Source organism: Lactuca virosa, chromosome 4 (genome assembly GCF_052849685.1).
Source record: "Lactuca virosa cultivar CGN04683 chromosome 4, Lactuca_virosa_CGN04683_v6, whole genome shotgun sequence".
Lineage (NCBI taxonomy): Eukaryota > Viridiplantae > Streptophyta > Magnoliopsida > Asterales > Asteraceae > Lactuca > Lactuca virosa.
This window is the reverse complement of record NC_136429.1, coordinates 479569613-479713791: the sequence shown is the minus strand read 5'-3', so window position 1 is coordinate 479713791 and position 144179 is coordinate 479569613. Positions and strand designations below refer to the sequence as shown.

Genomic DNA, 144179 nt, shown 5'->3' with positions numbered 1-144179 from the left:
ATCATGCTCCCACTAACATGATGATTATTAGCATAACACTTATGCTCCCACTAGCTTTGACATGTAATCAGAAATCAGCTGGACTTCTAGAAATCAATACTTTATTGACTTTCTTACCAAAGTTCAGATTTCTGATACTAGATTGCTTTGATAAAACTTTATCAATATCATACACCTTATCTTAGATAGCTCACAGGTGTGTCTAAACAATTTTAAGAACTCGGAAAAGGGATGCCGTAATCATAGTCTCAATTGTTTAGACCTTTGCCACTTCTCACAAGTCCATGTTAGTGTGCCGGTTAACCACGCACGCTCCACTAACGACTTTGAGAATGCAAATATCACAATTGCTATCTAGCTAAAATCTACTTGGTGAAAGTGTTTCCTCACCATCATTTTCATGAATCAGAGAGAAATCTTATGACACATAGATTTTATGGTGTATGAGTTCCTATCCATATGAATTTTGTCAAAACCATAATCACAACACAAGGATAATGACAAATTCAAACTCATATGGACTGAACTCAATCTTAATTTCTTGCCATTTGGCAGCTCAAGGGCCTGCCATTGCTTCCAAGTAGCTGTGCAACCAATTGAGAACTCTAAGAACTCATATGCAAAGCCAACTTTAATTGGAATGGACACAGAAATAGTCAACACGATAGGTTATATACCTCAAGTCGTGTGCTAGTGAAGAACTTTAGGTTTTACTCTTGATTAGTTCTTGAGACTTTCAAGACTTTTAAGACTCCCACTGTCCTCTTGACATATAAGACTTTCTTGTCAGATATTCAAGAGATAGTGTGGATTCTAATCAAGACAAACACTTCACACAATTGGCCTTAGTTGGTCTTTGTTTTATCCAAAACATCACAACTTACCAATTTCAAATGTACAAGAGTAGAAAACTTTTACTCTTACATTTGACAAGTGTTTTAAACCTTCTTTAAGACATGTCACTCAAGTTACAATCTTAGAGTATAACTCTAAGAATTGTTTTTGGAACGAAGTATAAATCATCTTCTTGATTTAACCACTTCAACAATTCATAGCTCCTCTTCTTAGCTACCAGAATGCACTTAGAGGATGAATTGTGATAAGGTCTCTTAATCATTAAGATGATTATATAACATGATACTAAAGTACTCTCCCATCTTTTTAGATTTGAGAAACTTTTATCTTTCTGCCTAAGTTGATTCTTCTTATTCGCTCTGCCATACATTGAAACCTTTTTCCAATGATTCAGAATTATACTTAAGCCTGTAAGTATAACCATATTTACTAAACTTTAGTAAATAATGACGAATAGTCTTAACGATTATTTGTGGTGGGCTTGATCAGTGCACAAGAATGTGTACTCGATCCTTTACTTGACTCACACATCCATGTGAACAAGTAGTTAGTCTTAATTTTTCCAATGCTTGAAAGTTCTTATTCATCATGCTATACAACTGGCATGATTCCAAGTTTCTATCCAACTGAAACTTAGGTGATGAGAATCTTTCCTTATTTGGTAAATTTAGACACTACCACAAATGAAAGAATCAAATTCATATTTCCACTCTTGCTCTTAATGGAATCTTATAAGCAACAATTTTTTCCTCAAATGCCATTTGTAAGGATATTTTAAAATAAATAAATAAAATCATCATTTTTCCTTTTATTTTAAAAAACTTTGCGGAAAAACTATCCTTACAATGCAAAAGCACATGAAAACTTTGTTGTTATTTATTCCTAAGCAATATATCATAACTCTTAAGAAGTAGCTCAAGAATCCGATCTTCAAACTATGCGATAGAAATCCATCTATGCCATCAGATTCAGCATATTCTTTCTTTAAGTTTCTTCACCTTTTCTTTGATTCTTAAAACATCAACATGTGACCCAGTCACATCATGTATCAAGAATCTCAGAATAGAAACTTAGCAGAGTTAGATAGTGGACTTTACCCGAAGTAGAGTCAAACTTATTGACTTTAATATCCTTAGGTAAATTTGGCAGCTTCGCAACTAATGCCCCTTTCTTTGGCAATGGACCATTGATAATGGGACTATCTCAGACTTAGCCTCTCTCTTTACCATTTGGTCAACCGAGTTGACTATGGGCGATCCCTTTCCATTGGGAAAAGAGAGCTTTACTGGATATCCAACGTCATCATTGTCAATGTCCATAAAGTTTTAGGAAGTTGATCTTAGTAAATAGATAAGATCATTAAGGGTCTTGTCATAGTCTGTTTCATAGGAGTCCCAAAGGAACTCACTATGTGACTTAGAAAGTGATTGATCATCAGCTTCCTCTAGACTTTGACACCCAACTCTCCCGGCTTGTCAATATGTGACTACATCTCCAAGATGTGATCACACATAGACCTTTGCTTGCCAATAGGGCTTGAGTGACCTTAAACTTTTCAGGAACTTGTGGGTTAGGGAGAATAATTGGAGGAGGTGAAAGAAGTATGATTTCCATGGGACATCATCTTCATTTAGGAAAGCTTGTTTCAAGAGATTTGGGAAGATCATAGATGTCTGAACTTAGACATCTTTTGGGAGATATTCAAGTTAGTTGATTTAGAGTCCTTAATATAACACCCAATATGAAATATTAAGGCTAGGACCCAATAACCTATTTATAACTGGAAGAGGGATGCCGTAATCCAAGTTATAAAATAGTTAAAGGTAGGTAAATGACGATTTACCAATTTCCACCATAGAAAAACGAAATATAATTAAGTTTTAATTGGATTTGAAACTCCTAGATCTTTTGAGATACATTGAACTTTCAATGGCATGTTTGAATCTCGATTGTGCCCTCTCAAGTTTGTGACTGGGATGCCGAGGATCACAAACAAGGTGTGAATAACCATACAAATTGACTTGGTACCCTCAACAATATTACCTAATCGATGTGCCGGTTAACCACACACGCTCCACCGATCTATAATAAAGTTAAGTTACCCTTTGCCACTCTTACTAGTCCATGTTAGTGTGCCGGTTAACCACACACGCTCCACTAACGACTTGGTAAGGTACAAAGTGTAATTTTATGGGCTAGCACCAATTTCACATTTTCCTAAGTAACTAAGATTGGGAATGTATAAGTGTTTAGTTACTTAGTATTTATCATTAATACTTTTAATGAAGGGAGAATTATAGTCCTTGTCCTACCCGTTCGGCTAACGACCCTCCACCAGTCAAGGAAGCGGTGGGTGAGAGTGGACACCCATTAAACTGCCATTTTATAGGCAGTAACCTTATACCCCCCTTATAGACCGGCTTCGTGAATGAGGCCTACTAACGGTAAGATTGACTTTTCTTATACATATCTATATAATTAAAATTATAATAATAGTATAAGGGTTTGAATTTTAACTTTTAAAATTCTAAGGGCTAACTTGGAATTAAAGTATTCATAAGTGAAACTTTTCAAATTCCAAAACTTGAGGGCAAGTTTTGAAACTATTCAAAACTAATTAATTCCATGACTTATATGTTTAAATTAGTTTTAATTAAAAAACTCTTCAAGTTCCATAACTTGAGGACAAGTTATGGAAGACTTTAAACTAATTAAAGAATGTAACTTTTCTTTATTTTATAACTTATGGAATTAATTAAGGTTACACATTTTATTACTTAATGAAGTGACTCTTGAACCTCCATAACTTGAGGACAAGACTCTTCATTTTTTGTAACCATTGCCAACTTTTATGAGTTTTATGAAACTTAAATGTGACTTTTCATATAACTTGAGGACAAGTTACAAAAACACATTTTAGAATCAAATCTTAGATTAAAATGGATTGAAAACACAAAATCAATTAACTTTTCTATTAATCTAAGCAACTCATAAGAACAAGATAATTCAAATCAAACTTTTTCATGTAATTAGCCTAATCACTAAACTAATACAAAACATGAATCTATTGACAATTATCTTTGAAATTGGATTAGTATGAACATTACCACATCAAAAACAAGTTTATAAGTTCAAAAACATCTTATGGTAATGTTTCTAGTCCATTTCTAGCCAAAAAACTCGAAAATATGCTGTCTGGGGCTCCTACTCGTCGAGTGTATCAACCTACTCGCCGAGTAGGATGATTTTCTTCATGTACTCGGCGAGTTCATCAGTGGACTCGGCGAGTACAGTGCCCAGAATGCCCGAAATTCGACTTTTTCAGCATTTTTCAGCAATTTGCATCAAGTATAATTGAAAACAAGCCTAGGCTCTGATACCACTGTTGGATTTTGAGCATTCTAACACTCCTAAGTGTACATGCAACCCTAAATACCTTGGATCTATGTTTTCTCTATTATACATGCAAATATGATTATCCAAGGTATTATCCTAACTAGCATATCAAAACATTGATACTAGGATACTAAAATATATAGAATACATACCTTGTTATTGTTGCTTGACTCCATGAAGCTTGAGAGCCTAGTGCCCCAAGTGTGACACCTCAAATGGTTCACACAACATCATGAACTCTTGGAATAACCATGAGAAGAAGACATACATGTTCAAATTGGCTAGCCCTCAAAGTATGTATCACTTGTGCCACTTTCTTGAACTAAAGGGGTTCTTATATAGTGTGGCTATTAGGGTTACACCATGTAACTCATGACTTTACCCATTCCTTATGCTCCATGGGTTTTAACCTCCATGGACTATCCATGGATCACCACATGGGTTAAACCCAACATAAAGGAATCTTGGATCATAAGCCCACATATATAAGAATGAATGATTTACACAATCAATCCCCATATATTTAATTAGTCTCTTTTTGATCACTAAATTAAGTCCAAATTAATTCTTGATCAATACTAATTAAATAACATGATTTCATATTAATATATTAGAACTTATAATATATTAATATGTCACAAAATGTCTTTTCCTCATAAACGGTCTATCCAAATGTCCCGATACCATGCAACCCAAATGGACCATGTCGAGTCGGGTCAAGTACATACCAATTATAGTTATGGACTTAGACACTAATCCAACATGAATAACCATGCAAATATACTTGGTACCCTTAATATTTATCACTTAATCGATGTGTCGGTTAACCACACACGCTCCACCGATCCTATGATAAACATTAAGTTACCCTTTACCTACCTTGTTAAATCCAAGTTAGTGTGCCGATTAACCACATGCACTCCACTAACGACTTAAGCAAAGTGCAAAGTGTAATTTCATGGGTTAGCACCAAATTCACATTTTCCTAAGTAACTAAGATTGGGAATTTATAAGAGTTTAGTTACTTAGTATCTATCATTAATACTTTTAATGAAGGAAGAATTATAGTCCTTGTCCTACCCGTTCGGCTAACGACCCTCCACCAGTCAAGGAAGTGGTGGGTAAGAGTGGACACCCATTAAACTGCCATTTTATAGGCAACAAACAATTTTTTGCAAATAATTCCTATGATCTACCAAAACTCATAAGTGTATGAACAATCATATCAACAATTTCAAGAATTACATAAACACACATAAAGCTTGAAATTTTGATAACAACTTTGAAATTGGTTTACCATAATCATTACCACATCAAAAACAAGTTTTATAGGTCAAAAATAGTTTAAGGTAATGATTCTAGACCAATTCCAGCCTTAAAACTCGAAGATATGCTGTCAGGGGGTCCAACTCGTCGAGTGCATGAACCAACTCGCTGAGTTGGATGAATTTAGGCATGGACTCGTCGAGTCCCTTATTGGACTCGTCGAATCAGCTGACTAGACAGCATATAAACTTCGATTTTCAGCAATTTGCATCAAGTATAAAAGAAAACAAGCCTAGGCTCTGATACCACTGATAGGTTTTGAGCATTCTAACACTCCTATGGTGTACATGCAACCCTATAAACCTTGGATCTATGTTTTCTCTATTATACATGCAAATATTCAATATTCCAAGGTTTCATCCTAACTAGCATGATAGGAAGCAGTTATACTACAAAAGCCTAGTTAGATGACATACCTTTTGTTGGAGCTTGAAGTCTTGGTCTTTAAGAGCTTAGCCCCAATAGTGTGGAAGCCTCAAGTGGAATCACAAATCACCAAAAACACCTTGGAAAACTTGAGAGAATAGCTAGCACTTCTAGAAATCGGCCCACCCTTTGTTCTCACACACTAGTGTCATTTCATGTGCCAAAGACCTCTTTATATAGTATGGAGGATTAGGGTTACATTCATGTAAACCCTAATACCCATGACCTTTCATTTCCATAGGATCCATGGGTTAAAAACTCCATGGACTATCCATGCAAGCTTAGCCCAACCTAAATGAACTTGGCCCATTCCATGTATATATAAGAGTCCATATTTAATTAGTTCCTTTTTTATCACTAAATTAATTTTAAATTAATTCTTGATCAATACTAGTTAAATAATATGATTCCATATTAATATATTAGAACTTATAATATATTAATATAAATCATAAACATACTATTCTCAAAAGACTATCCATATAAATTGTTCCGGTGAAGTGCAACCCAAATGGACCATGCTACTTCGGGTCGAGTACATACCAATAATAGTTATGAGCTTAGACATCTAATCCAACACAACCTTGGTCAAAGTCAACGTCAAAGTCAACATCCTGGTTGACTCAACTCGCCGAGTTGGTCCATCAACATGTTGAGTTCTTGATCCATGAAACTCTGGAAATCTCGATTCTACTCGTCGAGTTCTTTCATGAACTCATCGAGTTCCCCTTCAAACAGAGTTGGGACATTTCACTCACAACTCGTCAAGTCCCTCCTTGAACTCGTCGAGTTCCTCGATTTTATAACCCAAACATGGCTAACTTGCTGAGTCATCTTCTAGACTCAACGTGTTTGCTCAGTAACAGAAAAGGTTAGGGGGACTACGACCCAACTCGCTGAGTTTTATGAACAACTCGTCAAGTCCCCCATAGTCTAAATCTATTCGGTCGATTCCAGTCGGGTTCTAAGCTTCCAAACAATAGATCTGGTTCCCTAGGGTCGATATATCATGTAAAGTTTCAAACTTTACGTCCATGCATGGGTTATTTAAGCTCAAAAGGCCCTAAAAAGTGGCTCACAAGTTGATTGGGACTACCATGGCCATAAAGTTGGCATCTTTATGCCATGGAGTCCCTCAAAGGCTCCAGATCTGAAGTCATGACCCCAAACATGCTTGCATCCATGAATGGTTCCGAAATGTGCTCCTTAAAGCCCTAAACTACTCCATGAAGAGATCTAGTAAATGAATAGTCAAGGTATAGACTGTATACCTCAATAAGGCTGTCTTGACAAAGAAACCTTTGGATCCAAAGCTTCTTCATTCAACCAAGCTCTTCTAGCTTCCACTCCTTCAAGGAAATACCAAAGAATCACTCTCTTTTCACTCCTACATACTCAAGAGGTCTCAAGCTCATGAATTAGGGTTTGCTGGACTGAGGGGGGCGATGAGGGAGGCCACAATTAGGTGTTAAGGTCCTTAAGTAGGGTGCAATCCCTGAAAATTAGGGTTTCACTCTGGCAGTCCTACTCGTCGAGTTGGGGCTCCCCAACTCGTCCAATAAGTTTCTTAACCCGCGTCCAAAATCCCATTTCTACTCGACGAGTTTGGGGCCTCCAACTCGTCGAGTCCCTTTGCAAAAATGATAATTCTTATTTAAAATACCTACAAGGAACCGGACGTTACACAAGGTTTAGTCCAAACCTCGACTTTTTGGATTGGTGACCCTTTTGAGCTAGTTTGTACGTAGAAAAGGTCCCTCCCCAAATTGAAAAGACAAAAATACCCTTAATATATTTATTTTTCATTTTCTTTCTTTTTTAACTATTTTATAATTAATAAATAAATACAAAAAATGGATCTCTCTCTCCCTATCTCTCTCTCTCTCTCTCTCTCTCTCGCCAGTAAAGAACAAAAAACTCCACCCCAACTTCTTCTTCCCCAATCCACCTTGCTTCCTTTCCTTATCTATGGCTAGTAAAATATAATCAAGAACAAAGGACTATATTCTTTTTTGTATGTGTTCTTAAAAATAAAATAACAGACATGTCATTGTTTTTGGATTGCAGGCGTGGTTCAAAAGAAGATGATGAACTGTGGATCGCCCAGGAAAATGATGAACAACAGGTCAACGAAGATGGTAGCTACACAAAGTATTGTGATTAGAGACCTCAAAAACTCTCTCTCTCTCTCTCTCTCTTTCTCTCTCTAGTAAAGAACGAAAAAACCCCACACATCTTCTTCTTCCCCAACCCATCGCCTGAGAAACCCTAATCCTGTTATCCCTCTTTTGTTGAAACCTGCAAATCACTAATTTTTGGGGATGGGATTTGGTGTCAACGTTTTGACAGGTGGTCCCAACGTTTTGAAGTTTAGGTCATATATGTTCTGATTATTGCCGACGTGAGCTTTGGTACCAAAAATTCAAGATCAATCCAAGTTTTTTTAATCTAAGGCTTCCTTCTCTGCCATTCTATTTCAAGCTAAGCATCACAAAACGCCAATCATAGCAAACTCTTTAGGCATTGATGATGGAATAAGGAGTTACCGAGAAAAAAAATCAAAAAGCTGATGCATCAATGATGGAAATAGGAGTTACCGAAGAGCGGTGGTAGGGATGAGGACCTCCACATCCACTAATGCTTGGCCTGTACTGTGTAACCGGTAAGGATGCAGACCTCCATCTCCGTTAATCCCTTAACACCGTCGTTTATTGCTTCACACGCTATCATCTTCGATCTGTTTGAACTTATGCAGAGGTAATGGTAAGGAGAGGAGTGACATATGTGTTGTGTCGTCGGTAAAGAACTTGTGTGTGGAGAGAGAGAGGGGGAGAGAGAGATGGCTAATTTTAATTAATAATAAAACATTAAATTAAATACAAAAAATATAAAAAAGGTATTAGAAGGGCATTTTAGTCTTTTTAGTTTATTGAGGGACCAAAACCACAATCAAACTAGGCCAAAAGGACCATGAAACCAAAAAAATCGGGGTTTGGACCAAACTTCGGAAAAAATACATACCATAGAGACCATTTTTGCAATTTTGTCAATAAAATTTCAAAACTATTCTCTTTTGAGCCCTAAACAAAATAATAAATTCTTCAACAAGTTCGGTTCTGCATGTTAAAATCCAAGTCGAACTTGATCAGTTTCGATGCAAAAAGGGGTTGTGATAAAATCTGATTCAATATATAGCATATCTTAAGAATTGTTGTTTGTTTAGAGCATGTCAATTTAGATAAAGACAATCTCATGACATCAAGATCTAGTGCAAGGTTGACCCATATTGCTTTGGTTTCTTGCTTAGGTCCACAAAAAACCAGAAACAATCCCTTTGTGCGCTGGAATATTATTTAATTATAAAACTACGATTATGAACACTTAGAGGGTGTTTGAGATTTCATTTAAAAACAATTTATTGACTTTTTGAAAAATCAATAAGTTAAAAAAATGTTTGACAATATGAAAATGACTTTTAAAATAACTTTTAATCAATCCTTTAAAAAAGAGATTTCAATAAATTATGATTTCTAATTTTTGAAAATTCCTTTAAAAGATGTATAAGTTAAGGTAAACATTTAAAAAAAATAACTTGTTGACTTATTGACTTTTCCTACTAAAAAAGTTAATCAAACACGTTTTTAAAAACTTATTTTCCTTCAAGTCAATAAGTCATTTTGCTTAAAAAATATTTTGAGGTTTAAAATGAAATCCTAAGCACCCTCTTATATGTTAATTTTTAAACTATAAGTGTTCACGGTTAAAATTCTTTTAAATCATCGATTGGAAATAAGATTTTGACAGATGATCTCACGTCAATTAACTATGGCCTACTGAACAAATTCAATCAATTGAACCTTCAATTATCAATTTTATCCATTTGAATATTTGACTATGGCCTAGTGAACAAATTCAATCCAATTGAACCTTCAATTATCAGTTTTATCCATCTGAATATTTGACTGTGGCCTAGTGAACAAATTCAATCCAACTGAACCTTCACTTATCGATTTTATCCATTTGAATATTTGATACGCCCGTGTAGCTTAATTGGATTCATCCAATTCTCATCTAAATTAGGGGTGAACGCGATGCGGTTCGGTGCGGTTATTAACCAAAACCTCACCACTAACCGCAAATACGGTTAATCCATTCTCAAAACTGCTTGGTACGGTTATTTTTGTGGTGCGGTTAGACAGTTATTTTTGCGGTGCGGTTTTTTTTGTGTTGTGGTTATTAACCGCATGGATTTGGTGCGGTTGTTTTGTGTGGTTTTTAACCACAGTTTAGAACTCAAACGGTTTTAAGAGTTTAAACATATTACTTGTAATAATAAAAAAACCATAAGGTATAAAACAATTAACTTAAATCACAAACAACTAATATCTTAAAAATGTCAAATTAATAGCAATTAACAATAAATATCTTAAAATTATCAAATTTCACCATTTTTCAAAGTTAAACATAACAAAAAACCAATACTTTTGTCTTATAGTATTTTATCATTCTTTCATCCATGAAACTTGTCTTATTTTTAATATTTAATATATTAATAATTAATGAAATAAAATTGTATATAATATACGCAATGCGGTAACCGCACCGCACCGCAAATTTGCGGTTTTTGGAAAACAGAAAACCTCACCATCGGTTTTTATTGCGGTTACGATTTATCGGTTGCAGTTTATGCGGTTAATTTTAGTTGCGGTGCGGTTTTTGCTCACCCCTATCTAAATATAGATTCAGTTATAAACAATCAAAATACATTTGATAACTTATTATATAAACATCCACTTCAAAATACAAACATCAACATATCAAAATTCAATCAAGAAAATATAGCTATTTAAACATATCTTTTAAACTTCTTCTTTTTTTTTTTTAATTTTAATTTTTTTTTTTACTTTTTGCACAATATACATATCAATAATATCGTATTAATTGAATAATAAATTTTTGATAATTGAATGATAACTTATTATATAAACATCCACTTCAAAATAAAGACATCAACATATCAAAATTCAATCAAGAAAATATAGCTATTTAAACATATTTTTTAAACTTTTTATTGTAGTTTTATTTTAATTTTTTATTACTTTTTGCACAATATACGTATTAATAATATCATATTAATTGAATAATAAATTTTTGATAATTGAATGGATTAGATTGGTTAGTAATTGAATGAGTTTACTGTTCAGTTTTTAATTGCCATCATTATCTCTCAAAAATAGACTGATCCAATTTAAATAATGAAAAATTTAAGCCCAATTGTTATTGGATACCAAATGTTTGTTAATGATTTTTTTATTCAATTAACCGATTTGAATTGAATAAGTTATTTTTTTTAAATTGAAACCATATTCTTTAAAGTTAAAATAAAACTAACATAACATATATTTCTACATATAAGTTATTTTATTAATACATTATAATAATCAATTAATTTTTTAAAATACACAATGAAATGAATGCTTCAAAAAAAAGAGTACCGTTTTATGTACTTTGATTAATTTATTTAAAGAAACAAATAAATAAATCACAAACTTCAACAAAAGCAGCAAAGACACACTCTCTCTTTCTCGCTTTCTCTCCTTTCCTTTTTATCACCATTTACAGATCTCCATCATCCCCTCTCTCTCTCTCTCTCTCTCTCTCCAACAGCTAAGACAAAATTGCAGTAAACCCTAGACCAAATTCAAATATCTTATCGAATCTAATCACTTTCAAATTCTTGTATCATACAATGCTTAAACAAAGCTAGGCTTTTTCCTTCTTTTTCTCAGTGAAAACTTGTTAATTTCCTATTTGGGGGTGGAGATTTGCAGAACCCCCAAATGGGTAGTTGCAGCTCTAAACCCTCGACAGGATCCAAATTTTCCGGTCATTATGATATCGATATTCCGGTTAAAGATAATAATGAGAAAGAGGTAGAAGAAACAACGACGACGACGACGTCTAAGAAGACCACAAAGGACGAAATTGAGGTAGGGAAGAAGTCTCCATTTTTTCCGTTTTACAGTCCGAGTCCAGCTCACAATTGGTTCTCGAAAAAATCATCTCCGGCGAAATCTCCGGCGCCTAATGCGAGTTCTAATTCTACTCCGAGGAGATTTTTCCGGCGACCGTTTCCTCCTCCTTCTCCTGCGAAACACATTAAGTCGGTGTTGGCGAGACGGCATGGCTCGGTGAAGCCGAACGAGGCGGCGATACCGGAGGGAAATGAATCGGAAGGGGTTTCGGGATTAGATAAAAGCTTTGGGTTTTCGAAGCATTTTGGGAGCAAATATGAGCTTGGTGAGGAAGTCGGAAGAGGGCATTTTGGATACACTTGTAAAGCTAAGTTCAAGAAAGGGGAACTTAAGGGTCAAGAAGTTGCAGTCAAAGTTATCCCGAAGTCAAAGGTACGTTGATTCAATTACGTCGGATCAAGCTTGTTCTTTTGATCCGTATGCTACAGTGATCAGATCTGAAGTTGATTTGATTTGATTGGATCATATGCGTATTCAATTATTATTTTTCTAATCTCAATTGTTGACTTTCAGAGTTCTCGATCAACTTCTTTTTAGGGTGAATAGACCCAATCTAACTATAATCGAAACATGTCAATTCTGCAGATGACAACAGCCATAGCCATTGAAGATGTGAGAAGAGAGGTGAAGATATTGCGAGCTTTAACAGGACATAACAACTTAGTGCAGTTTTACGATGCATATGAAGATCATGAAAAAGTCTATGTTGTGATGGAGTAAGAATCCAATCATACATTCAAATCTTCATTCTATGTTTCTTAACTATTCTGCAACATAAATTTATTATTTTTTTCTAGGTTATGTGAAGGAGGGGAACTCTTGGATAGAATACTTTCAAGGTAACATTTTTTATTCCTTTCAATTGTCAAACTCATATAAAATATTGGGTTTTTAACTTTTAATTTTAAATTTACTAACTGAATTATATTTTTCAGAGGTGGAAAATACACAGAAGATGATGCGAAATCTGTATTGATACAAATATTAAATGTTGTTGCGTTTTGTCATCTTCAAGGTGTAGTACACCGTGACTTAAAACCAGAGGTGACACCTTTACTTAATGTGGCTAAAGTTTGAATCTTTTATATCACTCAAGTCAAAAGTCAACACCATTTTTATTCATTGGTGCTAAAATTTTGTTCTATGCTTCTTGTTTTCTAATATGAACTATAGAGTTTTATCATATCATATAGTTTATTGACTCATTCTCTATTCCAAAAAAATTACATTATTTGACTTCCCACATATTGTTTGACTATAATATATATCATTTTCTTTCTACAATTCCCATTTAACAATTTTCAATCTTTGCATCAGAATTTCTTGTTTACATCAAAGGATGAAAACTCGCCTCTTAAAGCCATAGATTTTGGGTTATCAGACTTCGTGAAGCCCGGTATTTTCTCTCTCTATATATACATACATGTTTGTGTATGTATATATTGTCTCTATTGACTCTATTCCTTCTTGTTGTCGATTTCTCTTTTTGATTTTTATGTGTTGATGTTTTTTTTTTAGATGAAAGGCTTAATGATATTGTTGGGAGTGCATATTATGTTGCTCCTGAAGTTCTACATAGATCATATAGTACTGAAGCAGATGTATGGAGTATTGGTGTTATAGCTTATATTCTTTTGTGTGGAAGTCGCCCTTTTTGGGCTCGATCTGAATCCGGAATCTTTAGAGCTGTTTTAAAAGCGGACCCCAGTTTTGATGAAGCTCCTTGGCCTACTTTATCATCTGAGGCCAAAGATTTTGTCAAAAGATTGTTGAATAAGGATCCTAGAAAAAGAATGACAGCTGCCCAAGGCCTCAGTAAGTGTCCCCCACAATTTACCTTTTTACCCCTATGGATGACTTTTACATAAAGATATGACATGACATGACACAACAAGTTGTACTATGTTTGACATAAAGATATGACTTGACATGAAACAACAGGTTTACTATGTTTTATGTCATGACAGAGTAGGTTATGCAATGTAACCTATTCTGTCATTGTAACCTATTCTGTCAGAATAGGTTACACACAGAATAGGTTACACAGTGTAACCTATTCTGTCATAACATGTCATACGAGTCTTTGTCCCACCTTTTAAGTGTGACAAAAAGTTGTACTTTTTCCCACTTACATTGGTTTGAGTCTCAGTCCAATGCATGTCAAACACAGTGTAACTTACACAGTGTTTGACATGCATTGGATTAGTACTCAGACTGATGTAAGTGGGAAAAAGTACAACTTTTTGTCACACTCAAAAAGGTGGGACACAGACTCACTTTTGATCTCTTGCTTGTGCAAAAGACGTAAATGCCCTTTCGATCTTTATTATCAGAAATAGCTCTAGGAAAGCTTATATTGAATTGATTATGATATGATATGGTTTAGGTCATCCATGGATTAGAAATACTACTAATGAAGTGAAAGTGCCTCTTGACATCTCCATATTGAGACTCATGAAGGCTTATATGCGTTCTTCTGCTCTTCGAAAAGCTGCTTTACGGGTATTTTTTTAAAAATTTTCTTTTGATGAATGTTGAGAATTATTATTTTGTTTTCATTATTTGGACAACTTCGTATTAAATTTAGTCTTTTTTTTCCCCCTCAAAATTTGCAGGCTTTATCAAAGACATTGACTGTAGATGAGTTGTTTTATTTAAAGGAGCAATTTTCTTTGTTGGAACCGAGCAAAAACGGATCCATAAGCATGGAAAATATCAAAGCAGTGAGTAACTGTTCCATAAGTTCATTTAAATATATTAAAAAAAATAGCAATATACTTTCATTTATTTGTTTATTACTTTCATCAATTTCTATTACACCATTGTATTTCCAAAATAAATTTCTTATCAAGCCATTGTACTTTCAAAACTCTATCAAATTACAACATTCTGCTTTCGATTGTTTTTAGCACATTGTATTTTGAAAAATCTACTCTATAAATTTATAATGGTGAGAATAGTTTTCTATATAATTTGGTAGTTTTTCAAACTATAATGTTGTAATATATGAATAAACGAATGTATGTTGCTATTTCCTATATATAACTTTTAACCCCTAAAATTGAAACTTTTTTCTTACCTTTTTCAGGCGTTGATGAAACATGCTACGGATGCCATGAAGGAGTCACGTGTCCATGATTTCCTAGCATCGGTATGTCATTTGATAAAATAAAAACATTACAAATCTGCCATTTTACTTAAATACCCTTCATCATGCGCGTGTTCTTATAATGCAGCTTAGTGCACTTCAATACCGAAGGATGGATTTTGAAGAGTTTTGTGCAGCTGCAATAAATATCTATCAACTTGAGGCTCTTGAAAGATGGGAACAACATGCTCGTTGTGCCTATGAACTCTTTGAAAAAGATGGAAATCGAGCCATCATGATTGAAGAACTCGCCTCTGTAAGTTTTATTCTTACCAAAATTTTTAAATCTAAGGGTCTGTTTGATACGATGGAATGGAAATGAACGATGGAATGGAATGGAATGAGTTGTTACATTCCATTATCATGTTTGGTTGACTATGGAAAGAATGGAATGAATCATTCAAACATGTTTGGTGTGCACATTTTGAAAAGTGAGAGAAATTAAATTGATAAAGAAAGAAAAAATTGTTAATTTATATGGATAAACTTTGATCAAAGAAAGATGTGTATTGCTGACTAAGTTATTAGTATTATAGATATATACACATGTTTCATGTGTTTGAAAATATGTAGTAAGAGTTTTTTGAGAAGTCAAAAAAGTTTATTTATTACTTTAAACAATTGTTTACAAGAATAAAAAATTAAATACCAAGAAATCAAAAAATATGTTTTTTGAAAAATAATATAATTAACTTTTGAATATTTTTTAATACATTATTGTTATTGAAGTTTATTTAAAAAAATAATTTATATATTCATTTCCAGTCCAATGCATTTGACTTGACTAATGTTTATGGGACAAAAAGTTGCAACTTTTGTCACATCGACATTCGTCTCAGTCCAGTTCAATGCATGCCAAAAGCAGTGCAACCTGTTCTGTAAAAGGACGAAAAATTTATTTTTCGTCCCATTGACATCTGTCTCAGTCTAATAATTTTTCGTCCCATTGACATCTGTCTGAGTCTAATGAATGTCAAATGCAGTATAACCTGATCTGTCATGTCATGTCCTGTCTAGACAAAAAAACTAACGATACTTGTACAGGAACTTGGGTTGAGCCCGTCGGTTCCGGTTCATGCGGTACTCCATGACTGGATCAGACACACGGATGGGAAGTTGAGTTTTCTTGGATTTGTGAAGTTGTTGCATGGTGTCTCCAGTCGGACCCTTGCAAATAAACCTCAATAACACTTGGTGAAATTTGTGTATGGATTTGGAGTTGAATGTGAGAAAAACCGAAAAACGTCCCTTTTATACATGAATTTTCTGACTAGAAAAAACAAGAACATGTATGCAAGTGGCATTGTATTTGTATGTATCAACGGATGCTTCGTGTTCTAATCCACTAATTTCTACCTCCCAATTCCCATATTGTATTCATTATATTTAAATAAATATATAAAGATGTAAAACAACTATCAAAACAATTTATCAAAAAAGCTATAAAACTCTTGTGAAACCTTTTTCATCAAACCATATAAATTCCAAACAAATACATAATAATGTAATCAATTATCGATATGGATTACCAATATCGGCACTCCACATCATGGTGAATATAGTGAATGACTTGATTGGTAAATACTAAATACACTACATTGTCCGCTTCCTCTTCCACGGGATCCTCTACCTCCATACTCTCTCCCAACTTTTGGGTTTTCTTCTATATTTGATCGTTGCCCAACATTTAATCTTATTCACCACTTTCATTTCTTCAATATCACCAACCACAACCAAATACATATGCGCACTATTTTTATTGTTATAAATTACGTTTTTCAAGTGTTTTGTATCATTATCATCAATTAAGTCCATAACATACCCAAACTCTGCATGTTGGAAAGAAACCTTTAATATTACTGACCTCTATGTCTGTCTTCGCTTTAACCAGTTCTATCAACCCCTAATAGTTAATATCTACCAAAATATGTACACCAATATTTGTAACAAATGGCCTAACATATATGGTTTCTTTATCTATTATTTGCCATGACCCTACGTTCAAACTATAACAAAAAATTCATCCATATTGCTAAAATCTATTTTTCTCTCAAACGAAATTGTTATTTATTATTATTACTTTTTTACCTACTTTACAATTTATGACAGAGTAAACTCTCATTATGACTACACATACTCTGAATTGTACAAAAACCCAAATCCGCAGTATGGACTACCAGCTTGCAATATCGTAGTGCGGAGTGATGTATGATACTGGAAGTCCATACTGCAGATTTATTTTTTACAAAGTGAGTCGACTCATGTAGTTAATTGGGACTGAAAATTTTGAAATCAAACCTTTTTGTCACTATGCAGTCTTGTTATATTTGGGAAGACCTTTGTTTTTTTTTTTTTTTTTTTTTTTTTTTTTTTTTTTTGTCGTTTTTGGCACGGTGTTTTTTAGTACTTTTTGAAATTTTTTGTATTTATATTCGCGTGGCGCACACGTTCCCCAACCAGCAACTCCTCTGTAAAATCCACCCTAAATTTGTGTAGAGCAGTTGGATTCTGAATACCAGTTATGAAACCTCCCATCATTTCAATCTCCTCCGACGAAGAAGACGATGACGGAATCTTCGAGGAAGAAGAACTAGAATCGGAATTCTCATCGCAAGACGACACCGATTATAGCGAATCGGACGATCAGGAGTATGACGAGGAGGAAGAAAACGATGTTGAGTCGGATGAAGAAGAATGTTCTGATAATCAAGGTTTGTTTTCTTGTTCGTCGTATTAGAAATGCGAAAGTATGACTGGCTCAGATATGATTAACTCTTTAAAATTGGGAATAAATTGTACCAACTATTTTTTTCAATTGAATTACTTCTATCGGTAGATTGGTGTAATCAATCACATTGGTAACTAATTGCAAAAATTGTAATATTTTGGTTGATGTTGAACTATAGCGCGAAGAATAATGCGACTAGTATCTGTTCTTGACTGCTAAATCAGAATTCCCAATCCCTCCATTCCAGCAAAAGTGCTAACACTTCAATTTATGCGTTACACAAGTTCTTTACACTTTCAGAGTTGATATGGACTCGATTTTGTTTTAGCCAAATTGCTTACTGCATTATTTTTTATGCTAGGTAGGGTAATATCTGTTTATTTTGACCTAATTTTTTGGATTATGCACTTGGCAACATGCTCAAATGCTGGTTTATATTAATTGTGATTGGCATTAGCATTATGATAAAGACCTAGGTCTGATCATCTTGTTTGGCATCTCACTTTCCTTTGAAGATATTACAGAGTTGAGAACTGTTCTTTCTATGCTCAAATGGGGAAAAAAAAAGATTTAAAAGAAAGAAACAGAAGTGCATTTTTAAGTGCACAAAACATTCTTTAATGCTATTTTATCTTTTCAGGAAGTAATGGCATAAAGGAGTTAAGTCTTGTAGAGTGTAAAGCATACTTGAGGAAGCATGGATTGAGATTATCTGGCTCCAAGGAGGAATGCAGACAGAGAATCAAAGAGCATGAGAGGTTAGTTATTAATTGCAATTATAAAAAAATGACATTTTAAAATATATGATGCTATGAATCTTACCTTGATAAAAGGTTTTCTAAAATCCAGGTTAAAAGATGCAGGGGGTGAGTCAATATATCCCAGATCATCATTTTCAATTAATTGCACTGGTAATACTTTTTTTTTTCTTCTTTATTTTCTCAATTAAATACTTTAAACCAAAATGTTTCTTTAAATACAGGTGATGCATGCAAAGGAGACGTCGTATTGTTCAAACAAAAAATAAAGTAAGAAACCTTAAATTCAATTACCTTTTTTTAGGCTCTATTACTAAATTGTTTTTTTTCTCATTGAATCACTTATAGATATGATAAAGGGGCGAATAGAGGAAATATAGTGGGAAAAAGAACTGTTGCTGGAAGGATAGTGAAAGAAAGTTATGGTGCATCAAAGCAACAACATACATTCACAGTTAGTCAGATAAATAATATAGTAAAAAAAAACATGATATTAAATTAATTAATTTTATGTTTTTTTTTTTAATGTTTGAAAAAGGTTGAAGTGTTGTGGAACAAAGGGTCGAGAAAACTCCCTGTGCTTTCTACTTTGCTAGTGAAAGGTCGCAATCTCTACAGATATGGGACATTTAGACAGGTAATTTTTTTTTTTATTTAAGTAAATGAATATCTATTTATAATTATAACTAAAATACATATACTATAAAAAAAGGGTGGTGGTTTTTACTTTTTACTTTTTAGCCATGGAAGAGTGAAGCAGAAAGATCAAAAGTTCTTGAAGAAAAACACAAGCGAGGGGAAGCAGCTAGACATATACGAAAATCAAACAAGACAGAAATTCAAATTCCTTCCAATAACAATAATAATAAACGAAAATTAAAAAAGACAGAATTTCTTTCCAATAACAATAAAGGTACATGCCAAAAGTCAAAACTCAGTACAAAGTACAACTCTGTCATGTCATGTTAGTATATTCTGATTTTCTGTTTCATTAATCAGGTAGAAAGAGACAAAGGCTATCCAACAAAGGACCATCTCGAAGTAAACAACCAACTCGAACACCTAAACAAAACACTACAAGTGTCCGCAAGAGGAAAACCGTACATATTAAAAAGACGAAAATGCCCTTTCGAGCGGACCCAAACCGTTCGATATATCCTAATCATCATCGCCGACAACAAGAAGCATCGTTGTTGCCTGTTCCATATGACCGCATTTCTTCATTTCCTAATATGCCACCGCTAGGGGTCTCGCGTTACACTGTTGGACAACCATCTAGACAGAATCCTGTCATGTATCCGTATCCGTACCAGTATCAGCCACGTGGTTACCATCATTACACCATATGAATTACCTATTCATATTTGATTGTTTGAAGTCTATTTTGAAACAAGTTGTAACAAGTACAATTCTTTTTACTATCTTTTAAACAAATATCCAAAATATTTGGAAAGTCAACTTTACTTTCAGATAAATGAGATATCTGGTTGACCTGTTTATTTATTTATTTTTTTTTCCAATGGGTTCGATTGAACGACTCATTTTAAATTTCAAAGTTTATATAAATTAAAAAAAGTTTTAGACTTGTTTAAATAAGTTGCAAACTCAAGTATTTGTTCAAAATAAAAAAGAACACAAAATTACAACATAGTTGTTAATAACTTTTTAAATTTAAACTTATAAACAGGAGAGGTTGTGATTGTGTATGAGCGGTATTTCAAATGGTAAGGTTGCGTTTAGTTGTGGAAAAATGGACCGTTTTCCGGAAAAATTTCTCAAGAAAAATGAAAATTTTGAAAACGCGTTTAGTTCGTCTATTTATCTAAATTTTTTTTTACAGAAAATGAAATTTTTCGTTTTCTAAAATTACAAAGAAGTTGGAAATTTTTGGAAAACCAATAATCATTGTTTTCCATATTTTTCTAATTCCAAATTTTTTCTAAAATATAAACACACCAACTCCTACCTCTACCTACCCCCATCTTAACACCCCCAACCCACCACACCCCTATCTACCCACACCCACCAACTCCCACGCCACCCTCCCCCCCACACACACCCACCCACCCCCACAAACACACACCTACATGTTGGGGTATTTAATGTGTTGTCTCAATATTATTTGTACTAGAATAGTCCATATAGTAACGAGATGGGCCTATCCACCCGAAATTTAATGATATTAGGGTTAGACTATTAATAGTGCATGCATGCAACGTTTTTAGGGTAATCGATTGTATTGCCCTACATCGTCTTTACAAAAAAGTTCAAACAGAACTCTTCTAAGACTTTGATAATATAATCATTCAGCACATTTGATCATTTGTTCTTCGTGTTTTGATTCAATTAAACTGTTTTGCATCTATCGATCTTTATTATTGTCTCAACAATTGGTATCAAAGCCAGTGGCGAGGGTTCGATTCTCTCAGGGAGCAATTTATGAGGGGGGGGGATTCTTAGGGGTCAGAAATGGCATTGACCAAGTCCACACACGATGGCTTGGAGTGCCGCAATCGAATGTCTGGTCCTGGAGGGATGAATGAGCTATATGGGTAAGGTTGCGTCTTTTCTAACACCAATTGGTTTTAGATCAACCGGTAGCGCTAATGCTCAACAAGTGGTATCAGAGCGGGAGATTGTGTAATATATACGCATATCTTCTGTCGAGCTTACTAGGGTTTGATTTTTATCAGATATGTTCTAGTCGTCTCCATCGCTTTCATCGATTGTAGACGTTAGATCTGGGTTGTTGCTTACCCTAATCTCGATTAGTATTTTAGACATCTGATTCATTACAGTTTCGACAATCTTGTTAAAGATGAATCCAGAAGATCCACATACTCTTTCTTTCAATCTTTCTAGCAGCATTGGTTCGACTACCAGGATCCCAATCCTTTTCCCACAAGACCATGAAGTTTGTGCACTAAACTTTGGAGACTACGTCCATGGTCTTGAAGAGAATGGAACCTAATATGGGAGGCAATGACGGAGCAGACTTTCATGCATACTGCTACAAGAAAAATCATCAAAACTCAAGCTGAATACAACGAACTTCTTCTCAATGTTAAGGAAGTTGCAAAAGATGAAAAAGACAAGTTGCTAAGTAACATAAAGGCCATGAGAATAATCAGGTTTGCTTTGCCTCGAGACACGTTTCGTCTAGTTAGTGCATGTGATACAACCAAGGAAATATGGGACAGGATGAAGGAGCTTTACTCAAGCGACGCATATCTGGAACACTTTGTACAAACCTTGCTTTTGTCGGAGTTTGGTGCCTTCGTTCAAAAGCCAGAAGAGAAACTTGATCATACTTTTAATCTCTTTAATCATCTCTTGGGAAGAATGGTAAAACATAAAATAAAGCGTGAAAAGATTAAGTAGAAAGTCACATTCATGAACGACTTGAGGTCCGATTGGAAAGCAGTGGTAACAACTGTGAAAGCTCATGAACAGTTCAAGAGCTATACTTTGGCGAAGCTGGTGGAGATTCTGAGATCCCATGAAGATGAAGTGACGCAATATGTGAAACTCGTCTCCAGTATAGGTTCGTTGGCCCTCGTTGCGAAGAATAAAAAGGTTGCCGAGGAAGACTCGGAGTCTGACCTTTCGGACTGTAAACTCTCCAAGGAGGAATTTGCTCTGATGGTTTCTAATCCAAAGAAATTTGTTAAGAAGAACTTTGGTCGCTTCAAAAACAGGAACTGACAGGGAAATCATGGTTCAGACAAGTCAAGGGATGAGAGCTTTAAAAGCTCACAAAAGGAAGAAGATAAGCAGGAAAAGAAGCTGCTTGGAGACTCTGGGTACGACTGCAACTACTACCATGGCAAGAACCATTTTGCCAAAGAATGCATGCTGAGAAAAATGAATGAGGAGGAAGAGAAAAATGAAGCGCACTATCTTCAAAAGATAGAAGAGCTGAGGAAGAGAAAGGATGCTGAAAATGCGAAACTTGCTTTGATCGTGCAGGAGGATGGTGATGAGTTTGGACGTGTTGAAGTATGGTCTACTGATTCGGATGACGAAGAGGTCCGAAAGCCGAAGCATGGTGAATGTTTTGTTGCGAAGGCTGATGCGCAGAAGTATGCTGGGAAATGTTCGATGGTGCAAAGCGGAGTCTCGGAGCATAAGGAATTCACAACTGATGCAGGTTGTCCCACTAAAAGCTGTTTCACAGCGAGGCCTGTTTCACAACAGGTGAAGGAGTGCAAAAATGTCATCAACAAGGTACACTCTATACTTCAATCTCTTAATATTCCTGCTACACGTTATGAATCTGAATTAGATGATTTAAATTACACTTTCTCTAGTTTTAGTGATAGTTTAAAGAGAACTCGTTTAAGTAATTCTGACCTAAGTGATCAAATCAGCAGGGTAACAAGTAAAAGTGAAGAGAGACGAATGTGGATAGAGAAGCTGGAGTTAGAGTTAACTAGGTCTAGGGATGATGTTATTTATTTGAAACGAGACAATTTAGCGCTTTTAAAACAACAGCGGTTATATTTTAACATTACCCAACTGCATCTTGATTGTGAAATAGGCAAAAAGATACACAAAATGATTTACCCTTTCTAGAATTGAAAGATGATGAAATCGATGCAGAGTGCTATAAGTGCGAGTCCATAGTCTCTTCCGAAGAGGTTTCAGAAGCATACCGAGTTGGTCTTGACAAAATTGAAGCCTACATACAGTCCAAAGACCATAAGAATATATTAAAACAAGTTTTGGATGAAAAAGATAAAGAGAAAATTAAATCTGATACTATGCAAAATTTTGACTCGTTGTGCATAAAATTAAGTTCGGAAAACACTTTCGATGCTTAAAATGTTTCTGAATTTAACGAAAGCGAGATGAGTGAAATTTATGTAGAGGATGAGATTGATTGTTTCACATTTGTTCAAAATGAATCTGAACCTAAGAAACAGATAATTTCCAAAAACTCCATTGAATATGTTCGCATTGTTGAAAACAAAGGTCCGGATATTTTAAGAGAAAAAGCAGCTATTTTTCCGACAGTAAAAACAGTTCCGAACCAAGTGTTCGTAACAACCGGACTGGACACAAAAGATACTCCAGAACTAACAACCATCATAAATGATGATAATGCTGATGGTTGTCCCGAATTTTTCTAGGATAGTCCTATAGACAATGCAGATGAGACAAAAGGTCTGTCCGAATTGACTTCTTGGAAGACGAAAGTCATATATGTCTCAAATCCTATTAATTCTGCCAATCCCTATAGCAATCAGGCAAGTCCCAGTGGCACCAAAGATGTCCCTTGCGAAACCTCTTCGAAACCGTCCTATCCTAAGATCCGAAAGGAAAATTCTAGATCTAAGGTTCATTTGTCTGCAGAAGAAATGATAGCCAAGAAAAAGTAGATGAACAGTAGATATAAGAAAAATCAACAAGCTAGGAAACAATTCTGGAAAAGTTATTATTCTAATAACAATACTGTTAACTCAGTAAGAACTCCGGTTCGAAATGTGAAATCTTCTCCTGTTCAAAGTTCGAAACTAAAATCTGTTCCGAAACAGGTTGTGAAACCTCTGGTTACAAAACCTGTTGCGAAACCAGAACATTTTGCAAAACCTCAAGTTTCGAAACCATTTGAAAAAGCTAAACCAAAGTTTTCTCCTAAATCCAATTCTTCAAAAACTTTCAATGCATAAAAAGATGTTAAAGGCAAAGGCAAACTAGTTTCGAAACCTGAAATCTCTTCCAAAGATTCCGAAGCTCAGTTGAAAAAGGAGGAAAATAAAATTGCGAAAAAGGTTGCCAAGTAACAAATAGTTTCTAAACAGAAAAAATCACTTTTAAAAGAAATCCCAATGATGAAAGGATTATTGTTTTCAAAATAATGAAAGGAGAGAATTCAACTTTGATAAAGAGATCATATTTGTTTGATGAATCAATAACATTTCTTGTTCTTAAGAAAACCTCACAAGGACCTAAACAACTTTGAGTTCCTAAATCTCTCTGAAATTTGTAGGTGATTCGTGACGAACAGTACGACTCTGAATGATACATCGATAATGGCTGTTCACGTCACATGACAGGGAGAAAGGAAGAGCTCAGGGAATTTCGAATGTTAAAGGATGGTGGCAAAGTGAAGTATGGAAATAATTCCACAGGAGAGATCAAAGGATATGGCATGATCACGAATGGCGAATTCTCCATTCGGAAGGTAGCCTATGTGGAAGGCCTGCAACATAACCTGATAAGCATTTCTCAATTGGTTGTAGGTACAGGGCTGAAGGTTTCTTTTGATGACAAGGATCTGAAATAACTGAGAAGAAAACAAAGGCGGTGTTACTAAAATCCAAAAGAAAGGGAGAGATGTTTCCTTTGAACATAAAACCTATAGTCGGAAAGCCATCCATTTGCCTTCTTACGAAAGCATCTTCGGATGATAGTTGGCTTTGGCACCGAAGGCTCTCGCATTTAAATTTCAAGGACATCAACAAACTCGTACTTGGCGACCTTTTGTGAGGACTCTCTCTTCTAAAGTATGACAAAGAACATCTGTGTGCAGCTTGTGAACTAGGAAAGCAAAGTCGGAAGAGTCACTCCACAATCATCAATACCAAAATTATCGAGCCACTTGAACTTCTACATATTGATATTTGTGGCCCTTCTGCCATTGAAAGCATTGGTGGTAATAAGTATATTTTGGTTATTGTAGATGATTTTTCTTGATTTACCTGGGTTTACTTTCTTAAACAGAAATCAGATGCTACCTCAAGGCTAAAGGATTTTATCAAGCTGATCGAACTTCAATTGTGAAAGCCAGTTGGGAACGTTCACAGTGATAACGGTTCTGAATTCAAAAACCAAGTGTTTGAAGAATTCTTGACTGAAAAGGGAGTTTCTCACAACTTCTCTGCTCCTTACACTCCTTAGCAGAATGAAGTCATCAAAAGATGAAACCGATCTCTTTATGAAGCTACGAGGACCATGCTTTCATTTGCGAACTTACCACTCTATTTCTGGGCTGATGCGATCGGAACTGCCTGCTTTACTCAGAATTGCTCCTTAATTAACAAAAGATTCTCAATAACTCCTTACAAGATTCTTAATAAAAGAAAACCTAACGTTAAGTTCTTTAATGTTTTTGGTTCCAAGTGTTTCATTTTTAACTCCAAAGAGCAAAGGAACAAATTTGACGTGAAAGCAGATGAAGGAATCTTCCTAGGGTATTCTCTTACTTCAAAGCCATATAGGGTTCTAAACAAGAAGTACAAAAGAATTGAGGAAACCTACTATGTCACTTTTGACGACAACTATCTCAAGAAGTATCAGAATTCTACCAGTCCATCCGAAGAGATTTTTCCATCCACACCCCCACAAACAATTCCTCTGATGAAATTGAATGAGGAATTCATGAATTTGTTTGATGAGCCCGAGAAATCCATCACCTCCGAATCGAAGGCTAAGGATAACCAAGAGGATGAGTTAAAGAAGGTCATTAGACGACGCTGCAAAAGATATCGAATCCGAACCGCAAATTCCGAAGTATCCAGAAGTTAACATTGATATTCCGAAGACTTTTGACCTTCCACCCTAAACACAACCTACTACTACTACATTCCAGAGGGAGGGTTCTACTTCAACCTCCACATTCGATACATTTGTTGAGGGGGAGAATTCAAACCCTGAATTCAATACTGATATTCCGATCCAGGGGGAGAATCTTATTCCGAACATTGAGTCACACACGAACTCCCAGGGGGAGAATGAGAATGAAAATAATGACTCCGACGCTCAATTGGAATTTGAAGATGTGAATGCCGAATTGGACCCAGCTTGCGATCCAAACTACCCACCATTAACCAAATGGACCAAAGATCATCCCGAAACTCAAGTCGTCGGAGCACCAACTTCAGGAGTTCTCACGAGAGCTTAAGAAAAAGCGAATCAAACCGTATTATTTTCAAAGATGCAATTTTGCATGTTCAATTCGTTCATCTCCAAAATTGAGCCCAATAATGTAAAGATTGCTCTTGATCACTCTGAGTGGGTACAAGCTATGCAGGAAGAGCTTAATGAGTTCGAACGCAACAAAGTTTGGAGACTGATTCCAACTCCGAAGGATGCTTCTGTGGTCGGTTTAAAATGGGTGTTTCTGAACAAACTTGATAAGGAAGGGAATGTCATCCAGAACAAAGCTCGGTTAGTTGTGAAAGGGTACTGCAAGGAAGAAGGCATAGACTACGAAGCGACATTTGCACCGGTTGCGAGGCTAGAATTTGTTCGCATCTTCCTCGCCTATACAGCTCATAAGAATTTCGAAGTCTATCAGATGGATGTAAAATGTGCCATTTATGAATGGTGAGTTATAAGAAACGGTTTACGTAGAACAACCACCAGGTTTTGTGAAAGAGAAATATCCAAACCATTGCCACATATTGGATAAGGCTGTGTATGGTTTAAAACAAGCTCCTCGAGCATGGTATGAAACCCTTACTCGATTCTTAAAACAATCAAAGTTTAAACAAGGCTCGGTCGACCCAACCTTCTTTCGTAAGAAAGATGATGACCATCTGATGATCGTGCAAATATATGTTGATGATATCATTTCTGGATCAACCAATCCTAGATTGACTGCTGAATTCCGAAAATTGATGGAGACTAAATTTGAGATGAGCTCAATGGGTCCTATTAATTTTTTTCCTTGGTTTAAATATTAGACAGAATTCGGAGGGAATTTTCATAAACCAAGAGGCCTACACAAAGTCTTTTCTCGTGAAATTCGGAATGGTGGGGGACTCAAAGGTCAAGGTTCCAATGGCATTCAGAACGAAGCTTACACCGTCTTTGGACAAACCAGTAGCTGATATGAGTCTCTATCGTCAAATGATAGGTTCATTGATGTATCTAACAACGAGTCGTCCAGACATTATGTTTTCTGTTTGCTATTGTGCCAGGTTTCAGGAAAATCCTCGCGAGCCCCATATGATTGCGGTAAAGAACATCTTCCAGTACCTTAAACGAACCACCTTACTCGGAATTTGGTACCCTTCCAACTCAGGGTTCTTCGTGCAAGCATTCTCAGATGTTGGTCTTGGAGGTTGCGGTCTTTATCGAAAAAGTACAACTGGAGGATGTCAATTTATTGATGACAAACTCGTAAGTTGGCAATCAAAGAAGCAAACACGCGTCTCTCTATCTACCGCTGAAGCTGAGTGTATAGCATATTCCTCTTGTACCTCACAAGTGATATGGATTCAAAGTCAGCTTAGGGCTTACGAGAGTAATATGAAGAGAAATCCATTATACTGTGATTCCGAAAGTGTTATTCGTATTTGCCACAACCCAGTGCAACTTTCCAAGACTAAGCATATAAAACTGAGGTATCATTTCATAAAAGATTACATAGAGGATGGGGATTGTTGACCCGGTGCGGCCGGGTTTGAGTTCCGGTTTCTGGTGGGATCAGAAAGATAATTTTGGAGGAGGCTCATAATTACCGCTTTTCGATACACCTGGGAGCCACCAAGATGTATCGGAATTTCAGGCTAAGTTACGGGTGGCCGTGTATGAATATGGAGATAGCCTGGTATTTAGAGAGGTGCTTGACCTATAGAATGGTCAAAGCCGAGCATCAGAGGCCGCATGGAAAGCTGCAACCCTTGGAGATTCCCATATGGAAGTGGGAACATGTCACCATGGATTTCATCACCAAGCTACCGAAGACTGCCAAGGGTTTCGATGCTATCTGGGTCGTCGTGGATCGATTGACCAAGAGTGTCCACTTTTTGTCCATCTAGGAGAGATCGTCGGCCGAAAAGCTGGCTGATGTGTATGTTCGGGAGTTTGTTGCTAGTTATGGGGTTCCAATCTCCATTGTATCCGACCGAGATGTTCGGTTCACCTCCCGATTCTAGCAGAAATTCCACGAGGAACTGGGCATGAGACTGCTTATCATCCGCAGACCGACGACCAGAGTGAATGGACCATTCGGACACTTGAGGATATATTGCGGGATTGTGTCATAGATTTTGGTGGGAGTTAGGATTTCTACCTACCACTTACGAATTTTCTTACAACAACTATTACTCCAACATTGGTGCCCCGCCTTTTGAGCTCCTGTATGGTCAAAGATGTTGTACCCTAGTTTTTCTGGGGGAGGTTGGTCAAAGAGTCATGGGAAGGACTGAGGTAGTCCTTCAGACCACAGAGCTTATTCAGCAGATCAGGTAGAGACTACAGATAGCTCAGATTCGGCAGACGAGTTATACCGACCAACGCCGATCAAAGTTGGAATTCCAGGTTGGTGATACGGTACTACTTAAGGTCTCACCCTAAAAGGGTGTGATACGCTTCAGGAATAGGGGGAAATTGGGTCCCCGGTATATTGGACCGTTCCGCATGATCGCCAGGGTAGGCAGGGTAGCTTACCAATTGAATTTGCAGCATGCCATGTGTAATCGCCAGAGTACAAATCTGGATCCCGTTCCGCATGCCCTGTGTAATCTGGAGTACACAGCGCATACGAGGTCAAATTCCCGACTGCGGTCAACGCCCGAGTATGCCCCGCGTACGAAGCCTGAATTGACTCGGCTGGGTTAACTCCGTTGAATTGTGGATTTTGACCAGTTTTGACGAAGGATATTTTGGGAAAATATATTAATATAGAATGGGTAATGTTTTGACATTTAGGATTTGGATTGAGCCGATATTTGGGGAGCAAAGTATTGATACCCAGGTCGTCCGGATAGACTGAAGGTCTGTGAGGCGGACTAGTCAGGCCGAAGGTCCGGGAGTAGTCCATATAGGTTGAAGGCCCAGTGAGGCGGTTCAGTCATGCTGAAGGCTCTTTATGCATGCTGTTGTTTGTTATGTTTATATGGTGGTACTTTGGTGGAAGCTCACTAAACGTTGGCTTACAGTTTTAGTTTTGTTTCAGGTACTACTTCTGAGGACCATGGCAAGGCGAAGGCGTGACTGTATACATCCTTGGTTTTATGTTGATTGGATCTTGGGAGACTCTGATTTTAAAAAATATTTTAGAAACAATGGTTTTGTAAACTCTTCTTTTTAGTAAATGAATTGTTTTGAAAAGTTTGAATTTGTTGTGATTTTTGAGATGTTACAAAATCAAATGTATGTAATCCTAATTCTTTTGTTTTTGTTTATACTAGGCTTTCAATTAGGGTTCATGTTAGTTTTTGTTGTTCATAGTATGTTGCATTCAAAGTTTATGAAATAGATCCTTTAGGTTGCATGTGCCCATAAGTGTTAAGTGAAATTCCATAAACACATAGTTCTTGTAACCTATAAAATCCATCAGCTGTGTCATTAAAGGGTTGTATAGGGGAGACTTCAGTAGATGTTTTTGAAATCATGTAGTCATGATATGATAATAAAGCATGAAGATCAACAAAGGCAATAGGAGTTTGGCGAGCAACAATGGTAGACTTGAACCCATTGTATTCTTCACGGAGACCAAATAAAATAAGCACAACGACATTTTTTCTTTCATTGGTTCGCCTATGTTGGCTAGGGCATCATAATACTCTTGATCCCTAGTAACATAGGCAGAAGTGGACTCATCAGGTTTCATCTGAAGCTTTAATAACTGAGTTTTCAAGGTATATTCCCTTGATGATGTGTGTGGGGTATATGCACGTTCTAAGGCCAACCATAAGTCACGGGATGTGGTTCCCTGGACATCTTGGAAGGCGCTTTTCAGAGATCGTGGATAGGAGTAACATCTTGATGTGAGCATCATTCTGTACCAAGATTGTGTACTCCGAGTTAGCTTGTGTCGTAGTGGTCTGTTCTTTGTCTTTGTCAAAAGAGGATGCAACCGAAGAGATACTAGAAGGTGGACAGGGAATCATACCATTGATATAGCCGAACAAGTTGTATGTGATGAGGAAGGGTTGGAGCATTGTTTTCTAGTACCTATAATTCGTGTAGGAGGGTTTGATCCGAACTTGTGTGTGTTGTGGATTGTTTTCTCGGCTTGAGTGCAGACGACAAGAGTTGTCATTGTCACATGGAAGAGGGTTGGATGGTGACGACTAGGGTTAGGGTAAACTAGATTTGATACCAAGTTAAACATGGTAATCTATATTATTGTATATTTAGAATAGAATACAGGGGTATGTATAGTCTAATATTGCATTGCATGAATAATGTATAGTCTAGTATCTAGTATTAATAATGTATAGTCTAATATTGCATTGCATGAATTTCATTATATTTTGTTGTGGGTTAGGCATCTTCATTAGTTGTCTAAGAAAATATGCATAAATAATTAAATATGATATACAATATTAAGAAGGCATATAAAAGCTTCCATATCAGTAATAATAAGCGTAAAAATATATAGAATTTATTTCTAATAATAGCCAAAATTGATGTAACATTTGGATTTTTGAGGTACTTTGCAATTATTTTCTTCTATTCTTAGGGCTACCACGACGTGGTGAAGAACAACCACGACATGGCGAGTCAGGTTAAGATCAAGTGTCTCATTTAGTCACAACGGCATGGCAGCATGTTACCATGATGTGGTGGCGGCCTGATGGCAAAACCCTAATTTTTGGGTATTTAAAGGAAAGTGAGGAGGCTAGGGTTGCCCACCTTCAACCTCCATCACTCTCAAACCCACCAACTCTAATCCTAAACCTCTTTGGTTCTCTTGTCCTCAGCATTTTCACGACTTGGTTTGAGTTTGGAACAACGTTTTCACGATGTGGTGTCAGGTCACCACGCTGTGGCGACTAGGGATCGGATCGTCTGTTTTGTGCTTAGGTACCACGACCTGGTGAGAGACCACGACGACGTGGCGAGTCAACCTTGATCGTTGACTTTGACTTTTGACCTTGTTTGGTTAAGCTTGACCTAGGGGCATTTTGGGTATTTTTGAATTATAGTTAAGTTTGGTCATATCAATTGAATAGGTGTCTGGTTGAGCTGATTTTCGGAGCAGAGTCTCCTCAACTATTTTTCGTCTGTCTATGAGGTGAGTCTTCTTACCACACTAGTGAGTCGAAGGCACCAATGCCGGCCCGATGATTAATATGTGCTAGATGTATGTGATTATGTGATTATGTGATTATGTTGATATATATATATATATATATATATATATATATATAGAGAGAGAGAGAGAGAGAGAGAGAGAGCCAAATCGGGCTAAGAGTCACTGCGGACTCGGAGGTTGATACGAACCCGACATAGTTACATGCTGCTATATGGGTTGATATGGACCCGAGGGTTGATGCGGACCCGACATAGCTACATGCTTGTCATATGAGGTTGATATGGACCTGACACAACCACATGTTGTTATATGTATATGTTAATTGTATGTGATATTTTGGGGAAACTCACTAAGCTTCGTGTTTACAATTATATTTTTGGTTTCAGGTACTTCCGATACAAAAGGGAAGGGTCTGGCATGATCGCAGTGCATCCACCCCTATTCCGCGTTTTCTTTATGATTTGGATTTGTACTCTGATGATTATACTCGTTTGACATACTAAGTTTGAGTTTGCTATGAATACTTGATGGTTTTGATTAAATTAAAAATGAAAATTTTATCTATGATTTTGGGGATGTTACAATTTATTTTAAAAATTCAATGAATTTGTTTGTTTAGTAGTAAAAGTGGCATATGATATCATGTCATATCGTTTCATATGTCTCTATGTAGAAAGCAGGCCCGACCCAATAGGGGGGGGGGGGGGGCAGGCTGGGCAATGGCCCAGGGCCCCAAAATTTATATAGGGCCCATTTTAGAAGTCTGTTATAGAAAATAGAAATAGTCTGGTATGTGTTTTCTGAAACTTTGAGGCCCATATAGTGATATAGAGTTCCATTACGTAATCAGAAAAAAAAAATTGGCGCCTGATTTCTCGGTAGCTTCTCGTACGCACGTTGATTCGTTCAAGCCTAAAGCGGGACTCCTCAGTTTTCAATGCCAATTGCTATCGTCCTTGAACCATGATTCTTGAACTGTCCCCTCGACCCCTCGTATCTTCCACAGTCCCGCACTCCCGCTCCCGATATCGAAGGAAAACGAGATTACGAGAACAACTGATTTCTGAAATCGATTCCATCCAGACTTTCCAGTAATCGATTGAGCAATTAGGAAGCAATAACATCTGATCAGGTAAGAATAAGCAATTGATTTTTACTTTTTTTTTTACTGATTTTCAGATTTCTTAGAGTGATAGAGATTTATCAATTTTCTAGATTTCGTGTTTTCTCAATTTTCTTCTCCATCTGATTTCTTATATTTTATCTTTCAAATAGATTTTGTTGATTTGTGAAAGTCCCCAAAACCGATTTCTGAATCATGATATAGATGATACCCAAAATCGATTTTGTTGACTTCTGATTTCTGTTATCAGCCCCATTTAATCAACTTGAACTTTTCAATTTTCTGTTTCTGTTTTTTTATATATACGAATTTAACTTTGTCTCATATATTGAGTGTAGGTAATTGAGTAATTGAAAAAGAAATATAAATCTTTTTGGAAGTAGATAGCAACTTGGCAACAGCCTAGTGAGCCTACAAATTGATGAATCAGGTGTTCTTTTTCCGTTGCTCTGTCTAATAATCTTATATTATCATTGTCTTCCATTACTTTGTTTAAATAAAAATCCACATATAATAACTATAAGATAATAATGCTTCCTAGAAAACATCTATCCGGAAGTCAAAAAAGGAAAAAGAAACAAAAAATAGAACAAGATGAACAGGCTCAAAAGGGATCCATGGATAAATTTATAAAAAAAATAGATAATCCCAATGCTTCAATTCAACATGAAAATATCACAAGTGATGATGAAAATAGCCACAATGATAATGAAATTAACACTAATGAGAATGAATTTGATAATGAAAATAACGTTACTAATAAAGATGAAAATAATAATAATTAGAATGAAATTCGTAATGAAAATATTGTTACCAATAAGGATGAAAATAACACTAATACGAATGAAATTGATAATAAAGCCACTAATGAGAATGAACATAACACTAACGAGAATAAAATTCCTAATGAAAGTAATGCCACTAATGAAAATGAAAATAACACTAATGAGAATGAAATTAGTAATGAAAATAATGTTAGTAGTGAAAATGATATGAATGAAAATGGCCATCAATTTGTTCCTCCTTTAAATATTTATGATCCAAGTAATTGGGATAATATTGACAATAAATTAAGGGAAATTTTAGTTGAAAAAGGACCGATTAGAGAATCAAATCTTGTGTTTCCTAAAGATAGTTTATCTAGACATTTTTCTTATGGTGCTTATACTAGAAAGCTAGGTAACGGTGAAACAAGCGATCGAAAATGGTTAATTTATTCTAAACAAGTAGATAAAATTTATTGTTTTTGTTGTAAATTGTTTAAACCTATTAATAATAATAATCAAATTTCTTTGGCAAATAATGGATTTAATAATTGGAAACACCTTTATGAAAGACTTGATGAACATGAAAATAGTGCTCAACATATTTTATGTGTGAGATCTTGGAATGAGCTAAGAGTAAGATTGGGTAAGAATGAAACAATTGATAAGGATTTACAACAAATATATATAAAAGAAAAAGAACGTTGGAGACAAGTTTTAATAAGAATAATTGCTGCCGTGAAATATTTATCCAAATATAATTTAGCTTTTCGAGGATCTAACAAGAAGCTTAATCAAGATAATAACGGTAATTTTTTAGGAGTAATTCAAATGATGACAAAATTTGATAGTGTAATGCAAGATCATGTTAAACGCATAGAAAATCATGAAACCCATAATCATTATTTAGGGCACAATATCCAAAATGAACTAATTTCTATTTTAGCTCACAACGTTAGAAATTCTATAATTAAAATTATTAAAGAAGCAAAATATTTTTCTGTGATTCTTGATTGTACCCCCGATGTAAGTCATCAAGAACAAATGACTCTAGTTATTCGATGTGTGAACATATCTAGTAACAAAATAAAAGTTGAAGAATACTTTTTAGAATTTTTGAAGGTAGATGATACATCTGGTTTAGGACTATTTAACGAATTATTATATGCAATTAAATCAATCGGTCTTAATATTGATGACATAAGAGGGCAAGGTTATGATAATGGTTCTAACATGAAAGGAAAACACCAAGGGGTTCAAAAACGATTACTTGAAATTAATCCAAGAGCGTTGTATATGCCATGTGCTTGCCATAGTCTTAATCTTACAGTTAGTGATATGGCTCATTCATGTGAAAAAGCTATTTCTTTTTTTGGAGTTGTGCAACGCATATTTGTACTATTTTCGAGTTTTACTAAAAGATGGAACATACTACTTGAAAATGTTCACAATTTAACTGTAAAATGTTTATCTAATACACGTTGGGAAAGTAGAATTAAAAGTGTCAAAGCTTTTAGGTTTCAAGCTCCTCAAATAAGGCAAGCTTTAATTGAATTAGGTAAATCATGCAATGATGCTAAATCAAAAAGTGAAGCAGAAAGTTTAGTTGGTGCCATAGAAAGTTATGAATTTTTACTTGGTATGATATTTTATTTTCTATTAATATGGTAAGTAAAAAATTGCAAACTAAATCTATGTGTATTGATGCCACCATTAATCAATTAAAAAGTATAATGTCGTTCTTTGAGAAATATAGAAATGAAGGATTTTCACGTAGTTTAGATAATGAACCTACATTTCGAATAAGATGTCAAGTTACACTACAAGAAAAATGGGCTTCTGTGACTAAAATATTAGAGACTAATTAATCAGTCTTGGATACCATGTATATGGGACTGATGAATTAGTCTCAGATACTATCTAGGACTGATTTTAATGTGTAAACCATTAGAAACTAACCAAACTTATTCGAGATTAAAATTTAATCCCTAATATGTTTGTGCCGGTTTAGGTTTGGTGGGAAACACATTAGGGACTGAATTTCAGTCTCAAATAGTCTAACACCAACTTTGACTTTGGAGGGAAAATTATGAGGGACTGAATTTCAGTTCCTGATATACTTGTGCTAGTTTAGATTGTGTACGGAAATTTTTAGGGACTGAATTTCAGTCATTGATACAACTATACACATTTGTCATTTAGATGAGAAACTTTTTAAAGACTGACTTTCAACCCCAAATAGACATGTACCATTTGACATTTGAATGAACACTTATAACTGATTGAGTTTAATATCTAAGACTAACTATTTGGTCATAGATGCCATACATCAAAGACTAATGAACCAGTCACAAATATTATTTTGAAAAAAAACTTATTAGAGACTGAAGTTCAGTCTTTGATAGACTAACCACTTTTGACTTTGGAGAGAAATAATTAAGGAGTCAATTTTAATATTTAATACATATTATTTACTCATATCACTACAAAAAAAATGACATTTAGTGACTAACGTTTAATGATTTATGTTCTTATTAATAATTATTTAATAACCATAACAACCAAAATAAATGTATTATATTAGGAAAAGGATAACCATAAAAATTATAACAAGTTTATGCATTTTTAAAAAATTTTATTTATGTAATTTTCTAGCATAATTTTCAATATTATGGTTAATGAAATTTGTAGCTAAAATAAACCCTTCTTCCGATCTCGTCATTTGTAGGTATTAGCAGGAAACAAAATCACTCACAAAAATTAGAAAACCCGCCTCCCAAAATTCACATCATCAAAAAATTAAGAGAAAATTGTCCGCCTCCACCTTTGTATATGGTTCTCCTTGTGAAATTGACCGCTGCTCCATTCTCGCTCGCTCGTCTGCCTGTCTGCCCTGTTATTACATGTTTCTATTCATCTCTCTCATTCTTTGTGTAGTCTGATATTTTGTTTCATGCTGCAATCTGAATAATATCTTACTTTTGTATGAATTTTACTTGAAAACCTAAAAGACTAGAGCAAATTGTTACTTGTTGGCATACACTTTCAAAGGTTTCCGTTGACTTCAAACCTCTTTTTACATGTAGTTTTGGGTTTTTTTGTTCTTCCACAATTCACTAAATCCACTTCTATGTATCAGTTATGTATTTTCCATCTTTGGGTTTTGTGTGTTTTCCATTGCGTTCGATATAACCGATTTTCTTGTGGTCATGCAAAATCAAAAGCTCTAATTTTCTGTTTATGTTTTTTATGTGGCATTCGTTCATAATTAAAGCGGATACGGGAACGATAATTATTGGTTGCCAAACAGTTAATACCTCAATGTGTTTTTTTCCTATTGAAATTAAATAGAGTTAAATAGTGTTCATTAGTAAACTAAGATTTCATAAATTTGTTAATATTATATTGGAATTGATTTCTCTTATCGTGGGTATACAGCCTGTTTTGGATTTGGATTACAGTGATATATATGTGTATGGATTTCATGTGGTTTTGCTAGGCATCGAATGTGTTATCAACACATGCCACAAGGTTAGGTCTTACATCGTTTGGAATTAGCATGTATGCATATTACAATTTATAAGCATCTGTTTGATTGGTACTTTTTAAGTGCGTTACTAATTTTTTGGATACTATTATAAAATGTATAAGGAAGAATTAGGGCATTTATTTGTTTGATTAGTTGGTTTTGGCTGCTTGAGTTGAACTAAATTGATGGTCTGGTATATTTTTTGGGGTTTATATTCGATTTGTGGGATGGCTATATGTGATTCAGACCACTGCCTAATTACCTTTTTCATGGATTGTGAGAAGATTATATTTGATTCAGACACAAAACATGAAGGAAACAGTGACACAAATATCACCATATAGCAAGTTCCTTCTTATATATCAAAAGTTGTTTATAAAACATGCCTGTTTGAAAAAAAATAAGCATTTGGAGTTGCTCACCCATGATGTAATGTTCTAACTAAAATTTTTTTCTTCCTTTTTCTTTCATTTTATTACTTTTTTTAATTGTTTTTATTTTTGCAGTTCTTTTATCTAAGTTGTCCATATCTTAATGGTTTGAATCTGAACTCTTGTAAAAGTCGGATTCCATGTAATTTTATTGATGTGTTGTTATAATACATCAACTACATGGTTCTTTTTTGACTGACTTTTCATTTTTAATTCTGAAACAGAAAAAATCAGTATTGCGATTCCCTAAACTGGAAAGTGTGCATGTTATTAATTGTGAATATGGATTAATCGAAGCAGTTCAAACTTAGGTGAGTTAGCCTTTATGCTTATTTTAAATTAATAATTATTTATAAGAATCTTTGTGCACATCTAATAAAGAAGAAAGGATGATGAGTTGGAAACAAATTTTTATACTAATGTTCTTTATGTTTATTTCCTTTACAGGTTGTTTGGTTGGAAACCAAATTTGATATTGAAATTCGTGTAATGACTAATGACATGTGTCCCAGGGTGTTTATGCATGAAAGTTCAGAGTTCTTTAATGAATCCATAAAATGGAGTTCAATGGTAAAGCCGTTCCATTTCATAAGCTTCCTTTTTCCTTACACTCTTTTTGTCGAAATGGCTTTGTTCCATTTGAGATTTCTTGCTTCATCGTTAACAGTATGTAGTCCATCATTTTTTAGGATTCGTTGCCCATACTTCATCACCACTCTTGTCTTCTGTAATGCTACTATATAATTAGCAACCCAAAGGTATGCATTTCTTTGGTATAGTCATATCGGTTATGGTTTATAATGTTTTGTATATGTGTGAAATAAATAATTAGAACAAATAGAAGAAAATTATTTACTATGTATTTGCATAAGTTTACGACGTACATTAGAAAAGTAGAAATCATAATATGATAATTGTGTTATTTGTATATACATAACCTTTTGTAATAGTATAATACCATCCAATTCAAAGTGAAAATGAACTTTATTTTACCAAATCTCATGAATATTTTTTTTTCTTTATATCTAATGTCTTATTGATAGGTCTTGAATGTGATTTGGTTTTTATGTAAAAATCTTTCTTTGTATATATATATATATATATATATATATATATATATATATATATATATATATATATATATATATATTACGGGATTGCATTATTTGTTTTTATTGTTTTGGGTTATAGTATAAAACTGATCATTCTAATTTTCTTATATTCTCTCTTTAGGAACCGAATTTCATCTGGAAACTCGTATCTATAGTGTTCGATGTGTAGGAAACTGGTTGGTTGTAAAGGAAAATGTGCATCATGCACTTATACTTAAAGTGTTGAACAACCAAAGGATAACTTGGCTTGTACACAAAATGCATTCATCACTATCTTCAACCTTATCAATTTAACTTCTAAAACTTTTTGAAGAACTTTGTGTTTTAGATATCGAGAATATTCATGATATTGTGTTGTAAATTTGTTATCTTAATTGTATTTTCATTATTTTATATTTTAATGATCCATAAGTTGTATTAAGGAATCATGTTGCCCTTAGTATATATTTTAAAATTTTGTGTTAATTCTTTATTTTCTTGTTTATTTCTTTTGTTGGGACTGAGCTTTACCCCTCACTACACCTCATCCCCTCCATCCCATTCATTTTCGGTATCTAATATTGATATTTAGTCGTTGAAAAATAATATTACAGACTAAATTAGATAGTTTAGAAGATTAATAGTTAGTCCCAAAATGATAGTATCAAGGACTAATGTGATAATATTGGGGACTGATACGACATAAAATAGAGATTTCAGTGAAACATATTAGAAACTGGATTATATATTATAAAGGGCTGATAATTAGTCCCTAAAAGATAGTATTAGGGACTCATATGACATCAAAAAATCGGTGATTTAAAAAAAAAACAAATTAGAGACTGAATGAGATATTATGACAGACTAATTTTCAGTATTTAATACTTTGATGTATTAGGGACTCATTTTCAGTCCTAAATACATAAAAACCCAATTATCTAGGACTAGGTTTCAGGGACTAGCTAAATAGGTCTATGATTCTCATTAGAGACTGATTATTGACCATCAGAGACTGATTATGTCAGTATCTGATACCCCTTTTTCTTGTAGTGTTACTAGAAAAAGGCAATTTGATGAGATTGATAATGCACAAGAATTACAGTCAGCTGAAGAATCGTTTAGAATTGAATATTTTATGTTTGTTGTTGATATGACAATTGTTTCATTAAAGAATAGATTTGAACAATTAACTATTTTTGAAAATATTTTTGGATTTTTATATAATTCAAAAAAGTTAAAGTCATTGGATGACATTGAACTTAAAAAAAGTTGTACTAATTTCACAAAACAATTTTCTCATAATAACTTATGTGATGTAGATTCAAATTATTTGTTTTCCGAACTTCAAGTGTTACAAATGACTTTGCCAAACGTTTTTATGTCTGCTGTTGAAATTCTTGAGTTCGTTAAAACTGAAGATTGTTATCTACATGTTTTCATTGCATATCGAATATTATTAACTACACCTGTTACTGTAGCATCAGCAGAAATAAGTTTTTCAAAATTAAAATTATTAAAAAGTTATTTGAGATCATCTATGTCACAAGAAAGATTGAATGGTTTGGCTATGTTATGTATCGAAAAAGATATGTTGGATAAAATTGATCTTGATACTATTTATAATGACTTTGCTTCTAAAAAAGCTCGTAAATGTAAATTTTTTTAGTTTTTTCTTTGCTATGTTTATGTAATAGGGTGCAAATCATGTTATAGCCTTTTTTATTTTGTTGCTTTGTATTTATAGTATTAGATTGTTTGGCTTCTGGGGCCTGTCCCGAAGCTTTTTCCTTTCCGTAGGTGGGGAGTCCCCAGCCTGTAATTGTATTAATTTTTTTCTTATTAATAAAAATTTTCGGAGGTACCGCCCTCCTTTACCAAAAATAAAAATTATATTTATATATCTATCATTAACGACCCCATTTTTTTTTCGCCCCGGGCCTCACATCGTCTTAAGACGGCCCTGGTAGAAAGTATCAAAATCTATCCAACAAATGATCGAAGTAAAAAACCAACTCAAACACCTAAACAAAAGAGTACAAGTGCTCGCAAGAGGAAACACATACATATTAAAAAGATGGAAATGCTCTTTCGAGCAAACTCTAACCGTTTAATATCCTCTATAATAAACCAAAATAATTTTGCCACATGTCACTTGCTCATTAACTTGGACACATGTCATCTTTTAGTATTTTTGAATAAATGTGTTTTCCGTTTGTCATTTTCTTATTTTTTTTTTATCTTTTCTTAATTAACACATCATATTTTACACCTCAATTAATAATTGCCTTAATTGAAAATAACCAATAAATTACAATATTACAACTCATATAGTATTTAATATGTTTTCCTTTTAAATTCAAATTTAAAATTTAAATAAATTTTTGTTTAAACCTTCATATTTAATTTTTTTGTTTTATCCAACCTGTATAACTTATGGGTCTCACAACTAGTAGTTTAATATAGAGAGCTGATTTTTCCAAGAAAGCTTTTGATTCTTCCACTTCCTTCCTTTAATGAAACTCGGGAGCATCAATCTCTCTTACTTTCCTCTCATTTCCACCCATTTCCTTTCTTTTCTCTCCTTAAGTTGAACTCGGGAGCGGGGTGTAAGACAAAAAAATCTTAGTTTTTGTTTCAATAATACCCTTTCCTTCGATGGACTTTCCTCTTTGATCTCCATTGTCATCAAGTTCAAGATGATATAATAATCTCTCTGCTGTTTATCACGAAAAGATAGAAACCTAGCCTTCCATATGTGTTCCCTCTACTCGACTTTCGTTTGACGTTCCTCGTTATTGGGCATTGTCCACTCTTCTCATAAAAAGTGGTTTCATGTTTTCATGGTCTTAACCAGATTTCAAAACATGAATAAAAGGCATAAACATGACGTAAAAAGCAACTACAAGGATGAGATGAACCATGTTATTGCTTAAATCATTTGTTGGATGGATTCATGGAATCGACCGACCACCGAATTCCGCCTCTTTAGTTGATTTTTTTGTTGCATTGATTGGTTGACCAAGAGATCTGTCTTTCGAGTTATAAGTTACTATTTTTGTTATTATTGCTTCCGTTGTGTTTGCGCCTTTGTAGCCAAATATCGTCATAAACCAACACATATTTGGGTTGTAGGTTGATTGTTGTGTTGGTTCCCTTTGTTGCTCAGCCAGAAGTTATTGAAGGAGTTTCTCGAAGCCACTTTTTATACGCTTGATGGAGTTTATGGTTATTTGGAAATGGTGCTTTGTTTCTAAGTTATATCTAAAGGAGCTGATTTGTTTTACAAAATTATTACTCTGTAGTTTGTCAGTTTATCTAGGTTAACAATATGTGTAGGAAGGTCAAAGTGAACTCGGTCAGGCGGCTTCAAAATCCCATCCTTGCTGTTGTTACTGTGATGTTATTTTGTTTAGTCTAGCTCCTTGTTAACTTTATAAAATGCTGATGTTCTGAAAAACAATTTAACAAATAAATTCTAAGACTTTGTTAGCTGACTTCGATCTAAAAGGTTGGAATATTGTGGAAATACAACATGCTTTACTCAATGTAGTCCCCCATGATCTACTAACCAGTTACTTGATTCTTGTTAACTTTGAACATGAGTACCGATAAGTATCCCAAAAATCTCAACAAGATATTAACTTTATTTAGACAATCTACAAATGGATCAAGCATTCATTCGTTACTATCTTCCCTACTTGTTTATTCAGTTGATTTCCAAGATTTTATACTTTACATTTACATGTCTATTAACATACGACCTATTATGTTTGACTTTTAAGAGTCAAACTGTTTTGATTTCATTTTGATAGCAATGATGCAAGCCCTGCGCTATGTATTCCATTGATGGGCGTTTGTCTTGTTTTGCTTGAAGACAGTTTGAAATAAGTTGAGCGAACTTAAATGCTTCCTTTGGAGGACAATCAATATTTTGAAGGCGTGGGTCCATAATTACACTCAAATTAACCTCATCTTCTAGCAATGGAAGAGCCCATTCCACCAGGTTTTGCTTTCCAAGGGGCCTCCTCCTATCATACACCTTCATCCCTGTAAGTATTTCCAACAGTACCACTCCAAAAGCATAGATCTCACTCTTAATTGCAAAACCTGTCAAAGTGGTGTTTGATTGGTCAGCCATTGACACATGTGTTTGGTATGATGGAATCATAGAAGGAATGTAATTGTTCGTTTCCTTGGTTAGAAAAGAAAAGATGTTAGGGTTGTCCAATGGAGTGGAATAGAGCATTCCTTAAGGAATTCGAATCCATCCATTATGTTGATTTACATTCGTTAGACATGAGATGTTTTTCTTTTCATTCCATCATGGATTGGATTGAAAAATTATAATATAACCCATTCTTATTTATAAATTTTTAATTACACTTTCTAGAATTCCATGATTTTAATTAAATATGATTTATTTATGGAAAATAAATAGAAATATATTTTTTCAATTATAATCTCATTTCGGTTTGGTGAGCTTCTATTATGTCTAATCTTTTAGTATTATAAGTAATAAATTCTATATTTATTTAGAGAAGTTATATATAAAATATTGTAAAAACTATACCTCGTATTTATACAGACAATAGAAAATTTGTATAAAATTCATCCATTTCTACGGGTACTGTCTAAAATATTGTAAACAAACGCTTGCAGTATCATTTTAAGAAAGAAGAAGATACCATCTTCAGGTAGCTGCAGTGGGTGAAGACCATCAAATGTGTCTGCTTGGTGACAAAATGACTCAGGGGCTGCATAATAATATGCATCCAATTGGAAGTTTTGAGTAACAAAAGCAAAATCTGAAAGCCGAGCATTAAAATCCTGAAAATAAGCATGAAATATATGAAAAGATAAACTAAAATTGATGTTAAAACACGTTAATGGGAGTGTAATTTACCTTATCCACCAATATAAGATTGGTCTTAAATTGGCTATACGCAGGCTGGTTCCTTTTATGTAAATAGGCCAGGCCTTCAGCTGCTCCTATTGCTATTTTTAATCGTGCAACCCAAGAAAGTGAAGTACCTGACTCTGCATATATAGTAACATAAGAAAGGGTAAATGTAATTTTCAATCTTGCATATAAGTTAGGGGAGATTGTAGAAAGTAGCAACGTCTTTTACTCTTTTTACTAATACTTTACTTTTCATACATAATAGAAATATATTTACTTTAATTTACCAATAACAAAAATGTACTTGCATTTTTTTTTTTTTTTTTTTTTTTACGAATAATAGCAATATCTATCTCATATCATAATAGTAATATACTAACATTCACTTTACAAATAATAGCAACATAGAAACAGTTATGTGCTTATAATAACAACGTATTTACACTTTACCAGAAATGGGAATATATAACAAATAAAGTACAATGCTCATATTGGTAGAAAAATGTAATTAAATTGTTATAATAGGTTAAAAATAAAGTAAGTTGCTATTATTGGTAAAGAAATGTATGCACGTTGCTATTATTCGTAAGACTGTAAGAAAATAAGGTAGAGAGAGTAAAGTAAGTTGCTATTCTTCACAATTTTCCATTTATTGCATGCCAACCACTCAAAGCAGGTGTGTTTATGTAAGGCTATAACTGAAAGATATTTACAACTAAGTGGAAGGTATGCTTACCTCCATAAAGGTATTTATCCAAAGTTATGCCAGAAATGTACTCGTAAACACAAAATAGTTTGTGATCATTCAGGCAATATCCAAAGAATTTTACAAGGTTCGGATGATTGAAATGTTCTAGTTTGATGTCCTGCTGCACAACCAAATTGTTAACTGAAGAAGATAGAAAATATCAGAATGCTTGAAAAATATACGAGGCCCATTCATTATGCGATTTAAAGTAACTCCCACATCCTCATCATTTCAAATATTGAAAGTACCTTTCGTGTTGGAATCTCCATCTTCCTAATATACATCGCTAAACCATAACCATTTATTGTTGGTCCATACGTCTTTTCATTAACCCAACCTTTGTAGATGAAATCCATTAGAGTTGGGGCATATTCCTTGTTCGTGAAATTGCCTGATGCAATTGCCAATTCAGTATATGTGAAAGTTCTAAAACTTTTATTAGTACTATTGCTTCCTATTGTGGTATCAATTTCAATTGATATTGGTTTGTGGTGCACAATGAAATCCGATTTGCTTCCAATTTCAGCATCAACACCTTTTTTTGTTGGCGTATATGTCCTTTCATCAACCCAACCTTTAAAAATGGAGTCATTAAAATCTGGGGAATGTTCCTCGTTCTCGAAACCATTTGTTGCACTTACCAATTCAGCATATGAGAAAGTTCTAGAACGTTCATAAGGATTTTTTCGTATTGCAGCATTATCTTCATCTAATATCGGTTTACGATGCGCAATGAAATCAGATTTGCTTCGAATTGCAGCAACAACTAATTTCCCAATGAAAAGAGATTTTAGCTTGTAAACGATTCCTTCATCATCAACAACAGAATTGGCGCTTTCTCTTTCTAGTGAAAGAATAGACTCGAGCTTGACCACAACCTCTGCCATGGTAGGGCGGTGTTTTGGTTGGGTGTGTAAACAATGGCCTGCTACGCTTGCAAACTCCTTCAAGCACTTTCTGGAGATTTGTCCTATTAGTCTCTGGTCAATAATTTGATTGAGTTTTCCCTCTTTGATTTTGTGCTGAGCCCAACCTGCCAAACCCCACTGGTCTTCATCAAGGGTTGAATCTACCGCTTTTCTCCCAGACAACACCTCAAACATTACAACCCCAAACGCATAAACATCGGATTTTCTTGTCAACTTTCCTGTGTAGAAGTAGCACGGATCCATGTACCCAAATGTCCCTTTCACAGCCGTGCTCACATGAGTTCGATCCATTAAACCAACTTTAGCCAATCCAAAGTCTGAAACTTTAGCAGCAAAGTTTGCATCCAACAAAATATTAGAGGTTTTCACATCACGATGTATGACTCCATGTTGAGTTGATGTACCCATGTGAAGGTAGTCTAATCCCCGAGCTGCCCCTACACATATCTTCAGTAGTTGTAACCAGGATAAAGAGGAATCCGGTGAGCGAAGATGATCTTCAAGTGTCCCATTGGGCATGAACTCATAAACGAGGACCATCTCTTTTTCTTCATAGCAATAACCAATTAAGGATACGAGATTACCATGTCGCAGCTTAGAGAGGACCTTGACTTCCGACTCAAATTCATGGGCTCCCTGATTAGACATGGAGTGCAACCGTTTGACTGCAACTTCGCTAATTGACTCGATTTTTGGACATTTATACACCTTGCTGAATCCTCCCTGGCCAATGACTAAAGCATCATCGAAGTTTTGGGTTGCCGATTCAATCTCAGAAAGAGTAAAACGTTGACATGTTTGGTCTGGGAGTATGAAAGAGGAGTGGCTATCTTTGATAGGTGTGGATAACATCGTTGGGTAGCTTCTCCTGACTGGACCTTTGATTCTTCACAACGATATCTCTTGTATCCAGAAAAGGAGCTTCAGATATGCCGAAGTGAACTGCTGATTTTGTCTGGTTGTTATTGTGTTGCTAGCGGATGTCTATTAACTCTTGACTTTGTTGGTCTTCAAGTGATTTCCTTTTTTTGTCGCTTCATTTTAATTTTCTTTTGTAACAGCAAAATTTTTTGGCTGGCGGAAATTTTATAATAATTTCTCTTACAGATAATATATAGTAAGAATCAGAATAACTTGATTATATATTTTTTAGACAAAAAAAAGAAAAATAATCAACTTTTCTAATCATTTTCTTAGCATAACCAAAAAATTTTAAAAATGACCTATCTAGCCAATAAAATCGCATATGGATTTTTAACGGATCGCAGTCTCATGTATTACTATTAGGTTATAATGACCTTTCAATAGACTACGATTTTCTCATCACTGTCTCACTAATACTGCCAGGTTATTAAAATAAGAAGTCATATATGCTACAGTTAAGTTCAAGGCTATAGTGATCTAGCTACGATAATAAATGTTAGGCAGTAATATTTTTTCGCTCTTGTACACCACTGTCACAAGATCTGAAGCCAAAAGGACACTGCTAGAAAACTGGGCATTAGTGATAGATTTTAGCGACGGAAAAAATCCGTCGGAAATAGCTACGGAATACCGACGGATTTCCGACCGAATAAGAAAACGAAATTATTAGGATATTACTGATGTTTTTTGCGACGGATTTGCAACAAAGTACACTATCGTCGGTATATACATTGAAGAAAGAGAAAAATGAAATCAAGATTGTTTAGTATTTGCTGTTATTGCGGTTAAAGAGGAAATTGTTTCTAATTCGAATAAAGGTAATAACTCTCTAAAAAGATTCTTAATCTCCTTTTTATGTTGATATTGGTATTTTGAATGATCTAACCGTTGATTTTAGTTTTTTTAAATATTAACTTTTTGCTAGCGATTTACTCGACGTTTCGAGATTTCTTTTTGTAATTTGCTTGTCCTTTACAAAGATTCTTGCAATTCTAGTATTTTCGTGGTGTTTCTTTCCGTTATCCTTTTTAATGCACGCCAACTGTTTGTATAAATGCAGGACTGAATTTCTACCGCTAATCCAAAGTTTCTAGAATCAGAGACTATTAAGAATGGAGAATTAGACGATTTAGAAGAGACTTCTGATTTGGGATTTGAGTCATCAACGATTTCTTCGTTGGATCAAGGAGCAAACGATCATGATCATGATGAATCGCCTACAGTGGCCACCTTTTGTTATTGTGGATCGAGTATAATCAGTATATGGCCATTTCATCAGCCATGTTCTTATAATAATAAGCAATTTAGCATCCTCATCATTCATCAGTCTCTCAATGCTACTGTAATACACCAAATTACTTAAAATCACATATTCTTACGCATTATCATAAATGCTACTTTTTAATAACATTCATTTTTACTATTTTATCCCCCTTTATTGTCAACATTGGAGGACATTTATGGTATTTGATGTATGTTTAAAAAATTTATGCGTTGAATATGTAATTATTTTTAGTTTTTAATTTCTTCATTAATTTGTAAATTTTTTTATAATGCCAAAATCCGTCGCTATTCTGTCACAAAAAAAAATTGTAGTCATATCGAGATTCCGTCGGTAATCTGTTAGTAAGTTATTCCAAATTCCGTCGGTAATCCGTTAGTAAGTTATTTCAGATTCCGTTAGTAAAATTTTCCATCGGTAATTCGTTGCAAACAAATTCCGTCGGTAATCCGTTGCAAAATATATTCTGTTGGTGATCCGTTACTATTTCCGACGGAATAATCTGTCACTAAAAATTAGCCATAGCCGTCGGAAATCCGTTACAAACAATTAGCGACAAGAATATACCGATGGATTTTGGTTCGTTACAATTCTGTCGGTAAAGAGCATTAGCGACGGATTACCGACGGTTCATCTCAGCCTTCCTTGATTCGAGTATGGATCCTCTGCTTTTAGTAGTATGGGCCCATACTACCTTGCACATCTATCCGTACTTTCCTCAAGAACTGCCTTGACTCCGCCAAGTCCTTTCTACTACTACTGCTGTTCTCACGCTAATCTCATCCTAGGCTTGCCCTAGGGTAATCACCAATCACTCTCCGCTATCAGCTGCATAAGAAGTCCTTGCTATCTCCCCCTAACTAGCTCACGAATACCATTACATATCACTAAGATTAGATAATTATTCGAATGAGAGATCCTACCCTACAATGGTTGGACTCAGACAAGAGCTGCAAAATAAAGCTAAACCTAACCTTCTGAAATTATTTAGTACTCACAATATGTAACTTAACATATTCGTTTACTAGTTAGTAAAATATACATAGAACTCCTATTAGCACAAAGCAAGCAACATTCGAGCATTGAGTAAACATAATCAAGCATATCTCATTCAAGCCATCCCTGACTAATCTGTACTAGCATGTAGTTCATAAAGCTGAGATACATATAACAGGCACATAAGGAATCCTTCCTAGATCCTTAGTCCTAATCTAGCATGCAATTCTTATAAGCATATCAGAACATAAACTTGTATGGGTAATTTGGGAGTACTTACTTGAGCTCGGTTGATTGCATGCACCACACCCTTTTCTCTTTTCAAAGTTCTTTTTCTCTTTTTCAAAATCCTTTTCAAAGTTCTTTCTAAAATGATTTTCCTTGAAAAATTTCATACCAATTCCTTAGTTTGAGTTCAGACACACCCGAGAGTGTGCCCGAATCCCTCAAACCAAGGCTCTGATACCAACTTGAAACATCCAAAAAATACAGTCCAAAATTTTCATTTTAATTCATTCATAAAAACCATAAGTATCAAAAATTCATAAATCGTGTATCTCAAAAATATCATAACATCTGTCAATATCTCAAAATCACATGTCAAAACATCAGAGTGAATCCTCCCAGGCTAAAAGCTATGGTGTGTGCCATGCAGTCATAGCGAGCTCTTCCCTTTACTAGCAGAAGTACCTGAAACCAAAACTGAAAACTGTAAACACGAAGCTTAGCGAGTCTCCCCAAACTTCCACATACCATACATATAATCACATAATAACATACATTGGGCATTGCCGACTACATCGGGCCCCGCCCGGCATCGGACGAATCCGACATCAGGCCCCGCCCGACATCGTACCGAAGTCCGGTATCGGGCCCCGCCCGGCATCGGACAGAAGTCCGGTATACATAACATATCAACACGTATAAAACATAACACACAACATAAGCATATAAACATTCCTCGGGCTTGCCCCGACATCGGACCAAAGCCCGGAACATACAAACATAACATATAAGCTAAACATTCCTCGGTCTTACCCCCGACCTCGGACCAAAGCCCGAAACATATAAACAGACATATGCGAGAATCATGACGACATCAAGCATACAAATATTCCTTGGGCTTGCCCCGACATCGGACTGATGTCTGGAAACATGTAATCTACATCAGGCTAGCCCCGACATCGGACCGAAGTCCGGCATATGCTAACATACATAAACGAGTCGACATTGGTTCCTTAGACCCGTTCCTACTGGAGGAAAACTCACCTCACGAAGTTGGCTACTGAATCTCTCGTAAGGAATCTCTATCGGCTGCTCCCGCGACTCCTCGGCTATCATTATCACAATAACACTTAGTCAGAATCTGATAATCCTTCTTAGGGTAAAATGACCATTTAACCCCTGGTCAAAGTCAACGTTCTGGTCAAAGTCAACGTTATGGGTTGACTCAACTCGCCTAGTTGACCCATTAACTGGCCGAGTTCTATAACTCAAAACCCTGAAATCGCGATCCAACTCGTCGAGTCATCCCCCTGACTCGACGAGTTCCCTGGCTACTCATGGTCGCGACAAAGCGAGTCAACTCGTCGAGTCCCTTCACAGACTTGTCGAGTTCTACCTTAAATTGAATTGAGACATAACGACTAACTCGTCGAGTCCCTCTCTGGACTCGCCGAGTTCATAAGTCTGTTTGGGCCAACTTAAAGGATTAAGCCCCTATTCTTCAGATCTAAGCTTGTTGCTTCATATATATACACTGAATGTGTCCTTTTAAGGGTAAAGTTTCCAACTTTACCCATCAATACCCTCATTTGACGGGTTTAGCTCAAACCAAGGTTCTAAATAACGTAAGGCGTGACTTAGCGGCAATGTCAAGCCTCAAGCTTTTCCGAGGCTTGGCGAGCCACGATATTTGTAAGGCGTGACTTAAGGCCGCAATTTTCTATATAATTAATATTTTTATATGTATTTTCAACTATTATTCATTTTTATATACATATATGAGTTAAGGCGGCGTTTTGGTAAAGCTTGGCGGCAGGTGCAAGAATTGGCGCCATGGCGGAGCCATGACGAGCTTTTTAGAACCTTGGCTCAAACCCTAACCCTCTAGGACTTAGATCGTGGTCCACAAGTCATCCTTACACCAAACTACGACATAAAAACATAGATCTAGACCTTAAACACTTCATGAATACGTAAAGCTTCTGCCTTTTCCTCCATGCATACTCTTTTGAAGCTTAAAAGGCTAAAATGGCAACTTATAGCTTGTATGGGGCTTCCATAGCCATAAAGTTTGCACCTTTATGCCATGTGAGCCCTTCAAGGTCATAGATCCGAAGGTGTTCCCACTCTGGATGTACATATCCCAAAGATTAGGTTTCTTGGACCAAAAACCCCCATAAAATGACAAGAAGGAGATCTAACAAGCTACTAAGCAAGGTTGAGACTTGCTTACCAGAAAATGAAGAGGATGAGATGTTGTTTCTGGATCTACTAGCTTCCTTCTGAATCTCCAAGCTCCTCCTTCATCAACAAGCTTCAAAACACATAATCTTCACTCAAAACAACTCAGAAGCTCATACAAGGCACTAGGGTTTCGTGGATTAGGGTTTGGGACTTGGAGGCTGGAAATGAGGCCAACAATTGGGGATTAGGATGCTTAAATAGGGTGCAAAATCCCCGAAATTAGGGTTTCATCCTGGCAGCCCTACTCGTTGAGTCGAGGCTCTCGACTCATCGAGTAGGTGACTTAAAATCCCGCAACAAATCTGATTCTTACTCGACGAGTTTGGGGCTACCAACTCGTCGAGTTGCTCTACAAAAGTGAATAAAATTTTGATGAAATGCGTATCATGAACCAGGCGTTACAAGTGAAGTGTTAAGGAATCAGATAACACTACCGGGCCTTCACCATTGACATTAGATATTGAACTATCAGCTGTTGAGACAACATTTTGGGGAGAGGTTTTAAGGTTTTTTATAAGTTTTGGATCATTCGTCATATGGTCAGATGCACCGGAATCAATTATCCATGTACTATTCGAAATAACATCATGATTCATACCTGAGTGTGCTATGTTTGCAGTTGCATTCGGTTGTTCATCTTTAGTAGTAGCAACAACAGCTCTGCTCACATTCTTTCATAGTTTCTTAGTAAAATCCCACCAATCAGGATATCCGATCTCTTCATAGCAGCTCTCCTTGCTGTGACCTAATTATCCGCACACATTGGTGGTTGTCGAAGCCAACAAAAATAAATAACCCTAAATCTTTTACACTAAAATAGTGTATAGTGGTAAAGGGGCCGATCCACGGAGATTGGTTCAATTTATAACTCTATGGAAAATCTTTTTGCAACAGTACTTCTAAAATGACAATAAAATAAAAATGGGGGTTTTGATATTTTGAAATACTTGAAACAAACTAGAATTAACTAAGATTTAAATAGACAATTTCAACAAAAATAAGAGTTTGATGTAAAATCAATAAGAGAAGGATGATTGACTTAAAGTTTCCTCACTTTGACTTTTGATGAACATATCATTAGAATCAAATGGTGCAATACTTGTTTTAAATCCTTAATTTGGCTATAGTAATCCAAGAAGCTTGAGATTACCTAGACTTTTCTTAGTTGTTAAAATGGTTAGAGAAGCTCATAACAATTTCCTTAGTCAAAGTCACAATTTCCATTAAGCATGTAATTAGTGAAAGTCAACTAGCATTAAGAACCAAAAAGTCACCAAATCCAAGAGGGGTCAAATGCTTTCACCACCATGTTGGAGAAAATGTTTTTATGATTGTGTGAAGTAAAACTAACACAAGAATCACTTGTTGCTTGCTAATTTGAAGATCCTTTACTTAATCAAGAAATTAGCCAACTAATTACCACAAACACATTTAAACTCATGAATAAAAACATGTAAGTAACGATAAGATGTTAAAACACAAAACATTTTCATAAAGATTCAAACACAAATTCATGGATTCTTCAATATTCAACAAAAGTTCAAAGGATTCAACAAAAGTCAACCAAGATTAGTTTAGCCAAGCATGACTAAACTCAAGGAAACAAAGTTAGTTAAGATTGTACCAAACATTTAGCAAGAATTAAGAGATGAAATGGTGAAGTTCTTGAGGGTTCTTGGCCTTCAAAAATGCTCCAAACTCCAGAGAGAAAGTATCAAAATCGGACCTCGAAGATAAGGCTGAAGAGGCACACCAACCTTCCCAATATAGAGCTCTAAGTAAAATCCCGAAATTGCCCTTGTCAGGAATCCACGCAGGCCGCAGGGAATCTTACGCGGGCCGCGTGACTTCGACGGAAATTTTTGGGCTTCTTCAAGTCTTGGGCCCCCACAGCTAATCAATTGGCCCAGTTCGAGTCCAATAAGCTTCTAGCCCATTTCTCTTCAATATTTCTTCAATTTGAGCCCAATTTGTCTCTCCACATCACTCAAAACTTCCGCAAATTCCTAAACATCGATCTTGCACACTCAAGAATTCTCCCGTGGCTTTCAAATTTAAAGTTTAATTCTTCCAACCCTTCAAATAATTGACAATCCCACTCCATGCATCACCTCTATAACCATCAAGCCTAAAATCCTCGTTGTCCTCCAAGTCCAATTGCTTTCCAAAAGATCCCGCTCCGCTAGTCTCCTTAAAATCTGTAATTAAGCTCACAAAACTCGAAAGAACCCGAAAGTGGTCATAAAATAACAAAAAGGAAAATATGCATGGAAATTATCTAAATTGCGAATGAAATATGCTAAAATAAACTATAAAAAGAAGTAAATAAAATGAAGCTATCAAATCACCCCAAGCTTAAACCTTACTTGTCCTCAAGTAAGACAAGACTAAAATGAACTCGGGATGAACTATCCTAGTGAAAATAAAAAGAATGGATAGAACCGCGGAACCTGATCACCGTTAGTCAACATGGTCAGAATTGATCTTGCTATTACCTCACGAATTTTTCATCCGATGACAATGGGACAATAAACCACAGCCAGGACAACTCCTTTAGGTGAGTAAGGAGGGATGAGCAGTCGCAGCCCAATGGAACATACATACAATGAAGAACATCTGTAGTAGGGAGAAAGCAGTTGGATGGGCTCGTGTGGAGCTCTTCTTTTAAGTGTACACTCTGATCTCACGTCTGCCGGCTACTCTCATGTGTAATTGGGTTTAATCGCTCGGGCACCGTTGTAGGAATCGGTTCACTTAGTGTTGGCCCAAACCTTCTGTAGTATCCGACTCGACAGTCTCCCTAACATCACCAATTTGCGAAAAAAAACAACTCGATCTATATACAATAAAACAACTCTATATAAATGAATATCAAACGCCGGGTGACCAAAATATAGGAAAATTTGTTCAATAATTGAACCGGTCACCTATCTACGATTATTGCAGCTTGAATTTTTATTTATTTATTTATTTATTTATTATTTTTATTTTATTATTTTTTTTTTCAAACAAAACATTTTGACTCAAAATTTGGTTCCCAAGAGTATGTAAGTGGAACCGAGAGGGTAATAATATAATCCGAATGGTCTAAATGTGAAAATGACCATGTGTGGAGCATAAAGATGTAATGTAAGCTCCTTTTCAAACTTGCAATTCTTCAAAAATAATGAAAATGTCCATATGCGGACTAAAAGACTCTCTAAGATCCTAAGAAAATCGCAAAAAAATATGGTGATGTAAAGAGACCGGATATGGATTCTACTCGGGGACAAGCACCAGTGCTTCATCTTAACGGTTCAAACATGATCAAGTGTGATCCTCTCAGCGGTAGTGACCGCAAGGCTAAGAACATCCATTGCTATAGTATATCCTACAGTTGTTAGTATTGCATGCATAATTCTTCATGAAAACTACCTGGCCATGATCACTTACCCCTTTAAGCTTCCAGCATCTGATCCCAAGTATGAAATCCCAAACTGCAGCTAGTGGTCCCGGTTCGATGGGTGAGATAGCAACAAGATCCTGGACCAATAATGATACAATAACTATGAACCTGTTCCATGGCATCCAAGGGGGGGGGGGGTGAGAATAAACAGACAACAAAAATGCATGAATGCTAATGCCCTAAGCTAAATGTTATGCAAAAATAGAAAGTAGAAAAGAAGAAAATAAAATCTTTTTGGAATTTTATAAAAAAATAAAAGAAAAATGAATGCAAATTAGCTTAAAACTAAAATGTTATGCAACCTAGTTAAAAAATGCATGAAAAAGTAAAAGAAAAGGGAAATGCCCCACCCCAAGCTTAAGAACAAGCATTGTCCTCAATGCTTAAGGAAAGGGCGGAAATGACCTAAATCGGAGGGTCGGGCGGCGGGAAATGCCCGTGGCGATAGTGGTAGTCCCACATATCCTGGACCTGGCGGGAAGTGGGCGGGAAGGACTGCTCCAATCGATCAACACGGGTCACCACATCTTGGATGGCTCTCGTGTTCTCTTGCGTTTGGGTGTCGATGCGCTGTACCGTGGAGAACATTGTGGCGAATTGGTCAAAGAACGTAGGGGGGAAATATGGTGGGACTTCGTGTCCCCCCTGCTGCTGCGGCTGATATTGAGGCTCGGCAAAATGCGGTGGAGGCTGAAACTGGCCATCTTCATCATCTATAGGAGGAGGGTAGTCGGATGGAATGATCCATTGATCGGGGTCAGTTGGGTCGAAACTCCCTATATACTCATGGGGGAGAATGAGGTATGGTTGGTTGTCAAGAATCCACATGGGACCAACGAACGAATCCCGGACGAGTTGCATTCGGCGGAGTGCGTGGCCGTCAAGGCTAGAGGGGCCGGAAGCCTTCTCGAATGGAAGAGTGGAGAGATGAAGTTGAAGCGGTGGCCGAGATGCAATGAGGGTGATCAATCCCCCAATGAAAATGTCTCCTTTGTCCATAGTTGTGAGGTTGTAACATTTGGTGAAGAAAAAGGAGGCAAAATCCGGCCGCGGACCATTCTCACGAGTCATGCACCAAAGAAAAAATAATTCCGCCTTTGAAATTTGTCCCACTTCGAAGCGGGCAAAAATGGTGCATGTGAGTACTCGATGCGCTAGGCGCAAACATGGGTGAATTATGGAGGAGGCCTTTGACGAAGACGATGAGTATTGTGGCTCGTTGGTAATTTGCTGCCAAAAGTGATGCTCATTGAAGTTTCCGGGCCATGGGTCTTGTTGGTGATATAGATTGTCCACTGGAGTGCCCATCAGGGCGTTCACCACCCGATATGGTAGGGATCGTTTCTCGCCGAGCATTTGGAAGGTGACGGTTTCGCCTTCCTCTCCGGGATTGAATGTGGCGAGAAATTCCAAGGTTGGTTCAACATAGGTGGCGGCGCGGTTATAGAGGAATTGGCCCCATCCAATATTGTTAAATAACGCTTGGACTCCATCGAGTACCCCAAGACTAGCAAAAGATTCCCTATGGAGGAATTTTGTTGACTTGACTTGACGTTTGTTCGAAACGAGAAAATCATATGTTGTGCGGTCCTCGCGATTCAACAAACGAAACGGGGGATCCTTGGATTTTCCTTTTGATCCACCTTTAGAGGAAGTAGCTCCCGTCCCCGTTTTGGCACGTTTAGACATTATCCGGGACAAAATTTTATCAACAATAATCTTCAAATGACACCAAAGACCACACAATTCCAACAACTAATGGGTAATCAAGATGCAAATAATCAAGATAAAGGAATGAAAGTACCCAATTTTCTTAGACCCGGGATGAATAAGTGCCACCAAAAATATTTCGTCAAGACACACCCCAAGCTTACAATTTTTGCTCCGTATTTGACGCTTTAATCGCTAAAACAACCCCACAAACGAGCTTCAAGATGACTTTCCGGCGACCAGAGTGGCGGCACCCGAATTGGTCGGAAATTTTTCGTGAGTTTTTGGGAAAAGATGGGTATGGTTAGAAAGCCCTTGATGAGAGAAACAAAACCTCGTGCTCGGAATCTCCAATGGTGGCCGGAGTTGGCCGGAAAATGCGAAAGAAGGTGGTGGTGGGTGGTGGTGGCGCCCGGAATTCCGGCCACAGATCGGACCGGAATTTGGGTGGGGTTTGTAGAGGATGAAAAATGGCGAAGAATGGCGGTGGTCTCGCGAGATTCCGACCGGTAGAACTCCGGGAAAATGGATTTTTGTGAGGAGTGGGTTATGGTGTTCTTGAGAGTAAATGGTGGAATTTGTTAGGTTAGAATGAAGAAGATGAGTGCCGGAGATGTTTAATCCATGGTCAAGAAAGGTCAAACCCGGTCAATGTTGGTCAACTCATTAAACCCCTTAGTCAACAAAAGTCAAAGCAGTCAACAGCTCAAAAGAATGTCATTCGACCAACCACGCGGGCAGGGCGCGGGCCGCGTGCCGGCCGCGAGAACTGAATGGCCCAAAAAATTGCTAAGTGCTCGAACACTCACGCGGGTAAGGCTCGGGCCGCGTGCTGGCCGCGTCTAGCGTCTGAAAAACTTCTGAATTCTCTGATCTTTCACGCGGGTAGGACTCGGGCCGCGGGTGCTGTAGTCTATCTGATCCTTGATCTACGCGGGCCGCGCAAACATTAAGCCGCCAAGCCACGCGGGCCGCGGGTCATTCCTGCACTTCAAAAATGATTTTTTTTTTTTTTTTTTTTTTTTTTTTTTTTTTTTTTTTTTTTAAGCCAAAACGATCCCCATAAGGCCCGGTTTCAAAAATTTGACAAAATTGGGAACAAAACGGGGAGTGAAAGGTGAAACCTTTCAAAAATTTATTTTTCAAAATCCCGAAAACGCGTTGAAAAATGATTTATTTGGATCCGGAAAAAGTGAAAGCATAATGCTTTCCAAAAATGCCCTTCATTAACGTCTTTGGCGAGACGTCCTTCTAGCTTGATTCAACACACCGGGACATCCAAATGGATGATTTCAAGAGCATTTGCATTAAAACCTTCATAGAATGGCTTCAATCGGTGCCCATTGACTTTGAAGATTTGTCCCATTTCTTCACTTTGGATTTCCACCGCCCCATGGTCAAAAGTCTTTATCACAACAAAAGGTCCAATCCATCTTGACCTTAGCTTGCCTGGAAATAACTTCAATCGTGAATGGTAAAGTAAGACCCTATGCCTCGGTTCAAAATGCTTCCGGGTGATGGACTTGTCGTGGAAGAGCTTCGTCTTCTCCTTATAAATCCTTGTGTTTTCATAGGAGTCGTTTCTCAATTATTCCAGCTCTTGGAGTTGAAGCTTCCTATGTCTCCCCGCCTCATCAATATTGTAATTACATTGCTTGACCGCCCAAAATGCACGGTGCTCTAATTCGACGGGTAGATGACATGACTTTCCGAAAACCAACCTAAAGGGTGACATTCCTATCGGGGTCTTGTATGCGGTCCGATAGGCCCATAAGGCATCATCAAGCCTTAAACTCCAATCTTTCCTTGTCGGATTCACTGTTTTCTCTAAAATACTCTTCACCTCACGATTTGAGACTTCCGCTTGACCGTTCGTTTGAGGGTGGTAGGCGGTAGAGACACGATGGGTCACGTTGTACCTTTTCAGCAAGGCCTCCATCATCTTATTGCAAAAATGCGTCCCTCTATCGCTAATCAAAACCCTAGGCACACCAAATCTCACAAAGACATTAGATTTTAAAAAGTCGATAACCGTTTTGGCATCATCCGATCTTGTGGCTTTGGCCTCAACCCATTTAGAGACATAGTCAACCGCGAGCAATATGTAAACGTTGCCAAACGAGACGGGAAATGGGCCCATAAAATCAATCCCCCATACGTCAAAAATTTCACAAACAAGGATTGGATTTTGTGGCATTTGATTTTTTTGTGAAATGTTTCCCGTCCTTTGGCACCGTTCACAGCTTTTACAAAACATATAACAATCGCGTGACATGGTTGGCCAAAATAATCCACATTCAAGAACCTTTCTCAAAGTTCGGCTAGGTCCGAAGTGTCCCCCACAAGCAAATTCATGACAAAATTGTAAAATGGATTGATGCTCTTGTTGGGGTACACATCGCCTAATGATTTGATCGGGACAATGTTTCCACAAATAAGGCTCATCCCACACATAGTATTTTGCATCACTTTTGAGCTTGTCTTTTTGAGCATGTGAGAATGTGTCGGGATACCTTTTTGTGACCAAAAAGTTAACGATATCAGCATACCAAGGAGTAGATTGAATAAGGGAAAAGAGATGCTCATCCGGAAACTCGTCCCGCAAAGGGAGAGGAGTTTCATTTGAAGTGATCCGGCTTAAGTGGTCGGCAACAAGGTTCTCGCATCCACTTTTGTCTCGGATTTCCAAATCAAATTCTTGCAATAATAAGATCCACCGGATGAGTCTTGGCTTTGCATCTTTCTTTGTCATCAAGTACTTGAGAGCCGCATGATCCGAATACACTATAACTTTGGTGCCAAGTAGGTATTGTCGAAACTTCTCCAAAGCGAACACTATGGCTAATAGCTCCTTCTCCGTGGTAGAGTAGTTGCTTTGAGCATTGTCTACTGTCCTTGATGCATAATAGATCACGTGGGAGGCTCTTCCATTCTTTTGACCCAAAACGGCGCCGATAGCATAATTGCTTGCATCACACATGATCTCGAAAGGGAGATCCCAATTCGGTGCTTGTATGATGGGGGCGGATGTAAGCAATTCCTTGAGCTTGTCGAAAGTTTCTTTGCACGCCTCATTGAACTCGAAATCGGTCTCCTTTTGCAAGAGTTGGCACATTGGTCTTGTTATCTTTGAAAAGTCCTTGATGAATCGTCGGTAGAAACCTGCATGGCCCAAAAAAGAACGAACTTCCCGAACACAAGTCGGGTAAGGTAAGCTTTGAATAACATCGATCTTGGCCTTATCTACCTCAATTCCTTTTTCAGACACAATGTGACCCAAAATGAGACCTTGACTCACCATGAAATGACATTTCTCAAAGTTTAAAACCAAATTTGTTTCAATGCATCTTTTCAAAATTTTGGTGAGATTGATCAAACATTCTTGAAACGAGTTCCCATATACCGTAAAGTCATCCATAAAAACCTCAATTATGTTTTCGACATATTCGGAAAAGATACTAACCATGCAACGTTGGAAAGTGGCTGGGGCGTTACACAATCCAAATGGCATTCTCCGGTATGCGAAAGTGCCAAATGGACATGTAAATGTTGTCTTTTCTTGGTCTTCCGGTGCCACCGGGATTTGGTGAAAACCGGAGTACCCGTCTAGACAACAATAGTGAGATTTCCCGGCCAACCTTTCTAACATTTGGTCGATGAAAGGCAATGGAAAATGATCCTTTCTTGTGCTTGCATTGAGTTTGCGGTAGTCAATACATACTCTCCACCCGTTTTGCACACGGGTGGGGACTATCATACCTTTGTTGTTCTCGACCACCGTGATTCCCGTCTTCTTGGGAACGACTTGCACCGGGCTCACCCATTTGCTATCCGAGATTGGATAGATCATCCCCGCATCAAGTAGCTTCAAAATCTCTTTCTTTACAACTTCCATCATAGGCGGGTTCAACCTTCTTTGCGCATCCCGACTCGGCTTGCATTCATCCTCCATCAAGATTTTGTGCATACAAGTGGAGGGACTCAAACCTTTGATATCCGCAATCGTCCAACCCATGGCTTCCTTGTGTTCCTTCAACACCTTGAGGAGTTGCTCTTCCTCAAATTCGGTTAGATGAGTCGAAATGATAACCGAAAGAGTCTCATTCTTGCCCAAGTAAGCATACTTCAAATGTTGAGGTAGGACCTTTAATTCCAATTCGGGTGGTTGAACAAGGGATGGAGACAACTTCGTATGGGTTGGGGTCAACTCAATTTGCTTGACATCAAATCTTGTGGATTTCTTCACCTCTAAATTATTGACCAACTTCTCAACCTCCGGATCCAAGGAATAAAACTTTAATTGCTCGACTAGCTTCCCAAAATCAAATCCTTTGCTTAAAATCATTTCCAACACATCGCCATTAGACAACTCGAACAATTCTTGGGTCAGTGGCTCAACAACATCTACAAAGTACATAGATGAAACGTCACTAGGATATCTCATAGCATCATAGATATTAAAGCTTATTGTTTCACCATCAAACTCCATTGTCAAACTTCCCGCATATACATCAATCTTTGTTCTAGCCGTTTTCAAAAACGGTCTCCCAAGCAAGATTAAAGCCGATTTTGAGGACACTTGCTCATCTAGATCAATCACATAGAAATCCGCCGGGAAGACCAATTGGTTCACTTGCACTAGGACATCTTCCAAAACACCTCTAGGAAAGACACTTGATTTATCCGCAAGAGAGATTATGACACCGGTTTCACTTAAGGGTCCGACATTCAATGATTCATACACCGAATAGGGCATGACATTGATAGAGGCACCAAGATCAAGCATAGCACTACTAAAAGTGACATCTCCAATCTTGCAAGGAATCGTGAACATTCCGGGATCTTTGCATTTGGGTGGAAGTTTCCTTTGTAAAATCGCGGATGCGTTTTCATTCATCAAAATTTTCTCATTCCCCTTCAACTTCCTCTTGTTGGTACAAAGTTCTTTCAAAAACTTTGCATATCTCGGGATTTGCTTGATTGCATCAAGTAGAGGGATGTTTACTTCCACCTTTCGAAAGGTGTCCAAAATCTCTTTCTCCTCCATGTTCTTTTTCGAAGTCGCAAGTCGGGAGGGGAATGGCGGTTGAGTGGCTATGGGTGTTACTAGAGGGGTAGTCTTCTTTGGAACTCCGGCTTGTGCATCGTTCTTGACTATAGGTTCTTCAACGGGAATAACTTCTATTTCTTCCTCTTTATCTCTTGGCTTCTTCTTTGAACTACTCTCTCCGGCTTGTTTGCCACTTCTCAAGGCCACCACATTGACATTTGGGTTCTTTTCGGTTTGAGAAGGAAACTTCCCACGGGACTCCAACTTGCTTATGGATGTAACTATATCTCCCATTTGTGCTTCAAGGTTGGAGATACTAGTTCTTGTCTCTTTTTGGAATTGTTGGGTACTAGTGGCTAAGGATTTGACAATGTCTTCAAGAGACATTCCGGAGCTACTTGGTTGGGATTGAGGAGGTTGTTGGTGATGTGGAGGGTGTGGTTTGGATTGATAGTGTGGTTGTGGATGTTGGTAGTGAGGTTGTGGTGGTGGATAGGATGGTCTAACCAATGCATTTTGAGGCAACGGTCTTGGGTTGTAGTTCATGTTGGGATTTGGCTTCCAACTTGAATTATATGCATTTTGGTAACCGGATGGCTTGTTATGATAGTTTTGGAACTCTCCCGTGGCATTTACATGTTCCACATCTTCTTGGAGAATGGGACACATATCCGTAGGATGTCCCATTGTTGCACATATTCCACAAACCATCACTTGTGGAGTTTGTCCCATGGCTAGCTTTTGGACAACGGAAGTTAGATCTTTGATTTGAGACTCGAGGCTTGATGTTCCCACCTCATTGACTTTTTGTTGAGTTTCTCTCTTCATATCTTGGCGCGGGCCAAAGTGTTGGGAATTTGCGGCTATGGTGTTGAAAAGTTGTCTTGTTTGTTGTGGAGTTTTACTAAAGACATCACCACCACTTGAGGCATCGACTAGTCTTCTCTCCATTGGCAACAATCCCTCATAGAAGTGTTGAATGAGGATTTGTTCCGGAATTTGGTGTTGTGGGCAACTATAGCACAAGTTGTTGAACCTCTCCCAATAATCATGAAAAGTCTCATTTTGACCTTGGCGGATTCCACAAATCTCATTTCTAAGACTTGAGACTCTTGAAGCGGGATAGAACTTATCAAGAAAAGCTCTTGCCATGTCGGTCCATGAGTTGATTGACCCCGGGGGAAGATAGAATAACCAATCTTTTGCTCTATCGGCCAATGAAAAGGGGAATGCCCTTAGCTTGATTTGGTCATCGGTTGACCCGTGTGGCTTCATACTAGTGCAAATAATGTGGAACATCTTCAAGTGCTTATGTGGGTCTTCGTTCTCCAATCCATGAAAAATCGGGAGGTGATGGACTAAACTTGACTTCAATTCCGAACCTCCTTCCAAAACCGGGTAATTGATGCCGGTTGGAGTTTGTGTAACATCGGTTTCCATCATTTGCCTCAAAGTTCTTTCGGGAACTTCTCCTCCGTCCGCCATTGCAATTGGTTCAATAATGGGTGGATTTTGTTGTAGAGGTGGTGTTTCGGGAATTTCTCGGCGAGGGTCGGGACTAGAATCGGGTTCCGTATCGCTTGATGAAACGGGTTCAACCTCCGGATCCCCGTGAGGATTAGAAGTTTGACCACGTTCAATTCGTTTTTCCTTCGCCAAACGCCTTGCTTCTTTTCCAATTTCTGGGTTGTAAATCAAGTCACCTGTACGCTGAGATCTGGGCATAGAGAAACAAACTGATTAAATATAAACCAATCCCCGGCAACGGCGCCAAAATTTGGTGGTTGTCGAGGCCAACAAAAATAAATAACCCTAAATATTTTACACTAAAATAGTGTATAGTGGTAAAGGGGTCGATCCACGGAGATTGGTTCAATTTATAACTCTATGGAAAATCTTTTTGCAACAGTACTTCTAAAATGACAATAAAATAAAAATGGGGGTTTTGATATTTTGAAATACTTGAAACAAACTAGAATTAACTAAGATTTAAATAGACAATTTCAACAAAAATAAGAGTTTGATGTAAAATCAATAAGAGAAGGATGGTTGACTTAAAGTTTCCTCACTTTGACTTTTGATGAACATATCATTAGAATCAAATGGTGCAATACTTGTTTTAAATCCTTAATTTGGCTATAGTAATCCAAGAAGCTTGAGATTACCTAGACTTTTCTTAGTTGTTAAAATGGTTAGAGAAGCTCATAACAATTTCCTTAGTCAAAGTCACAATTTCCATTAAGCATGTAATTAGTGAAAGTCAACTAGCATTAAGAACCAAAAAGTCACCAAATCCAAGAGGGGTCAAATGCTTTCACCACCATGTTGGAGAAAATGTTTTTATGATTGTGTGAAGTAAAACTAACACAAGAATCACTTGTTGCTTGCTAATTTGAAGATCCTTTACTTAATCAAGAAATTAGCCAACTAATCACCACAAACACATTTAAACTCATGAATAGAAACATGCAAGTAATGATAAGATGTTAAAACACAAAACATTTTCATAAAGATTCAAACACAAATTCATGGATTCTTCAATATTCAACAAAAGTTCAAAGGATTCAACAAAAGTCAACCAAGATTAGTTTAGCCAAGCATGACTAAACTCAAGGAAACAAAGTTAGTTAAGATTGTACCAAACATTTAGCAAGAATTAAGAGATGAAATGGTGAAGTTCTTGAGGGTTCTTGGCCTTCAAAAATGCTCCAAACTCCAGAGAGAAAGTATCAAAATCGGACCTCGAAGATAAGGCTGAAGAGGCACACCAACCTTCCCAATATAGAGCTCTAAGTAAAATCCCGAAATTGCCCTTGTCAGGAATCCACGCGGGCCGCGGGGAATCTTACGCGGGCCGCGTGACTTCGACGGAAATTTTTGGGCTTCTTCAAGTCTTGGGCCCCCACAGCTAATTAATTGGCCCAGTTCGAGTCCAATCAGCTTCTAGCCCATTTCTCTTCAATATTTCTTCAATTTGAGCCCAATTTGTCTCTCCACATCACTCAAAACTTCCGCAAATTCCTAAACATCGATCTTGCACACTCAAGAATTCTCCCGTGGCTTTAAAATTTAAAGTTTAATTCTTCCAACCCTTCAAATAATTGACAATCCCACTCCATGCATCACCTCTATAACCATCAAGCCTAAAATCCTCGTTGTCCTCCAAGTCCAATTGCTTTCCAAAAGATCTCGCTCCGCTAGTCTCCTTAAAATCTGTAATTAAGCTCACAAAACTCGAAAGAACCCGAAAGTGGTCATAAAATAACAAAAAGGAAAATATGCATGGAAATTATCTAAATTGCGAATGAAATATGCTAAAATAAACTATAAAAAGAAGTAAATAAAATGAAGCTATCACACATTACATTTTTTATTGGCGTAGGAGTTTGTTTTACCTGTGGGACGACAAGTGTGAGGACCATCAACAGGAGTAGACCTACGTTGAACAGCTAACACAGAGGCTTCAATAGGAATTGAGCGTCCCATGGCCCGTTTTTCAGATTGAACTTTCCTAATGTATGCATAACTTTTTTCCAGTGAGAACTTAGGATCCTTTCATAGTATTTCTCCTCTAACCTGATCATATTCAGGATCAAGTGCACTCAGAAACATATGCACCCGCAACCGAGACATCATTGACGTCTGGAGAACAGCTGCTGTTACATTATTGTTTTGAGACGTCACTCTTTGATCGATCTCCTGGAACATGGCTACCAATTCTAGGAATAGGTCGGCCATTTGTTTTGCTTCAAAACACTTTTTATTCAATTCAAAGATTCGAGTTTCATCTGAGTCATCATAAAAGGTTTTATCTACTACATCCCAAATGTCTTTCGCACTTGGGAGACGAATGTACCTATTCATAAGGGAAGTTTCCATGGAATCAATTAACCAAATTTTTACCTTCTCATTTTCTGTGGCCCATGTTTCATATTCAGAAGAGTCCTTTGAGGGTTCAGCTTTTGCACTGGTCAGGTATCCAATCTTCCCTCTCGTTCTAATACGCATTCTCATGAGCGGCGCTAAATGGTGTAGTTGGATTCGTCCAATGAAAGGGTTTTTGGAAAAACAGAATTATCATGTTGGGTGTAGTGGTGGTGGATGATTTGTGAGAATAATTGGGTATTTGGTTCTTCAGAGGATTGATTTTCGTCAAGACACATTCTTGAAAATTTCGAGTTTGGATTTCAAGGAATAGAAGGGTGAATGATTCAAAATACAATTTAGGGTTTTTGTCTGATACCATGAAGACACAGAGTAATTTGGGAATTGTATATCTCTTCATTCAATCAAGCAATATAAATATATATAGGGGAGAATATGAGAAATATGGAAACTAAATATATACAACCTAAAATAAGAGATACTAATTGATCCTAATTCTATAGAATATATACACGAGATATTATTCTACAATATAATCATCTCTCTGCCGTTTATCACCAAACGAGAGAAACCTAGCCTTCCATTTGTGCTCTCCCTCTACTCGACCATCCTTTGATGTTCCTCGTTATTGGGCATGGTCCACTCTTCTCATAAAAAGTGGTTTCATGTTTTCATGGTTGTAACCAGATTTCAAAATATGAATAAAAGGCATAAAAAGGACGTAAAAAGCAACTACAAGGATGAGATGAACCATGTTATTGCTTAAATCGTTTGTTGAATGGAATCCTGGAATCAACCGACCACCAGATTCCTCCTCTTTCGTTGATTTATTTGTTGCATTGATTGGTTGACCAAGAGATCTATCTTTTGAGTTATAAGTTACTATTTTTGTTATTATTGCTTCCGTTTAGGGCCGAGTCTACATTTAACTAAGGTGGGTCCAATGACCCACCTAATTTTTTTAATTTAGCTAAATTTTCTATAGGAAAATTTTAGTGACCTACCTTTAAAAAAATTAGGACCTACCTTGCCTATAAATTTTTTGAATTTGTATAGAAATTTCTTTATAAAAAAATTAGTGAACCATGTGGTTTCCTATTCTAGACTCGCTACTGCTTCCATTGTGTTTGCGCCTTTGTAGCCAAATATTGTCATAAACCAACACATATTTGGGTTGTAGATTGATTGTTGTGTTGGTTCCCTTTGTTGCTAAGCCAGAAGTTATTGAAGGAGTTTCTCGAAGCCACTTTTTATACTGCTTGGTGGAGTTTATGGTTATTTGGAAATGGTGCTTTGTTTCTAAGTTATGTCTAAAGGAGCTGATTTGTTTTACAAAATAGTTACTCTGTAGTTTGTCGGTTTATAATGGTTAACAATATGTGTAGGAAGGTCAAAGTGAACTTGGTCAGGCGCTTCAAAGTCCCATCCTTGCTGCTGTTACTGTGATGTTATTTTGTTTAGTCTAGCTCCTTGTTAACATTATAAAATGCTGATGTTCTGAAAAACAATTTAACAAATAAATTCTAAGACTTTGTTAGCTGACTTCGATCTACTAACCACTTGATTCTTGTTGACTTTGAACATGAGTACCGATAAGTATCCGAAAAATCTCAACAAGATATTAACTTTATTTAGACATTCTACAAATGGATCAAGATTCATGCATTCATTCATTACTATCTTCCCTACTTGTTTATTCAGCTGATTTCCAGGATCGTATACTTTACATTCACATGTCTATCAACATAAGACCTATTCAGTTTGACTTTTAAGAGTCAGACTGTTTTGATAGCAATGCTGCAAGACCTGCATTATGTATTCCATTGATGGGCGTTTGTCTTGTTTTGCTTGAAGACAGTTTGAAATAAGTTGAGTGAACTTGAATGCTTCCTTTGGAGGAAAATCAATATTTTGAACTCGTGGGTCCATTATCATACTCAAATTAACCTCATCTGCTAGCAATGGAAGAGCCCATTCCACCAGGTTTTGCTTTCCAAGGGGCCTCCTCCTATCATACACCTTCATCCCTGTTAGTATTTCCAACAGTACCACTCCAAAAGCATAGATCTCACTCTTAATTGCAAAACCTGTCAAAGTGGTGTTTGATTGGTCAGCCATTGACACATGTGTTTGGTATGATGGAATTAGAGAAGGAATGGAATTGTTTGTTTCCTTGGTTAGAAAAGGAAAGATGTTAGGATTGTCCAATGGAGCATTCCTTAAGGAATTCAATCCCATCCATTTAGTTGATTTACATTCGTTAGACATGAGATTGTTTTATTTTATTTTATTTTTTTCATTCAATCATGGAGTGGAATGAAAAATTATAATATAACCCATCCTTATGTATAAGTTTTTAATGACAAATCTTTTCAGAATTCCATGATTCTAATTAAATATGATTTTATTTAATTATGAAAAATAACTAGAAATATATATTTACTATTATAATCTCATTTCGGTTTTGGCGAGCTTCTATTATGTTTAATCTTTTAGTATTATAAATAATAAATTCTATATTTATTTAGAGAAATTATATATAAAATACTGTAAAAACTATACCTCGTATTTAATTTATATATACAATAGAAAATTTGTATAAAATTCATCCATTTGTACGGGTAGTAAACATGATGTTGAATGTAATGATCCACTCCATTTCCTTGCTTATTCCATTAATTTGGTTATTCAATTCCATCCAACCAAAGGCTTTTAGCTGTGTTGGGGTAAGTCATAAGTGCATGGTAAACAAATGGTTGCAATATTATTTTTAGATATGCAAAATATTTCACTTAGAAAGAAGAAGATACCATCTTCAGGAAGCCGCAGTGGATGAAGACCATCAAACGTGTCTACTTGGTGACAAAAAGACTCAGGGGCTGCATAACAATATGCATCTAATTGGAAGGTGTGAGTAACAAAAGCAAAATCTGAAAGCCGAGCATTAAAATCCTGAAAATAAGCATGGAATATATAATCATATGAAAAAATAAACTAAAACTGATGTTATGCTAGAATCACGGTAATGGCATTGTAATTTACCTTATCCACTAATATAAGATTGGTCTTAAATTGGCTATACGCTGGCTGGTTCCTTTTATGTAAATAGGCCAGGCCTTCAGCAGCTCCTATTGCTATTTTTAATCGTGCAACCCAAGAAAGTGAAGTACCTGACTCTGCATATAAAGTAACATAAGAAAGGGAAATGCAATTTTCCATCTTGCATATAAGTTAGGGGAGATTGTACTCTTTTTACGAATACTTTATTTTTCACACGTAATAGAAATATATATACTTTAATTTACCAATAACAAAAATGTACTTACATTTTTTACCAATAATAGCAATATGTATCACATAATAGTAATATACTAACATTCACTTTACAAATAATAGCAACATCCAAACAATTATGTGCTCATAATAGCAACGTATTTACACTTTACCACAAATTGCAATATGTAACAAATAAAGTACAATGCTCAAATTGGTAGAAAAATATAAGTACATTGTTATAATAGGTTAAAAATAAAGTATGTTGCTATTATTCATAGAGAAATGTATGAACGTTGCTATTATTGGTAAGACTGTAAGAAAGTAATGTATGTTGCTATTATTCATAGAGAAATGTATGAACGTTGCTATTATTGGTAAGACTGTAAGAAAGTAATGTAGAGAGAGTAAAGTAAGTTGCTATTCTTAACAATTTTCCATTTATTGCATGCCAACCACTCAAAGCATGCATGTTTATGCAAGGCTATATTTGCCAGATGCTTATATATTTATAATATTAGAGGCTTTATTATGTAAATGTATTTCATATATATACATGCATGTATTGTAACGATTAGGTCAATAATACAAGATATAATTTACCCAGTAACTTGGTATTAGAGCTAGAAAGAAAAAAATAACCCTAGTCTCAAACTACCGCCACTTCTGAGCCTTGTCGATTCACAATCATCGACCCCTTCCCTTATTGATTTCTTCATCCAAATCGATTGCAGCAGTCGACATCCATGGCAGCCCAACTCGTCTCCTTTTCTTCTACAAAGAAAACTATGCATAACTCACACAAAATCGGGTTTTCATTGTCTCCGACAAACTATGGATAATGGAAGGCTATGTTCCAACCTTTTCTTGTCACAAACAATTTATTTGGATATGTTGATGGCACCATCATGTATCCTGCACCGTTGATCACATCACCTAGAAAAGAAGGTGAGCCAACCAATTACAAAACAAATCCCAGTCATGAAGTTTGGATATCCAATGGTACCCACGTCTGTATGCTACTCATGTCAACCATATCAGAGGCATCCTTTCAACACGTTCAAGGTACTACTTCTCATGATCTCTGGTTAGCTCTTAAACGTACCTACGCACCTTATACTTCTTCAAGAGAATTCATGTTGAAAACTCTATTGGTAAAAATACAAATAAAGGGGAATGATACCATGCAACCTATCTCACTAGAGCACAAGAGTATGTTATTGCTTTTGCTAATATCGGACAACCCATATCAGAGAAAGATGGTGTTATGTTAGTTTCTGCACGTCTTCGAGATGAGTATAATGGGGTCAAACAAAGCCTCATCTCTAGACAATCCACGGCTGTCTTTTTAGAACTTCATGGTCTATTAGCTGATCATGAGTTTTTGGTACAAAAATAGTTCCAGATGTTGCCAAGGATCAATTATTGACGGTTGCTACAACACCCGATTATCCCTTTCAATCTGATACAGTTCAGGCTTTACAACAACTTAGGTACCACCTTAGTTTCCAACTACATCAAACTTATGGTACATCACCAACACCGACTTCTCAGGACTTTTAGACTAATAGATCTAGACTGCCTAACAACAACCGTACCCAGGGGGGTCAACTCCCGTGGTCGGGGTGGACATTGTTACAATGGCTACAATTTTATTCGAAATTGAGTAGCATGATATCCAAATCGAGGTCAGTTAGTTGGGCTTCTAACCAGAATATAGTTTATGGTACGTATAGTAGGTGTGGGATTGGTCATGTTCTACCCCAATGCCCAAACTGCGACCCCTGTATATTCTCGATGAGACAACCAAAACCATAAACCAATTATGCTGATATTGCTCACAAGTGTGTTGGTGATTTTAGTGTCGCCAACCATTTTGTGTAATTGGAACTAATATGTGAGCTAAGGGGCTTATTATTTGTAGTTTGTATTATATGTTTGGTGAATTCAAAGTGCATGTATATAAAAGACCAAACTATAAACCGGTGCGACAAAATGACGGGAGGTCAAGAGGGTTGCACCCCCTTGCAGGGTCCTAGGGGTAGCGTCCCTAACGGGGTCCAAGAGACAGAGTCGTTAGTGGTAGCCCCGCTCAGTGGGAAATTATGGTAAGATTGACAAATCTCATCAATTTTGGAAACCATTGATTGAGCCGTCATTATTCTCTTCTCAGATCTCTTTCTTCTATAACAAACTTAGAATTCATCTGGAAATTTGGCTTGTGTTTCTATGCCTAGATTCATAAGTGTCCTTTTGGATTGTCCTAGACTGGATTTCTAGTAACCTGGGCATATGATGGAAATATCAGTTCAGAAAGTGACCTTACACGATCCATTAGGAATCCGGTTCTCCACGTTGACCCTTTTATTCCCCAACAATCAAATTGATATTCTCATCTGGTGGAGATGGCTGAATAAATCCATGAGTTGACCATAAAATTCACCAAAGTAGACAAGCTTGAAGGCAATGATTTTAGGCAATGGCAAAAGAAGATGCTTTTCATGCTGACCACGCTGAAGAAGATGTTTTTCATGCTCTCCATGATTTTCATGGCAGGAGAATATGCTTTTCATCATTCGCATTTTGGGTCAATTCAAACTTCACAAAATGAATATGGATGAAACCATATTTATGTTAAGTGTGATTGAAAAACTTCCACCATCATGGAAATACTTCAAGCATAACTTAAAACATCAAATGGAGGAACTATCTATGGTTCAACTTAGTTGTCATTTGCGTATTGAAGAATCCATTTGTGTACAAAAGAGTGACAAAAACAAAGGAAAATTTGAATCTAGATAGCCCTTGGTTCATGTTGTTGAAAACAATCCAAGAAATCTGAACAACAAAGAACATGAAAAACACAAGCAAGAATATGTCCTGAATAACTCCAACAAAAAGAAACAGGAACTGGTTTGTTGGAGGTGCTTAAAAAGTGGGACATTGCAAGCATGATTATTGTGTGAATCTTGGCAACAATGATGCTGGAAATAGTGGAGCCAATAGAAATGGAAATGGGTCAAAGCACCGTGTTAAAGGTGGTCAGTATTTGACTTACTTTGATAATTCTAAACAAAATTATATTTATTATGTTTCACTTATTCTTGAATCATTCAATGTATAGGGTGATGATGTTTCTTCGTGGATCGATCTGGTGCAACAAACCATGTATGCAAGGATGAACGATTGTTTGAAACATTAACATCGCTTGAAGATGGATATGTGTTGCGCATGGGAGATGATTCTTTAAACCTATTTGTGGTGTCGGTGTTGTTAATCTTGAATTTATTTCTAGAAAGATTGTTAGAGTTTTTGATGTTTTATTTGTTCCTAAGATTCAAAATAATCTTGTTAGTGGTAGCTGTTTAAACTCTGATGGTTGTAGACAAGTTTATAAATCGGTTAGGTATACCATATCTCTAAGTGGAATGTTCATTGGTATGGGATATCTAAATAATAGAATGTTTCGTTTGAATGTTATTGATAAGTTATTAAATGTTTCGAATTTTGCTTTTGTTTCATCTTCTTCTAAAAATGATAACTCTATGCTTTGGTATGCTAGATTGGGTCATGTAAATTTTAGAAGGATGCATTAAATGTCAAAAGATGGTCTAATTCCACCATTTGACTTGAATTTGTAAAAATGTAAAAAATGCATTCTAAACGGCCTGCTATTTTTTGATAAGGGTTCCAAATAAAAAGAACAAAATAGTCCCATATGAACTTTGGCTCAAGAAAAAGCCTAATTTGTGCTATTTTCAGGTTAGGAGATGTCCGACAGCTGTAAAAATCACCTAGCCCAAAAGAAAAACTTTGGGAGAACATGAAATTGATTTTATATTTATTAGGTAAGCTGAACATTCCAAGGCATATATGTGCTATGTAATAGAATCTAAGTATTCGATACGACTTAACACAGTTATCGAGTCATTGGATGCATTTTTGATGAGATGTATTTTTCATTTATTCAAAGGCCTAAGGATCTGACTTTAGGAGCTAATGAAGTGCAAAATCCAAAAAGTCAAGATGGCATTGATGTACCACAAACACAAGAGCTTCGTAGAAGCAAAAGAGGCCGAATTATGAAACATTTCAATTTCGACTTCCAACTATATTTGGTGGATGGTTCAAGGGATGAAATTGGTCTTCAATACTCTTATTGTTTTCAAGAGACCATGGAGTCTCGAGACGCTATCTTTTGGAAAGAAGCGATTGAAAAAGAAATATCGTCAATTCTTGAGAACAACACTTAGGTATTGTCTGATTTGCTTCCAGGTTCTAAACCACTTGGTTGCAAATGGGTTTTCAAAAGGAAAATGAGTGTTAATGGGATTGTTGGCAAGTACAAAGCCTGATTGTGCATTCAAGGCTTTAGGCAAAAATCCGATGTTGACTATTTCGATATGTAAACTTCGGTTGTACGTATTTCTACTATTAGATTGTTAATTTCTTTGGCAAGTATCCACAATCTTATTCTCCATCAAATGTATGTTAAAATAGCCTTTTTAGATGGTGAAAATGACGAAGAAGTTTACATGAAACAAACATAAGGTTTCATTATGCCCGGTAAAGAGCATATGGTATGTAAAGTGGTAAAATTTTTGTATGGGTTGAAACACGCATCCAAACACTGGCATCAAAAGTTTGATGAGGTTATTTTGTCTTTTGGTTTCAAACTAAACCAATGTGACAAATGTGTTTATAGTAGATTTAATGATGCGACTAGTGCAGGAGTAATCATTTGCTTATATGTAGATGACATGTTAATTTTTTGTACTGACCAAGATCAAATAGATGAATCAAAGAAATTGTTGTCATCTAAATTCTTCATGAAAGACTTAGGAGAGGATGATGTAATTCTTGTTATAAGGACTACGAGGGTGAACAAGGGCTTATTAATGACTCAAAGTCCTTATGTTGAGAAAATTTTCAAACGGTTCAATTTTAGTGATTGTTCTCCTATTAGCACTCCTATGGATTCAATTGTGAAATTAATCCCTAACAGTGGAATTCCTATTTCACAACTAGAAGACTCTAAGACTATTGGTAGCTTGATGTATGAAATGACAAGTACTAGGCCTGAAATTGCTTTTGTTGTGCGAAAATTGAGCAGGTACACTAGTAATCCTAGTGCTCAACATTGACAAGAAGTTAATAGAGTGTTTAAGTATATCAAGGGAACCATGGATTATGGATTGAGTTACTTGGGAAGTCCTTCATTTTTAGAAGGTCATCCGGATTCAATTTGGATAACCAACATGGAGGACTATTCCTTAACTATTGATTGGGTATTCTTGCTTGGCAGAGGTGCCATTTCCTGGCCTTCCAAGAAGCAAACATGCATTACAAACTTGACAATGGAATCCAAGTTTGTTACGTTAGTTTTAGCTAGTAAAGAAGCAAGCTGGCGAACGAATTTAGTCTATGAGATTCCTTCGTGGTCAAAGTTGATAACACTCATCTCTATCCTTTGTGATAATGCAGCCACCTTGACTAAGGCTTACATCCAGGTTTATAACGGCAAGTCCAGACACCTACGTGTTAGACACAGTATGATTAGAGAATTTGTCATGAACTGTGTGAATTCGATTGAGTTTGTGAAATTGCAACAAAATTTGGTAGATCATTTGACTAAGGTCTGATAAGATACTTAGCGCACAAGTTTGTTGTTGGTATGGGATTAAAGTCCATTTAATTTTGTAATGGTGAGTCACACAATTATCTCATAATATGACATTAGGAGTTGAATTCAATATGTAAAGATCACACTTATAGATTGGAACACATAAAGTATACATCCCATGTATGTGTTCGGTTCTACAGTTAGCCCGATTGAGTTTTAGCTTCTTAATAATTCCTTTTGTAAAATGTATGTGTCGATACATGAAGTAAAGGAATTACCTACGTGATTGTGAAGTGTAGCCGTATTCCAAGATGTTAGGGACTTATCCTTGATACAATCATGAGAGGATTAGGACATATAAGTTTATAATAGTGTCAAGTTGTATTTTGCTAGAAAGTTCAATAAACTAGTATATATTTTACTTTCAGGTATTCAGTTGGGTTTAAGGGTTCAATTCTTAAAACACCTTGATTCTCGAGTATTTGAATTGTTTAATAATAAGAGAGGAAATTAATTTTTTCGACATTTTCATTTATGTATTGGTTTGGTTTGTCTAGATAATTTTATTTTAGTTCATGGGTTACACTAAAATGTGGGAGTAATATTGATGATTTTAGTGTCACCATGCATTTTGTGTAATTGGAACTAATATGTGAGTTAAGGGGCTTATTATTTGTACTCTATATAATATGTTTTGTGAATGTGGAGTGCATGCATATATAAAATCAAATTATAAGCCGGTGCGACAAAATAATGGGGGTCAAGGGGCAACACCCCCTTGCATGGTCCTAAGGGCAGCACCCGTAGTAGGGTCCAAGGGTAAAGCCGCTGGCGGTGGCCATTGACTATGCCATTAATTCATGATTTGTTTAACTAGTTTAGAAGATGGAAACCCTATTATGTCAATGTATAAATACACCTCCTCTATTGAGCTGTCATTAGTCTCTTCTCTGCTCTCTCTTTTCTATAACAAACTCAGAATTCATCTGGCAATTCGGTTTGTATTTCAGTGCCTAGATTCACTAGTGTCCTTTTGGATAACCCTAGACTGGATTTCCTGCAACCCGAGCATAGAGTGGAAATATCAGTTCAGAAAGTGACCTTACACGATCCATTATGAATCCGGTTCTCCACCATTACCCTTCTATTCCCACAACAAAGTGTCCTTTTCTTATCTCACAGACACATGCTCAAACAACCATGTTGCGCCTGATATGACAAGATTTACTTCCGCTGCATCATACTATGGGGATGGCAATCTACAGGTTGGTAATACTAAGGCCCTCATTATCCTTCACATTGGTTCCGTCCTATTTTAATCTCCAAAAAAAAGTTTTCACGTGAACAACATTCTTCATGTGCCTAAAATCAAGAAACATCTTCCTTCTATCCAAAAATTGTCTTGATAATCATGTGTATTTTGTATTTAACTCCCCCTTTTTTGCTATCAAAGACTCGACTACTCACACTACCCTCCTCATGGGTACAAGTAATGATGGACTCTACTCCATCAATCTTCCAACAACTCTACCATTTCCAAAATTCACCTTCTCAACAACTTAAGCTACTACAACCACATCTCATTAGTGGCTGGGACATCCACATTCTTAGTTTTTTCAAAATATTTCTTACCTATTTCCAATTAGACATTTGATTTTCATTGTAATTTATGTTTAATTGGGAAATCTTCCAAAAGCAATTTATTGGCTTCTACTTATAAAAGTACCCGTGTTCCAGACTTAGTTTTTCTGATGTTTGGGGACTCAGTTTGATGGTTATTTCTAGTAAGACATTTGATTTTCATTGTAATTCATGTTCAATTGCGAAATCTTCCAAACTTAATTTATTGTCTTATACTTATGTGTAGATCATTATTGCAAATTTATGTGGTTGTTTCCTTTAAAAGGCAAATCTGATGTGTTTGATGTGTATAAATGTTTTGTCACCATGGATGAATGTCAATTTCTAACCAAACTTAAAACAGTTTAAACTAATTGGGAGGTAAGTTTCGAAACTATCATATTTTTTATCTTCTTTTGGTGTAATTCATTACCTCTCTTGTCTTCACACCAATGAACAAAATGGTGTCGTCGAGAGACTCACTCTCATGAAACAATCTCATGTACATTAGCATATTTGGCACTTTTCCTTTGAAACTGTACTCTATCTTATAAATCGCATGGCTTCACATTCAAACTCCACCATTTCTCCTTTTAAATAACCCTTTAAACACAAACCGGGTCGATATTCGATTCATTTCTTGTATTTTTATTGGCTATAGCACCAACCATCATGGGTATTGGTGTTTCGATCCCAACACGAAACACATTTTCATTGCCCATTACGTTCGGTTCAATGGAAACTCTGTCCCCTTTCCCACAAAATCTATCGATCCCTCAACAATTATACCCAACAACCCTTATATCTCTTCTGATCCTACCATTCCACCTATGCCTCCTTCCACATATAACTCTTCACAATTGAAAATCCCTCTCCACACTACTCCTCCACAACAAACCAACCCCTTACCAACTCACACCTATTCCCGTCACACCTCCACCGAACCCCTTACCATCACCACTTCCTCATTTGACTGGTACACCCATACTCAAATAGCCTCCACCCAACCCACTCATTCCTCAACAACTACAACTCTATTACTCGACCTGACAAACGAACCCCTACCCGACCAACCATAACATCCCTCTTAATCTATATATACTCACCTTCCTCCTTCACAACCTTCAAGACCAACCCATTTTCATCAAAACATCATTCTTTTATACATCCGTCAAACTAGCAATCCAAGAGCCATCATCCTTTCATACATCCGTCAAACCAACAATCAAAGATCTCATTACCTTCACCGTTTCTAACAAAGATTCATGCTGGCAAAAAGCTATGGTTGATGAATACTCGACATTAATATGAAATTGCACATGGACCCTCATTCCTCGTGTTCCCAAGACCAATGTAGTAGACTGCAAATGGGTTTATAAAATTAAAAGAGAAAAATGGGGCGATTCAGCGATATAAAGCGCGTCTTATTGCCAAAGGTTTTAACCAGCAATCGGGAATTGAGTATACCAAGACCTTCAGTTCAGTAGTAAAATCAACAACTATCCAAGTTGTTATCTCACTCGCAGTTACTAAACAATGGTCTCTCAGACAACTTGATGTCCAAAATGCCTTCTTACATGGAGACCTGAAGGAAACTGTGTACTTCGAACAGTCCCAAGGTTTTGTTGATCCACATAAACCAGATCATGTATGTCTACTTCATAAGTCCTTATATGGGCTGAAAAAGACACCAAGAGCTTGGTTTCAATGACTCCAAAACTGACCCCTCACTGTTCATCTACTCGGCTCATAGTATACTTATGTATATGCTTGTTTATGTTGATGCCATTATCCTCACCGGAAACAACAACAAAGCCATCAATCATATTGTTTAGAGTCTAAGTCGATCCTTTGTAGTCCAAGACATGGGTCCTTTATCATATTTTTTGGGAATTGAGGTTGCACATTGAGGTTCTGACATTATTCTTTCTCAACGGAAATACATACACGAGTTGTTGACCAAAGAAAATCTCTCTCACTCCAAGCCTGTTCCGTCCCGATGAACCACTAACGCTACTTTGTCACTTAGTGATAGTGCTTCCTTTGATGATCCGGTCAAATACAGAAAAATGGTGGGGGCATTATAGTATGTTACGTTATCACAACCTGCCATTACTTTTGCAATTAATAAAGTTTGTCAATTTGTGCAGTCACCTACTATAAATCATTGGTCTCCGGTGAAATGTATTTTTGCGATTTCTACACGGTACGGTTGAACATGGTCTCATAATTTCTCGATCATCATCCTCCATGTTATGTTACATGCTGTGTTTAACTCCATGAGCGCCTTCTACGATGCCAATTAGGTTAGATGCCCAGATGACTCGATCCACAGGCGGATTTGCGATGTATCTTGGTTCAAACCTTGTCTCCTAGTCTGCTAGAAAACAAAAGACCGTATCAAGGTTATCTACTGAATCCAAATACAAGGTGTTAGCTGATACAGTTACCGAATTAACTTGGCTTGAAACCCTCTTACGAGAACTTCATGTTCCAATGAAATAGGTTCCAACTTTATGGTGCGATAACTTGGGAACCACATATTTGACTGCTAAATATGTTTTTCACGCGCGGACAAAGCAAATAGAGGTTGATTTTCACTTCGTTCGAGAGAAGGTTGCACAAGGAAAAATTTCAGTTTAACTTATTTCTACACATGATCAAATAGCCGATGTATTCACTAACCCACTGCCTTCCGAGCGTTTCCTCTTTTTAAAGTTCAAGCTAAGAGTCGATCCCCCGGCGTTAGCTTGAGGGGAAATATTAGACGAACATATATATATTTATAATATTAGAGGGTGTATTATGTAAATGTATTTCGTATTTATATACACACGTATTGTAACGATTACGTCAATAGTAAAAATACAGTTTACCCGGTTTAACTACTATGACTGAAAGATATTTACAACTAACTGGAAGGTATGCTTACCTCCGTAAAGATATCTATCCAAAGTTATGCCAGCTGAAATGACCTCGTAAACACAAAATAGTTCGTGCTTATTCAAGCAATATCCCAAGAATTTTACAAGGTTTGGATGATTGAAATCTTCTAGTTTGATGTCCAGCTGCACAACCAAAATTGTTAACTTAAGAAGCTAGAAAATATCATAATGCATGAAAAATATATGAGGCTCATTCATTATGCGATTTAAAGTGACTCCCACATCCAAATCATTTCAAATATTTGACGTACCTTTTGTGTTGGAATCTCCATTTTTGTAACATACATCGCTAAACCGACACCTTTTATTGTTGGTGCATACGTCCTTTCATCAACCCAACCTTTGCAGATGAAATCCATTAAAGTTGGGGAATATTCCTTGTCCTTGAAATTGTTTGATGCAATTGCCAATTCAGTATATGTGAAAGTTCTAAAACTTTGATTAGTACTATTGCTTCCTATTGCAGCATCAACTTTAGTTGATATTGGTTTGTGGTGCGCAGCTAAATCAGATTTGCTTCTGTTTGGCATATATGTCCTTTTATCAACCCAACCTTTAAAAATGGAGTTATTAAAATCCTCGTCCTCAAAACCATTTGTTGCACTTACCAATTCAGTATATGACAAAGTTCTAAAACTTCTATAAGGATTTTTTCGTCTTGCAGCATTATTTTCAGCTACTATCGGTTTAGGATGCGCAATGAAATCAGATTTGCTTCCAATTGCAGCAACAACTAATTTCCCAATGAAAAGAGATTTTAGCTTGTAAATGAATCCTTCATCATCAACAACCGAATTGGCGCTTTCTCTTTCTTGTGAAAGAATAGACTCGAGCCTGACCACAACCTCAGCCATGGTAGGGCGGTGTTTTGGTAGGGTGTGTAAACAACGACCAGCTACGCTTGCAAATTCCTTCAAGCATTTTCTTGAAATTTCTCGAATCAATCTCGGGTCAATAATATTATTAATCTTTCCTTCTTTGATTAGGTGCTGAGCCCAAGCAGCTAAACCCCATTGCTCTTCATCAAAACTGATATCGACCGCTTTTCTCCCTGACAACACCTCGAACAGTACAACCCCAAACGCGTAAACATCTGATTTTCTTGTCAATTTTCCGGTGTAGAAATAACATGGATCCATATACCCAAATGTTCCTTTGACAGCTGTGCTCACATGAGTTCGTGTTTGATCTGTTAAACCAACTTTTGCCAATCCGAAATCTGAAAGTTTAGCTGCAAAGTTTGCATCCAACAAAATATTGGAGGTCTTCACATCGCGGTGTATGACTCCATGTTGAGTTGACGTACCTGTGTGAAGGTAGTCTAAACCCCGAGCTGCTCCTACACATATCTTGAGTAGTTGTAACCAGGATAAAGAGGAATCCGGTGAGCGAAGATGATCTTCAAGTGTTCCATTCGGCATGAACTCATAAACGAGCACCATCTCTTTTACTTCATTGCAATAACCAATTAAGGATACGAGATTACCATGTCGCAGCTTAGAGAGGACCTTGACTTCCGACTCAAATTCATTGGCTCCTTGATTGGACATGGAGTACAACCGTTTGACTGCAACTTCGGTTATTGACCCGATTTTGGAACATTTATACACCTTGCCGAATCCTCCCTGACCAATGACAAAAGCCTCGTCGAAGTTGTTGGTTGCGGATTGAATCTCAGAAAGAGTAAAACGTTGACATGTCTCGCCTAGAAGTATGAAAGAGGAGTCTGTATCTTTGATAGGCGTGGATAACATCGTTGGGTAGCTTCTCCTGAGCGGACCTTTGATTCTTCACGATCGATATCTCTTGTATCCAAAAAAGGAGCTTCAGATTTGCCGAAGTGAACTGCTGATTTTGTCTGGTTGTTATCGTGTTGCTATAGCGGATGTCTATTAACTTTTGACTTTGTTGGTCTTCAAGTAATTTCCCTTTTTTTTTTTTGTCGATTTATTTTAATTTTCTTTTGTAACAGCAAAATTTTTTGGCCGGCGGAAATTTTATAATAATTTCTCTTACAGATAATATATAATAAGAATCAGAATAACTTGATTATATATTTTTTTTAGACAAAAATAGAAAAATAATCAACTTTTATAATCATTTTCTTAGCATAACCAAATTTTTTAAAAATGACCTATCTAGCCAATAAAATTGCATATGGATTTTTAACAGATGGCATTCTCATGTATTACTATTAGGTTACAATGACCTTTCAATAGACTCCGATTTTCTCATCACTGTCTCACTAACAGTTAGTTCAAGGCTATAGTGATCTACGATAATAAATGTTAGGCAGTAATATTAGTTCACTCTCGTACACCGCCTGTCAGAAGATCCGATGCCGAAAGGATGAAGAACAAATCAACGACAACTATTACATATGGAAATGAGTTCAGTTCTCATCGTCTTCTTCTTCACATTCACACAGTCTTCTTGGTCGTGCAATATTGATTTATTTCTCAACAAAAACTAGCTACATATGCAAGGCAACATAGAAAACCAAAATTATGTTAGACAAATACATATCATCTATCATATTGTCGTTGATAATAGCTAGATACTTTCAAAAGTAACAAATTTATTATCTATGTTGTACAACACAATAGAAGAAAACAAGTGCCAAACTCCAAAGAAACACAAATCCAATAATCCAAACGCTCTACAAACTATTACCGTGGACGAACAACTGCACAACAGTAAAATAAATGGGAGCAATATGCACAAATAAGAGAGCTGGAGAGACGCACATAAAAAAGTAAGTATTTGCCGGCAAATGGCAGATGGAGAAGGATTGAGAGTGAGGAGGTAGGTGGTAGCAACAGACAGCTCGTATAACCGGCACCGAAGAGAAGGGAGAAATATGTGAGGATGAAGGAGACACATGAGAAACAGGTGAGGGGTGAGAAGATCTGTGAGGTAAACATGCAATTTTTAGCTTTTCTTTTCCTTTTTAGGGGTGTTTGGGATTGCCTAGTTAAAACAACTATTTTTTTTTTAATTTTTTTTTTTATAAACATGTTTATTAATTTATCTAGTGTTAAAACATAGTTTTATATAGATTTTTGAATGCACTTATTGAATACAAAAAATTGAAAGAGTTGGTAAGCTATTTTAATATTTGGCAATTTCTATTTATACAATTATACATGTAACATAACCAAAAATGATATCTTATATTGGCTTATTTGTATAATACATATAACATTTTACTTTATTATGTATAATAATAATAATGAAAAACAATTATATTATTAACATAAAAAAATATTTTATATACTTCTGATAATTATTTGAAATATTATTCATATAAAATATGAATATTTTGCATTGCATGATAATTATTTGAAATATTATTCATATAAGATATGAATATTTTGCATTGCATGAATTTCATTATGTTTTTGTTGTGGGTAAGGTATCTTCATATGATTGTCTAAGAAAATATCCATAAATATGATATGTTAGTTGTAGTTTAGAGTGCAATATAAGCCATCTTAATGTTGTGGTGAACTGTTAGACAGGTAGACTAGTGTAGACAGTTTGTGTTGTTGGAGTATTTGTTTACCTGTTTGTTATATATGTTGACATATCTTGTGGTGAGTTGCAGACGATCTTGCTTTACGTAGAAGGCCAACATACGCGGGCGGACCATCGTTATGCTGAAGGCCATGCACGAACCGCCTTTATGTTGCAGGTGAGAAGGGCGGAACAGTCGTGGACTGATGGCTAATGTTTTTTTTGCTTGTATGTATATTGTGGTGTAGGATATTTTGGAGAACTTAGTAAGTTTTGGCTTACTATAACATCCCAAAAAAAGCATGAATTTTTTTTCGATTTTATTAGAACATTTTCAATAAGTTATCAACTAATCAAGCATTGTTTTCGAATCATATCCACATCTAAAAAAATCAGAGTATCAAGATAATCTCTCAAAACATAAATCATAAGGAGGAGTGTACGATCATGCCTTCACATTGCCCCTATCATCAAAAGTACCTGAAAACATTGAAATCAACTACTGTAAGCCAAAGCTTACTGAGTTCCCCTAAAATACCCTACACAACAATATATATACAATGCATGCACACCGGGCCCACAACATAAGACTAGATTGCCCCCGAGCCCACGACACATAAGACTGGAATGCCCTCCCGACTCTCAGCTTATGACTTGATTGCTCCTGAGCCCACAACATAAGATTGGAATGCCCTCCCGATCCTTAACATTTGACTGGCTTGCTCCCAATCCCACAACATAAGACTGGAATGCCCTCCCATCATTCAGCTTATGATTGGATTGCTCCTGGGTTTGTTGGATTACAACACAAAGAAATATCACTAGTACAAAAATGACCTACAGTCACACTTTCCGAAAAACGGCCTATGACACTTTTTATTAAAAGTGTGGCCAAAGGTCACTAAAAAAATTTAGAGACTGTTTTTGGATACATTTAAATTAGTTTGTGTGACCATTATATAGATAATCAAAACTTTAACCACACTTAATTATACCAAATGTGACAAATATTAGTCACACTCGACCACTGAGGCCATAGGTCACAATCAGCCACAGGTATCGATTAAGATTGTCATACTTTTTTTATGAGAGACAATATATAAATGTATCGTGACATGAGTTAGTTCTATGTGTGTTTATAACCGGGTGCCTTTTTAGCCACATAACAGACAAAGTAGCTAAAAGGTGATACATATGGTCACACTAAATATTTGTGTGTCCATAGGGCGGTTCTTTACTAGTTGTACTTAGTTAACGCAAGAAAATAAAACAAGTTAGTATTGGTTACTTATGGTCATGTACCTTTTATTATGTGTGTCAAAATATTATGATTTGGCTTTAAGAAGAAACAAATATTGTATGTAGGTAGCATTTAGTTACGATTATAGCTATTATATGTGTCTATATGTAAATATAGACACATATGTAACGTTTATTCTGGTTGTACTATTGTATCTGGAAGACTCTTAAATTTGACCATATTTATCTTTGATATCATTTGGTAGAATAAAAAATGAACAAAAAGTTCAATCATGGCATTTTACAAAAGTACATTGCTTTTTTTGCAATTAAAGGGTTGTATAAATTAATGAAAAAAATTGAATGACAGTTTTGTAAAGTTAGAAACAATTTCTGAAAAAACCAAAAAAAAAACTAAAAATAATAAAAACAAAAACAAATAACAATATAGTTGTATTGAATAAGAGCTATAAGAAAGGACCAAATTGCCCTTTTTGTCATCTATTCTTTTAATTGCACCAGATCAGACACCATTAAAAATGAAAAGAATACAACTTATTTTAACAGAATAGTATGATAAATAAATGAAAAGAACACAACTTTGTCTAACATTGCATAGCGAAAGTACATTACTATAACATGCAGTTTATGTTATAACATGTCATCCACCATTACAGTAAAAAACTGAAAAAAAATAACTTTGAGTTATAACAATATTACACCAGAATAGTTTGATGGTATAATATGGTAAAAAAATATTAAGGAAAGTACATCGTCATTTTTTGTCATTTTCTTATTCTCCACGTAACGCTAGGATCAAGGTTTGGCATTTCCCTTCTACAAACAAAAAATAAAGATCATTAAATGTTAAAAGAAGGAAAAATATTATCGCTACAAATGTAATTCATGACATTAAGAAACACATATCGTACATATAAGAATACCATGACAATCAGTACGAAAATAATCATTTTCCTTCTGCAACTCAAGTGTGTCTACACGTGGCAATATATTATCATTATGAGGAACTACAATACTAAATTCTTCATCTACATCTTCATATGTATCTCTGTAATTTTTGGTAGGTGTATTGAACACAATAGACATTTTTTGATCGAGCGGGTCTGCCACATAAGATACTTGTTGTGCTTGTGAGGCCAATATGAAGGGATCACCTTTATGGCCTAAAAAAATCCAAGGGTAAAATGGTCAAGATATATGAACACACTCCCAACAGCAATCTCAACATCAAACAACAACCAGAAGCATACTAACCAGAAATATGAAGTTTATATGAAATTTGCAATTCTCAAGGCACCAACAAAGCAACACACAATGAACTCCATGTAGGGGTAAAATGGTCCAGGTATAGAAAAACACTGACATCAATGACACTAACATTGTAAAAAAATAAGGCGAGACAGTGTAATCTGCTTGAAGTTGCTATAAATGTGTAGGAAATTTAGTATTCATCATAAATCTAAAATTAAGAATGAGACAGTGTAAATGTTTAAGAATAAGAAATATGAATGCATCAGAAATCAGAATAATGGAATGACGACATCAGATTTGAAAAAAAAAATGAAATTTAACAGTATACGAAATCAAAATTGTATTACATTGTAAAAGAACGGAATTTGCATCAAAGTAAGAAATAGAATTTAACAATCAAGAAGCTTTAAACTTAGACAGATTAAGAAACCATGTGGGCGATGTGGGCGGTTCAATGATTTGTGTCTTTCAATTATCAAATTCTCAAACTTCAGACTTTCATAAATCAAAGGTGATTTCAAAAACAAGTATCAACTGAGAAATAAAAATGCATCTTTGAAATTTCAGATTCGTCTAGTACGATATCTAATTTCTGAAATAAGACTTGGTGATGTAATCAGTGCAATGGTTAAGGGGTCGATTAGAGGGGAAGTAAAGAAATCATGGTAATGTGGGATAATGGGGTTCAAAAGTTAAAAAAATAATAATAGAATAATAAGAATTAAGAAATCATGAATTTTCATGTAATGAACACAAAAGATGAAACAAATGGCAGACCTCAGTCTTTTTCATTCCCTGTAATATCGTAAAAGAGAGTGAGTTTCGGTCTTCTTCCTCATCAGTCTTCCTCCTTCGTCGTATGTAGGTTTTGTTGATCTTTGTCTTTCTAAGTCTATCCTAGTGAGGCGGAGTGGGTGGTGGAGCTGCAACTGACAAATAGGGGTGGTGGAGCGGTGCCAACGATTTAAAAGGGGTTTATGGGTTTCAAAGGGATTTCACAATGTTGGGTTCTCACGTAATTAGAAGATATGAAATTAGGGTTGAAGCCATACAACAATACCATCGGTAAGCTCGTGATCGAACATGGGGCGATGGAGTAGCGGTGGTGGACAAGGGGCCTAAGGGGTGGGAGAACAAGAAAGGGTTCCCACTACCCTTTTTCTTTCAATCAGAGCTTCGATCCTTGGAAATAAAAAGAAAAGGAAAAGAAGAAACAACGGGAAAGATTATGCGTGGGGAGGGAACTTAAATTTCAGTTTAAGGTAGACGAGGGAGAATGGTGTCGACAACAGGGGAAAAGGGGGTATCTGTAAAAAAACGGTCAAAATGAGTCGGTCAAAATGAGTGAAACTCGGTTAAAATCTGTCAAAATTGGAAAATTTCGGTCGATCAAAATCAAAAAAAATTGTAAGAAATTTGTAACTTCAAATTTATAATTCTATTGGTAATATAATACTAAATCATTAGTTATGAAGTATATTATAAATAGTCCATTGTTTGGTAAAAATTTGTACTTCCAACCCTAAAAAATAATGACTGAGCACTAAGTATAGGTTGTTATTTTCGTTCCTTATACAACAAAATTTGTTTCCACTACGAAAGATAGGAATGTTGGTGGCCTTTTTTTTTTTGGGGGGGGGGGGGGTTGGGAACAGTAACGAATAAGCTACTTTCTAGGGGATCAATAAAATGAAAATGAGAATGAATATGAGAAAGATTGGGAGGAACAAAGTTGAAGGACCAGAAAACTCCATATTAGTGTTAGTTGGACAACAAATATACTCAACATTATCTTTGAGACCGTCAGGATACTTCGGGCTTATGCCATATGGTTTATGGATTATGGATTATGACTTATGGTTTATGTTATAAGGCTTATGGCTTAAGGCTAATAGGTTATGGCTTATGACTTATCATTTATTTTATGTTATAAGGCTTATAGGTTATGGCTTGTGACTTATCATTTATTTCTTAAAACATAAGGCTTATGGCTTAAGAGTTAGGGTTTAGGGCATACGACTTATAACTTGTGATTTAGGTTAGCCTAGCGCAGACCTAATGGCTAAAGAGTTATGACTTATGACTTATGAGTTATGAATTAAGGCTTAAGGTATTATAGCTTAGGTATTATGGCTTATGCCTTAGGTATTAGGGCTTATGGATTATAGCTTAGGGATTAAGGCTTATGACTTATAGCTTAATTAGGGCTTATGGCCTGGATATTAGGGCTTATAAATTAAGGATTAAAGTCTTATGACATAATGATTATGATTGGATCATATGACTTAAGGCTTAGCCTTATGGTTTATGTCTTCCGACTTAATTATAAAGGCTTGAGTCTCAAGACATAAGGCTCAAGGCATATGGCTTGTGACATAAAGCATAAGGCATACTTAGGGTTTATGCTTATAAGCAAAGGTCCACTTCCACCTCAACTACCTCCACACCCCATACCCCACACCTACCCACCCATCTACTAACTTTATCCCCACCCACACCCACACCCATACCCATACCACCCACCTCACCCACATCCACAACAACACTCTCACACCCACCCATCCTCACCATACATAACCTACATCGCTAATCAGACATAAACTTATCACATACCTACTTACACCTATACTTATGTTCCTATTCCCATAAGCCCACGTCGTAGCCTACCAGCTCACCCCACCTCCAACTCACCTACAAATCCATACCACACACCCTACACATCCTATCACCAAACCAACCTCTTATAACCTTTTTTACTCATATTTGACCCTTCAAGTTTGAGTGTAGATATTTTGAGTTTATTCCAATTTTAAGTTTATACATTTTGAGTTTATTTAACTATTTATGCATTTTAAATGTGCTATTTGTTCAGGTATATTTAAAATTTAACCACCATTTCATCCACTTATTCCACGCGAACACACATACTCCTACCCACCTCACCCATATACCACCCAACCTAAAATGCACACCCCCCGAACATGGGACAAAAGTCAAAATAGCTTACCAACTAACCAAAAATACTACTTTTAACATCACACAAATATTTTATAATTTTTAAAGAGCACAGTCAAATTCTAAGATATCATATTTCACACATTTTTTAGTTGATAAATTACACTAATCTTATACATGTTATAAGTTTATAAATTATTAAAAACGTAATATTTATCTAAAATCATTTAATTTTGACATAAAACATAAAACAAAAAAAACAATTATGTTTTTAGCGAGTTTTATTTTGACAAAATAATTATATATATATATATATATATATATATATATATATATATATATATATATATATATATATATATATATATATATATATATATATATATATATATATATATATATTCAAAAAGCTCAAAATTGAAGATTTGTCAAAAATTTCAAAATTAAAGATTTGTCAAAAGTTTGAAAATAAATATATTCTCAATCCGGTAATATATTCAAAAAATTCAAAATTGAAGATTTGTCAAAAATTTCAAAATTGAAGATTTGTCAAAAATTTCAAAATGAATATATTCTCAATCCGGTAAATCGCCTTATAGTTTCTTAATTCGCATTACCCCCAACATAATCTGAACCGCAAGGGTTTATTTTTTCGTTGTTCTCTCATGGGGTCACCGTTGCCTCTCTGTTCTTCCACCCCGACTCCGCCACATCGCCCCTCAGCCATATCGATGACATCAGGTTCCTTCTGCCGTCATATTAGTGTTCCTGCAGTGCTCCTGCTCGGCGGCTGAATTGGTTACTTGTTCTGGAATTGTGTCGGTGGCATACCGGAGCGATAAGATCTCAATAACTGATTTTGGTGCTGTTGGAGATGGTAGAACGATGAATACAGGAAATTTACTGGATTGAGCATTTGAAGAGGAGAGGAGGGAAGCTTCTTTACATTCCTCCTAGCGTTTATCTAACAGAGAGCTTCAATCTCACTAGTCGAATGACTCTGTATCTAGCTAAAGGCACTGTTATCCAAGCTACACAGGTACTCATATCCATTTTAACTTTTTGCTCTCAGTTAATTGCCAAAATCTTAGAAATCTACACATAGATTTCGTACCTTAAAACAAGTTTCAGTAGTTGGAATACTTCAAATTGGAAGTCATTTCAATAATTTTTCTATACTCTGTCTTTTCATTGATTTTAATGTACAATTTTTGAAATGAGTTGTTGAATTTGTCAAGTTACGGTGTAGTTTATTGACTTTTGAGCTAACAGACTTAATTTGCTACAAAAAAAGGAAGACAACAATCTCTGCGTATTTGAAAAACAATTACTTAATGTTCTTCCAATTGTAGTTTCACAATTCATCCACAAGTCCAGAAACAATTTGTATTTATTCTGCATTGTTGCTATTTGGAGACCAGACTATTAAATATAGTTCCCAAAAACAATTTGTACTTATTTTGCATTGTTTCTAATTGAAGTAATGTTGCGTTTTGAGAATAATACTATAACACTTTGCCCATTATGATTAGTTAATGATTTCTTAAAGGAGCAAAAAGTTTAATTTATTAGGGACGACAAAGCATCAACATAAGCAAAACTTAGTTCGGAAAACAACAGGGCTAATGGTAAGTTTTGTGGGTTCCTATGTGCAAAATCAATATTGACAGCTATATTGAAGACATACTTCCTTATATTTATAAACAATTCATCTGTAAAGTTATTTATTTAGCAAATAGTAGAACATAATATGATTGTAATTAACTTTATTATCCTTTTGTGATTATGTTCAGGACACAACCAACTGACCTCTTATTGCTCCATTGCCTTCTTATGGAAGAGGAGGAGAATGTACAGGTGTAAGGTACATGAGCTTCATCCATGGAGATGGTCTCCATGATGTCATTATTACTGCTATGTATAATGTATAATATATAAATTTTTTCTCTTGAAATTGCTTTATATATTTACATATTGTTTTGATGAATTGCTCATCATTTTCAGGTGAGAATGGGACAATATATGGGCAAGGTGATGTGTGGTGGAACATGTGGAGACAGATAACCTTGTAGTTCACTAGACCAAATCTTGTTGAGTTCAAGGATTCTAGAAGCATCATTATTTCTAATGTCATCTTCAAGAATTCACCTTTCTGGAACATTCATCCTATATACTGCAGATATTATTAATATCCAAACCCATTTTTTACAAAAATAGTTACAAACTCCCATGTTAAACTTCTAACGTATACCTTTTTTTTTGTCTATACACAGTAATGTTGTTATCTGATATGTTACAGTATTGGCTCCATCCGAATCTCCCAACACCGATGGAATTGATCCAGGTATGTAATATAAAACAATAAAAACTAAAATGTTGATTTATTACCATTATTCTCTTACTTAGTAAATTACATTTTTGGTCCTTAAGTCTAGCTGATTTTTTCAATTTTACTCCCCAAAAATTTTCTCTTGTAGTTTTGCTCCTTCTTTGAGTTTTTTTTAATGTTTTTGGTCCTTTCTCCAAGTAAATGACTATATTGCTTGGATCAAAACTGTAAAAATCAGCTATACTTTAAATGGTGACAAAAAACGTAACAATAATCTTGAATAGGGACCATTGATGAATTGGTAAAAAGAAGATTCATTTCTACCCCATGAAACTGTAGAATTCAAAACAGTTGAGCAGGCATATAAAAGTTTTGTTCCATGGCCAAAACACCTTGTGAAAGCCGATTTAAAGGTTTGTTTATGTTAACTTCTTTGTTCATTAGACTTTTTTTCCTTCATGAACTACTCTACTAAAATTTTAATGTACTCATTTTTTGTTTCAATGTTGTTGGTATAGGTACTAAATATGATATCACCTCAAAGACCATGAACTTCAAAACTCAAAGAAACGGAAACCAACTTATATATCATTTGACACCCTTCTCAAGAAGACATGGAGCAGTACCAACACGATGAATGCCTATTTATGTCTAGTTTTTGGTTTATGATGTTTTTGCTTTATTTACCATATTTTAATACTTGCAATTAGTACAATTTTTTTGGTATTTTAATTACGAATTTAATGTATGAATTTGGATTTCAGTTGTTAATAACATCTAATTCTGAATTTTGATATTGTTTCATATTGTCGGGTTTTGATGACTTTAATTTATATTCTTTTAATGTGTCTACAATATAGAAAAAGTAACAACAAAAACTGAATTATTGTGACTTTAATATAAATTTGGCTATGTTTTATAGTTTTTCAATGTCTCTAAAATTATACAATGGTGACATTATATCATTTTTTGACATATGGCTAAACGCTTAATAATAACCATAATCTAAAGTAAGTATGAGTCTACAATTATTTTAAAATCATGTTTTCTAAAGTTTTTGTGACGATAAGTTCAACAATAACAACACAAAAAAATTGACGTGAGAAATAAATACCATAATTGATTGTTGTTGAGACTAAATACTAGCAAATCGTCACTTACCTCATTAATTATATGTGTCCATTTACCGACCATGGACATGTTCACCGTAATTATATGTGTCTAAAATATACCCAATAGTCTTAATACGATACCGAATAGTCCTTAATTTTAACAAAATGTGTGTCTTTATAATACTTATGATTGTATTTCACTTAATTGTGTGTCTCCATACGATAGGCTATAGTCACAAAAATTGATTGTTTTTTGTGACTAATTATTAGCAATTCGCCACTTATGGAATTAATTCCATGTGGCCATTTAGAAAACATGGTCATGCTCACCGTAATTACATGTTTACAAAAGATACACAATAGTCTTAATAAAATTTAAATTGCGTGACAATATAAAAGAAAACAACTACACTAAAACATCATGAATGTCGCAAGTTGGTGATATACAGTCACCATAGTTACTAAATAAATGTGTCTACTGACGGTTTAACGCTACAATATTGGATATTTAAGGAACAAAATTCCATACAAATTTGCCACACTTTTATAATACGGCCATATGTTTTCATATCATACGGATACTACATTTTAAAGTGACCATAAGACCCATACGATGGTGTCACCTTCCGTCACACTTTCAGTGAAAAAATAAAATGTCACTATACGTATATGGTCACACTTTTTTGGTGTGACCGTAAGTCATTTTTCTTGTAGTGTATTGCCTCAACCCAACCACATCATGTCGACTTATGCAAACAATAATCAATAACCAACAAGTACAGGTAATCATACATATCTACCAAATCTAACAGATCACTACAGTATACCAACATCCTACATAAAAGGACACATGTAACATCCTGTTTCGAGAAGTTTCTTATTTCGGGATTGTGGACAATGATGGGTTTTACATGCAATAACGCAGATAAATCCTTAACACTTAAGGGTACATGAAACCTACTAGATATATGTCATAACACTATTGAAGTAACATTCCATTGAACAACAAGAACCTATGAACCCTATGATAATTTCAAAAATCATAAACAAGTTAGGGTTTACATACCTTTTACTTATTGTAGTAAATAACTAATCAGAACCTTCTTGAAACACTCTTGGAAGCAAGCACCACAAGTGTCGTGCCTTTAATGGTTCACACCCAAACCCTAGCAAACAAGGAAACTTGAAGAGAGAGGATAAAAGAGACAAAATTTCGGTTATACTCTTGAGGAGTCAAGTGGTCGAAATTTAGGGGCTATGAGACCCTATTTATAGCTGACCAAGAAACCCTAGATAACCCTTAGCTGATTAAAATAATAATATCTTAAATCAGGTAATTTTCTGGTTTCTTAATTATCCGCAAGAGATATTATAGAAACCCTAGAATTACTCCAAAAACTGTCCACCTCTCACGGGGAAGGTTCTAGAACCCATTTGTTCAACTATTGAACAATTACATCTTAGGTCCTTGTATTCATAATTAATCTGATTAACCCCAAAATTAATCTAATTAATTTCTGGTTAATTCTTAATTAAATAATATTATTTATAACTAATATCATAATATATCAACAAATCATTTACTTTAATTTCTAATTAATTTATTAATCATATAATAAATGAATAAACCAGTCTCTCTCTCTCTCTAAAAGTTAGCATATTCAATTACTAGGTTTGATGGCAACCCAAAAGGACTATGTTACCATCAATTCAAGTATATACCAATTATAGTAATGGGCTTAGACATCTAATCCAACAGTCTCCCACTTGGATAAGACTATAACTATAATTGCCGGTATAACATCTGTACCGATCAACAATTTGTAGCTTCCAAAAGCTAAACTTGGTCTTTGTGAGTAGAAGGTACTCCAAGGCATTTGAGTTGTCCTTTCAGAGGTTTTAAGGGGTGTTAAGTCATAAAGTTGGGTTCTTGGTCACTAGTTTCCCTCCATGCAAGTGCAAGATGGTCTTAATGGGTTAAGAGACTAGGGTTTTTGGAGTTAAGGACTTTATACCCATGCTTGACCAAAAATGTGGAAACTTTATGGTTAAGAACATCTTTTGTTGCCTAGATCTGAAGTTTGGACGTAAGTGCTTAAAAGGATTAAGCACTTAATAAGAGGGGTGGCAAACAACCACGTACACAGGGTGTAAGGAGAGGTACATTGAGGTACGAGGCCAGCTTCCCGATCCTCGGTCAACTGCAAAATACGCCCCACGTACATGAGGAGTACGCCCCGCGTACTGATTGAGTCGAACCAGTTGATTCGGTTGACTTTGACTTGGACTTTAACTAGGGTTTGACCTAGGGGTATTTTAGGTATTTTAATGGTAGTCTGAGTTTTGGTAACTGTTTTTTGTAAAGGTGACCAGTAGCATGGGTTTCAGAGTAGCGTGTTAGTTCAACTTTTCGTCCGTCTGTGAGGTGAGTCTTCTTACCAGCTTAAGTTGGCCGAAGGCACCTAGGCCGACCCACTTTATTATATAAATAGAACTGTTTGTTATTGTATGATTCTGTTTGATGTGATTGTATGATTTATGTATGGAGCTATATGGGGTCGGAGTCATTACAGACTCGGGGTTGATACGGACCCGGGGGTTGATTCGAACCCGACACATCTACATGCTGTTATTTTGGGTTGATATGGACCCGGGGGTTGATATGGATCTGACACAACCTTGTTTTGTTATATTATATGTATGATGTATGTGGTGATTTCGGAAGCTCACTAAGTTTTGTGCTTACAGTTTATGTTTATGGTTTCAGGTACTCCCAACTCAAAAGGGAAGCGCCCGACATGATGGCACATCATCCTTCCCGTATGAATTCCGTACTTGATGTAATTGTACTATGATGTTTTGGAATACTACAATGAATGATGGACTTTGATACAATCAATGAATGAAAATTAATGGCTTTTAAACGAAATAATTTTAAGTACTGTTTTTGGGTTGTTACACCCTATTCCATGGTGCCTAAGAGGTGAGAATAAATAGATAACAAAAATTCATGTATGTTAATGTTCTAATTAAATGTCATGCTAAAATAAAAAAAGGAAAAGAGGAAAATAAAATCTTTTTGGAATTTTAAATGTAAATAAAATATATAAAAAAATGTATGAAAATTAACTAAAATACATCCAACTTATCATGCATGCAACAGAGAAGAAAAGAGGAAATACCCAACCCCAAGCTTAAAAATAAGCATTGTCCTTAATGCTTGGGGGAAGGGTGAATGTACCTAAATCAGGGGTCATGAGAAGGATATGGATAGGGGTAGGGTGGGTGTAGGTAAGCATATGATGGTTGAGGGTAAGGCTGAGTTAGACGGGGATATGAGTAAGGAGGCGAAAGCGGTATGTTCTCGAAGTGGTTTTGAGATTCGTGACAACCCCACACATGATGCATTTGTTGTGCCATGATTTGATTGGAGACACAAAGGGCATTGAATCTCTCAATGAAACTTGATGAAATTAAAAAAAAAACATTTCTCCGTGTGGAGTACCGATTCTTTGTCATGTAGCGTTCGGATATTAGGTTTGTTGCTTCCTTCTATGGTTTGGGCTTTTCCTTCGCCCGTGTATGAGTGCTTATGTGAGGTGGACATGACAAACCAATAATGAAATTACCAAACAACCAAGGAACAATCCAAGTAATCCAATTCAAACCCAATCGACTCCTAATAGACCACTAAATGAAACACCAAACCATTTCAAAACATGAATCCTAGACTTATTTGATGGAATTTCATATAATTATCATTCAAAACATTCATGAAACATAAATAAAGTCACGAAAAGAGGGTACCCCATTGGTGCTTGTGAATTTTGAACTTTGAAAATCCGTGCGAAAATTTGGAATTTGAAAATCTTGCAAACCTGCACCCCAAGCTTTAACTTAACAACCCACAAGAACGAGTTCTTCGCTAAAATATGAAGAATCCGACGAGGCTTGAAAAAGTTACCAAAATTTTCCGGTTATATTTCAAGGTATTTTTGGTGGGTTTTGTAACCTAGACCAAGGGGAGTACAATGTTGGTGTTGAAATTCCGAAAAGTGGCCGGAGGTGGCAGGAAAATGGTTAGAAAGTCATGAATGGGGGTGGTCAACGCCCATAGTTCGAGGAACAGATCAAATTTTTTTAGTGATGGTTTGTAGATCTTGGAAAATGCGAGAGAATGGTGCAAATTTTGTTGAATTCTGACTGGCGGTTCAACGAGAATCTTGATTTTTCTGTTGAGATGGGTGTTGGGTGGTTGTGTTCTTGAGAGAACAGATGGGTGGGAGAGGAAGAACACTTTGAAGGTTTGAGGAAGTAGAAGGAGCTGCACTTTGATCCATATGGTCTGTAGAAGTCAACAAAAGTCAGCTCTTTTAAAATTCGGTTAATGCTGGTCAATAGAATAAAAACTATTCGAACATGTCACATGCTAACATTGTGTAATAACATGCAGAATGCGTGTCATATATGGAAATGCACATGATCCATTGCTCCATATGCGGCCTTTGATATGTGGTCAACTAAAATACACACGGACGCTTATCATGACACGTAAACAAGTTTTTTTATGACACGCGGATCGTGTCTCATGAACTGGGATGATTCTGTCTTTAGCTTTGGTACGCATATAGTTTTTTTATGACATGCGTATTGTGTGTCATGAACTGGAGCAATTTTGTTTTTCAAAGATTTCCGGAATTGTTTAAAATGATCCCCGATGACGGTTTTCAAACAGTGTAAAAATTGGGACTCTAAAGGAGGGTTGAGCTTGGATTTTAAAAAACAAACACTTTTGAAAATTCAAAAACGGTTAAAAAAACATTTATTCAGAATTTGAAAAGATGAAAGCACAATGCTTTCCTAAAATTCCCATCTTTCGTCTTTGGCGAGATGGCTTCCCACTGTTGCCTTAGTCACTGGGACATCCAAACGGATGACATCTAGGGCATTTGCATTGAAACCCTTATAGAATGGCTTCAATCAATGCCCATAGACCTTGAAGATTTTCCCCGTATCGGCACTTTGGATTTCCACCATTCCATGATCGAAAACTTTCTCTACTATAAAGGGACCTCGTCGTCGAGATATCCACTTTCTTGAGAAAACTTTTAGTTCGGGATCGATAGAGAATAACATTTTGTCCTAGAACAAATGACATTCGGTAGATAGACTTCTCTTTAGAGTATTTACTCTATCGTTGACCATCGAATTATCTTTTGACTTTTTTCTTGACTCCTCTAAATCTTTTACCTGTAACTTCTTAAGCCTTTCTTCATCATCAACATTTTTTATCTCAAACAGTTCTTGGGTTTTAGGCTTAAAAACATCAAAAAAAATACAAAGAAGATGTGTCTCTAGGGTACCTCATGGCGTCTTTAATTTTGAATTCATTTACATCGCCATTAAATTCCATAGTGAGGATACCCACATATACATCAATTTTAGTCCTATCCGTTTTCAAAAATGGTCTTCCAAGAAAGATTAGTTCCAATTTGGATGAAGATTGTTCATCTAATTTGATCACATAGAAATCCGTGCGAAATACTAGTTGGTTAACTTGAACTAAAACATCTTCTAAGACACCTCTATGAACATTTAGCGATTTGTATGACACCGCAAGTTGTATAGTAACACCTGTTTAATTTAAAGGGCCAACATTTAGCGACTCGTATACCAAATATGGCATGACATCATTAGAAGCGCCAAGATCAAGCATGTCACTTCTAATAGTAATATCCCCTATCTTGCAATGAACCGTAAACATTTCAGGGTCTTTACATTTTGGTGGGAGTTTTCTTTGTAAAACTGCGAATCCATTTTTACTCATAGAAACCTTTTCATATCCTTGTAGTTTTCTTTTGTTAGTTCTAAGATCTTTTAAAAATTTAGCATACCTGGGGATTTGCTTAATTGCATCTAACAACGAAATATTTACCTCAACCTTTTAAAGGGTGTCTAAGACTCCTCTTTCTTCCTCCTTTTTCTTTGAGGGGGCAAGGCACGATGGAAAAGGCGGCAGAATGACTATGGGTGTGACCATATTTGGTGCTTCTCCTTGAACATTACTTTTCACCATCGTATTTGAATTGGGACAACCTCGACCTCTTCTTCTTTTGAATCTTTCTTTGTCTTGCTTTATCTGGTTTCTCTTCTACTTCTCAATGTACCATATTGGCATTTGGTTTCTTTTCAGTTTGAGAATGGAGTTTACCACGGGTTTCCAATTTGCTAATCGAAGTGACTAAATCTCCCACTTGAGCTTTAAGGTTGGAGATCCTAGTACTTGTTTCTTTTTGAAATTATCTGGTAGTAGTGGCAAGAGACATTACGGAGCTACTAGGTTTGCATTGATGAGGTTGTTGGTGATGATATGAAGGCTGTGGTTTGGATTGATAATGGGGTTGTTGTGGTGGGTAGGAAGGTCTAACCACTACATTTAAGGCAATGGTATTGGGCTGTAACTCATAGTGGGATTTGGCTTCCAACTCGAATTGTAGGCGTTTTGATAACCAGATGGCTTGTTGTGGTATCTTTGAATATCACCTATGGCATTTACATGTTCCACATATTATTTGAGAATAGGGCAGATATCCACGAGATGTCCCATTGTTTCACAAATACCACAAACCATAATTTGTGGAGTACCTCCCATGGCAAGTTTTTGAGCAACGAATGTCAAATCCGCAAGCTTGGACTCTAAATTTGATGTCGCCACTTCATTAAACTTTTGATGCGCATCCCTCTTCACATGTTAGCGAGGGAGGGGGGATGTTGGACGTTGGAGGCTATGGCGTTGAAGATTTGTCTTGTTTGTTGAAGAGTTTTGCTAAAGACATCTCCACCACTTGAAGCATCAAATAGTCTTCTTTCCATTTGCAATAAACCCTCATAAAAGTGTTGGATGATGAGTTGTTCCAGTATTTGGCGTTGGGGGAAACTCAAACATAAGGTATTTAACCTCTCCCAATAATAGTGGAATGTTTCGTTTTGGCATTGGCGGATTCCACAAACCTCATTTCTAAGACTTCAGACTCATGAGGCAGGGTAGAACTTATCAAGGAAAGTTATTTCCATGGCGGTCCATGAATTGGTCGTCCCCAGTGGAATATAAAATAGCCAATCTTTTGTTCTATCGGCTAATGAGAAGGGAGATGCCCTTAACATGATTTGGTCATTGGTTGACCCATGTGGCTTCATGCTACTGCAAATGATGTGGAACATCTTCAAGTGCTTATGTGGGTCTTCATTCTCTAATCCACGAAAAGTTGGAAGGTGATGAACTATGATTGACTTCAATTCCGAGCCTCCTTCCAAATCAGGATAATTGATACCAGTCGGGGTTTGTGTAACATCCCAAAAATTAAACAAATTTAAAACTTTTCAAAACAACCCTTTTTTCTAATAGTAGTGTTACAAAACCATTGTTTTCAAAACATTATTTAAATTCAGAGTCTCACAAGATACAATCAGTTGTATAACCAAGGATGTGTACGGTCACGCCTTCGCCTCGCCACAATCATCTGAAGCACCTGAAACAATAAACTGAAACAGTAAGCACGAAGCTTTGTGAGTTCCCCTAAAATACCAACACACAAACAATTAACATATTCAAATAATAGCATGTACTGGGTCCACAACTAAAAGACTGGATTACCACTGAGCCCATAATATATGTCTGGATTGCCTATCAGGCCCACAACTCATATCTGTCTTGCTCCCAAGCCCACAACATAAGTCTGGCTTGCCCTCGGGGCTCACAACTTATATATGGCTTGCTTCTTGACCCAATCAGTCATCAGACTAAAATACTCTCAATCCCTCAGTACGAGTCTTGTATACCACTCCATCCTCAGCTCGTATGTAGAATGCACCTGATCCCTAAATATGAGTCTGGCATGCCCCACCCGACCCTCAACTCATATCTGGAATGCTCCAGGACCCTTAAGCCCTTAGTACGAGTTTGGCATACCACTCGGTCCTCAACTAGTATTTGGAATGCATCTGAGACCTCAGTATGAGTCTGGTATACCACCTGGTCCTCATCTCATATCTGGAACGCTCCAGGGTTTGTTGGCTACAGAACGAAGTAGTACAACCTCAAACCAACACAATATGTCTATAAAGAACAACGTATGCAAATAATCATGCATACAAAATCATAGGTAGTCCTACCGATCTACCAGACTAGCATATTAATTACTAGCATAGCCATGCATATCTATTCCATACTCAACATATCAACAAATATCAGATTATCAAACCAATGGTCCGGCCTTGGTGCCTTCGACCTGTAATTATAGTGAGGAAGACTCACCTCATAGACTGAGCAGAACTGATGAGGAGCGACTCTGAATCTCAGCTCTCTACCTGATACCTGTTCCCACCAAAATCCCAAAATACTCAAAATACCCTCAAGGTCCAACTTGGTCAAAGTGAACGGTCAAGGTCAACAGTTCATGTTGACCCAACACCATGTTGCCCTTGGCTACGCCGTGTTCCACGAGTATCCGAACTGTAAAGAAAACCTGAGCCAACACGCCGTTTTGACTTGTAAACACGCGTCTTCGCCTGAGTTTCAACAACTTAATACATTCAGCTGCCTTTTCGACTTCAAGAGCTCCAAAGCTCAGATCTAGACCAAAATGTGATTAGGAAGGGTAAAGTTTCCAACTTTATCCATTGAGACTACCAAAAAGGTCCAAAAACCCAAATCACAAGCTTGATAATGCAAGGGCTTAACCAAAATACTCTAAATCCTTAAGATCTGAGGTCCATCCTTTCCAAAAGTGATTCTAACACCAAAACCATCCCAAAGGTTGCTTACTTTTAGACATACATGTCCAATGTATATCTTGAACCCATATTAGGTCAAAGTGAGGATTTATGACCTAATCTCCATGCATGGCATCAAAACTTGATTAAAGACCAGATCCATGACACTACTAGGTCACCTTGACCTAGATATTCATAAAGTTGCAAACTTTATGAGATCTAACCATTCCAACATTCAAGAACAAGAAGTAAAAGGGACAAAACCTAAGATCTAACAACTTCAAATGATAAAATTTTAAGTCTTGGACACTTACAAAGGTCCAGGATAGTACCAAACTGAAGGATGGGGGCTTGCTTGCTGGACCTTTGCTTCCTTCTTCCACCTTATTCCTTCTTTAGCTTCAAAAACACCAAACTAGCTTCAAAAATGGGAGGAATAGATGATTAGGGTTTCTCTTAGAGCTTGAGGGGCAGATGGGGACTGAGGGTGAACAAACGCTAGCCTCCATATTCCTTTAAATAGGGAGCAAAACCCGAAAGATTAGGGTTTCATTCCAGTCATTAACACGCTGTGTTCCAAGAGGTAACATGTCGTGTTTCCCAAAATGAAACTCATGCCTCTTCTTATCTGGACACGCCGTTTTGGTGCCTCCAACATGCCATGTTCAATCCTAAAAAGGTGATTTATACCTAAAGTTGCTCCTCAAATTTCCCGGTGTTACAGTTTGTGTGACATTGGTTTCCATCATTTTTCTCAAGGTTCTCTTGGAGGCTTTGTCTCCCATGGCTATTGGAATTTGGTTTACGATGGGTGGATTAGGTGGTATATATGGGTTGTTTGGGATTAAATGAGTGGGTGATATTTGTTGGATTAGGTGTCTAAGTTCATAACTATTTCTGGAATGTACTTGACCCGATTAGCATGGTCCATTTGGGTTGCATTGCATCATGCATTTGGATAGACTAAATTGAGAGAAATAACACTTAAACATTTATTAATATATTATAAGTTCTAATATATTAATAGTATTATTTAGTTAGTATTGATCAAGAATTAATTTGGAATTAACTAAGTGACCAAAAGAAGAATAATTAAATATATGGGTTGATTGTGTAAATCATCCATACTTATATAGTGGACTAATGCTTCATGGATTATCAAGTTGGGCTAAAACCCATAGGATGCTCCATGGATGCTCCATGGTGGTTATAGAACCCATGGGTCATGGAAATGAAAAGTCATGACAATTAGGGTTTACATGGTGTAACCCTAATTGTAACATACTATATAAGCATCCTTATGTTCACCAAAATCGGTCACTAAGCATACAAGTGAGGGCTAGCCGATTTCTAAGTGTTCTTCATTTCTCTCTAAATTATTCCAAGTGCATTTGGTGTTGTGTGAGACATTTGAGGCATCACACTTGAGGTGCTAGGCTCACAAGGTTTTCAAGGAATCCAAACTACTACAAGGTATGTATTTCCTACTAACTTTTATGTATTAAAAGTTCCCCATGTATGCTAGATAGGTTATGAACCTTGGAAAACAATTTTGCATGTATCATAGATAAAACATAGATCCAAGGTTTCTAGGGTTGCATGTACACCATAGGAGTGTTAGAATGCTCAAAACCCTTCAGTGGTATCAGAGACTAGGCTTGTTTGTTTGATACTTGATGTAAAATTGTGAAAAAATTAGTTTTTCTGCACTCTGAAGCATGACATCGCCAAGTCCATGGGGGGACTCGACGAGTCCATGACCAAATTCATCCTACTCGTCGAGTAGGTTGTTGCACTCGACGAGTAGGAGCCCCTGAGTGCAGTTTTTTCGAGTTTTACTGCTGGAAATGGACTAGAAACATTACCCTAAACTATTTTGGTGTTTTAAAACTTGTTTTAGATGGTGTAATGTTTGTGCTAATCCATTTACAATGGCTAATATCAAAATTCCATGTTTATATGTGTTCATATGTTCTTGAAATTTTGATATGAATATTCATGTTCTTATGAGTTCTTGATAGATCGTAGGAATTACTTGTTAAATTGTTTAATGTTTAATTCATGATCATTATGTGTTTTAATGGAATCCATAATTTGTCCTCAAGTTATGGATTACCAAAAGTCATTCTTTTAAAGTCCATTATTAAACACATAGGTTACATAAAATGAAAAGTCACTCATTTTATTACATCATTAACTCATAAGTTATGAAAGATGAAAAGTTTTGAAAGTTACAAAACTTGCCCTCAAGTTTTGGAACATGTAAAGTCACTTTAAATACTTTAGTTCCAACCCCTAGAATTTTAAAAGTTAAAATTCAACCCTTATACTTTATATATTATAAGTTTAATAATAATTATATATGTATAAGAACAAGTCGTTTTACCGTTAGCAGGCCTCATTAATGAAGCCGGTCTATAAGGGGGGTATAAGGTTGTTGCCTATAAAATGGCAGCTTAATGGGTGTCCACTCTCACCCACCGCTTCCTTGACTGGTGGAGGGTCGTTAGCCGAACGGGTAAGACTAGGACTTTAAATTCTCATTAAAAGTATGATGAATATATAGTAACTAAATGTTTTTATAAATTCCCAATCTTAGTTACTTTAGGAAAATGTGAATAAGGTGCTAACCCATGAAATTACACTTTGCACTTTGATTAAGTCGTTAGTGGAGCGTGTGTGGTTAAACGGCACACTAACCTGGACTTAACAAGGTAGGCAAAGGGTAACTTAATATTTATCATAGTATTGATGGAGCGCGTGTGGTTAACCGGCACATCGATTGAGGGGTAAATATTAAGGGTACCAAGTAATTTGCATGGTTACTTCACACCTTGTTTTGTGATCCTCGGTATCCCAGTCACAAAACCTGAAGGGCACACTCGAGATTGAAACATGCCATTGAAAAGTTCAATGAATCTCAAATAATCTAGGAGTTTTAAAAACCAATTAAAACCTAATAATTCATTTCGTTTTCATGGTGGAAATTGGTAAATCGTCATTCACCTACCTTCAAATATTTTATAGCTTGGATTACGACATCCCTCTTCTAAGTTATAAAATATTGTGTTGGGTCCTAGCCTTAATATTACATTTGGGTGTTTTATTAAGGACTATCTTTATATCTAATCTAAACTTGTCTTTCTTCTTTTCAGATGTCTTCCAATAATGCTGCTTCTGGCTCAAACCCTACAGGCTCCTTCTCGCTCATGAACCTTTGTGGGAGAGTCATCTTTGATGGATCCAACTTTATGGATTGGACCAGGAACATCAGAATGGTCACTCGGTATGAGGACAAGGAATATGTCCTCGACAAGGAGATTAAAGAACTCGAGCCAACTGCTACTCCTGAGGAGGTCGCTGAGTATCAGGCCCATGAAAGAGATGCTACCAAAGTGGCATGCATCATGTTGGCCACTATGGAAGTCGAGCTCCAAAAGTCCAATGAGGACTACTATCCTTGTGAGATGCACCAGGATTTGATGGACCGCTACCATCAGAGTGCTCGTCAAGAGCGATATTAGATCATCTCCTCCATGATAACAACCAGGATGAAGGATGGTGAACCCATCACGGGCCACATGCAGAAAATGCAAAGGTATGTGGACCGTTTGCTGAAACTGAATGTGAACTTCCCAGAGGAGTTAGCAATAGATATCATTTTGCACTCCTTAACTTCGTGTTATGATCAATTCCGCATGACATACCACATGAACAAGGAGGAAGTTACACTCAGCAAACTTCAAGGACTTTTCAAGATCGCAGAAAGTGGTCTTAAAGGTAAGTCGGTTGTTACTACTCCTACTCCTACCGCGGCCCCTGTCTTGGCAATCGGGCAAGGCAAAGGAAAGAAGAGGAAGTGCCCTTCGAAGTTTACCAAGGGAAAGTCCCTTGATGGCTCCTCTTCAAGTGGAACCAAGAAAGGTTTCGTCACTCCTTCTGCTAACCCTAAAGAGGCTGAATGCTTCTATTTCCATGAAAAGTCACACTGGAAGCGAAACTGCCCAAAGTACCATCAAGATGTTAAGGATGGGGAAGTAAAACCCAACCATGCAGGTATTTACACTATATTGTCTAATAACTCACCCTATTCTAACTCTTGGGTCCTTGATACCGGTTGTGGTATTCATATTTGTTTTGATTTGCAAGGACTAAGAAGAAGTGAGAATGTGGAGCATGGAATGATAAACTTGATCATGGGGAATAGGAAATCTTCACCTGTCACCAAGATTGGAGTTTATTATTTGTTGCTAAGTAGTGGGTTTACATTAGATTTGAATAAATGTTGTTACTCGCCTGAAATGGCAAGAAATATTATTTCCTTTCATGCCTTGTACAAACAAGGTTTTACCTTTTCATTTGATAATGATAGTGGTGGTATTTATGCTTTCTTTAATAATATTCTTTATTTTAAAGCATTACCTTGTGATGGTGTGTATGAAGTTGTGTCGGTTGTAGACAATCTAGCAAATAATGTGTTGTGTATTGATTCTTCTAATAATAACTTGGATAAAGCATCATTATGGCATTGTCGTCTTGGACATGTAAGTAAGAAACGCATAGGCCAACTCGAAAAGGATGGAGTCTTGGAGTCATTTGACCTAAAATCAGATGATAGTTGTGAATCTTATTTTCTTGGGAAAATGACAAAGTCACCCTTCACTGGTACATGTGCTAGGGGTGAAGGTTTGTTGGATCTTGTACACACTGATGTATGTGGATCCTTCAAAACTGCCACAAGGGATGCTAATCGTTATTATGTGACTTTTACTGATGATTATAGTAGATATGGTTATGTCTACTTAATCAAGCATAAGTCAGAGACTTTTGAAAGGTTTAAAGAGTTTAAACAGGAAGTAGAGAATCAATTGGGTAGGAACATTAAGATGCTTCGATCCGATCGAGGTGGTGAGTATCTTAGTACAGAGTTCCTTGACTATCTTAAGGAATGTGGGATTGTCTCACAATTGACACCTCCCAGGACACCGCAGTTGAATGGTGTGGCTGAGAGGCGTAATCGAACCTTGTTGGATATGGTTCGTTCCATGATGAGTCGAGCTTTGCTACCAATCTCATTCTGGGGGTATGCCTTAGAGACAGCCGCCCATATTCTTAACCTAGTCCCTACAAAGAAGGTTGCCAAAACACCTCATGAGATGTGGACTGGGGAAGTTCCCAATCTGGACCACATCAAGATTTGGGGTTGCGAGGCTTTTGTGAGGCGTGATTCTCACGATAAGCTCGAACCTCTAAGTGAGAGGTGTATTTTCATCGGCTACCCACAGAGATCCTTTGGTTACCTCTTCTACAGACCCAGTGATAATGTGGTCTTTGTAGCAAGGATAGGAGTCTTTCAAGAGAGAGAATTTATAAGCCAAGGAAACAGTGGGAGGCAAATTGACATTGAAGAAATTCAAGAGTCAAGTGGTAAAGGAACCTCAAACCCTAGCAATCAACCTGAGGAGGAAACTCATGTTGATCCAACAGAAGAGTTTGTACCTCTGAGGCGTTCCATGAGAGTTAGGAATGCACCTGAGCATTACTATGGTTTCCATATTACTGTGGAAGGTGATACACTTATCAGTGATAGCACACTGGTAAGTCTGGATGAACCTAACAGCTACACAGAAGCCATGGCAGGGCCTGAGGCTGCAAAATGGAAAGAGGCTATGGACAACGAGATACAGTCCATGTATGACAATCCAGTTTGGAACTTGGTTGACAATGTACCAGGTTGCAAGACAGTCGGGTGCAAATGGATCTTCAAGACAAAGACCGACATGGATGGTAATGTACACACTTATAAGGCGCGACCGGTTGCAAAGGGCTTTTCTCAAACTCCGGGAGTTGATTATGATGAGACCTTTTCACCAGTAGCCAAGATTAAGTCTATTAGGGTTATGCTAGCCATTGCTGCATTTCATGACTATGAAATATGGCAAATGGATGTCAAAACCGCTTTCCTTAATGGAAAATTGGCTGAGGATGTTTACATGAATCAGCCAGAGGATTTTGTCAGTGCAGAGTACCCTAATAGAGTGTGTAAGCTTGAGAAATCCATCTATGGATTGAAACAAGCACCTCGCAGATGGAATCTTTGTTTCAATGATAAAGTCAAAGAGTTTGGCTTTTCGAGGAGTGAAGATGAGTCATGTGTATATGTCAAGGCTAGTGGGCATATAGTTAGCTTTTTGGTATTGTATGTGGATGACATACTACTCATAGGAAATGACATCCCAACTCTGCAGGAAGTGAAGTCCTGGCTTGGGAAGTGTTTCGTTATGAAGGACCTTGGAGAAGCTTCCTATATCCTAGGGATAGGGATTCTGAGAGACAGGAGTAAAAGACTAATTGGACTTAGTCAGAGTACCTATTTGGACAAGGCGCTGAATAGATTCAGCATGCAAAATTCCAAGAAAGGAGAGTTATCGATCCAGAGTAACGCCAGACTGAGTAAGACTCAGAGCCCGAGTACAGAGGCCGAGATAGCTGAGATGAGTCGAGTACCTTATGCTTCCGCTGTAGGCTCGATCATGTATGCTATGACTTGTACTCATCCTGATGTGGCCTTTGCATTGAGCATGGTCAGCAGATATCAGAGGAACCTTGGCAAGGATCACTGGACTGCGGTAAAGAACATTCTCAAGTACCTGCGAAAGACTAAGGACTGGGTCCTTACCCTCGGCGGGAGTGATGACTTGAGAGTAGAAGGGTATAGTGATGCTATATTTAAGACAGATAGGGATAATTTCCGCTCTCAGTTAGGCTAGGTCTTTACCTTAAATGGAGGAGCAATTTCTTGGAAAAGTTCAAAGCAGGAGACAGTGGCTGATTCAACTTGCGAATCAGAGTATATAGCGGCAAGTGAGGCAACAAAGGAGGCTATATGGCTAAAGAACTTCATTGGAGACCTTGGGGTTGTACCAGCTATAAAGGAGCCTATAGAGATTTTCTATGATAGTGAAAGTACAGTTGCCTTAGCCAAGGAACGAAGGGATCACGGGAGATCCAAACACATCGACAGAAAATATCATTTCATCAGACATCGAATAGAAGAAGGACTCCTCATGGCAAAGAGGGTATCATCGGATGAGAACCAGGCAGATCCCCTCACGAAGGGACTGTGCAGGGCTAAGCATCTCTAGCATGCGAGGCACATATGGCTGAAGGATGATATTAGTTTTAGTAGTTAGATAGCTTTGAAATGTGTAAAGTGTAATTGACATTTGATGATGAATAAAAGTTGTATTTATTTATGAGTAAAGTGTTGCTATCTTTTGTCAATCGTTTACTATCGTTTCATTTTGCATGTTTTGACTTCCAGAATAATTATGTTTGGTATATCATATTATTCGAATTCTCCACAGTCGGTCATATGTTGGAAGTAGGTATGAATCAAGACTGTGCATTGATTGTACGAAAACACATTCGTAACTCGATGTTATAAAACGTGCTTTTTGTATGATTCAACAAGTAGTAGAACAAGCATATGAGTCGAAGTTTATCTGTTCCTTCTTGCATTAGAAGCAATATCTGGGCCCCTCGATGATTTTGTGTTGACCCATGTACCGGGCCCAGTCAGAACTAAGTTGATGTGTTCAATTAAGTTCTATGTCAAACAAAATTGGGAATCGGGAAACAAACTGCTGGACAAGAAGTAAGACACTGTTCCATGTATTTGTCCGGATGATATCTAGAACAGAGGATTATATGATCACTTATCTTAAATGGCATGTCATCATCATCTCAGTTCCGAGAGACCTTGAAAGAGCTACAATTGCTGATCGGTTCCTGAAGTCATTCCTGCAGTTATAGTTATTAGACTTATCCAAGTGGGAGACTGTTGGATTAGGTGTCTAATTTAATAACTATTTCTGGAATGTACTTGACCCGATTAGCATGGTCCATTTGGGTTGCATGGCATCATGCATTTAGATAGACTAAAATGAGAGAAATAACACTTAAAGGTTTATTAATATATTATAAGTTCTAATATATTAATAGTATTATTTAGTTAGTATTGATCAAGAATTAATTTGGAATTAACTAAGTGATCAAAAGAAGACTAATAAAATATATGGGTTGATTGTGTAAATCATCCATACTTATATAGTGGGCTAATGCTTCATGGATTATCAAGTTGGGCTAAAACCCATAGGATGCTCCATGGTGGTTATAGAACCCATGGGTCATGGAAATGAAAAGTCATGACAATTAGGGTTTACATGGTGTAACCCTAATTGTAACACACTATATAAGCATCCTTATGTTCACCAAAATCGGCCACTAAGCATACAAGTAAGGGCTAGCCGATTTCTAAGTGTTCTTCATTTCTCTCTAAGTTATTCCAAGTGCATTTGGTGTTGTGTGAGACATTTGAGGCATCACAGTTGAGGTGCTAGGCTCACAAGGTTTTCAAGGAATCCAAACTACTACAAGGTATGTATTTCCTACTAACTTTTATGTATTAAAAGTTCCCCATGTATGCTAGATAGGTTATGAACCTTGGAAAACAATTTTGCATGTATCATAGATAAAACATAGATCCAAGGTTTCTAGGGTTGCATGTACACCATAGGAGTGTTAGAATGCTCAAAACCCTTCAATATTTTGAGAATCTATTGGAAAGGGTTGAGGCTAGATTCGGGGTCTACTTTGGGTTCAGTGTTAATAGAGGAAGCAATTTCAACCTCCGAATGCACGTTAGGATTAGAAGTTTGACCACATTTTATTTTCATTTCCTTTGACAAATGTGTTGCTTCTTTTTCAATTTCTTGATTGTAAATGAAAGTACTTTTACGATGAGATCTGGGTGTAGATAAACAAACTGATTAAAATAAACCAATCCCCGACAACGACGACAAAATTTGGAGGTTGTCAAGGCCAGCAAAAATAAATACTGTAAATATTGCACACTAAAATATTGTATAGTGTTAAAGGTACCGTATCCACGGAGATTGGTTTAATTTTATAACTCTATCATAATCTTCTTGTACAAAAACTTATAAAACTAAAATAAAATAAAACTGGGGCATTTTGATCTTTTGATATGTTTAAAATAAAACTAGAATTATACTACGATATATGAAACACAAGTTAACAATAGGAAGTTTTGATATAAAATCAATGAGGGAAAGATGGTTGACTTAAGGTTTCATCACTTGAAGATTTGGTAAATACATCATTAGAATCCAAGGTGCAATACATTTCATAAATCTCTAATTTGGCTAAAATAACCGAAGAAGCTTGAGATTACCTAGAATTTTCTTAGTTATTAATATAGCTAGAGAATCTCATAACATAGTTCCGTAGTTTAAGTCACAATTTCCATTAAGCATGTAATTAGATAAAATTAACTAGAATTAAGAAAAAACATCGCCAAATCCAAGAGGAGTCAAATGCTTTAACAACCATCTTGGAGAAAATACTTTTGTGATTGTGTTAAGTGAAAACTAACACATGAACCAGTTGTTGTTTGCTAATTTGAAGATCCATTATTTAATTAATAAGTTAGCAAACTAATCACTACAAATACATATTAATTCATGAATAAATACCTATAAGTGGGAATAAGAAGTTAAGATGTAAAACACTTTCATAAAGATTCGAGAACAAGTTCATGGAGTTCTTTAATATTCATCCAAACATTCAAGCAATTTCACCAAATTCAACCAAGATTAGTTTAGCCTAGCATGGCTAAACTCAAGAAACTAAAACAAAAGTTAGAGGTACCAAACGTTTAGCAAGATTCAAGAGTAAAAATGATAATGTTATTCAAGTTCTTCAAAGACTCCAAAGTGCAGAGGAAAATGCTCCAAAAATTGGATCCAAAAGTTGTTATAAAGTGAACAACCAACCATCCCAAAATAGAGGCAAAATCATAAAATCCGGTTTCTTCACTGCATGTTGGATGCGGACAGTGTATAAATCAACTCGGACCGCGTGGATGTTGTTGAGTGGGGTATTTGGCCCATTTGTTTCGTGTTCTATTTCACTCATCAATTCCTTGGTCCAGCCCACATGCAAGACTATAGTTAGCCCAATTTATTTGCCTTCTAATCATCTTCAAGTTAGCCCCATTTCTGTTTTGATCTTCCCTAGCTCAACTTTTCTTCACATCACCATCATTCATCATCCCAGATTAAGCCCAAGAGCACGACTTCAATAAGATCATTAGCCCAAGTCTTCTATGACCACAAGTACCGCAAGCTTCCAGTTTCAAGTTCTCACATTCCCGCCATCCTCCATGTTAAATAGTCTTCGATAAAGCCTGTAATTAAGCTCTAAAGACTAGAAAGTACCTGATAGATGTGAAAAATAACAAAAAAGAGAAAATATGCATGAAGACTAACTAAAATGAGATGAAATATGCTAAAATAAACTAAAAAAAGAAGTAAATAATATGAAACTGTCAAAAACAAAAAAAACAATAGGAGGATGTATACAATCACGCCTTTGCCTTGCCCCGATCATCAAAAGTACCTGAAAACATTAAAATCAACAAAAATAAGCCAAAGCTTACTAAGGGGCTATTTGGCAGGATCTGAATTTTTAAGAGATCTGAATTTCTAAGAGGGTCTGAAATTTTAAGAGCTGAATGTTTAACATGCTGTTTGGTTGAGACCTCTGAATTGCTATGCTGAATTATTAAAATTACCATTTTACCCTTCTGTTTTATTTTTTATTGAATTCAACTGTTTGTTTAGAAAATAACCTAATAAATTTCTTAAATACGTATTAAAAAAATATAAACACCATATAAAATCCAATTTTAGCATAAATCAAAATTAAACACAAATCCAAATCAAACATAAATATTTTTAAATCCATAAAATCATACTAATATCCAAATAAAATCCTACAAATTTAATTTGGCCCCAATTGATTCGCAATCTGGTCACACAAATTATCCATGTATTCATTGCCTTGTGAACCCCATTCCATAACGTGTACGTTTTGGCCATCATTCTCTCCCCCTTGTGCTTGAGCATTGTTCTCCTCAAACGCCATACATAACTCATCATGAATATCACATTTCCTTATGAAATTGTGTACTGCAAAACAAGTAACGACTATATCTCTTTGCACTGAAAAAGGAAAAGGAGCCATTCGCTTTAGGATTGAGAATCTCGCGTTCAAAACACCGTAAGCACGTTCAATAACATTTCTGAGTTGCGCATGTGCATGATTGAATTTTTCTTCCTTAGTTAACGCACGTCAGCGTTGATAATCGGATAACCAATACCTGGTGTTGCGGTAAGGAGTCATAAATCCATGAGTGTTAGTGTATGCAGCATCGCAAAGGTAATATTTATCTATACACATGAGTGAAGGAAGTATTATATATAGAAATTTAAAATGGTATTTTAGAATAAATTTAAAAAGAGTTACAAACCTGGAGGAGGGAACGGAAAGCCTGAAGTCGGGTTACATGTAACTTCTTTCAAAACTCGCAAATCATGTGTTATACCCTCCCAACCGGCCCATAGGAATGTGAATATAATATCAAAATCACAAATTTCTAAAACATTTTGAAAACATTCACCTTTTCCTCTTCCCCTGTAGCGAGTTTGTTGATCAGCAGGAACGACTGCATGTACAAGAGTTCCATCTAACACACCTATTGCTCCAGGAAAGATTTCTTTTAGCCTACGATGTCTCTCTAAGGAATTCACGGTTGCATTAGAATTCGTTGGCACTATAACTTCTTTTGCAAAAATCATCATTGCATTTAGCACCTCATGAAAGCATCTATGAACTGTTTCTATGGAGTGTTGAAACCTCCGTTTGATAATCCTGAACCGTTTATTATGTGCTATAGTTGTCAAGAACATAGCCATCTTTTCTTCAATGCTTATATGCCTACTACTTTGCAACCAATTGTTTCGTCTAAAATGATTGCGTAAAAGTACATACGCTTCACGTGAAAGACGCATCAGCTCATGACATTGTGTAGAAGTTCCATGTAACAATTCTTGTGTATGTTGATGACCGCTCATTTCCGAATCATTATCAATTGCCCTTCCAATTCTATTGGATGCTAGATTCAACCAATAGCAACATAGTAAAATGAAAAATGCAATTTCTTCATCCGAATTCATAAACAATCTGTTATTTTAACCAATAACAATTATATTAACAACATATAATTTAACAAGTCATTCATGTCATATAAAAATCTAGTAATCCAAGACATCAAGTAATCCAAAACATCAAGTCATTCATGTCATATAAAATCTAGTAATCCAAAACAACAAGTAATCCAAAAAAAACCATCTAGTTCAAACCAAACATCAAGTAATCCAAAAAAACCATCTAGTTCAAACCAAACATCAAGTTATCCAAAAAAAACCATCAAAACATTCAAAACATCTACTTAGCGAAACATTACATAATGTGCTCCAACGGTCTTGACCCAATTCTCACAAATAGCTGGATCAATGGTTAACCACACGTGCCTCTTATCCGCACCTTCACCAAAAAGATAAACAACAATAGTGTATCTTGGATCAAATATTCCCCATCCTAACTTCTCCAACTTTTCCATACATGCACCCAAATTTGAAGAAGTATGCTTTTCCACAAATATTTTAGCAACTGTGGCAATATCTTCCCCGATTTCAAGCAATCTTGAATTCGATGCATCTTTAACCTTATCTTTACTGTTATCTTTACTTTTATTTTGACTCTTTGCCGTATCTGTAGTCTTTTGTTTGTTTGATTGAGCAGATGACTCGTCACTGAGACCTACAGTTTCTTGTTGAGTGCGATCGATGTCATCAAAGTCATGCAAACTATACTGGCTTGACTCTTGAGTAGGACATGGAAGGGTAGAAGGTGGTCCCCAACTATGCATGCCTGTCGCAGTCGCGCCTTCAAACAACTGTGTGCAAAGGTCAGGGTACGGTAGTGGTGTGCGTCTCAAAGAATCCACGTGTTTGTTTGACTGTTTGGAAAAAATATTTTATTATTCAAAAACATGATAATCTATTTTTTATAAATTAAAAAAATACCTTTGATTCTATTTCCCATTCTTCTTTGGAAAGATTTAAGGTGTTGGTTGTTGAATTGTACACATTACTGATTTTGTTTTTTAACTTCAAAAAAGCACCAAACTTTGACTTTAGGTAGTCATAGCGGTTCTTCATTTGTTTTTGGCCGGCAATAAAGTTATGTTCAATTTTTAGTGTTTCAGCTACATTCCTCCAAGATAGTGCTTTCAAACTACTCCCTTCCCATCCGTTGACCGTAACTTCACGTAAACAAGCTTCTAGAAATGTTTTCTCTACACCTTCAACCTTCCAACTAATCATATCCTTCTCTTCTCCCATTTCTTTGATCAATTCAACAAAAAAAATGCATGTTTTAGCAACAAGTTATGCATTGCAAATACACATTTTCAGCAACAATTTAAGCAATACAAATGCACATTTTCAATAACTACTTCAACAAAACAAATGCAAAATTCCGCAACACTAATGCATATTTCATAATAACAGCAAGAACATATATGATTTCACTGTAACATCAAACACAAATATGATTTCAACAACATTTCAGCATAATAATCGAACATAAAAATATTGAACATAAAAAAATTAACTATAAAAAATCAAACATAACATCAAAAATTCAGCATCAACATTTCATTATATCCATTGAACACATTCAGATTCGTTTATATAACATCAAAATCGAGCATATAACATCAAAATTGAGCATATAACATCAACATTGAACAAATCAAGAACTCAGAGCAGGGAAATCGATTTTTGATTTCGTTTTTTGAAGAAATCAGGAACAAATAACATAAGATGATTTCGATTTTTGATTTTCAGGTTTGGGAGCAGCAAGGAAATCGATTTTCAGAATAAGGAAGAAAGAAAAATAGCAAAGAAATCGATTTTAAGAAGAAGAAAAACATACCTGATTGGCTGATTCCGAAAACGCGTTGGAGCCGGTAGGACGTGCTGTGGCGGCGGCGGCTTGGAAGCAGGAAGCGTCGTCGACGGGGAAGGGTGGAGGCCTCGTGGGATCCTTGCCGGTGAAGAGAACCAGAGCGCAATTGGGAAGCAGATGCGAAGGGAAGAAAATACGGAAGAAAACTAGTCGGTCGTTATTAGGGCAAAATAGGTATGCGTCTTGTTTTTTTTATTTTTCAGACCTTGTTCAATATCTGAAAAAATAAGAGGCAATTATAATTTTAAGAGGTAAAAAGTAGGATGCAAACAAACGATCTGAATCTGAATTTTTAAGACGTTGCCTCTTAATTTTTGCAATTAAGAGGTAAACAAACGGACCCTAAGTTCCTCAAAAATACCCTACACAACAATCTATATATATATATATATATATATATATATATATATATATATATATATATATATATATATATATATATATATATATATATATATATAGAGAGAGAGAGAGAGAGAGAGAGAGAGAGAGAGAGAGAGAGAGAGAGAGAGAGAAAAGTTCAATAGACAACCATTATTAATCAAGGAACGAAGGAACCAATCTAAACCGTCAGAATTTAAAACAATCAACGATAAAATGAAGGGTTGTAGACTTTTACAATGGACGCACATACACCGGATTATAACAAAACACACTTCCTTTTGTTCGTTTATTTTTTTAGGCCATTGTTTTTGTCGAAAAAAATAACCAACTATATGATTGTTCATGATTTTTCGTCCTCTTTCCATAGAGATCTGTATTGATATACAAAAAATGATTCTTTTTTTTAAACCCACTTCATTTCTTTGTATTTTGAAAAGTTAAGGCCAATTTTTTATCGAATTTTTTTAATAAATATAACAAAATTCATATTTTTTTTGGTACTCTTTAAACATATATTCATATTGATGTAAAAAAATGAAATTTCAATACAGATTGTGACTCTGTCCAGATTCACAATGTGAATAATAGTAAGTCGGATTCACATTGTAATTGTTAAAATTAAAAAATTTACAATTTAGATTCACAATGTGAATCCGAACTAATCGATTTTTGTTAATCGATGATGATATTTATAAATAGATGAAAAAAAATTGAAAATCTTGGTATAACTAGTTTTGTTGGATAAAAATTAACTTAAATATCGAAAAAAAAAACAATACGAAATGGGTTTTTTTTCGAAAAAAAAGTTTGTTTTTTATATATCAACATTGATCTCTATAGGAAGAGGACGGAAAATCGTGAACAACGGTATATTCATTTTTTTCGATAAAAAACATCGGTAAAAAAATTTAAACAAAAAAAGGTTGGGATTTTGTTAAAGAAGTGAGTGTTATGGTATAAGCCGGTGTATGTGCGTCCAATGTACAAGTGTACATCCATTCCCTTGGCCGTTGATCGCTTTAAATTTAAACGCACATGATTGGTTCCTTGGTTCCTTGTTAATAATTGTTTTCTATTGGTTCCTTTAAATTGTTGATCGCTTTAAATATATATATAGACACATACACACAATGCATGCACACCGGACCCACAACAAAAGACTGGATTGAACCCCGAGCCCACAACATATGACCATAATGCGTTCCCGACCCTCAGCTTATGATTGGATTGCTCCCAAGGCCACAACATAAGACTAGAATGCCCTGCCGACCCTCGTCTGATGAATGGATTGCTCCCGAGCCCACATAATAAGACTGGAATGCCCTATCATCCCTCAGCTTATGACTAGATTGCTCACGGGTTTGTTGGACTACAACACAAAGCAATATTGCCTCAACCCAACTGGAACATGTCGACATATACAAACAATAATCAATAACCATGAAGTATAGGTAATCATACAAATCACTACAGTATTCCAACATCCTACACACAAGGATACATACTACAATACAAATTATAGTAAGAAAACACACCTCGCAGCCTTGTACAAATAGCACCGATCACAGATCCAAAAACCAACTCTATAGGTCTCGCATATAGCAAATAGGGACCGCATCTCAAACTACATCCCATAACCCTAAATTTGACCTAAAGTCAAACATGGTAAAAAAATCAACGATCAATGGTCGAATTCAACAGTCATAGTCACTCAGGCAGTCATCACGACATGGACAAGCTTATGCCACATCGTGGGGACTGTAGGACAAAATAGTCGAGAATTTGCCAAACGCCATGACGTGGAGACCAAACCTCCACGTCGTGGGAACTGCCCAGACCAGCTTAATCCATTAATATCTTATTCCTTTACCCCACCCATCCATATTTTCCAGAGGCTTTCACACTTCTAAGAGTTCAAAACTATTCAAACTTCAGATCCATCACTTCTAACTACAAAGGGACTCTGAGGATCCAAAAAATTAGCAACTTGATGGAATCCTGACACTCCAAATAGCCTAAACATGAAGAAAACACTTGAAAACTTAGATCTAAGCATATAGGATCATAAAGCATGGAGCTTGAATACTAATAAAGTTCCAGAGTGTGTGAGAGAAGATGCTGGTGAGGCCTGGAAGCTGAGATAATGCACCAAAACTCTTTCTTTTCTTCTTCTTGGCCAGAAATCACCCAAAAAGGAGATCACAATCAACAATGGACGATTAAGGTTTCAAGGAGGGAGGAAGGGATGTGATGGAGGACGAGGGTGTGCAAATCCTAGACATAAATTCCCTTAAATAGGGGCGCAAACCCCAAAAATTAGGGTTTGTCATTAAATGGCAGATACGTCGTGGCCATCAGGCCACCACGGCTTGGCACCCACTTAATCTTCGCGTACCTTCTGGCCATGGACACGTCGTGAGATCTCATTTACCACGTCGTGGCCACCAAAACTAAAACATGATTAATAAAAACTTTTAAAAAGAAACATACCTCAAACATTTTGTTACACTTAAATTTGTAGATTAATGTTTCAGGTACTTTAGATGATCGTGGGAAGGCAAAGGCGTGAGTCTACACATATCAACAACATTTTTATTCTGTGATTCTGCATTTATGAACATACTCTGATTTTTAGGATGTATGCTTTTGGAACAAATGATTTTATGATGCAACCTTATGAAAATGTCTTCTTTATTTAAATTAAAAATCGAAAGTTTTGCCTTAAAAATTAGGACGTTACACTGGGCATCGAGTTTGGCCATCTGCTAAAATTTATAGTCTTCTTCTACATCTTCTCCTGATGAGATCTCTTCATTGTCACTAATGTCATCAAATATCTTAGATTCCTTGGACATGAGAGGATCAATTTTTTCAATCATAATATCTTTATTCTCCTTATTTTTTCCTTTCTTTGAGCCTTGATTTTCTCATGATTCCTCATATTACCAAACAAACTCGACAGATTCATGGTTTTTATCTTCTCACTATTTTTTAAGATATCCAAATGATTTTCCTAACTATCGTCGAGAGAATCTGTAACAGCCCAAAAACCAGATAAAAATTTTCATTTTTTTAAAATAAGAAGTACAATCATAATTTGTTCCCCAAAAATCCATTACATCATGTCATGTCAAAATATCAGTGTATCAATATCAATAAACGCGGAAATGCTTGAGAGTGAATGTTGCGCCATCAAGTCGGGCCCTTCTTTTTGGTACCGAAAGTACCTAAAAACAACCAAATAAACTGTAAGCAAAAGCTTAGTAAGTTCCCAAAATATCACATAAAATATAACCACATAATACCATGCACCTTACATATAGTTGCCATGGGCTACCCCCATGGTCTTTACCTGGAATACAGTAGGCTACCCCCATGGTCTGATATCCAAGTGCCATTGGCTACCCCCATGATCTTTACCTGGAATTCGATGGGCTACCCTCATGGTCTGATATCCAAGTGCCATGGGCTACCCCCATGGTCTTCATACAGGTGTTACGGGCTACCCCAGGGGTCTTTAGACAATTAAATACATAACAATTGTCAATCCACATGTCAGATATTGCCGACATGTGTGCCTTCGACCCATTGATATAGTGAGAAGACCCACCTCAGACTGCTGATAAATAATAACTGCTCGACTGCTGGTTCGGGAATATCACAATGTAATTATACAATTTACCTTAATTATAAATATGATACAAACCCACTCACGGGACCAAATCCCTAAGTCCAAGCTCTTCAAATAAGGCCCAAAAGCATTTCCCCCCTTTAATGGCCTAACCGTATTCGACCCGTTATAATAACGGCCCTAAGACCGAAAAGGCCCAACCCATGACACACAAGGCCCATAAACAAAGTTGGGCCCAACTATTATAACCATGATAAGGCCCAAATCAATATTCTGGAAGTCCACAAAGCATCCTTAAATTACTAGGGTCCAAAAATGAAGCCCACCACCGAAGGCCCAAATACCGCAGCCCACTGCTGAGTACGTGGGGCGTACTTAGCTTGTACGCTTAGCATACACGCTTAAGGGCCTGTACGTTACGTGTATGAGCTTGTACGCTCAGTGTACTCCTCAGGTTTGCCAACTTTGCATTATAGCGCATAATTGGTTAAAACATTAGTCCCATAACTCAGATCTGATCTCCTTGAAGTTGTTCATCACGTAAAGTTGCAAAATTTACGTGCATGCAAGGCTCAATAAGATCCTAAAGCTCAAAAGAGCTTAATAAATGACTTAATACTTGCATGGAGGTCACAAACACCATAAAGCTTATACCTTTAGGCTTACGGAGTCCCCTACACGTCCAGATCTACAAGATTGGCATCTCAAATGGTCTTATATCTTCAAGACCAACCAAAGGGACCCAAAAAGGACCAAAACAATCTTAAGAAGAGATCTAAGCAATAAATATGAAAGGTGTGAGCTTTATACCTCCAAGAGCCCCCTAACATGATGTGGATGTTGGATCTAGAATTTCAACCACGTCCAATACTTGCACCACAAGATCTTCTTCTTGCAAACACACCAAAATGGCTCCTTTTTGTTACCTCAAGCTCCAAAATCACTTCTAATGGATATTTAGAGTTTTTAGGGACGTTTAAAGGTAAGGAGCTTAGCAAAGGTGAGGGTCCAAAGGCCATAAATGGGCTTTAATAAGTGAGAAGTATGAAGATTATGATCTTAGACACAAGTCATGTACGCCCCGCATACCTCCTCGTATGCCCCGCATATGAGGCTCAGCTTCCAGATCATGCACGTCTTATTACGCGATGTGTACATTCACGTACGCCAACGTACTAGGGGTCTTATTTGCCAACTAAAACTTCAATAAAAACTTAAAAGGGAAATACTTGAATTCGGATGTTACAACTCTCCCCCACTTCTATTAAACCTCGTCCCCGAACTCCTCTGATGCGAATATATTTGGGTAGTTCTCTCTCATCTCGTCCTCCGACTCCCAGGTCTACTCGGAACCTCTTCGATGTTGCCACTGCACGTTTACCAAATTTACCACCTTATTATGTAGAGCTTTTGTCTTCCTATCAAGAATCACAATGGTCTTCTCTACATAATTCAGGTGCTCATCCACTTGTATGTCATCTAACGAGATCACCGCAGAGTCATCGACAACACATTTCCATAACTGAGATACATGGAAAGTGTTATGGATCTGGCTAAGCTCATCCTGAAGATCCAACCGATATGTAACTCTACCAACCGGGCATAAATCCTGAATGGACCAATAAATCGGGGCCCCAACTTGCCCCTCTTCCGAAATCGGATGACACCTTTCCAAGGTAACACCTTCAATAATACATAATCCCCCACCTGAACCTTGAGATCTGAAGGACGTCGGTCATCATAAATCTTCTGACGAATTTGTGCGACCTGCAGCCCATCGCGTACCTGCTGAATCAACTTAATGGTCTTAACTTTTGGATTAGTGTCTAAGTCCATAACTATAATTGGTATGTACTTGACCTGACTCGGCATGGTTCATTTGGGTTGCATGGCATCGGAACATTTGGATAGACCGTTTGTGAGGAGAAGACATTTGTGACATATTAATATATTATATGTTCTAATATATTAATATGAAATCATGTTATTTAATTAGTAGTGATCAAGAATTAATTTGGACTTAATTTAGTGATAAAAAAGAGAATAATTAAATATATGAGGATTGGTTGTGTAAATCATTCATTTTTATATATGTGGGCTTATGATCCATGATTCCTTATGTTGGGTTTAACCCATGTGGTGATCCATGGATACTCCGTGGAGGTTAAAACCCATCGAGCATAAGGAATGGGAAAAGTCATGGGTTACATGGTGTAACCCTAATGTGCACACTATATAAGGACCCCTTTAGCTCAAGAAATTGACACTAGTGATACATATATGAGGGCTAGCCGATTTGAGCATGAGTGTCGTCTTCTCATGGTTATTCCATGTGTTGATGATGTTGTGTGAACCATTTGAGGTGTCACACTTGGGGTACCAGGCTCTCGAGCTTCATGGAGTCAAGCTACATTAACAAGGTATGTATTCTATCTATTTTATTACCCAAGTATCAAAGATTGTATGCTAGTTAGGGTAATACCTTGGAATATTCATATTTGGATGTATAATAGAGAAAACATAGATCCAAGGTATTTAGGGTTGCATGTACACTTAGGAGTGTTAGAATGCTCAAAACCCAACAGTGGTATCAGAGCCAAGGCTTGTTCTCTTGTTATACTTGCAAAATTGGCTGAAAAATCGAAGTTTGTTGCTGTCTGAACAGAAGACTCGCCGAGTCCATGAAGGGACTCGACGAGTCCAAGGAAAAAATCATCCAACTCGCCGAGTTGGTTCATGCACTTGACGAGTTGGACCCCCAGACAGCGTATCTTCGATTGTTTTGGCTGGAATTGGACTAGGAACATTACCCTAAGCTGTTTTTTAACTTATAAACCTATTTTTGATGTGGTAATGTTCATGCTAATCCAATTTCAAAGATAACTGTCATTAGATTCATGTTTTGTATTAGTTTAATGGTTAGGCTAATTTCATGAAAAAGTTTGATTTGAATTATCTTGTTCTTATGAGTTGCTTAGATTAATAGGAAAGTTATGTGAAATTGTTGTTCTCAATCCAAATTAATCTAAGAGTTGGTTCTAAAATGTGTTTTTGTAACTTGTCCTCAAGTTATATGAAAGGTCACATTTAAGATTCATAAAACTCGTAAATATTTCCATAGGTTATGAATAAAGGAAAAGTCATATTCTTTTAATAGCTTAAAGTCTTCCATAACTTGTCCTCAAGTTATGGAACTTGAAGAGTTTTTTTGAATTAAAACTACTTTAAACACATAAGTTATGGAATTGAAAAGTTTTTGAATAGTTCAAAACTTGCCCTCAAGTTTTGGAATTTGAAAAGTTTTCTTTCATGAATACTTTAATTCCAAATTAAGCCCTTAGGATTTTAAAAGTTAAAATTCAACCCTTATACTTTATAATATTATAAGTTAATAATATGTATATATATATATATATATATATATATATATATATATATATATATATATATATATATATATATATATATATATATATATATATATATATATATATGTATGTATAAGAGCAAGTCGTCTTACGATTAGTAGGCCTCATTCACGAAGCCGGTCTATAAGGGGGTATAAGGTTACTGCCTATAAAATGGCAGTTTAATGGGTGTCCACTCTCACCCACCGCTTCCTTGACTGGTGGAGGGTCGTTAGCTGAACGGGTAGGACAACGAATATAATTCTCCCTTCATTATAAGTATAATGATAAATACTAAGTAACTAAACACTTATAAATTCCCAATCTTAATTACTTAGGAAAATGTGAATAAGGTGCTAATCCATGAAATTACACTTTGCACTTTGTTTGAGCTGTTAGTGGAGCGTGTGTGGTAAACCGCCACACTAACTAGTTTTAACAAAGTAGGCAAAGGGTTTCTTAAAGTTTATCATAGGCCAGTGGAGCTTGTGTGGTTAACCGGCACATTGGTTGAGTGATAAACATTTAAGAGTACCAAGTAATTTGCATGGTTACTTCACACCTTGTTTTGTGATCCTCGACATCCCAGTCACAAAAACTGAAGGGCACAATCGATATTGAAACATGCCATTGAAAAAGTTCAATGAATCTCAAAAGAATCTAGGAGTTTCAAAACCAATTAAAACCTAATAAATTATTTCGTTTTTCATGGTGGAAATTGGTGAATTGTCATTCACATACCTTCAAATATTTTATAGCCTGGATTACGGTATACCTCTTCCAAGTTATAAAATATTGTGTTGGGTCCTAGCCTTAATATTTCATATTGGGTGTTATGTTAAGGACTTTAGATCAACTATCTTGAATATCTCCAAAAAGATGTCTAGTTCAGACATTTATGATCTTCCCAAATCTCTTGGAACTTCACTTCCTCCACCTTCTCCAATTATTTTTCCTAACCCACAAGTTCAAGGTCACTCAAGCCCTATTGGCAAGCAAGGTCTATGTGTGATCACATCTTGGAGATGAAGTCACATATTGACAAGCCGGGAGAGTTGGGTGTCAAAGTCTTATGAAAGTTGGATGTTCAATCACTTTCTAAGTCACATAGTGAGTTCCTTTGGGACTACTATGAAACAGACTATGACATGACCCTTAATGATCTTATCTATTTGCTTGGTTCTGCTGAATCAGAAATGATTTGAGGACTAGTAAAGCAAATTTGATTAGAAGATCAACTTCCCAAACCTTCAATGGACATTGACAATGGTAACATTGGATACCCAGTAAAAGCTTTCTCTTCCCAATGGAAAGGGATCGGCCATAGTCAACTCGGTTGACCAAATGGTAAAGAGAATGGCTAAGTCTGAGATAGGCCTACCAAAGGGTCCACATGTGTCTATTGCCAAAGGAAGGGGCATTGATTGCGAGGCTGCCTATTTACCTGAAAGATCATAAGGTTGATCAAGTCAAGAAGTTTGACTCTATTTCAGGTAAAGTCCATTATCTAACTCTGTTAAGTTTCTATTCTGAGATTGTTATTACATGATCTGACTGGGTCACATGTTGATGTTTTAAGGATCAAAGAAAAGTGAAGAAACTTAAAGGAAGTATATGCTGATTCTGATCGCGAAGATGGATCTCGATCGCATGGTTCAGTGATCAGAATTTTGAGCTGTTGCTTAGGAGTTATGATATATTTCTTAGGAATATATAACAACACGTTTTTCATATGCTTTTGCACTGTAAGGATAAGTTTTTCCGCAAAGTTTTAAAAATTAAAGGAAATTTTTGATTTTATTTATTCTAAGTATCCTTACAATGGCATTTGTGAAAAAATTGTTGCTTATATGATCCCATTGATAGCAATAATGGAAAATGGACTTGTTTCTTTCATTTGTGGTAATGTCTAATTTACCAAATAAGGAAAGATTCTCATCACCCAAGGTTTCAGTTGGATAGAAACTTGGAAATCATGCAAGTTGTATAGTATGATGAATGAGAATTTTCATCTTTGGAAAATTAAGATTAATTCCTTGTTCACATGTATATGTGAGTCAAGTGAAGGACTAAGGGATCGAGTACACATTCTGGTGCACTGATGAAGTCCACCACAAAAGATCGATAAGACTATTCGTCATGGTTTACTAAAGTTTAGTAAATATGATTATACTTACAAGTGTAAGTATAATTCTGAAACATTGGAAAAGTTTTGATGTATGGCAGAACGAATGAGAAGAATCAAATTAGGCAGAAGGATAAAAGTTTCTCAAATCTGAAAAGATGGGAGAGTACTTTAGTATCATATTTTGTGATCATCTTAATGATTAAGATACCATATCACATTTAGTCCTCTAAGGAAATCTTAGTACATTCCTATGGCTAAGAAGAGGAATCAAGAATTGATGAAATGGTTAAATCAAGAAGATGAGTCATACTTCGTTCCAAAAACAAGTCTTAGAGTCATACTCCAAGACTGTAAGTTGAGTGACATATCTTAAAGAAAAATTTTTATAACACTTATCAAATGTAAGAGTAACAATGTCCTACTTTTGTACATTTAAAGTTCGTAAGTTGTGTTGTTTTGGATAAAACAAAGACCAACTAAGGACAATTGTGTGAAGTGTTTGTCTTGATAAAGAATCCGCACTATCTCTTGAATATTTGGCAAGATAGTCTTATATGTCAAGAAGACAGTGGGAGTCTTAGAGATCCTAAAAGGATTTCAAGATCTAATCAAGAATAAAAACCTGTAGTTTGACACTAGCACACGACGTGAAGTTTATAACCTATCATGTTGACATATTGACATTTCAGTGCCCATTCCATTAAAGTTGGCTATACATTTGAGGTCTACAAATGTTTGCACAACTACTTGGAAGCAATGGCAGGCCCTGTACTACCAGGTGGCGAGAAGTTAAGATTGCACAAGTTCAATCCATATGAGTTTGGATTTGTCACTAACTTAGTCTTGTGATTATGGTTTTGACAAATTCACGTGGATAAGAACACATACACCATAAAATCTAAGGGTCATAAGGTTTCTATCCGATTCATGAAAATGATGGTGAGGAAACACTTCCACCAAGTAGATTTTAAGTAAGATAGCAATTGTGATCTTTGCATTCTCAAGGTCTTTAGTGGAGCGTGCGTGGTTAACCGGCACACTAACATGGACTTGTGAGAAATGGCAAAGGTCTGAACAATTGAGACTATGATTACGACATCCCTTTTCATAGTTCTGAATTTGTTTAGACACACATGTGAGCTATCTAAGATAAGGTGTATGATTTTTGATAAAGTCTTATCAAAGCAATCTCGTATCGGAAATCTGAACTTTGGTAAGAAAGTCAATAAAATATTGATTTCTAGAAGTCCAACTAATTTCTGGATACATGTCAAAGCTAGTGGGAGCATAAGTATTATGCTAATAATCATCATGTTAGTGGGAGCATGATAATTATAACAAGTGTTGCAAGTTAGCAATGTTAATTATAGAAAACAAGAGTTTCAATTGGGAAAAAGTTGTTTTGCTATAATTAAGGGAGAGGAAAATTATACTTCATTTAAATTCTAAAAGCTTAGATTGAGGTTTTAATCATCTTTAGTCAAGGATATATATGAATTTTGTGTTGGAATGGCTCAACATAAGGAAATTCTATATATGAGTCCATTATTTGCGTTCTAAAATTCGATTATGATTACGGTATCCCTTTTCATAATCTGAATTATGAGAACTTGGCAAATAGAAATATTGTAGCAAAAGGACTGGTCTAGTATCATGTCTTTATGTGAGACATCATGAATCATGTCCCATATGCTTCGGATATAGGATCGATTGCATGTGCTCTACTATTCATCCTTTCTAAAATTTTCCAAATTCCTGGGGCATTAAGAAGGGAAAAGGTCTAGAATTGGATATGACTAAAATGATTAAGCAATTGTTGAGGACAATCTAAGGTTTACCAAAGATTGGTTGCTTAGGGACAGTTGGAAGTATAGTGTTAATTTTGGAAGGACCATATTGATATATTCTGAAAAAAGAGGCGACTCTTGTTCAAAAGTGATAGTCAAAATGAGAATATGGAAATATTCCATAGGTGGAAGTTATTCATTAAATCTGTGTAAGATTAGGAAACTTAATGCACGAAGGATGTTCAAAGCAATGTACTTTGAATTTGAGACTTCGTTTCCATGGAATGATCTCCATTGGAATACTCTGTAATGTCAATTGACAAGTCTTTGTGACTTTGTGCATAATCATTACAAGAGGATCAATGCATATAAGTTTAGAATCTAACAGATTTAGGTAAATGGCAAGAATTTGGAATTCTTGCATTTGCGGTGAGGATTTGGGATTGTGAAATGAGTATCATTGGAATTATGTTCAATCGATATATTTCACAAAGTAAAAGATCATAGACAAACATAGTGTGCATACTTGGTGTATGGCATGACTAGTGTTTAGAAAAACATAGTGTACATGCTTGGAGCATGGGACAACTATTGTTTTAATTCAAGTATAAAATTGATAGTTTGAAACAATATGCAATGAATAATGTGTAATCAATATGGTGATAAATAAAAGGTGTTTTATTTATATTCATAAGTTCTGAGACCATATTGGATTCGATTATTCTTGTGTTTCATTTTTCATGTTTTGACTTCCAGAATAAACTAGGTCATTCTTCCCGAATGACTAAGTTATTCAAACCATCCACAGTCGGTCATATGTTCGAAGTAGATATGAATCAAGACTGTCATGGGTTGGCTTGTAGAGGTCTAAGATGTTGGACAAAGCGGTGCTACAATACTCATGAGTGCTCATAAGTTCTGAATATTGGATTCAACCCACGCTCATTTGACTCACTTCATGGATTTTATCACGAGTGATCATGAGACGATAATATATTATATTCTTCAAACCTAGAGATATGAGTTGTTACTATGAGTTGGTTATACATTGATTGAACGAAAACGCATTGGTAACTCGATGTTATAAAACGTGCCTTTGTGTATGATTCAACAAGTAGAAGAACAAGCCATATGAGTCGAATTTTATCCATTCCTTTTACCTTCGGGATAAAAGCGATATATGTGGGCCCCTCGATGATTTAGTGATGACAAATGTAAGTGCTCGGCCGTGCCTGGACTGATTTGATTTGTTCAATTAGACAGTCGTCATAAATCGGGAATCGGGAAACAACAAAAGGATAGAGAGAATGATTTATAATCCATGTCTCAGTCCATATGATATCTAGAATGGAGGAATATATGATCCCTTATCTAATGGACAAGTCATTGACAAAGGTCAGAGTTCATCGACAAGGTTAGAGTTCGACAACGGCTTTTGAGAGCTACGATTTCCAGTTGGTTGTTGAAGTCATACGCAATAATAGTTTTAGACTTATGCAAGTGGTAGACTGTTGGATTAGTGTCTAAGTCTATAACTATAATTGGTATGTACTTGACCCGACTCGGCATGGTCCATTTGGGTTGCATGGCATCGAAACATTTGGATAGACCGTTTGTGAGGATAAGACATTTGTGACATATTAATATATTATAAGTTCTAATATATTAATATGAAATCATGTTATTTAATTAGTATTGATGAAGAATTAATTTGGACTTAATTTAGTGATAAAAAGAGACTAATTAAATATATGGGGATTGATTGTGTAAATCAATCATTCTTATATATATGTGGGCTTATGATCCATGATTCCTTATGTTGGGTTTAACCCACGTGGTGATCCATGGATACTCCATGGAGGTTAAAACCCATGGAGCATAAGGAATGGGAAAAGTCATGGGTTACATGGTGTAACCCTAATGTGCACACTATATAAGGACCCCTTTAGCTCAAGAAATTGGCACTAGTGATACATATATGAGGGCTAGCCGATTTGAGCATGAGTGTCTTCTTCTCATGGTTATTCCATGTGTTGATGATGTTGTGTGAACCATTTGAGGTGTCACACTTGGGGCACTAGGCTCTCGAGCTTCATGGAGTCAAGCTACATTAACAAGGTATGTATTCTATCTATTTTATTACCCAAGTATCAAAGATTGTATGCTAGTTAGGGTAATACCTTGGAATATTCATATTTGCATGTATGATAGAGAAAACATAGATCCAAGGTATTTAGGGTTGCATGTACACTTAGGAGTGTTAGAATGCTCAAAACCCAACATTAACCACCACCTCGGTGCTTCCCATGACTCGGTGACAACCTCCCCCCCACCAACAAATCGGAGTCCTACACCTCCTTCCATACAACATCTCGAATGGAGGTCGGTCGATACTATCATGATAACTGTTGTTGTAGGAGAACTTTGCTAGTGGGAGGTAAGTATCCCAACTCCCTCGGAATTCTAGCATGCAGGCCCGAAGCATATCCTCGAGTGTCTGAATCGTCCGCTCGCTCTGCCCATCAGTCTGGGTGTGGTAAGCGGAAATGAAGTGCAATTGAGTGCCCAACTCCTCATGGAACTTCCTCAAAAATCTAGAGGTGAAACGAACTTCTCGATCCGAGACAACAGATACCCGCACCCTGTGCCTTACTACCACCTCCCGAACATAAATATCTGCTAACTTTTCCACGGATATGCTCTCGGAAGTCGGAATAAAATACACACTCATGGTCAGTCTATCCACAATAACCCATATAGAATCAACACCCCGCATCGTTATGGGTAACTTGGTGACAAAATCCATATTTATCTCTTCCCATTTCCACATGGGGATGGGTAACGACTGCACCTTGCCTTGAGGTCTCTGATGTTTGGCTTTGACTTTCTTACAAGTCAAACACCAATCAACAAACCAAGCAACCTCTCTCTTCATATAGGGACACCAATAGCTTAACCTCAAATCTCGGTAGATCTTCGTGGCCCCCGGATGGATAAAAAAGTTGGACTTATGTGCCTCCTGCAAAATCTTCTACCTCACCCCACCAGATGTCGGAACCCAAACCCTACCACACTGAGTCAATAATGCCCGACTGTCTCTAACAAACAATGGAATCTGCCCTCTAATCCACTCGTTCTTCCAATTTTCCTTTTTCAAAACCTTCTACTCGAGCCTCCTTGATCAAGTCCAATAAGGGTGATATAACAGTCATCCTCAAGAAAATATCCCAAAGCGGTGAGCACACCGCCTTACGGCTCAAAGCATCGGCCACCACATTGGCCTTCCTAGGGTGATAGAAAATCTCGCAGTCGTAGTCTTTCACCACATCTAACCACCTCCACTGCCACATATTCAAGTTCGACTGATCCATCAAATACTTCAAACTCTTATGATCGGTGTAGATAGTGAATCGGACCCAGTATAAATAGTGCCTCCAAATTTTGAGGGCAAATATCACCGCCCCCAATTCCAAATCATGTGTGGGGTAATTCGCCTCATGAGGCTCCAGCTTCCTTGAGGCGTAGGCAATCACATGCCCTCTCTGCATAAAGACAGCTCCCAAACCCGAAATAGAAGCGTCGCAATAAACTACGAAATCATCCAATCCCTTGGGTAATGAAAGAATAAGAGCCTCACACAATATTTGCCTCAAAGTATCGAACGCCAACTACTGATCGGAACCCCACCGAATGGTTGCATTCTTCTTGGTCAGGCAGGTCAAAGGTACTACAATCTTGGAGAAGTCCTGAATGAATCTCTGATAATACCACACAAGACCCAAGAAACTCTGAATCTTGAACGCATTTTTTGGGTCCTCCCAACGCATTACAACCTCGTTTTTGGTTCCGGATCCACAAAGATAGCATCCTGATTGATGATGTGCCCCAAAAAATACACCTCACGCAACCAAAACTCGCATTTGGAGAATTTGGCATAAAGCCTCTCCCTCCTCAAGGTCTCTAACACCTCTTGCAAATGTTGCTCATGCTGCTCTTTAGTCTTAGAGTAGACCATAATATACTCAATGAAAACAATCAAAGAACAATCCAGCATCGACCTGCAAACCCGGTTCATGAGATCCATGAATGCTGCAGGTACATTGGTGAGCCCGAATAGCATCACCACGAACTCATCATGCTCATAACGAGTTCTGAAGACTGTATTCTGCACATCCTCATCTTTGATCCTCATCTGATGGTATCCCAAACTAAGATCAATCTTGGAGAACCAAGATGCACCCTGAAGCTGATTATATAAATCGTCGATCCTCGAAAGTGGGTAACGGTTCTTCAGTGTCAGCTTGTTTAATTCCTGATAATCGATACACATCCAGTGTAACCCATCCTTCTTTTTCATAAACAGGATCGGTACTCCCCACAGGGAACTGATCGGTCGAATAAAACCCTTGCCTAGCAGCTCCTGCATCTGCGTAGACAACTCCTGCATCTCAGGCGGGGCTAGGCGATACAACGTCTTCGCGATATGAACCGAACCATGCTATAACACCCTAAAAAAAATTAAGGTAAAATTTCGTTCTTAAATTAATAAATTGTTAATGCATATCATTTCCATGAAACCAAAGTGATTCAGAATTTAAAAAACATTATCAAATCAGAGTAAAACACAGAATGCGGAAACATATGGTGTATGCTCTGCAATCATCCCGAGCTCTTCCTTTTGAAAACCGAAGTACCTAAAACATAAAACTGAAAACCGTAAACACAAAGCTTAGTGAGTTCCCCAAGTTACCACATACCATACATAACAAAACATATAATGGACCCCGCCCGACATCGGACCCCGTCCGGTATCGGGCCCCGCCCTGCATCAAGCCCCGCTTGGTATACATATATGTCAGTCATCAGGCCCCGCCTAGCATCGTGCCCCGCCCGGTATAAACATGTAAACAAATAAACATATAAACACACAACACATGCCATAATCACAGAGATAAATAGCATACAGACTAGTCATCGGCCCCCGCTCGTCGTCGGGTCGTACCTGGTAATCATAAAAACATATACAAATAACTAGCATACAATACATTAATCAACCCCCGCCTGTCATCGAGTCCCGCTCGGTAAACATAAAATACATAACACATGCAAGAGTCACGTAGACAATAAGCATACTAAGCATAAAAAACCATGGGCCAACATTAGTGCCTTCGACCCGCTAAATATAGTGAGGAGACTCACTTCACACTGTCGAATCACAAAGACGATCCCTGGCTGCTGGCTGACAGATTCCCGAACTGTCAATCATCAAGACAACACCCAATTAACAATTGGGTTCCAATGCATAACCATAAATCCATACTTGGGGTAAAAAGACTATTTTACCCCTAACCCAGCTTGGAATAAGACCAAGGCCCAAAATCACACTCTAGAGGCCCACAAGCCAAATGGTTAACCAAGGCACAATTATGGCCCAATTTTCCAAATTGGGCCCAAACCCCTTACATGGACCTTACCCTAAAGCCCTTCCAATTTTCCTAATCTATACACTAGTTCTCAGATGGCCCAACAAGAACCAAAACACCTAAGCCCTTCCAATTTTCCCAACTGACCACTCCGCTTCTGATATTTGAGATTCCCACTAGAAACAAAATCACCGACCAATTATCCCTGCAGAAAACTTATACTTGACAGAAGGCTCAGATAATCCTTCGAGTAGGAGACTTATCCCTGCAATGGTTAGACTCAGACGAGAGCTGCGCAACAGGATCAAGTCATCTGCTCTGAGATTATCCAGTCCCAACTGCAAGTGACATGACATTTCCTCCGAATAACAAGCTACCCAACACATAAGTTCCAAATCAATAATACTACCTTGACTTATCTTGATGCCTACCAACAATTAATAAATCTAAGGCAAAGTCACAAGAGCTGATCTACCATTCCAAACTGAATCCATTCATTACTCGTGAACCCTTTAACCGATGCCCTCGGCATATAGATACCCTGATCTTCAACCCACGTAAATGGAAATTATGCACAAAACATTCGCGATACCCGACTCGAGGTCTTACCTAAAACTAACCTGATACGCAACTCATAACCCAAGATCCACAGATTTGCACTTGCATTTCACCCAAGAGTTTCTGATAACGACAACCCTTCCTAGACAGAGATATAAAGGTTCCCAAACAAATGCTGAGACTACCATTCTCTCACCTGGATCAACCACCAGGTTCCCAAGAGTCTAAATAACAAGGCTATGTAGCCTATAAACCTTTATATGTTACACACTGACCGCCCAACGTATTTTGTCATTCAAGGTCCAAATCCTTGACCCAACGGTCTCGACCAGGTCCCACTTGTATTTGCCAAAATTACACGGGCCTCACCCACGGGTCCCAACCAACTATACCACGGATCTCCCTCGCTCACTGGTCCCAACCGCCTAGAGCTATAGAGGCCCCGCTCTGCTACGGACCCCAATGGTCCTCAAACCAAAACAAAGAAATACTCCTTGATAGTCCTGGCCGGCGTGCCAAAGGTACAAATGATTTCCCCTTTACACTTATGACCATCACCAACGTTCGTCTACTTCAGCCTAGTGAATCCTAGAATCCCATCGCAATCCTTCAATACTTCAAATCGACCATGGTTACCACGCATGGCCTTATCACACCTTAACCATCACAACTTCACGCACCTGAGTCGAAACCCTCATCCAACCAGGTGTTTTGGTCATACTTCAAATTCTAAAACCCTCATCAGTCAAGAACAGGTAGTGCGGTCCTAACACGACCCTCGATCTAGATCCATCCACAAACCTACTATACATAAGAAAGAAGGCGTCAACCAGGTGTTGGAAGTTTTCCTGGACTTCTAACTTATACAACTTCAATCCAGACGGCCTCTTGGGTCGTCTCTATTCCTTACCAGGATGCGAAACTTGCCCTAGTTCCACACCCGATCCAACTCCCGAAAATTCTGATTGATTCTCCCCTACTTGGATTCGACGAAGCTCTTTCGTACCATAAGTCTGATGGATTCCCAACCCATCAAACCTCATATAGCATGAACCGCTTATGACTTGCGCTTATCAAAAATATCTTTCCATTACTAGCCAATCTCAACGATTTTCCAACTCCTGGAATCTGAAAGAATACCCTTGAGACCTTAACCAGTTCGATGTACTAAATCACCTCCCATGATACCATTCCAATTCCTTGAGTTTTTATGCCTGCGACTAAGAACCATAACCCTTTCCATGCACTGACAAACCTCCACTCTAATTTCTATCCTCAAGGAATCACTGAACTCTAACCGACTTCAGTGCATGCGAAGATACTATTCCCTGGACACATCCAATGATCAAACACTTCACACAACTGATACCACCATGTTTTTGCTATCGTTCCTTTCCTAGAAATGGTACTGCCTTGAACTCCAAAGTTCTCCCGTAGGCAACTGCTGATCATACCCGAACAAATGACAGAACCACTGAACCCTGAATTCACTGGAGAACTGTCCCCTGACCAAAGATCCTCCAAGCAATACTCCTGAACTGATCCCGGCAATGACCCTGAACAACAATGGCACATGTGTGACCCACTCCACAAGATACGACCATCCGAAGATTTATCGAAGACTCTGGCATGCAGAATGATATATCCCAATCCTAGATCATATAATCCACATGATAGTAGAGAATCTACTTGAGATATAGCTTATGTAACCCAATTATAATTCCAACCTAATACAAATTCACGATATCAACCCCAGAGAAGACAGAAGTTGAAATACCCGTAGGAGTATCTGAAGAAATCCTGACATACACTACTGGAGTTACCTTGAGTACAGGGTACAAAACTCCCCTCCGATCCCAAATGACAGAGATATACATAATATCCTCCAAGACTTAGGCTCCCGATGAGCCCCCAACTGCCCTACCACAATCTAGGCCCGAAAGGCAAAGAGATGACCATCAAGAACTCTAAAATCCCTGTCTTGGATGAACCCAAGACGACCAAGGTCCAATCTGATACACCACGAATAATCTCCAATGAGGTGAACTCCCACATCGGCGTACGATCGGCTCAACACCTGCTGTTGAGCCGAAACCAGAATTTGAATCCCATTGTGAGTGCTCATCACCATACTGAAACAATATTCACAAGATCCGAATATTCCCAAGATCCCTCATCCCAAAGGCTTCTTAGATTCTCCAAGACTCTCTTTGATTCGAGTATGGATATTGTGCTTCCAGTAGTACGGGCCCGATAATACCTTCCATACATATCCATACTTTCCTCAAGAATCCTCCCGAATCCTCTAAGTCACCTTCTTAAATCTATACACCAAACACTTAAGAAACGGTACATCAAATCCCACTAAAGCAATCCCTAGGTTTTTCAAGGTTCCCGACCTTACCCTGCCATTAGCTGCTGAAGAACTCCTCATAATGCCAGTCACCCACCTCATGAATAAAATCACATGCAACAAAGCTTAGATAATCCTTCGAGTAACAGACTCATCCCCTACAACGGTTGGACTCAGACAAGAGATGTGCAATAGGATCAAATCTATCACTCTGAGATTATTCAACCTTTGTAACATGTGACTTGACATATTCACTTAGTAGTTAACTCCCATCACTTAAGAGTTCCACAAAGCACAGAGCAAGGACCATTCGTGTGGTACACTCCAATACCACATACTACAACTCATACAATGAGCTCCCATTCCCACTACTGACTGCCCACGCATCCAAATCAAACCCAATCTAGCATCCCGTGCTTCCTAGGCTACCAGGCATCACATAATAGGCCAACCTATCACTGGCTAATCAGAACTAGGATGAAAGTCTACAAGCTCATACAATAGGAAACACAACATCTCTCCTACCATTCTATCATGTAGAAACTGAGCAACTCCTTAGCCCTAACTGGCATGCGATTCACAGACTCATAAATCAAATCATAACAGATAACATGTATGGGTATTCTTGCAAAACTTATTTGAGCTCGGCTGATTGCATGCACCACACCCTTTTCTTATTTTAGAAAACTCTTTTCTTAAGTATATATATTTCTTTTTGAAAAACCATACAAAATCCTCAGTTTGAGTTCAGACACACCCGAGAGTGTGCCCGAATCCCTCAAACCAAGGCTCCGATACCAACTTGTAAAGCCCCAAAAATAATTAAGGTAAAGTTTCATTCTTAAATTAATAAATCGTTAATACATATCATTTCCATGAAAACAAATTGATTCAAGATTAACAAAACACTATCAAATCAGAATAAAACACAGAATGCGGAAACATATGGTGTGTGCTCTGCAATCATCTCGAGCTCTTCTTTTTGAAAACCGAAGTACCTGAAACATAAAACTGAAAACCGTAAGCATAAAGCTTAGTGACTTCCCCAAGTTACCACATACCATACATAACAAAATGTAAAATGGTCCCCGCCTAGCATCGGACCCCGTCCGGCATTGGGCCCCGCTCGACATCGAGTCCCGCTCGGTATACAGATCTGTCAGTCATCAGGCCCCGCCCGGTATAAGCATGTAAACAAATAAACATATAAACATATAATATATAAACACACTACACATGCCGTAATCACAGAGATTGATAGCATACAGACTAGTCATCGGGCCCCTCCCGGCATCGAGTCGTACCTGGTAATTGTAAAAACATATACAAATAACTAGTAAACAATACAATCATCAGGCCCCGCCTAGCATCGAGCTCCGCTCGGTAAACATAAAATACATAAAAAATGCAAGAGTCACATAGGCAACAAGCATACTAAGCATAACAAACCATGGGTTGGTATTGGTGCCTTCGACCTGCTAAATATAGTGAGGAGAGTCACCTCACACTACCGAATCACACAGACGATCCCTGGCTGTTGGCTGACAGATCCCCGAATTGTCAATCATCAAAATAACACCTAATTAATATATGGGTTCCAATGCATAATCATAAATCCATACTTGGGGTAAAAAAGACTATTTTACCACTAACCTAGCTTGGTCTAAGACCAAAGCCCAAACTCACACTTTGGAGGCCCAAAAGCCAAATGGTCAACAAAGGCCCAATTATGGCCTAACTTTCCAATTTGGGCCCAAACCCCTTACATGGGCCTTACCTTAAAGACCATCTAATTTTCCTAATCCATACACTAGTTCTCAGATGGCCCTACAAGAACCGGAACACTTAAGCCCAAAAGAAAGGCCCAACTCGAAGCCCAAACATGATTAATGTTTTCACATAAAATGACGAATAGGGTTAAGTAAGAACTCTTAACCCATTAAGGACTTAATCCATTAAGCCCATCACTCTACTAGGTCAATCATACAATGTGGTCGGGCATAATTCATAACTCCAATCTAACGGTCCAAAACGCGGGTCTCGACAAGTCTCAACAAAATCTCCAAGATTAGGGTTTTCTAAACCCTAATTAGGGTTTCCAACCCAAACACATGCCAATTAGGTCCACGGTTAAGATTTTAGATTAATTTGGGTTTCACTAGGTCGGGCACCACCCACTGCCACCTCGGGTGGTGGTGGTCGATGGTGGTTCACGGTGGCAGCCACCACCTCACGGTGGTGGTGGTTGTGATTCTAGGCCAGAAAAAATGACAAAAACATTCCAAACACCAGTCCAATCACACATATAAACACACAACCACTGGATATGGTGGCTAGTGGCGGCAAAATGGTGGCAGCCACCACTTCACGGTGGTGGTGGTGGGTTTCCCTTGGTTTTCCAGCAAAATATTTCTCATACAACAACACAAATACAGAAAAGAACATATATAGTCGATGATACATACACTCAGCCACCTCCTAGGCAGCTGTCGTCACCAGAATAGACGAAAACAGCGGCCAAAGGCCACCGACAGCAGCTACGATGCACATGATGCCGAACATATAGAGAGGAACGAAGGAGTGAGATGCGGTTAGCCTTACCGAGAACTTTTCAGTTCGTTCACGACCCATGTATCGATGTTCACAACTCCTTCTTCGGTCTTTGGCAGTTCTCCCGGTTGCTCGCGACGTCACTGGCAGCGGGGTTATCGTGGTGGCTTCCGGCGGCAAGGTAGCAGGTGGAAGTGTGGCGGTCGGACTCGACTTGGCGGTGGCGGCTGAGAAAGCTCCACAATGGTGGCGACTGAAGGAAATAAAACTAGGTTTAGGGTTGCATCTAGAAAACGAGGGGGAAGGGGGCACCGGGTTTATCCCGTATCTTATTTTCAAACATATATTCATTATTCCAAGTTTGGCCCTCCTCCACCAAATCTTTTCAACTTAACTCCAATATTTACCAAACATCCCCTAACTTCTAGAATTCTTTACAAAACCACCCCAAAATCACAATTTAACCCCCAAAGTCCAAAATTATGACATTTAATTCCCCGAAACCAACACCCTACTAAATTTATTATGGATTTAGGGCTAATATTGAATAATAAATTTTATCTATTTATTTACCTAAATTATTATGGATTTAGGGCATTTAATTCCCTGAAACAAACACCCTGCTAAATTTTATCTATTTAACCCCCAAAGTCCAAAAATGAAGCCCACCACCGAAGGCCCAAATACCGCAACCCACTGCTCAGTACATGGGGTGTACTCAGCTTGTATGCTAAGTGTACATGCTTAAGGGCTTGTACACTATGCGTACGAGCTTGTATGCCTAGCGTACTCCTCAGGTTTGCCAACTTTACATTTTAGCTCTTAATTGGTTAAGACATTAGTCCCAAAACTCAGATCTGATCTCCTTGAAGTGGTTCGTCACGTAAAGTTGCAAACTTTATGTGTATGCAAGGCTTAATAAGATCCTAAAGCTTAAAAGAGCTTAATAAATGAGTTAATACTTTCATGGTGGTCACAAACACCATAAAGCTTGTACCTTTAGGCTTAAGGAGTCCCCTAAACGTCTATATCTACAAGATTGGCATCTCAAATGGTCTTAACTCTTCAAGACCAACCAAAAGGACCCAAAAAGGACCAAAACAATATTAAGAATATATCTAAGCAATAGATAAGCAAGGTGTGAACTTTATACCTCTAGAAGCCCCCTAAGATGATGTGGATGTTGGATCTAGAAATTCAACCACGTCCAAGTCTTGCACCACAAGATATTCTTCTTGTAAACACACCAAAAATGGCTCCTTTTTCTTACCTCATGCTCTAAAATCACTTCTAATGGATATTTAGGGTTTTTGAGGACGTTTAAAGGCAAGGAGGCTTGTAAAGGTGAGGGTCCAAAGGCCATAAATAGGTTTAAATAGGGGACAAGTGTGAAGATTAGGGTTTTAGACACATGTCATGTACGCCCCATGTACCTCCTCGTATGTCCTGCGTACGAGGCTTAGCTGCCCGATCATGCACGTGTAACACCCAGTTCCTGGCACGTATGTAAATTCAAGTAAGTTCATGTTTTTCTCTGGGACTCGGCGAGTTGGAGGCCCAACTCGTAGAGTAGACTCGATATTGACCGGGAAGTTTAATGATCTACTCGACGAGTCGGGAGACCGAATCGACGAGTAGAAGCTGTCTGGATGAAACCCTAATATTTAGGGTTTGCTCCCTATTTAAACGAATTATTCTGCCCCAACCCAGCCTCCATCGTCCCTCCCAACCCAGAGAAACCCTAAATCGAAAGCCTTATTTGAGTGTTCTTGAGCTTTTTGGTGCCTTTTGTGTGTATTTGAAGTTGGAAAAGGAGAAGGGAGCTTGGGAGATCAAGGGAGAGCAAGTAGATCCAGAAGTATTGACACATTTCCTGCTCATTTGAGGTATAAAGCTGATACCTTGGCTATTCATTACTTAGATCTTGATCTGGGGCTATTTTCTACCTTTTCTAAGCTTAGTGAAGCTATACTCGGATTTGTGTGTGTATTTGGAGTTGTACTTCAGATCTGGAACCATTGAGGGTTCCCATGTCATAAAGGTGCCAACTTTATGGCCATGGGAGACCTATGCAACATATAAACCCCCTTGATGGCTTTTGAGCCAAGAACCCCATGCATGTACATCAAGTTTGTGGCTTTACATATAATATGGACCCTAGGAGGTCAGATCTATGATTTGGATGAGTTAAGACCGATTAAGATCGACTGTTTAGTTTTGGACAAAGAGGGACTCGGCGAGTCGCTTAGGTGACTCGGCGAGCCGGGTCGGAGTTTCCCCCAAAACGACTTCTGGAAGTGGTCTTTGAAGGAAAACTCAGCTTGTTGGGGTTAGCTATGGACTTGAAGATCAAAGGACTCGACGAGTTGAAGGAGGAACTCGAAGAGTTCAAGGCAATGTCCCAACCACATGAAGACGGACTCGACATGTTCAGGGAGAACTCGGCGAGTCATAGACTAAATACCTTCATATTGATGAATATGAACTCGACGAGTCAGTTGAAGAAGGTCCCGATGTTCATTGAAGGAGAACTCGTCGAGCTCTTGCTAGACTCAACGAGTAGGGACGGGATTGTAGCATTTTGTGGACGTGAGGACTCGACGAGTTGGTGGACCAACTCGGCGAGTCGAGTCCACCAGATGTTGACTTTGACCAAGGTTTTGACCTTGACTTTGACATGGACTTGAGTTGACCCTTGTAAGGTTTATGAGCACGAAATCGTAATTTAGAAAGGATGCTGTGTAGGGATCGAGAAGTCGAGAAGAGTTGATTTCCATACCGAGGACAGTGCAGACACTACCCGACATTGAGGTGAGTTACCTTCCAATAGAAGTGGGTCTAAGGCACCAAGGCCAACCCACTAGTAGTTGATTATAGTTGAGATGATTGTCTTTGTGATAATTGTCTGGTTTGCTATTACTTGATGTGTTCTATGTGCCAGTATGATATGTTCTATGTGATAGTGGTAGTAGGAGGGGAATAGTCCCCCCCCCCCAATTCGGTCGTTAGGACCGAAGGGTAGGTCGTACACCCCAGATATGTTTGACAGCATGATTATGATATGTTATTATGTGATAGTAGTAGGGGTGAAATAGTCCCTGTGATCGGGTGAGATAGACCGGAGGGTAGGAAGGCACCCCAGAATGGATTGACATGGATAGGTCAACACCCCAGAATAGCTTGACATGGGTAGGTCAGCACCTTATAATGGCTTGACATGGGTAGGTCGGGCACCCCAGAATTACCCGGTAGCATGTATGTTGAATGGTATGTGGTATGATGGGGTAACTCACTAAGCTTCGTGCTTACAGTTCTTAGTTTTGGTTTCATGTACCTCTTCAGCTAAGAGGAAGGAGCCGGTAGGGTAGCAGCGCATCACACACACATGATTTTCGTTTTAAGAACGCTAGGATTGTACTCTGACATTTTACTATTTGATGTTATGGTTTTCGAGACTTGTGATTTGTGACTTGATGTTTTGAAATGATAGTAACGATGTTTTCCATAAACTATTTTTATAAGTAATATGATTAAACAAAAAAAAAATTGGGTCTCGATTTTGGGATGTTACAAGTTGGTATTAGAGCCTTGGTTTAAGGGATTCGGGCAAACCTTCGGGGGTGTCTGGACTCAAATCGAGGGCTTGAAGGATTTTTACAAGAAAAATGGTTTTCTAAAATTTAAAAATAAGGAGTTTTGAGAAAGAACAAGGTGTGTGATGCGTGCGACCGGCCGAGATCAAGCAAGTTTTCCCCAAGATACCCATACATGATATGTTATGTTATGTGATATGATTATGAGAGCTACATGCTAGACTAGGGCTAAGGATCTAGGGAGGATGCCTTGTATGCATGTTATGTGATTATGAGAACAGCATGCTAGATTAGGGCTAAGGATCTAGGAAGGATGCCTTACATGCCTGTGGTATGAGTTTATTGAGCTATATGCTAGGGCTGGTTAGTCTATAGTATGGTAGCCTGATTAGGTTATGCTTGGTAATGGTTACTCAATCCACGAATGCTGCTTGCTTTGTGCTTATAGGGGTTCCAGCTAGCTTTAACTGACTAGTAAGCGAATATGTAATAGTATTCGCAAGCTAGTTAGGGAAAGATGGTAGGGACTCCTTGTGCAGCTGATGGCGGAGAGTAGGTCGGAGAATGCCCTAGGACAAGCCTAGGATGAGATTAGTTTGGAAAGAAGTATTAGTAGAAAGGACTTGGTGAAGTCGAAGCAATCCTTGAGGAAAGTACGGATACATGTGGAAGGTAGTATGGGGCCATACTACTGGAAGCAAAGGATCCGTACTCGAATCAAGGATGGCTAAGATAGAGCCAGGAAACTTGGAGAGTGTGTGAGACCTCTCGATAGTATGTATGACCCTGCCATTTATGTGTATGGAAATTACGAGACATAGAGCAGGAGGTTCAGGGTCTGGATCAGGAGCAGGCTCGGGTGCGGGATCCGAGCAGGTTGATGACGGGCTATGCGAGTTCATCGTGCCTGAGATCACGAGAGGAATCCTTGAGGTGACCCGGTCATTTTCGGGTCGATCAATGAGGGGATTATTGAGCTGATGGAGGATCGCCTCCGGACATTCAAGAGTGACTTGGCATCCTGCCAGTCAGGTACGTGCACATTGTCCTTCAAGGACTTCAGGGGGAGTGGTGCGCCAGACTTTCACGAGGTGAAGGACCCCATTGTTGCCAGGAGATGGATCGCATATATCGAGTCTGCGCAGTTGACGAGCTTCTGCCCGGAGGGGTCGAGGGTCCGCTTTTCTGCGGGTTGTTTGAGGGATAGAGCTAGGGATTGGTGGGAGTCAGTTAGTGACTCACTGGGAGACCCAACCATCGAGGCTACGACTTGGTCAGACTTTGTGACCAGGTTCAGGGCTAAGTTTGTGCCAGCTGTGGAGCTTCAGCAGCTGGCCAGGGAGTTTCTTGTCATGAGACAGACTACGGAGTCAGTGGCGGAGATCACCGTCAAATTCGGAGAGAGGGCCTTGTTGGTACCTCAGTATGCAGGGGATGAGGAGATGCGGAAGATCCGCTATCATGATATGTTGAGGGCTGATATTCGGGAGCATGTCAGCTATTCAGCCTCCCCGACCCTGGAATCCATGATTGTCAGGGCGAGGGAGAGAGAGATTGACTTAGAGCACCTCAGGAAGAGGAAGGCAGAGACGGAGCCGGTTACTGGGGTTTCGGGGAAGAAACCCAAGGGATCCGACACGAGGTCGAAGGCTAGATGTGCCAGAGCCGCTGCAGGAAATGCGGCAGGCCGCATGAGGGAGCTTGTAGAGCGGGATCATCAGGCTGCTACAAGTGCGGCAAGACGGGGTACTTTGGCATGGATTGTACTGCCCCTACCCCCACTATTCAGACATCAGACCTGATTTGCTTTCATTGCAATCAGAGGGGCCATGAAAAGGCCAATTTCCCTAGATTGATAGTAGCAGCAGTGCCAGTGGTGGCGCCGACTCCAGCGACTGCACGAGTTACGGATGAGCGGAAGGTTAAGTCAGAGGCTCCAGTGGTGAGGAGCCGAGCTTTTCAGTTGACAGCGGAGGAGGCACGCGCCGTACCCGATGTCGTGACTGGATCGTTCCATGTGAACGGTATCTCGGTTTAGGTGTTGTTTGATTCGGGTGATACCCGATCATTTGTCTCTCTTGCGCTTACCAAGAGGTTCCCTGAGTCTTCGGGCATGTTAGATTGCCCACTAGAGGTCGAGATTGCGGACGACCGATCAGTGAGAGCATCAGAGGTTTTCAGGGATTGTGTTTTGAGACTGTTCGAGGAGCGCTAATTGGTAGACTTGGTTCCCATACCATTGCGGGGGAACAAGGTTATTATAGGTATGGATTGGTTGAGCCCCAATGGGCCAGCGATCGACTGCGCGCAACAGTTGGTCCGGGTCAGGACCCCAAGTGGGGGAGAGCTGGTGATTAAGGGCGTGAGGCCACAGCGTGGACCAGCTTTATGTTCAGCAGCGAGAGCTAGACGCTACCTCCAGCAGGGGTGCGCACGGTATGTCGCCTATGTCTTGGATACTCGAGAGGCAGGTAAGGCGACAGTGAGTTATGTACCGGTGGTACAAGAGTACACAGATGTATTTCCAGAGGAGCTGCCTGGGATACCTCCAGAGAGGCAGGTAGAGTTCAGGATCGACCTAGTCCCTGGTGCGGCTCCGATAGCCAAGGAACCGTATCAGTTGGCTCCTCCTGAGATGCAGGAGTTGTCTACACAACTGCAGGAGCTGTTAGACAAGGGATTCATCAGACCGAGTAGTTCCCCCTGGGGAGCCCTGATTCTATTTGTGAAGAAGAAGGACGGGTCGCATTGGATGCGTATAGATTACCGGGAGCGGAATAAGGTAACGGTGAAGAACCATTACCCACTCCCGAGGAATGATGATCTCTTTGACCAGCTTCAGGGAGCATCTTGGTTCTCCAAAATCGATCTGTGTTCGGGTTATCATCGGATGAGGGTCAGATAGGAGGATGTGCAGAAGACTGCTTTTCAGACGCGATATGGTCGCTCTGAGTTCGTGGTGATGCCTTTTGGGCTTACCAATGCTCCTGCCGCGTTCATGGATCTCATGAATCGCGTGTGTAGACCGATGTTGGATCGATCTGTGATAGTTTTCATTGATGACATCTTGGTCTATTGCAAGACACGGGAGCAGCATGAGGAGCACTTGCGGGAGGTATTGGATACTCATAGGAGGGAGAGATTGTATGCCAAGTTCTCTTAGTATGAGTTCTGGTTGTGCGAGGTGCAGTTTCTTGGGCACCTTGTCAACGATAATAGAATTTCAGTCAACCCGGCCAAAGTGGAGGCCGTGATGAGGTGGGACGTTCCGAGGTCCCCATCTGAGATTCGGAGATTCCTGGGATTGGCAGTTTACTATCGGAGATTCATTCAGGACTTCTCCAAGATAGCCATGCCTTTGACCCGATTGACAAGGAAAGCCATGGTCTTTCGTTGGGGGCCTGAGCAACAGGCCGCATTTGAGACGCTGAGACAGATATTGTGCGAGGCGCTAATCTTAGCCTAGCCGGAGGGAGTGGATGGTTTTATGGTGTATCGCGATGCGTCCATCTCGGGTTTGGGCACGGTATTGAGGCAGAAGGGGCATGTTATCGCCTACGCTTCAGGTAGCTGAAGCCTCATGAGGCAAGCTATCCGATGCATGACTTGAAGTTGGGGGCAGTTGTTTTTGCCCTCAAGGTTTGGCGTCATTACCTCTATGGGGTCAGCTGTACCATTTACACGGACCATAAGAGTTTGAGGTATCTTATGGATCAGCCGAATATGAACATGAGACAGCATCGATGGCTTGATGTGGTGCAGGATTACGATTGTGAGATCATCTACCACCGGGGGAAGGCCAATGTCGTGTCCGATGTGCTTAGCCACAAGGCAGCGCCGATCTGGTATATTTGCATGAGGATGAACGTGGTGACTCCGCTATTGGAGCGGATTTGAGAGGCGCAACAGGAGGCCATGAAGGAGGAACATCGCAAGAGATAACGTATCGTGGGTCAGGTTTCCTCCTTCGATTATGATAGTCGTGGATTGTTGACTCTACACCGTAGGGTGTGGGTCCCATATCATGGAGGTGTGCGCCAGGTATTGATGGAGGAGGCGCACAAATCTAGGTTTTCTACCCATCCCGGAGTGACGAAGATGTACAGGGATCTTTGTCTTGATTATTGGTGGCCCCGCATGAAAAGGGACGTAGCTTGGTTTGTTGAGAGATGTCTGACCTGCAGGAAGGTCAAGGCCAAGCACCAGAGGCCTCACGACAAGACCTAGGCATTGGATATCCCGCTGTGGAAATGGGAAGATATCACTATGGATTTCATCACGAAGCTTCCCAGTACCGTGGGGGGAGTGGATTCGATTTGGGTCATCATGGATCGGTTAACCAAGAGTTCCCATTTCATTCCAATTCAGGAGAGCATTTCGGCCGAAAAGTTGTCCGACTTCTATATCAGAGAGGTACTGGCTCGGCACGGGGTGCCAGCTTCGGTGATTTCCGACAGAGATGTGCGGTTCACTTTCAGATTCTGGAAGAATTTTCACGACGAGCTAGGTACTCGTCTGCACTTTAGCACCGCTTTTCACCCGCATACGGATGGTCAGAGTGAGCGAACCATCCAGACTCTGGAGGGTAATTTTGTTCCATTTCTATTCTAAAATTAGGCATGTTTTAGAAGGTGATATTGGATGGCTAGTTCTTGTTCATGTGGTGTGGCTGTACCGGGAACCCAGACTAGTTTTACTCTGTTCAGGGACTCTTGCAGGTGGTGTGTTTGTATCTCGTGAGAGTCATTGTCATTTATTTTATATCATCGGTGTAACGCCCGGATCCAGGTATGTATTCTAAATAA

General features: G+C 37.3%; 4 protein-coding genes, 1 long non-coding RNA gene and 1 pseudogene across 10 annotated transcripts; 4 read left to right on the top strand and 2 right to left on the bottom strand.

Annotated features, from left to right (window-relative positions):
• The first annotated feature begins 11556 nt into the window (after positions 1-11556).
• On the top strand, positions 11557-16549 carry LOC145109231 (CDPK-related kinase 5-like). Its single transcript, XM_079046354.1, has 11 exons — positions 11557-12410; positions 12624-12754; positions 12836-12877; positions 12974-13082; positions 13356-13434; positions 13557-13853; positions 14425-14540; positions 14654-14761; positions 15127-15189; positions 15275-15442; positions 16231-16549. Exons 1-11 carry the CDS (start codon positions 11844-11846, stop codon positions 16372-16374), a joined length of 1824 nt encoding a protein of 607 aa, XP_078902480.1. The 5' UTR covers positions 11557-11843; the 3' UTR covers positions 16375-16549.
• A 1072-nt stretch (positions 16550-17621) lies between these two features.
• LOC145109230 (zinc finger CCCH domain-containing protein 62-like) lies at positions 17622-20175 on the top strand. 2 transcript variants are annotated; one of them, XM_079046353.1, is made up of 8 exons: positions 17622-17897; positions 18555-18672; positions 18764-18825; positions 18897-18942; positions 19021-19126; positions 19211-19309; positions 19385-19585; positions 19672-19799. In XM_079046353.1, exons 1-7 carry the CDS (start codon positions 17708-17710, stop codon positions 19550-19552), a joined length of 789 nt encoding a protein of 262 aa, XP_078902479.1. In that variant the 5' UTR covers positions 17622-17707; the 3' UTR covers positions 19553-19585; positions 19672-19799. The 2 variants fall into 2 exon arrangements, with proteins under 2 accessions (XP_078902479.1, XP_078902478.1); XM_079046352.1 differs by having other exon boundaries at positions 17624-17897; positions 19414-19585; positions 19672-20175.
• Positions 20176-36289: 16114 nt separating this feature from the next.
• LOC145169328 (uncharacterized) lies at positions 36290-39058 on the top strand. Of its 3 annotated transcripts, none has more exons than XR_013742436.1 (5): positions 36290-36461; positions 37741-37827; positions 37964-38086; positions 38206-38274; positions 38750-39058. It is a non-coding gene; the product is annotated as an uncharacterized LOC145169328 (long non-coding RNA). The 3 variants fall into 3 exon arrangements; XR_013742437.1 differs by having other exon boundaries at positions 36290-36607; XR_013742435.1 differs by having other exon boundaries at positions 36290-37087.
• Positions 39059-42220: 3162 nt separating this feature from the next.
• Positions 42221-46163, bottom strand: LOC145109228 (uncharacterized). 2 transcript variants are annotated; one of them, XM_079046347.1, is made up of 5 exons: positions 44504-46163; positions 44244-44376; positions 43511-43644; positions 43293-43434; positions 42221-42714 (listed from the first exon to the last, which is right to left on the bottom strand). In XM_079046347.1, the coding sequence occupies exons 1-5, from the start codon at positions 46034-46036 to the stop codon at positions 42392-42394; spliced, it is 2265 nt and encodes a 754-aa protein (XP_078902473.1). In that variant the 5' UTR covers positions 46037-46163; the 3' UTR covers positions 42221-42391. The 2 variants fall into 2 exon arrangements, with proteins under 2 accessions (XP_078902473.1, XP_078902474.1); XM_079046348.1 differs by having other exon boundaries at positions 44244-44373.
• Positions 46164-66475: 20312 nt separating this feature from the next.
• On the bottom strand, positions 66476-80320 carry LOC145109229 (uncharacterized). 2 transcript variants are annotated; one of them, XM_079046349.1, is made up of 5 exons: positions 78658-80319; positions 78394-78529; positions 67988-68121; positions 67756-67897; positions 66476-67032 (listed from the first exon to the last, which is right to left on the bottom strand). In XM_079046349.1, the coding sequence occupies exons 1-5, from the start codon at positions 80158-80160 to the stop codon at positions 66698-66700; spliced, it is 2250 nt and encodes a 749-aa protein (XP_078902475.1). In that variant the 5' UTR covers positions 80161-80319; the 3' UTR covers positions 66476-66697. The 2 variants fall into 2 exon arrangements, with proteins under 2 accessions (XP_078902475.1, XP_078902477.1); XM_079046351.1 differs by lacking the exon at positions 66476-67032 and adding an exon at positions 67514-67661 and having other exon boundaries at positions 78658-80320.
• Positions 80321-84518: 4198 nt separating this feature from the next.
• On the top strand, positions 84519-97256 carry LOC145106881 (putative polygalacturonase; annotated as a pseudogene).
• Positions 97257-144179: the final 46923 nt, after the last annotated feature.

Coding starts and splice junctions, on each gene's coding strand:
- LOC145109231 (XM_079046354.1), top strand. CDS start 11,844: ATGGGTAGTTGCAGCTCTAAACCCTCGACAGGATCCAAATTTTCCGGT. Junction 13,083..13,355: donor ACCGTGACTTAAAACCAGAG/GTGACACCTTTA, acceptor TCTTTGCATCAG/AATTTCTTGTTTACATCAAA. Junction 13,435..13,556: donor ATCAGACTTCGTGAAGCCCG/GTATTTTCTCTC, acceptor TTTTTTTTTTAG/ATGAAAGGCTTAATGATATT.
- LOC145109230 (XM_079046352.1), top strand. CDS start 17,708: ATGAAACCTCCCATCATTTCAATCTCCTCCGACGAAGAAGACGATGAC. Junction 18,826..18,896: donor ATTTTCAATTAATTGCACTG/GTAATACTTTTT, acceptor CTTTAAATACAG/GTGATGCATGCAAAGGAGAC. Junction 19,310..19,413: donor GATATGGGACATTTAGACAG/GTAATTTTTTTT, acceptor TTTACTTTTTAG/CCATGGAAGAGTGAAGCAGA.
- LOC145109228 (XM_079046347.1), bottom strand. CDS start 46,036: ATGTTATCCACACCTATCAAAGATAGCCACTCCTCTTTCATACTCCCA. Junction 44,377..44,503: donor TGGAGATTCCAACACGAAAG/GTACTTTCAATA, acceptor TTGGTTGTGCAG/CAGGACATCAAACTAGAACA. Junction 43,435..43,510: donor ATCTTATATTGGTGGATAAG/GTAAATTACACT, acceptor GCTTATTTTCAG/GATTTTAATGCTCGGCTTTC.
- LOC145109229 (XM_079046349.1), bottom strand. CDS start 80,160: ATGTTATCCACGCCTATCAAAGATACAGACTCCTCTTTCATACTTCTA. Junction 78,530..78,657: donor TGGAGATTCCAACACAAAAG/GTACGTCAAATA, acceptor TTGGTTGTGCAG/CTGGACATCAAACTAGAAGA. Junction 67,033..67,755: donor ACTGCGGCTTCCTGAAGATG/GTATCTTCTTCT, acceptor CCACTTTGACAG/GTTTTGCAATTAAGAGTGAG.